Source organism: Trichosurus vulpecula, chromosome 1 (genome assembly GCF_011100635.1).
Source record: "Trichosurus vulpecula isolate mTriVul1 chromosome 1, mTriVul1.pri, whole genome shotgun sequence".
Classification (NCBI taxonomy): Eukaryota; Metazoa; Chordata; class Mammalia; order Diprotodontia; family Phalangeridae; genus Trichosurus; species Trichosurus vulpecula.
In genome coordinates, this window is record NC_050573.1 from 247,421,200 (window position 1) to 247,543,095 (window position 121,896).

At 38.5% G+C, this 121,896-nt stretch overlaps 2 pseudogenes; both read right to left on the reverse strand.

Annotated features, from left to right (window-relative positions):
• Positions 1-17,954: 17,954 nt before the first annotated feature.
• On the reverse strand, positions 17,955-18,780 carry LOC118838708 (annotated as a pseudogene).
• A 4,714-nt stretch (positions 18,781-23,494) lies between these two features.
• Positions 23,495-121,661, reverse strand: LOC118836469 (annotated as a pseudogene).
• Positions 121,662-121,896: the final 235 nt, after the last annotated feature.

The following is a 121,896-nucleotide window of genomic DNA, read 5'->3' on the forward strand; positions in this document are numbered from 1 at the left end:
TCAAGTTTTCCCTCATGGAGGGAATTCAATAAAAAAATTCAAGGAAAAATATTTAGCCCTTATCACATGTAATACACTGTTTTAGGCCCTAGGGATATGATAGCGAAAAAATGACACAGTTTCTATAATACGAAGTTGTAGAAACAATCCTGGACTTGGTTTCAGGAAGAATCTGGGTTCAAATTGTGCCTCTAACATTTTTTAGCTGTGTAATCATGGGCAAATCACTTGTCCTTCCTGAGACTAATTTTATTCATCTGTAAAATGGACCTTATAATACCTGCACTTACCTTATAGGGTTTTTATAAGAAACAAATGAATTAATGTATGTAGAATAGCTTAGAAATTTTAAAGTGCTATTTAACTATCAACTATTGTTATTAATGGGGAGATAAAATAGGTAGAAAAATAAATATAGTATAAAGCAGAAGATGTTCAGGGCCAAAGAGAGATCCTGAAATTTTTTTCCCTTCACTTTTAAATGGATTTGTATTTGATTAATCTCAACAGCATCTATATACATTTGAAAAATAGTGTATATATGTGCAAGATATTATTGGTACATGGTAAACATGTTATTTGTTATGCTACATTATGTTCTATATTTTGTTGGCACTAATTAAAGATCAAGAGGGCAACGGTCAGTGTCAACATGAATTTGAAGACCATTTACAATAGCTTTATTGGGCCCTATGGGTCTCTGGGGGTAGCTAGGTGGTTCGTAGGATAGAATGCTAGACCTGAAGTCAGGAAGACTCATCATTGTGAATTCAAATCTGGCCTCAGACACTTACTAGCTGTGTAACCCTGGGAAAGTCACTTAACCCTGTTTGCTTCAGTTTCTTTATCTGTAAAATGAGCTGAGGAAGGAAATGGCAAACCACTTAACTATTTTTGCCAAGAAAACCCCACAAAGAGTCATGAAGAGTCAGACATGACTGAAATGACTGAACAACCAAAGATTGTTCATAGGTTTGGCCTATAGGTTTAGAACCATTGGGAACAAGTGTGGAATAATCCCCAAGTAGCAAGCTCCCTTTTTTTTTCTTTAGACCCCAAGTTACTGGCACTTTGTTGTCTGTATTCAAAAGTCCTAGGTAGTTTTCTTGTATCATTTCCTTCAGTATGGTGTCCAGGTTTTTTGATTTGTCATTTTCTCCTTGGAGGTCAATAAGTAATCATTGCACATCTTGTCTTCAAGATCTAGAACTGGAGTACGGAACCTGCGGCATACAGGCCATATGTGACTGAAAGTCAAAGGGCCAAACATGAGGACCTAGAAGACCACAAGTGGCCTCTAGGCCGAAGGTTCCCCACCCCTGATCTAGAACTTCTATGTTCTTTTAAAGTATGCACCTTTTTTCCTCTCCCACCAAATTTTCTTCCATCTTGATACTTTTGTAAGTCAAATTTGTTATTCTGTCGCTCAAAGGCTCTACTTCCTTGGAGAGATTATTCATTGTGTCATTTAGGTATTGTAACCTGATCTTTGTGCTTTAAAAATCTGTTGAGAGTTCTGCTTTTCCACTTAGTTTCATAATATATTCTTTCAAAAGTTTTCTTTCTCTTTGGAGCCATTACGGAATTAATTTGTGTTTTCCCATGATTTCTGGGAATTCCAATGAATTTCCTAGGAAATTTTGGCTCCTTTTTCTTCAAAGCATAGTACTTTGTGTTACTGTACATATTTGTTTATAGTATTCTGACTTTTCTTTAAATTTTTACTTATTATTGCTTCTGTCTTGAGGAACATTTCTGTTGATTTATCTGTTTGTTACCTAGTTTTTTCTCAAGCATTCTACTTTGGCTTTTTGTTCCTTCAGGCTTTCTCTTGTATTTCCAGTCACTCATCTCTGTTTTTCTTCCTCTTTTTCATTTCCCCCTTCTATTTCTGTGTGAGGCTGGGTGTCCTTAGCCTTCTTGCTTGTTGAGGGGTTTGGAGAACTGGCTTACATTCCCAAGGTAAATTTACTGGGAAAAAATTACTTCAACTGTATTTCCAGGCCCCTTCCACACAGGCTTCCAGTAAGTTTTTAGTTGTGTCTGACTCTTTGGGAACTTTTGTGGGCTTTTCTTGGCAAAGATACTGAACTGGTTTGCCATTTCCCAGATGAGGGAACTGAGGCAAACAAGGTTAAGTGACTTACCCAAGGTCACACAACGAGTACGTGTCTGAGGCCAGATTTCAACTCAGCAAGATGAGTCTTCCTGACTCCAGTCCTGGCAGTTTATCCACTGTGCCATGCAGCTGCCCTTTACTCCAGCATAGAAACTCTAGTTCCACTATACGTGACTTTTCACTGACTTTCTGCCTGTATCTTCTGGTCTACTCCACTCTCCTGTAGTTCTTTCTTTGCTGCCTCTTGTGGGACAAAGTGGTGGAGTTCAAGGTGAGTTGCTGCTGTGGGGGACTCAGTTGCTATGCTACATCCTGACCGGAAGTATAATTCTGAGAGGTTACATGAGGTCAACACATCCTCCATGGGGAGTGGGAGGTGTTAAATTGGGTCTAAGTATATAAGGTCTTGGACAAGGTAACGCCAAACCACTCTACTATCTCTGCCAAGAAAACTTAAAATGGGGTAATCAAGAATCGACACGACTGAAATGACCAAATGACATATGAGTTCTATGATATTATTTCATTTTTTTAAAAAAAAATCATGTTTCTCTTATATTTGGATTTATCTTTAACGACTCTACATCTGGCATATAATTTCTATTTCTGAGGTTTTGAGGTTGTATAGATCTGAGAAAAACAAATGCTCTCCCATCTAGCTAGTAACATAACCTAAGACACATTATTATAAGAAAATATGAGTAGAGAGAAATAACTTTAAAATGAGGGTGATCAGGGAAGGGAAGAAGTGGTGCTTGAGCTAGGTCTTAAAATAAGAAAGAACAATATCGACTTTTAAAAAATGAAGTAAAAGATAGTATATCATTTATCAATGGGATTCATGTATTTCCAAATGTCCTCTTTTTAATCACATTCAATTTTATCTTCCAACCCATGGGTAGAAGATTAGACTCTTAAGAATCTGTAAAGTAAAGCCCTCTTATGAGTTTAAAAAAAATGGTGAAAGAATGAATTCTTCCATTTTGTAAATCCTGAAGGGTTTTTTTTTTCTGGAGGGTATATTATTATTCCTAGTGGAGTTGAAGGGAAAGATGGATTTGACTGTCAAATAATTTATATTGATGTTATTTCTGCCCAACCATTTCCAATATATATAAGTCACAATCTTTGATACTTAGAATTTTTCTATTCCCCTAATTTGGACTATGACTATTTATATGATCACAATATGTTCATCCCTTTCTTAAGTCCTATAAATTGTTTGTTTTTGGAAGCAATGTCAAGTTTGTATCCTTGTCTTCAGGTCTAAATCACTTGTATCTCTTGAAAGATTTCTTTTCTTTATTCTTTTTCCCCCCTTCTTCTAAATACTTTTTTTGTGCTGCATGAATTCATCATCTGACTTGCCTCTTTATTTCCTGTTTTTCTGCATTTGCCTATTCTGCCTACTCCTTCTTTTCTGTAATTTATTCCATTGATACACCAGAAAGCAATCAGGATGTGAATTTTTTCTTTTTGCTGGCAGGAAGTGTTTTTTATTCTCTAATCAACTCAGGTCTTGTGATTTGTATATAACAGAGAAATGTAATGGGGGAGGTTGAAAGTAATTTCCTTTTTTCCCCTTTTCTTCCTTCCTTCCTTCCTTCCTTCCTTCCTTCCTTCCTTCCTTCCTTGCTTCCTTCCTTTCTTTCTTCCTTCCTTTCTTTTTTGGTGAGGCAATCGGGGTTAAGCGACTTGCCCAGGGTCACACAGCTAGTAAGTGTCAAGTGTCTGAGGGCAAATTTGAACTCAGGTCCTTCTGACTCCAAGGCTGGTGCTCTATCCACTGCACCAACTAGCTGCCCCAAAAGTAATTTCTGTATCACCATTTCACTTGACTCCTTTTCTGTTTGAGGAAGTAGATTTCTGGGAATACTTGCCCAATTGGGGGTAAATATTTCCATGACAAAAAGCAGGGACTAAAATGGCTTTCTGACTGTGGGTCAGAAGAGAGTTGAGGAGAGAGAATTTCACAGAAATTCGTAGCTTTAGTATCTACTAACTCCTGGTATGGCCTGGATAAGGAGAATTGATGCCATTGGCTGAAAGATCTCTGGCTCTCCCCTACAAGGGAAAGGCTTACAAACTACTATTCTCCACAATTTATGGTAGACAGAATAGTAGACGGCCTTTAAGATTATCGTTGAGCCAATGTGGGGCTTAAAGAGTTTACTTAATATATTATAGCCCTTCACTGTATGGGAGAGGCTTACTAATCTCAGCATCCCTAGTAGATAATGGACACGTAGCAGGTTGCTTTAAAGAGTTGGAAACTGAAGACAATAAGGAAGAGTGGGGAGCAACAAAAACATGATACCATCTTTAGGAGAAATAACCAACTCTGACATGTCAGAAACATGAACTATACCTCCTTGAATTTTTCCTGACCACATTTGCTTTCTGTGTGTATGCAATCCTTTACATGGTACTCTGCTCTCACATATTCACTAGAGATGCATGTCCCACTTTTAAATGACTCACATGTGGTTGCTATGCATCTCTACTCTTCTCATTAAAGGTGCGTGTACTTATGGCAAAGTGAGCATCTTATTGGGGCAATATTCTATTTCAATCTGTATGTGAAATACCTTGGATTTGAACAACTGGTCCTTTGGCTAACCAGTAAAAATGCAAATATTGGTGGGGGCATGAGAGCTATGTTTTGAGTAAGATTCTGACTCATAAAGTACTTAGAAAGTGGGCTACCATTTTGAGATTCACAGAGGAAGGAGGCCCTAGGTGCTTTACTTCAGATAATGATTCTGTAGTAAGAAGGAAAATGAAGAGAAAGCTAAGAAAAAGAGAATAAGCAATATTTACCACTTGACTCCCTCTAAGAATTAGATCCACTTGAGATGTCTTAATATAACTCCCCAAATAATAGTGGCAACATGGAAAGAATACAGGGCAAATATACTTCTCTGAGCCTCAGTTTCTTCACTATTAACATGCAGAGATTGGACTAGCTACTCTGAAGTCTCTTCCAGCTCTGAGGTTTAATGATTCTGTGATAATTGCTAATGCTAACATAGCCCTTTGCCCTTAGAAAGCACTTTGCTTTATCAGGCAACACAAACTATCATGGTAAAAGAGCTTTGCGGGTGGTTAAATAATGGCTAGATAATTGAGACTTTACGGTTTACAAAATGATATAACAGAGAAAGAAATATAAGTATTTTTTAATAACTGAGAAATAAGATAGATTATATGCTCATTAGACAGCTGCATTCTAACTGGCTCACTGATCAGCTCGGTTCTTCATGTCAGGAAAGCAAAAAAAAATCTTACTATTCTTATATGAAGGAGCACTTTTCCATTTGGTTGATTTTGGTTTTAACATTGGAACCATGGAGATTGCTGTTATTTGTTTAACAACAGGGGGGCAACAAGGGTCAAAATATATAAATAAAATTTTAGCCAAGCCGAAAACTAGAAGTCTGGGAGAAATACTACCATTTCTAAGAAACACTTTTGTGAACAATCTGGTTTTGATCTTAATTGATTTTGTTACTAAAGTCATTTAGGAGAATCAGACCCTCCCATCAGTTTTTATCAGCTTTATGAAGTTCCTGCTAATACATTTGCCACACAACCAGCTGTGTGACTTGAATATACAATTACACAGAATTCAGAAGTAGAACTAGAAGTACTGGTTAAAATGAAGATAAAAGGAAATTCACTGTAGCCAGGAGAATATCAGGGAAATCTTTCTAAGGGCTTGACCTGCTTAACTTCAGTTCCCCTCATCTATTATCTCCCTTCTGCCCCAGGCATTAGCTGTAACTACATGATATTCAAGTAGCAGAATGGTACAGTAGAAAGAGTCCTGAATTGGGAAGTTAGGAGAACTGGGTTCTTATCTTTGATTTACCATTTAAATAGCCATGTGATCTTGGACGAGTCATTTAATGTCTTTGGGCCTCAGTTTCCTCATCTGTACACTTCAAGGATTATGTGAAATATCTCTATGGTGAATTTCTAAGGACACTGAGGTTTATTGAGATGAAACGACTCACTCCACTTTATATAGGCGGCAATGATCATAGTTGACATTCTACAGCACTTTGCAATTTGCAAAGTGTGTTACATATGTTATCACATCAACCCTTGGTTAGCATTATCACCTCCATTTTTTTGTATTTAAAAATATGATATATTGTTTTTCCCAATTATATATTAAAGCAATTTTTAAACATTTTTAAAAAGTCTGAATTCCAAATTCTATCCCTCCCTCCCTTCTCTACCTTCCTGACACGGTAAGCAATCAGATATATATTACCTCCATTTTACAGATGAAGAAACTGAGGGTCAGACAAGCTAAATGACCAGCTAGTGGTCACGTGACTAGTATGTTGGAGGTAGGATTTGGAGATAATGATTGCATATTCGCATTTCTTCTGCATTCATTATTTGGTATTTGGACTAATTTACAGATGCTTCCCTGGCAGTCTCGGTGGGCACTTTTGCTCTTTTGTCTCTTCAAACTTCCTGAATTTACCCAATTATCAATAAATGGGTGTTGGTGTAAATTTATATTTTTTTAAAAAGACTCTAAAGGGACGCAGTTTATTTTACATACGTTTCATCAAGACACACCAACCAGCCACTGAATGCATATCATACTTCAGTGAGTGTTTTCAATGACTGATTCTAGACCAACAAGAAGCTAACTTTTTGATAATGTGGTTAGTTTCATTCAATCTTCAAAGGTTCTCCCTGTTGGCTGAATGCACACCCTATGCATGAATTACATATGGAAGGAAATTTATGATTTGTTGTATATATTTGTAATGTGCTCTGGCCCTTCTCTCTCTGGTCCAGGTTGCTTGCTACATCACACTTCTGTGTCCAAAGGTACCCTGAGGGTTTGTGGATGTTTCTTCTGTACTGCCATCAGCTCAAGCCCCAACTAGCTGTCTTCTTTCAATTGTTAGGGGGCCATTGACTAGCAGTTCAATTCCATTTAACCACTTAACATTGATTAGCTTCTACAAAAGGATATGCTTTTTACAAAAGGAAATTTAAAGTAAAGATACAGTGAGAACAAATATACAAACATTTTCCCCAACATTTCTGGGCCATTCTTTCCCCTATGCCACCTTGGTCTCTGGGGGAGCAGGCTCAGTTCTTATATAGCATTGGTCCCCAAAGTTCACATCCAAAGATGGCATTGCTGCCAGAAGAGTACCTCATCTGGAGTGGGATCCTCAAGTTTACTACAAAAATATGTCCTTTCTCCTTTATCTATTGATGCTTCGTTGGCTGTAAAATCTATCCCAGAGCCTGACTATGAATTCCAATGGCTCCCTCTCCTGAGGTCACTGCCTTTACCAGATACTGTTAGCAAAGGAGACACTGAGATCCTCCAGATGCAATTGGGGTAAAAAGACAGAAGTTTAAGCAGAGGGGCCTTTTTGAATGCTTCAACAGCCAAAGAATGTCCTTTTTGACGTGATTAGTTGACCAGAACCAGTTACAGAATGTCTATGCATGCTTCACAGTCTATCTCTCTCTCTCTCCATGGTACTTTGCTTATACATCATCATGATTCTTTAGGAAGCAGCTCCTTTTTACGTGGAGAGCTACTTTCCCAGGTGCCATCCCTGGTGCATGTGCCAGAACTCCATTACATACCTGTCTGCTATTATAGCTTTTTTTCAGGGACCCTTTTGGGCTACCTTACAGAAACCTGGATTTCTACAGGTCACTGTCTGAGAAATACTAGTGGAGATATAGACATTGATGATGAGAAGCATTCGGGGGAACAAAGTTTGACTTGGTTGGTACACATTTGTCATAATACAGGAAAAAAACCCCAGAGATATAATTTAAAAATCTTTATAGGTAGCCAATCGATGCAGTCTATACCCTAGAAAACTTGTGTAGCTATAAAAAATCTCCAGGCCCATCCATTTTTACCATGCACAAAATCTTCACCAATCCTATTAATTCCCATCAAAACAAAAGAGGTGATGCTGCTGAGAAATTTTATATGATACATTATATGATAATTTTATATGGTACATTACAGTGTCTATTAATCCATAATCTGCATAGCTGGATTGTAGAGTACATAGAAGGAAGTGATGTATAAAAAGACTGGAAAAGTAGGAAGCGGTCAGGTTACAAAAAGCTTTAAATAACAAACAGAGGAGGTTATGTTTGATCCTAGGGGGTTCTAAGGAGGCACTGGAGTTTACTGAGAGATGTGTGTGTGGGGGTAACCTGATCAGACCTACACCAAATCACTGTGGTAATTGTATAGAGGATGGATTAGAGTGGGGAGAGATTTGAGGCAGGGATACCAAATAGGAGCCTACTTCAACAATTCAGAAAAGAGGGGACAAGGACCTAAACTAGTGTGGATAGTGTATGACTAAAGAGAAGGGATGAAATATGAAAGATGTCATGCTATGGAGAAATTATAAGATTTGGCAATTGCTTGGATATGTGTGGTGAGTGAGAAGGAGGTGTTGAAGATGAGAAAAACTTGTAAACCTGGGTATCTTGGAGGATGATGATGACCTTGACAGAAATAGAGAAGACTGGAAGAAGAGTAGGTTTTATGGGAAAGCCGATGGGTTCTGCTTTACAGATGTTGAATATGAGATGTCTGTGGGACAGTCATTTCAAAATGTACCACAGGTGTTTGGTGATGGAAGACTGGCATTCACAAGACAGGCTACATCTGGAAACATAGACCTGAGGGTCATCAGGAGAGAAATAGTTGTTAAATATATGGGAGCTGGTGAGATTATCAGGAGAGACAGAGTAGAGAGAGAAAAGGGCCCGGGATAGAACTTTTTTCTTAGATGCTATCTTTTATATTTCCACACAATAAACATATATTACTAATACTACTGTAAGTTATCTTGTATACAATTCTTTAGCATTTTGCAAATACTAATTCATTTTATTTTAGTAATAGCTTTAAAATCCGTGGCAATAGTTTATCTTGCCATAAAATATACATTAAACATATGAATATACCATATTCAGATAATAGAGTGTTATTCTATGCATGTATTCAGTTGCTGTCATAAAATGATCCATAATAGTATCCACCAATGGAAGAAGATAATGACATGTGATTTAAAGTGATTAATCTTTTGATTATCTTTGATTTATCTAGCATTTACCTTGTTTCTACATAGTTGTTTGCATGTTGTTTCTGCCATCATACTGTGAGCTCCTTGAGAGCAGGGTCATCTTTTGCTTTTTGTAGTATCCTCAGTGCTTAGCACAGTTCCTGGCACATAGTAAGTGTTTAATAAATGTTTAATGACTGTTTAAATAAATAAATTTAAGTAAATGTTTAAAGACACAGCTATGACCAAAGCCCTATTAAAACCTAACCATTACAGATATAGAGTCTCACCAAGTGCCGTAGGGCTGTATGCTGAATATCAAGCTCCATAATACTCAACATTCCTTCTTTCGTCCTTGTGATAACTTGCTGTTGGGATCATCATATTTATTCATATCAATATTTGGCTCCTACAGACTTGCTTGACTGGAGGCTCAGGGTTATAAACTGGTGTTCCACCTCTGGGGTCACCACACTGTTGACTGCTTCTCTCCGTGTGGTACTCCAGTGGGGGGAAGAAAAGGTAGAGCAGAAGCTATGTCGCAGGAACTTGTGAATCATTGCATGAGGGACAAGCACTCAGATCATTCCTGTTGGAATCTTGCTTTCATATGTAGACAGGTAAATAGGGACCCAGAAATACCTCTTTGTACTACTACCATTTAATAATGACTGCAAATGGCAGCTTGGGTCAAAGTAAAAGGGACCCTTCTGGGCAGCATGGAATATAGTTTCTATGCTAGATAGGATAGCCTTTTTTGACCTCTTCTCTACATCGCAAAACTCCTTAACCTCATAATCCCCAATTCTCTCCTTTCTTGCTCTGGTCTCCTGATCTCCATTTCTTCTCTGTTCATTCCTTTCTAAATCCTCTGTCATCTGGTTTACCACCAAATTGTTCAATGGAAATAGCTCTTTCCAAAGTTAATGATCTCTTAATTGCCAAATCTAAAGGCCTTTTATCAGTCCTCATCCTTCTCAAACTTTCTGAAGCATTTGCTACTATTGGCCACCTTCCCCTCCTGGCTCCTCTCTCTTCTTTGGATTTTCCTGATACTTCTCTGCCTTGGTTCTCCTCTCACCTGTCTTAAAAATGAAACAAAACAAAACTTTCGATTGATATCTTTTATGTTCACATCACTTAAATTTCCCCTCATGCCCTTCCGCCTCCCAGAGAGTAATCCCATATCACAGAAATATTTTTCAAAGGAAAAAAATAAAGCAAGAAAGAGACAGAGGAAGAAGAGAGGGGAAAAAAAGCAATGAGCAAAACCATTTAATACATTGAAAAAATCTGAAAATATATAAAATGTTCTATGTGTCTGGATCTGTCATCTCTGAAAATGAGCGTGTATGTGGACCCTGGAAGGGTAGGGCGGGCAGGAAGCTCATTTACTCATATGTTTTCTTTGGAGGCATGCTTGTTCTTTGTAATTTTGCAACATTCACTTTCAATTATTTGTAATTGTTTTATCTATGTTGTTGTGGTCACATTTACAGTTATCCCTTTCACACTGAGAAGGTTAGGGGCGCAGAGCTCCACGATTTGGAAAATTGTTTGGTCCTTCCCTTCATACCAGAGAAGAAGTCTGATTTTTTTCTTTTTCTTTTCTGAGAAGTTTACAGTACCTTGTAAAATCTGAGTTGATATTATACAAGATTATAGATATATTTTATGCATTTCTGAGTTTCTAAACTTTTTCTGTGTTGTCTGCTGGTCTTCTTTTGTCATCTGTGGCTTCTGCAAAACCCCTAAATTCTCATTTAATTTCTTGACACCATTGACCGCACTCTCCTGGATACCTACTCTCTTCTCTGAACTGCTGCCAATGATTCTAAGTATATCCTTATTGCTTCATTACTGCAGACTTAAAAAAAACTTGGAAAAGGAATTTTTAACCTGTTTAAAAGTATTCCCAAATTAAGAATTTCAGTGGGTTTTCATCCCATTTGTTAAAAATATAAAAGCATGATATATTCCAATTAGTTTACAGGAAGATCTATGACATCAGGGAAGATAGAATTTTACTAATCAAATTTGGTAAAAATCTGAGTAATTGGTAGATGAGATCGAAAAAAGAGTTCATGATTTAATAAACACAGATGGTGGTACACTCCCTCCATTCGAAACTCCTCCTTTTGAAAGATGTCTTTTAGCTATGACAGACATTAAAATCAAGTATAAAATAAACTGACCTTAGAAACACATTTTTGAGTCATTGTACCATGAAGTAACTAAACTAAAACATACACAAATAATAGTGTATTTAATGATATTTCTCTCACCCCAAATATCATAATTAGTAATATTTTAGTGAATAAAAGGGTTTTTATATCATTAATAAAATATTATTTTAAAAATATTCATCTCTATCTCATCTTTTAAATTTCTATTTTTGAATAGTTTTGTATAATATTAGTATAGTAATATATATGTAATTTATAAATAACTAGATATGTTCATGTTGGTGTCATGTACTTAGAAGTTTTTTACCAATAGGGATACATAATCAAAAAGTTTGAAGGCCGCCGGTTGAAGTGACATGCCCATCACTACACAGCTGGTAAATGTCAGAATTGGGACTCACACCCAAATCTTTTTAACCTAAGTTCCCTGAATTTTCTGCTTCATTTACATAATATCTTCCTTATTAGAACGTGAGCTCCTAGAGAGCAGGGACTGTTTATACCTTTCTTTTTATCATCCATATATCAGGATATATAGCCAGAGTTTATTATAAATGCTTGTTGACACTCTTTCTGCCCTAGTAAACATAAGGCATTAGCTCTTTGAAAGTTGGTCTGATTCCCCTTCATCCCTGAGAAAGAGGAGCTAGTAGGGGCATAAGTCAATCCCTGGCTTACCCTAGATTCCTCAGTATGGGGAAATTCCTGAGCTTGGATTGGTCCCAGATCTGAAGGAGTATTTGGATCGAATCTTGGGTGGCCTTTTTGGACTCCTCAAGGACTCCTTTGCTATGAATCTAATTTCCAGGGTAGCACCAGCCCCTTAGACTTCAAGGCCTGAGGGTCACTTGCCAGGACATTCATCCTGCAGTATGCAAGGCTCTTGTCAAGTTTGTTTGTCATCTATGTTTCTCAATGTGCTATATTTTGGGGTACCTATAAGAGGCATGAGGAAGTTTCCGTGAGAACAAAGCACTGAATTTGTTTGATTTATTAAAAATCCACCCTTGCCTGAAGGTCTCTGTGTGTGCATACAAAACACCTCAATTAAATTCAAACCAGCAGCTAAAATTCCCTGTCAAGAAAATGAAATGTCCCCAAAATACCCAATATGGAATGCAACAAAACCAGAAAGACCTTTTGCCACTTCTTCAAGGTCAACAAAGTAGCCGACTATTGCACTATGATTGGGTAGGATCTACAAAGGAAGGTTGGTTTCACGTATAGGCTAAATTAAGTGGTGCAATTCATTCAATTTGAGTTAATATATGATTTTTTCCTACCTTCCTTTGACAGAAGTTTTTAAAACACCTACTATGTGCAAGGCATTGGCGAGAGGAAGAAAGAAAGAAAAAGAAAAGGAAAGAAGAGAGGGAGAGAGAGAGAAAAGAAAGAAAGAGGAAGAAAGGAAGGAAAGAAAGAGGGAAGGAAGGATCCCTGTTGTCAAGGAGTTTACATTCTACTGAGGGATATAATATACACACAAGAAATTAAATGTGAAGTATACATAATGTATTACAGAATCATTTCCAGAGGGAGAAAGTGCTTGTAGTATCTGGCACATCTATGTAGTAGGCCAGTAGAAACCACTTAACATTAACACAAATTCCTCCCCAGTTCAATATGAATTAATTGCAAAGTCTCCTGGGAGGGTTTTAGAGGTGTTTCAGTCATTCACATCACAAAGTTCTTTATAATGTATAATCAAGATTAGCTTTGATGAAGGAATGGACATTTTGATAGAATATGAGGGGTGGGAGAAAGGGAGGGATGGAAGATCCGAGTCTATTCTTGAACAGAGGGCTTGCTAATTTGTGGCCAAAGCAGGATTTGAACCTGGGTCTTTCTGGTTCCAAGTCTGTTCAGGGCTATATCTACTACACTATCTAGTTCCTTGCCATTTTTCATGTGTGTCAGGTATTCTCAGTGCCTGTCACATAGTAGGTATTTAATCATTATTCATGAAATAGAACTCAGTGGATTGGATTAAAATGACTTTTAGTTCTAAAGACCCTGATTTAGCCTTGTCTTTGCTTTGCTGCAGAATTGGCTTTTATTGGTGTGGAGAACTTTCAGAGCTGTTAAAAATCAAGCAATGACACAGAACCCAACACCTAGCAAGGCAATCCATTCTATTCTGAAAGCTGTGTTGAGAAGTTTTTCTTTACACTGAGTTAAACTTTTGTTATTGTTTAGTTGTTTGTGTTGTGTCCAAGTCTTTGTGACCCCATTTGGGGTTTTCTTGGCATAGATACTGCAGTGATTCACAATTTCCTTCTCCAGTTCATTTTACAGATGAGGAAACTGAGGCAAACAGGGTTAAGTGACTTGCCCAGGGTCACACAGCTGGTAAGTATCAGATTGAAATTCAGGTCTCCCTGACTCCAGTCCTGGCACTCTATGACTCCCTAGCATAGTGGCTAGAGTTAAATTAACATCCTATAATTCACACTCACTGGTCCTAGTTCTGCTACTTGGGGCCAAGTGGATTATTTTTAATCTCTTTTCCGGGATAGTCCTTTAAATACCTGAATAATCATAATAACAGTCTACATTTGTGAAGTACTTTAAGGGTTGCAGAGTGCTTTTCTTATGTTATCTTATGTGATCCTCACAACATGCCCTGGGGGGTGGGGGATATTATTATCCCCATTTTACAGGTGAGGAAATGGAGGCTGAGATTGTCTGAGTGACACAGAGAATTAGCATCTGATTAGGGACTCACACCCAGGTATTTCTGACTCCAAGTGGACTATTCTAACCATTACACCACATTACCCATCTCTTTCCCAAATCTTTTCTCCAGGCTGAAGATCCCTGGTTCCTTCAGCTAATTCTTGCAAAGATGAGCTTTCCGTCCTTCTTGTACTTTTCAGCTTCTACATCCCTGAAAAACAATGTATGGCATTCCCATTGCAGATTACAATCAGTTCAGTTATTGTACAAGACAGTCCCCGTGAGCTGGAAGATCTTTTAAAAAATCATAACTATAAAGGTGAAAGAAATCAGGTACTGACTTATACCATGGAGTTTGAGAATTTAACATGGGTGGGATTTGGTTTGATCTAATATTTTAGATGGTTTTAAAGAAGGAAGCTTTGCTCGTCTGAAACTCAGCAATACAAAATCACAAATTAGTTCAGACCGAAAAGAAACCAAGGTCTTGGGAGGCAAGAACATTGATTAAACTAAAATTTGAAATCTTTGAAAAGGGTTCTTCCTGGTTCCTGCTGCTCAGACCATTCCTGTGGTCATGTCAATTGTTGTTCAGTCATGTTCAACTCTTCATGATCCCGTCTTGGAGTTTTCTTGGCAAAGATCCGGGAATGGTTTGCAGCTCATTTTACAGATGAGGAAACTGAGGCAAACAGGGTTAGGTGACTTATCTAGGGTCACCCAGTAAGTGTCTGAGGCTGGGTTTGAACTCAGGAAGATAAGTCTTCCTGATTCCAAGCCCAGTGCTCTATCTGCTGTGCCACCTAGGTGCTCTGTACTCTGTGGCAAATACTGTTGTCATAGGATCACAGATCCAGAGCTGGAAGGGACCTAGAGGTCATCTTGTCCTACCCTTTCATTTTACAGATGAAGGAACGGATGGTCAGGAAGGTTAAATCAGTTTTTCAATTCACCCAGGCATTAAGGGGCAGAGCTGGTATCTGAACTCAGGTCTAATCGCTTCCAAGTTTCCTTACATTTTTGCACCATTTTATGAGTCAGAATGCTTTTTGGCTTTATTCTACAAGGATGGCCCTGAGGAATCATTTTCTTATAGCACTGCTGTCCTTTCAAAAACTCCCTATTCTTTGATGATGTTGCACCAGGGAGACTTCACTGATATGGGAGATTCCTTGAAATGGAAACTCTGACATAGTGACCTTTCTCTCAGATAGTCTAGTATAGACTTCATGCTTTAACAGGTAAACAGTCCTTCATCCAAACCGTATACATTTTGAAAGATTCCTGCCCACCCTCCAGCCCCCCACCCATAGTGGGCTTGGAGTCACTAGTGGCTACAGAAGTATTGAAAGAGGGTTTACAAAATTATTATGTAATATTTCTATGGTACCAGGAGGTGCCCATGCCTTGCATGGTAAAGTTGGGCCAAAGAAAATAACCAAGTTCTTGCCCCAAGGAACTAATGATTTGAATGATGCAATTTCAGGGGAAAGGCAATGTGAGTTGCCAGGAACTTTTCTCTATATTGGTGATTTTTGTTCTCATGTTGTGTTATCAAAAATGATAGAGACTGGTATTAAAACTCCTTGAAATTACTTTCAGGTTTTGTCAGGTAGTTTTGTCTAGACATCCCTGTAAACTTCATATCCAAACCAAATGATCCACTTCATTTACTAGCCTACTTTTCATTGTAAAAGTCACAGAAACCTTGCAGTCTCTTTCATGTAAAAATTATTTCATCATTTTAATTTTGTTAATAATGTCTTAAGAAGCCTCAGGGCCCATCAATATCAGGCATAGTGTAAGAGTATAGAGTAAGAGAATCTGAGTTCAAATATTGGCTTTTTCCACTGTGATCAGGGATTTCAGTCATTTTTCAGTTGTGTCTGACTGACCTCATTTGAGATTTTCTTGGCAAAGATATTGGAGTGGTTTGCCATTTCCTTCTACAACTCATTTTGCATATAAGGAAACTGAGGCAAACAGGGTTAAGTGACTTGCCCAGGGTCACACAGCTAGTAAATGTCTGAGGTTAGATTTGAACTAATGGAAATGAGTCTTCCTGACTGCAGGCTTGGTATTCTAGCCACTGTGCCACCTAGCTGGCCCTGACCTGGGATAAGTCGCTTTAAATCACTGGGCTTCATTTTCCTTATCTTTCACATGAAGACATGAAGAGATTGGACTAGATGATTTCTAAAGTCCCTTCATGTTCTCAATTTATGATCCTAAGAATTTGTATTTTTATTATGAGTAATAATGTAGACAGTAATGACAGCCATAGCTCCAGTATGAATATTGTGGATCCCAGAGAGCTTTAGCTCTTGACATCCACAATGGGCAGGCTAAGAGACCAGAGCTCAGCCAAGTTTTCTTTGGAGGAAATTACAAAATAAATTTTAGTCACCTCTTAATCATAGAAGGGAGGACCTCTAGTATGGAAAAGTGGTCTTCAGACTTTCAGACAAAAGAATAGATGGATGGAGGTGGAAAGAAAAGCAAATCCTGATTCCTGAATATACATAGTCCCCTGGGGATAACTCTTAGAGGCTGTATTTGACCTAGAGAAGGGAAAACTTAAGGGAGGTATATTGCTATTTTCAAATATTTGAAAAACATGTTTTATGGAAGAAGCCCAGTCAATTTTTAATTTCCCACCAGTTGCTGTCTTTGGATTAAATCCACCATCATCATTGCTGCTAGGTGCCTTCTCTCCTCTCACTACCCCTCTTTTGTGTGTTGTCTTCTTCCTTGAGGGCAGGAACATTTTTTTTCTTATTATTAGTATCCTCAGCCCTTAGCACAATGCTTGGCACATAATAGGCACTTACATGTTTATTATATTGTGATATGTTGTAAGAAGAATTAGGTTCTGGAAGGAAAAACTATGACCAGTGAAAAGACATATTTTGGGTTCATATAAGGTAAAACTTTCCATGAGTTTATTAAGGGCTGTCTCTGGAGGTAATGGGTTCTCTGTTACTGGACAACCAGATAGAGGCTGGATGACCACTTGTGGAGGACATTATAGAAGAGATTCTATGCTTTGGCTAAAGATTGTATGGAATAACTTATGAGGTCCTTTCCCACTGTAGGATTCTGGGGTTGTTGCTCAAATCCTAAAAAAACCTACATTTTTAGCAGAAGAGAATTTTAGGGTAGAGAACTTGAAACATATTTGTGTGGATCCTGGTATCTGAAAGCATGACTCTTGCACAGATAGATGGCTGGAATATACAAATTTCCCTTAAATGGATACTCAACTAGAGAGTCATGTTATCTAGAAAACTATCAAGGACTTACTTTGCTCCTAGTTTTATCTGATTTTCTTTGAATTTCCTTCACTTTTTACTTCATTTTAATGATTTTCTTTTGTCTTGGCTTCTGCCTCAGTTTCCCAGAGCTAGAGTACTAGAATCACTTAATATGCAGACATTATCAACACTACCTCCTGCTGTCTTTTATGGTTTGACAATTCTTTTCCACCCAATTCTCTGGATTTTTGACTTTCATAATTATGGGTTTTTTTGGGGGGGAGAGGGAAGGTAAAGGTACTATTCCAGCAATTCTTATACCATGCTATAAAATATATTCATACAAGATGAAGGAAAAAAAAGATAAAAAACCAATATCCATCACCTAGAGGTTCATGGCTTCTAGAACCTTCCCCAACTTCTAGGCAAAGAATGAAATACTGTTCCTCTGGGACAGTCTCCTCCTGGTTTTGGATGAGTAGAATAGTTGTTTTGGGGGGGTGCTACTCCTTTAAGTCCTAATCAAACCACAGACATGAATGAGGATAGTAGACTGACACTTCTTAGCCTGGTCTAGCTAAATATTTTCAATAACCATATCTGCTTCTCCCCACAGGCAGTGAAGAGTTCTCTAAGTTCGGGTGTTATGGTCCTGGTGCTTTACCAATCTCTCCATACTCTTCACATCTGTATACCAGAACTCCAGTCAATCCTTCATCCCTTTGATGTGCTGCAAATCTGTCATTAAAGTTTCATTCAAGTCATGTCTGCTTGCTTATCCATTTCATCAATGCTACCTTTCACCAGACTCACTGAAAGGGTTTTTATCTCAGCAGCACCAATTCATTCACGGTAACTTTAGTGTGTGGTCCATTTCATCATAGGTGGGATGTTTGTGGTTGGTGGGGTGGATGAGAATCTTCTCCATGGAACACAACCACTGACTCTTCTGCTGGCGCAGAGCTTCATTGGCAGTTAGATTTAGCTACTCGTTCTAGGATGTCTTCAAGGTTTGGAGTTTTTCTGAATTTCCACTGTCAAATGCACAGAGGGTATCAATCAGTCACTGCCTTTATAAGTTCAGTAGAGACTCCAGAACAGGGTAAATGAACAATTTTAAACTTTTTCACCAAGAAGTCCTGCAAGGACCAAGATAAAAGCTCCTTCCTGATGCCCAAATAATGACATTTTATGATATCAGTACAGTCTAGGAGAATGATTAGTTGTTTGATAATATTTACTGGAAAGGTCCTAGAAACAACCATGCATGGACATCACATCAGGAAGAGTGGCATTTCTTTACATCCTTATTTGTTTCCTCACAACCTGTAGGTCTCCAGTGTTTAATTTCTAAGTCCCAGGGGCTGTTTTACATAGGTTCACTGCCTCATTACTGCTTTTCACTTTTCTTCCTGAGTCTTTTCCAGAAAAATAAAAGCAATATTGGGATCTACCATCTGACTACATGGGTGATGATGATGATGGTGACACTACTACTACTACTGATGATGATGATGATGGCTAGCATCTTACAGTGTTTTAGATTTGTAATCTGTTTTACAAATATGATCAAATTTTAAACTCTCAACAACCTTGGGGAATAAGTGCTATGGTTATCTCCAATTTATACCTGAGAAAAGTGAGGAAGACAAGAGGTTTGGTAACTTGCCCAAATTCACAACATTAATATTTGAGGTCAGATTTGAATTAAAGTCTTCCCAATGCCAGCCCTACCATTCTAGCCATTGTGCTACCTAGCTGCCAATGTGAGAAAATTCACTCTGTGGTCAAACTCACTGAAGTCATTTTCATAAAGCTTGGTAAGACCATCTCTTTTGATAAAGCAGGTGTCCTGAACAAAAAAAGGGGCTTAAAGAATGGGTTGGTGATACATTTTCTTGGTATAGAACTCTTCTAGTCAGTGTTCAGCATATCCTTCATGATGGTGGGAATCAAGGCTATGGGTCTGTGCTTGGTGGAACTCTGGGGAGGCCTCTGGGGGAAGCTAGTAGTGCTGACCTCAGAATTACATTTGATTCTGTTTATTTTTTTTCTGTGCTGTGGCCTAGAAATTTGCTCCCTCCCCAACCCTTAAATCTTCTTTGCAATATTGGCGAAAATCTTTACTTGGCTAAGTCTCCTTGATTCCATGTAACACTACCAAAGACCACTGGCCCTGCTTCTTATCCAGCCTCCACAGCCATTGTCCACGGGACAATGTAGATATGTGACTTGAAAACTGGCTTCCCAGATGCTGTAAACTTTGCTTTTTCAGTAACCAGAGGTACGAAGTAGGAAAAAGAAGTTTCACAGTGTCAGAAATGGATATGGTTTTCTAAAAGGAAGTGCCATAGAAGAAAATGTACCACCATCTGCTTTGCCATTAAGGACCATGGGACCTTTCCATCCGACTTGCAGCTGAAACCTCCTCCATGTGTTTTCTCTCTCAACTAGAATGTGAGCTCATTTGAGAGCAAGCATGGTCTTACATTTTTATTTGCATCCCCAGTGCTCACTGACACAGTGAGTTCTTAACAAATGCTCATTCATTCATTCAAAGAGCCCACAAAGGCAATTAGACAAATGGGAACTAGGGGAATCCAGAACACTTTTATGTCTTTGACAGTTGCCCAACTAATTCCTGTGATTTAGTTGTTACAAAGTTATTTATTTCTCTCAGAGAGGAAGCTGGAACAAATTCCGAACAGTGGGTACTAAGAATGCATGCATTTATGAATTATCCAGATCTTGCAGCTGTCCAAGTGAACAGAAGATCACTCTCCTTTTCATTACATTTACTTAGACGCTATGGAGTTTTATGGAAGCTGATATGGGTTCCAGGCAAGTTCTGGTATAAACATCTACCTGATCTTTCTACCTTCAATATCAACAATCCTTTCTTAGATAGCGCTTAAAGGTTTATGTTCACTTTCTTCACAAAATCTCTATAAGATACATTAGTGCCGGCATATATTATCCACATTTTATAGACAAGGAAACAGGATTAGAGAAATTATAGACTTTCCCCATGATACATAGAGATTAATTATCAGAGCCCAGATTGAATGTTTCCTGACTTTATGACAAGTATTCTTTATTTTTTACAAAATTTAAATTTCCTTTTTATTATGAACTTCATCATTGAAAAAGTGAACATTTCAGTATATAAAAATGGTCAAAAAAGTAGAATTTATATGAAACCGAACTGTTAATGTATAATTTGTTTTAAAGTATTAAATTTAAGTTAAATTTAATAAGTATTAATGATATTACTTTTTCCATTCCCTTCTGAACCTTCTTTTAGTTATTTTCTGTGTACTCTAAAAATGTTTTATTGACTTTTCCCCCACCTTTATCCTTACCCTTCATCCTCACTGAACCTTTGCTTCTAAGAGATAAGTATAGTCAAGTAAAATAATTCAACTCATTGGCTATGTCTGAAAATCTATGTCTCTAGTTCGTTTTTTCCCCTCAAGAGGTGAGTGGTATGGTTTAATTTCTAGTATTCTCTTTATTACTGTATACTGCCTCCCAAGTCCTTGTGGTACTGCTTACTGAGGCCCTCTTAAATGATATTTTGAGACTAGGCTAGGGTTATTCCTTTGGGTAAAGGTGCTAAAATTTCTCACTTCTAAAATATGAGTGACCTCAAACTATTTGCACAGGAGGGTGACATGTAGGAAGGGTTAGGGCAGGGGTGGGGAATCTGTGGCCTTAAGGCTGTAGGTTTCCCACCCTTGGCTTAGGAACTCGACCTGTTATTTCATAGGTATGGAGATCTCCTGGATGAGGAAGCTAGTGATGTAGTTTGGCACCTTCTCTGAAATTTAAGAGTCTTAAAGAGCTGTCTAGTGGGTTAAATGACTTGTTTAGGGTCTTATGGCCAGGAGGCAGGATTTGAAGCCAGACCCTATGGACAGCTGTCTATCCATCATGCCATGCTAGCTCTGTTAGAGATATGTCTTGTGTAGGGTCCAGTTTGTATGCTTTAGTGTCTGTGGTCCTTTTGTCCTTGTAGTGCCTTTTTTGGAGAGGCCATATTAGCAAAGTTGAAGTGTTAGCTGTTCGTGAGGGAGTTACTGACTGGGTCAAATCCATAGGAACTGATACAATACAGGAATCAGGACTAGGATGAGGCATTTAGAAGACTGGAGAGGTTGGGAGCCAGGTAAACCAAAGTCAAGTCAAGAATAGAGTTGTCACTAAATAATAGTTTGCCATGTTTCACTGTAGGATTTAGTAGGTCGAGCAGAACTACATGCACCAATCAGCTTCCCTCTGGTTTCTAAAAAGGGTAAAATTGTTAATTGTCAGGACTTGAACACATTTAATCAGCAAAATGCAATGAGACAGAAGGAATGTCCTGCTTTGATATACAGGGTGTACCCAAAGACTCAGTGCCATTTTAAAAAGCTTAAAATGGAACTCAGATTTTGGGAGACACCATGTATTTCATGCTTCTAAATTAGGAGTTCCCTCAGTTTGAGACATGATGGTCACAGTGCTTTGAACCAAGACTGATGGTAACCTTGCATGAGCCAGTTTATTTTATCTTGTCCAGAGCCACAAATGACATTTCTAACTGTACCAAATGTTGGTCGCTAGAGAGAGAAAAATGAATCAAAACTCCTAGAAAATGCTCACTGGAATTAAGAGGAGTCAGGGCAGGCTTCCTGTAGAAGGTGGGATTTTAGTTGGGACTTAAAGGAAACCAGAGAGGTCAATAGTTAGAGTGGAGGAGGGAGAGCATAGACGCTTGCCATGTTAAGTCTGACAACGATGGAACAGTAAAACATTTAATTGAGATGTAAATGAGTAATAAAACAAGAGAAAATCCTATCAGCCACATTGTTGAATGTCCTCAGAGTGGCTTAGGAAACAGGAACCTCAAAGACACGTGACAAGGAAAAGCCTGGACTCTCCCTCTTTAACCAAAGCCTGGCTGAAGATTTCAGTGAAGGACCAAGCCCAGTGTGTAGAGTTGCTTGCTTCCCTGCTTATCTTCCAGCACATTTGGGACAAGTCTATAACCTGTCTCTCTCTGGAAGGCTCTTCATCACACCGTCTCCATCTATGTCCTGTCTTGGATTGCCTCAGGTGTTTACTTAGATGTTTGTACTTCCTAGGCTCCCTGCTTAGCTCAGTATAGCTACCAACCCCAGCAGAAAAGCCCATTACTTTTCCATCTTCTTGGTAAGAACAACACAACAAAATTTTCTTCCCTGGCCATTACTCTGAGATTGATCTTCCTCAAATGCTGCATCCCTGATGAACAAGGACCTCTCTGCCTCCTGGCCAGAGGGAGGGGGAGCTGCACCCATGTCCAGAGGGCTATATTAGGGATTTAATATGAGACACAGCAGCTCTCATCTCTTTCATCTGGTTGGACTTTATTTTGTACTTAAAAAATAACACATGCACAAACCTACAATAGTCTGTTTTGTTTAAGACTATGTCATTTTGTTTTGTTTCTATACTTAGATACAGAAAAACGTCAGAAAATTATTTCCTTTCTTCTTCAAACACTGATAGAGTCCAGATTTTAAATGATCAGACAATTAACAAGTTTACTTAAGTAGTGTCATTTGTTTGCTTATGGAATTTTCAAATGTAGACCTATGTCTGCTTTTCTCCATCTCTTCAATTTCCTGTCTCTTCTTAAACCTCATCTAAACTGTGCTTCTTTCCTTCCATGACCACTCTCCTTAATTTTCTCCAGCCCACGATTTTTGGGTAGTTCCTGAAAAATCTAAGAACATCATCTGATTGAAAGACAGCTCTAATGAACTAGCATTGTGTTGTCTACTGTAAGCAACAAGGGCTGAAATGCTCTGTGAAGTCTGGATCTCAATTTATTGCCCACCCCAGGCATGTCTACTTTTTCTACAAACAAATTGGAGCCCCCCACTTTTTTGGTCTGGAAACCTACTTCTTTTTAGAAATCTGACTCTCATTTTGGGGAATAAGAAGCTTTAAAAAACAAAAAAACAAAATGACTTGCCTTTCTTTCTTTGAAGTTAGAGGATGTCGTTATCAATTAAATGGAGGCATTGGGAGTCCTGTGCATTTCCTGTGCAAGCTTCCCATCCCTCTCTCCTTCCTAGGAGACAGGAACCTTTCTAGTGCCAGGTTTAGGCCTCTTCAAAGTTTAGATCCTGTGGGCATGAGCCATTATGGCAGATGCAGCTGATAAGAAGTCAAGGATGTGGCAATGTCAGGAGTAACCAGAGAGGCCTTGTGTTTGGAGTAGAGTAAAGAGTCCTTCCCTTCTTTTCTTTCTCCATCTCCCAAATGGGCCAATTGCTTCCCTGGTGTTCTGGAGCCTGCAGATGGAGCATGTGCAGTCTGGGAGCTCTGGAAACACTCCTGTTCCTCCTCCTTGCTTCCAAGGCTTGTTTGGGTTTCATTATCTTTTTCATCCAGGGTGAACACGAGCTATTAGGGCGTGCTCAGAAAACAATTGTTTGGTGGGTAGACAGGAATGTTCTCACATTCTTTCAGGAGTATTTTTTTTTTTTGCCATACAAAGGACAGAGCTTTGCTGTTCAATCAACTTTCCCCACCTGTCAGTACTGTAAGGGAGCCAGGCTTGTTTTTTTTTTTTTAGTCCACAGATCTGTGGCTGTGAGAGAAGAAGCCCTTGTTGTGAGGTATCACGTTTAAGGGCATCTTTGGTACAGGTATGCAAAATACATTTGTTTTCTGGATTAGAAGAAGGGGCCTGTTGCATAGGCTCCTGAGTATATGCACAGTAGAAAAATATAGAACAAAGGGTGGTCTCTCCTCCCCTCCACTCCAAAAAAAAAAAAAAACAAGACCTCTCTTCCTTTTTAACTCTCAAGATTCTCTGTGCAGGTTGAGGAAATGCCAGAGTCAACAGGTGTTTTGTATTGTGCCCTGAAGGTCAATAAATTAGAGCTTTGTTGGACTAGGAAAGAGAGAGAATTCCAAAGCTTCAGATCCCCCAATGGAAATGCCCCTTAGGCCAGGTCTAAATAAGGGAAATAGCACCGGGGCTAATCCAAGTTATATTTCCAGGTCTATACTAAGATAATAACTCACTTATGGGTCCCTTGAAGTTGTTTATTTTACTTTGTTGTCTACACAGCCAAAGGGAGCGATTCATTAGCAGGTGTGAATAACGTTAGAAAAACACCACAGAATCATATTTCTCTATCTTGCCTAAGTTCAGAGCACTTGTCGGAATAGAGTAAGATGACTGGGAGTAGAAAGCCATTTAGGGGTGTTTGGGGGGCAATTCATAACAATTAAAGCCCAATATTTATAGTTTGCCCAGTTTGCAAAGTGCTTTTCTTCCAACTACCTCCTGGGGTCCGTGCCCTGATTATCACTCTCATTTTACAGACAAGGGAAGTGAGGGTTTGAGAGGTTAAGTGACTTGTCCAGAGCAGGAATGGGAACCAAGGTCTTTTAACACCAATGCTAATTAGCATGAGCAGGATGCACTTGGTGGAAATGGCATTCCCACCCCCAAACATAGTATCATTAGGCTACTCGATTTAGATTTACAAAGGGTCCTAGAGTATGATCTCCAGGACAATGTTACCTCTGCATCACTTGAAGAGTCTAAGTAATTGGCGCATCCAACTAGATGGAGAGCAAACTGGATGGGGATTCCTAGCAGGAGACTCAAGAGACCTAATAATTACTGAGCTAACCAGAAGTCAGTCTTACTGTAAAATAGAACACAGGAGATAACTCAGTCTGAGGCATTCCTTTCTTCCTCATTCCCTTAGGGCCATCTTTAGAAAGGATTCCAATCCAGATGTAATCATTAGACTTCCCTAGTCTTTTTTGAGTTCTGTGATTTCTGTAGGGTCAGGCTAGACTTGCTATATTGAGGTTCTTTGGGCTATCGTTAATCTGAAGGCATAGCCCTTGGGAGAAGGGCTCGGAAAAGGCGTGTGGTAGGTAAGACAATTAGTGGCATTTTTGAAGAATGGATGTGTTCTGGGCTCATGTCACCAGGTTTGCCTCAGTGAATGAAAGAAGATCATTCCACACTTGCACCGGTAGTTCCAGATGGAATATTAGTATCAAGAAGCACAGAATCACTCAGTCTCAGAGTTGGAAATGACCTCAGGGGTCATCTAGTCTGGAGGTATAAAACATGAGGCAGGTTGCATTGCAGTTGTAACAATCTCCAATACAGAGCCAGATTGAAATGTAATTGGGACATATTTAACAAAATAAATAAAAATACAATAGAACATAGATAAAGTTAACATGTACCTTTTTAAGTCAATATGCAGTCTTGAGTATGGTCTGGTGCCTGTTTCTATTTGAGTTTGATCTGATCTAGCACACATACACACAGGATGCATGTAAATGTGTGTATATATACATATGCACACAGATATGTACACATACATATGTGTATATATGATTTTCCTCCATCTCCCCACTTTCAGTTTAAGGTCCCTTTGAAAGTATTTGTAAGCATTTAGGCAAATATGTTTTTTACTGACCCTTGTGTTAACCACTCAATCCTGGCTGTTTTTGTTGTTTTGAAGAGAACCAATGATGTCTTGACTCATGGGTGAATTGGATTTGAGTGAGGCAATTGTAGGAAGTCATCAGCTTCACTCTCTCTTCTAGAGTCATTGAAGCCCAGGGGCAAGACAAAACTCAGGACTACTGGCAGTGGCCTGGGATACAGTGGATGCCCTTAGCATCTTTAATGTTTGACCAGGCTTTAAGCACTCCACAGTGCTTGCTTCAGCAGCTTTCATGGACATTGGAACAAATTATTCTCATCCACCCATTCCACTGGGGGAAGTCTTCACATGGTTGGGGTAGCCATCCCCATAACTCCCTAACTGTGGCCCATTGGTTACCCTCAACCTGGTTTAGCCCATCTGCCCAGACAGCTTTACCAAGGTGTGGTTGCTATACATGCTACAGCTTCTTGGAACCACAGGTTAGACTTGGGTGGCATATGGACATCACAGGAGAATGAACAGTCCTGAAAAGGGCTCAGCAAGCCCTCACCCCAGAGGTGCTAGTCCTTCTTTAACATTCCATACATCCCTGCTATGACTTACTTAATCTTCCTGTTAGAATTGCTTCTAACCCTGTCTCCTTTCAGCTTCCAAATATCCTTTCATCCTGGAGGAGTTGATAAGTTCATATAAAAAAGAACTGGGGTTCTTAGTTGACTAAAAAGCTCAGTTTGAGCCAACAATGTGTCAAAGCAACAACAACAAGAAAAATTTAATGCTGGATCGAGAAGCATAGTGTTCAGAATGAAGAGGTGATAATGTCTCTTTACACTTTTCTGGTGAGACCATACCTAGAGTATTATGTTAAGTTCTGGATACCACGTTTTAGTACTGATAAACAGGAGCATGTCCAGAGAAGAGAAATCAGGATGGTGAAGGTGCTAGCAGCTATATCACATGAAGATTGATTGAAGAAATTAGGAATATTTAGCTTGAAGAAAGAAGACTTGTAGGGTGTGTAATAAAAGCCTTCAATTATGAGGAACAGTAATATAGAAGAGGGATCAGACTTGCTCTGCTTGATCTCAGAGAGCAATACCAGGCGTAAGGAGCTGAAGTTACAGAGACAGATTTAATCTTGATGAAAGGAAAAACCAGCAATGAAAGCTCTGCCCAAAGTGGAATGGGTTATTTCAATAAGTAGTGGGTTCTTTCTCAATGGATCTTTCTCTCTCTTCCATCTCTCTCTGTCTCTGTCTCTGTCTCCCTTCCTTCCTTTCTCTTTCTCTCTTTCATCTCTTCCCTTCTCTCTTCCAATCCCCTCCTCCACTGGGAAAAAAGAGAAATAAAACCTTCCTGATAGTTGAGTAAAACAAGTGTCTACATTTGCCATGTCTAAAAACTCATTCTGTAACTTGAGTCCATCCCTTCTGTCAGGAGGAGGGCAGCATGCTTTATCATCAGCCCTCTAGACTTATGTATTCTCATTGCATTTGTTAGAGTTCTTAAGTCGTTCAAAGTTGTCTTTATGATGCTGTTATTGTATATATTAGCCTATTGGTTCTGCTCACTTTCCTCTGCGTTAGTTTTGTAATAACTCTCAAATTTCCCTGAAATTGTCATTTTTAATAGCAAAGATAATATTCAATTACATCCGTATACCATAGTTTTTTTAGATAGTCCCCAATTGATGGACATGCCCTAAGGTTCCAGTTCTTTGCTATAACAAAAGAGCTGCTATCAAATTTTATGTCCATTTGGGTCCTTTTCTTCTTTATTTGATTTCTTTGGAGTATACCTCTAATAGCGGTATCACTGGGTCAAAGAGTACGTACAGTTTTGTGACTTTTGGGGCATACTTCCACATTGCTTTCCAGAATGTCTGGACAAATTCCCATTTTCACCAATGGTCCATTAGTGTTTGTATTTTCCCACAGACACTCCAACAATTGTGATTTTCCTTTTTTTAATCATCTGCCCATCTGACCCATGTGAGGAGGAATCTTTGTGTCATCTTAATTTGTGTTTTTCTAATGATTTGTGATTTGGAGCATTTTATCATGTGCTTATTGAGGACTTGGATTTCTTCCTTTGAAAACTGCCTGCTTAAAGCCTTTCTCCATATACTTAGTCAATCAAAACTAATTTCCACATTAGCCATATCTAAAAATTCATGCCTTATTCTGCAACTTGGCTCCATCACCTCTCTTCTACTGGGGAATGGCTCTTATATCTTGGAAATGAGACCTCTAACAGAGAACTTTCTGCAAAGAATATTTTCCTAGTTAACCGTTCCTTTGTAATGTGAACTATAATTTTGGGAGTAACTGTCCACAGGGTGCCCTAGAACCCAAGGTAACAGTTGCCTTCTGGGGAACCTATCCTACCAGTCTAAGTGTGAGTTTTGGTAACACCTCAATGCTCTGTCAAAATCAGAGATATCATGTGTTTATGCAAGTGCTCATGTACACACTTTATCCCTATACTAGACTGAAAGCTTCTGGATTGCAAGGATTATGGCTTGTGTTTTCGGTAAAGCCAATAGCATCTTAGTATAGTGTTTTGAATGAATGAGTGAGTGAATGATTAGATCTTCTGGGTGTTTTTAGAATTGACCTAGATTTGGAGTTTCTACTATTCTACATCTCAGATTATGTTTGTATAGTTAAAGTTTCCATGTTTATTTGCAGTCAGTTAATAAAAAGAAATTGAAATGATGACTTTGTGCTGTGGTAAAATGAGTATTAGCTTGGAAGTCAGGAGATAAGGGGTTCCAGTATCATTTATTCCCAATTAGTCTGTCACTAATTAGCTATATCATCTTGGCTAGGCAAGTGACAACTGCTCTGGGCCTCAATTCTGTCTGTAAAATAAGGTGGATGGACCAGAACACCTTTAGATGTCAGATGTTAAAGTTATATGATTCTACAAATGCATTGTTTCAGTCTAGGAAATGGGAGGGAGGTGTTTTTATTTTTTTTTAATAGTAGGGTAAACATTATCCTGCTCACCCAGTGTTGCAAACCCTGGTTCTTGATCCCTGTCTCTCAGCTCCTTACTACAAAAAATCCCCAGATTTCTAGCACTCCTCACTCTAAGTGGTCATCATTTAACAGGCCACTGAAAGGGAGAATACACTTAAAGTGAACTGTATCCTTAGCTCCTGGAGCTGGGGAAAAGTACTCTTATTTGTTTTTGCTGCTGAGTTTTATGTCCAGAAAAAACAGATCATGATTTTGGGGATTGGTCAAAAGAAAAATAATCTGAAGGGGGCAGTCTGTGAAAAAAGCAAGGAATCAAAACATAATCAGCCCTCCATGTTCCTATTCCCATCTCCTTAGCTGGGCTTCACTTTATGGATGGAGATGGAGATGGGCTGAGAAGTGTACCTTGAAAGCAGCCCTCACCCTGTCCTGCAAGGAATCCTCTTTTTAGCATCCTTTTGTCCCCTTGAAAACCCAACAGAGGCCCTTGCCAGTGTCCTGTGACTCCCCTGAACTTTTCCTCCATTCTTCTGTGATTGCATTTTCAGGTTTTTGGACTTCAAAGTTCATAGCTGCCTTGTGTTCTTGCTTTGACAGAAAGACATCCTCTCCCTCGGGCACCTTACTGCTTAACTCACTGCTTTCAACTATGGCCATATGGGTATGTGACCAATCTGTCCTCCTTGAGGAATCAAACCAGGGCATGCAAGGGAATCCATCTGGATTCTCTGCTGCTCTCTGGGAAGCTGGGAAGAGAGAGAGAGAGAGAGAGAGAGAGAGAGAGAGAGAGAGAGAGAGAGAGAGAGAGAAGAGAAAGAGAGAGACAGGGACAGAGAGAGAGAGGGACAGAGCCAGAGAAAGAGATAGAGAGAAGAGAGAGATGATTAAGAATGAGTATACCAATGAGGTGCAGGTGTAATCAAAGCACCCCCCCCACTTATCCTAGGTGAGTCAGGACATATCAACCTGAACTCTGGCACAGAGCCATACTCCTCCTGATGGTAAGTGTCGGTAAATTAAGCAGTACTGAGGGTTCACTACCTTCATGTACTCCCCTCTTGTCCTTTACTATGAACTGTTTATTTAAAAAGTCTGATGTTTTTTTTTGCTATGTATCAGAGACATATCTCAAGATACCCTCCACTTATTTGATCTCTCCTTTGAACTAGAAGCCTTGAACACTATTCAGGGTTGAGCTGGGATGACATAGTTTGATCTTTGTACTCCTGGCTATTCAACCTGCAATGTCAACAAGTGATCACTGAGCAAATACTGTCTGCTCAGCACTGTTAGGTTCTACAATGAATGTAAGAGAAGCATAAGATAGGGGCCCTGCCCTCAAGGCACTTATGGCTTAGTTGAGGAGCCAAAATGAACTGGAAAGAAATTAACTATGCAGAGGTGGCATAGTATAATGGAAGAAATGCTGGTTTGGATGTGAGAAGATGTGTGTCCAAATCTCACTTAACTTTTCTAAGCCTCAATTTCCTCATCTATAAAATGGAAATAATAATTATACCTTGTCTCCCAGGGCTGGGTTGTGGTGAGGAAAGCAAAGACAGCACAATATAATGAATTGGCTTGGGGTCAGGAAAGAGCTGGGTCTGAATCCTATCTCTGACACTTGCTGGCTTTGTGACCCTGGGGCCAATTACTGAGCTGAAGCTCATATGCCAAATGAGGATATGATGATTTTTTTCCTCATTAATCATCAAATGTTATCAATCACTCCTTGATCTAACTCTGGTTCGATTACCAGGTTAACTCACCTTGAACCTTTCTTAGATTAAGGGGCCTTATCCATAGCTCTGGAAGTTTTCATTAGCTTAGCAATAAAAGCCCTTTCAGGCCTTTCCTGAACTGAACTGTCAATGAGTTCTGTTGGCCACAGTCACAAAGGTCTATTCACTATGATTAATTGTGAGCTAATAAGAAAGCCAGCCTTATTTGCCTTCCTGATTTGCTGTAGGTCCATTCTATATTTCCCTTGACTTGTTTGCGTTTTCTTTCTTTTAATGGGAAAGAAGAAAGAAGGAAGGAGTTTGACAGCGGCCTGATCATGCAGCCTCACGACTCTCCCCAAATCTCCTGCCTCCTGTTGGTTAGCTTGAAGCCTCTTGAAGCTAGAGCTCCTGTTATTGGTGATTTTGAAAAACAAAACAAAACAAAACACAAAACAAAAACATTTATATATTAATTTCTTCCTTGTTATGGCTCCAGCACAATTTCTAGCCCACTCACAGACAGACTTCGGTGTCAACCTGCTTTTCCTTATAATCTAAGCTCAGCTCAACACCACTTTTAAAATACATCTAAATAGAATACAACGATATTTATAAAACAGAAATACAAAGTGATGATTGCTCCACAGAAAAACAGAAAATGCCTCTTATTTCCTTCCTTTCCTTGGCTGCTGTTGCCCTTTTCACCCTTCATTCAGCTCTGGCTCCGGGAGGCCCTCAGGGTTAGGGGTGGAGGCTGTAGGCCCGAGTTAGAGTCAGGACACTGACCTCTGGATACCCTTACTATTGCTTCAGGCAAGACTAACTCATACACCCAAGGAGATTTTTTTTTTTTAATTCTTCTGGTAGGCTCTTTTTGCTACCGGCAAAAGCAGAGACAAGGGAGCAGGGGGTTAACTCAATTGGTTAGAGCCTGGAACTAATGAAACTAAGGTCCTAGAGTTTTGCAAATGGAGGCTCTGGCCTGAAAGACAGTGGGTTGATCAGTACACGTAAATGACTATTTTTGCAAAAAAAAAAAAATTACCAAATTAGCTACTCTTGTGATAACTGGCCCCGGGTATCAATTTAAAAACAAAGAGCTGTGGTGCTTTCTTTTAGTGATTGAAAAGTAGGATTTCAAAGACTTTGCTCAGAGTCCTTTTGAAGGAGACTATATCCTATTAGAAAGATTTATCTTTTTCTCCAAAAAATCATTTTCAAGACCATATTCCGAAACATTTTTTTAAATGTTGGTCCGTCTTTCCTACACAATTATAAATGGGTATCATTATATGGAATTATCACTATATCTATCTTTTCCCCTAGAATCATAGAAAGGGATTATCTTTAGTGTAGAATATTAAAAACAGTTCTTCATCTGTGTGTCCTACAGCAATCAGTGACTTTCATGATTAACTAGTGCAAGTGTGATCTGGCTCGTGTTAATTGTCAGTTTGTGAAACAAAATCACAAACTGAGCTTAAATTTTTTTCTTAATGATTCCAAAATTCCGTGGCATTTTCACTGATTACACGAGAAACTTTAATTTATGTGCCTGACAAATATAAGTACCATATACTACACACTTCACTAGGCTGAGGGACATTTTGAAGACATATAGGTAGGATGTTTAAAGACAAAACACAAATCTACAAAGAAAAACACTTTATGATTATTAGGCCCAGTTGAATTCGACAAATGCGCCATGGGAACTTTACCAATGGTCTCTGTTCGTGGCTCTGGACAAGTTATATCACATTGCTCATTTACAAGGTCTAGGTCGACTTGGTGTTTTTTATGTACTACATTATTTTTTGTTTGTCACTGAGGGGTGTATTTTGTCCCATAATCAGACACCTTGCAGGGACCTTAAAAGATCATCCATTTAACCTCTTCCTTTTACGGATGAAGAAAATGGTGCCAAAAAAAGTAAAGTGGGTTGCACAAAGTAACTAGGGGCAGTGTTGGGAAGAGAACCTAGTTCAGCGCTCCTTCCACTTCCTCTCACTATTCAGACTGGAAGCTCTTTGAGGGCTGGCACAATGCCTTTCACTGTTCTTTTTTAGTTGTAGAGGGTTTTGTTCTTTGTTTTTTGTTTTCTTGTGTACTCAGGAGTGTGCTGGAGCTAACTTGGGAGAGCATTGTTAGTTTTTCAGTGTGAATATTTACACCTTGGAGAATTCACACCTTGTAAATCAACAAAGGCTACAAATCAGAATTTACCTCATTGTTTTGTTGATTAGATAGACTCTGGTTGTGGTTCGTCCTTTGTTCCTAGAAGCAAATGTTGAAGAGAGTGTTAATGATGCAGATTAAACTTAAGTGTGTCCTGCTTTCACTGCCGCCCCTCCCCCCCCTCAGCTGGCTGTTAAACATTTACCAGAACATCCCCGTTCTTACCTAACGGTGGTGTTGTTGACGGTGGCAATAATGAGGATTAATGAGATGCAAGGATAATGAGGCCAAGGTAATGTGTAAGCCAATTTAGCTTTGTATTGTAAAGAGATTCTAGCATGGTTACTGACTATACTGCTTAGTATTAACAAGACTAACAGCTAGCGTTTATATATGCCTTTAAAGTATGCAAAGTGCTTTACATATATTATCTCACTTAGTCTTCACAACAGTCTTGTGAGGTAAATGCTATTTATATTCCCATTATTATTCTCGTATTAAAGATTAGAAAACTGCCTCAGAGAGGCTAAGTGGATTTGCCAAGATCACACAGCCAGCAGCATAGTAAGTACCCGAGGCAGGTTTTGAACTGAGGTGGGTCAACCTCCAAATCCGGAGTTCACTCCACTTCGCCACCTAGTGGCCAATCCTGGCCATGTATCTCCGAAAAGGGCTCACTTGGTTCAGAGCGCCGAAGGTGGGGGAAACTAACAACCAACCAATCTGAGAGCATGTGATCTATTCGTAATGGATCAGGAATCTTTCATGAACTTTATCTGCAATTCATTGCATTTCTTATAACAATTTCTTTGTTGTTCAGCCGTGTTTGACTCTTCGTGACCCCATTTGGGGGTTTCTTGGCACAGATGCTGTACTGCTTTGTCATTTCCTTATCCAGCTCATTTGACAGATGAGGAAACTGAGGCAAACAGCACTTACCCAGGATCACACAGCTAGGAAGTGTCTGAGGTCAAATTCGAACTCACGCATTCCTGCCCGTAGGTCTAGCGCTCTATCCGCTGCGCAACCTAGGCGCCCATACCTTTTAACAGTAGGATCATGTATTTTAAGCCGGGGTCGTCTAGCTCAACTTCTTTGTTATATGGATACAAAAACTGAAGCCCAAGAGCTCATGTGATTTGCCCAAAGTCACGAAGGTAAAGTTGCCGAATCAAGTTTTGAACCCATGTTCTTTGACTCCAGATACATCATTCCCCGCCCCCCCTTCTAATTGGCCACATTCATGTAGTGTTTTAAGGTTTACAAAGTGTCTTCCTAAAAGGAACACTGCAATCATAGTAGAAAGGCACCCTATAAATGCAATGTTTTCTTTTTAAAATAGAATTGTATCAGTATTTACATGTCTTGGGAACTTTTCAGTGCCTTCCACTCTATGGCTAAATTCTGGCTGCTACCCTGTCGTGACCGTTTTGTGCCCTGTGGTTCCGCAGACTTCTTCCTTACATGGATTCTTTCCTGCATTTGTATATTGCCTTCTGCTAATTTGGATGGCGCAATTTTGTTTGCCAGATTTTTAAAAACCATTTTTTCTTCAAGGGAGCATTTGAAAAAAGCCCTTTCCTACTCCAAAAAGAAGCTCGGAACTAGTCCACTTGGGTTGGAATCTCTCAAAAGAAGCAGCTTTTGAAAGATGAGACAAACTTCAAACAGGCCACACTTGCTACTCATTTTCAGACACATCCTGGAAATGTAACTTCCTCTGTCCCGGTGCCAAGATACTCTGCACCCTCGGAGCTGGTATCGAAATCCCCCAGTGTTTACAAGGAAAATGCTCTGGCAGCGTGTAAATTAGTGGTGACTCAGAATGCATACAGTAAAACCGTTGCCTTTGCAAAGAATGCCGAGATATCCGAATTGATTTTTATCTCAGGCCCAGGGTTTCTTTGAGGGATTAACTCCTTGGCACGGGTGCCTGCAGATGATGGATGCTTTGGGAGAAAGAGGTGTGTAGAGTGAGGTTTCCCTCCTCCTGCTGGTCAGATGGGAGAACTGTTCACTATTAGAAACAAAACAGCCAGGCTACTAAAGCCTCCCCCTCAGTGGCTGGGCTGCCTCTCCCTTTGTCTGCAGCGCTTGCTCCTGCTGAGCTCCAGGAGCTTTAGTGTCCGTGGGCATGGCATGAAAATTTGAGACCTGGAAAGAAAACAGGAGGCTTTAGTGGGTTTCAGGCAAGTGTAGCAGGAGTGAGATGAAATATAATGCTTTCTGTTTCTGTAATGCTCCTCAGTCCTGATGCTCCAGAGTGTTTGGTAGCTATTGCTTCAAGTCTCTCTGGGTCACCACGAGATAGGCAAAGGTCAATCTGAGGCATGTAGGGATATCCCCACAGGCCTTCCCTGCTGCACAGATGGCAAGGCTGCCTGGACATATGGGTCTCATGAGCTTCCCTCCTCCTGTTCCTAGCACATACACACTGGGGCTTTGAGGGGAGCTGGTGGTGGGGATGGAGGTGTCTCTAGTGAGAGGCCTGCGGAGCTCTGAGGAGTCTTTAGGCAGCTTGCCTTGGGTCAGCATCTGATGATGGCATGTGGGACCTAGACTCTGAGATCCCCTGTGCCCACCCAGTGGTATGTATGTGTCCTTCAGATGGACTCTTACCAATGTTTGGTATTATTATGAATGCTGTGTTTTTTTTTAAAAGATGGTGCAACTGAGTTATGGAAAGGTAAAGCAATTTAATTAGAATTCCCAGTTGTTTCTTGGACTTGATTTAGGGCCCTTTCAATCTAATGCATTTCCCCCTTGACTCCCTATATCCAGTGTCCCATTTCTGCTTGATAGTTTCTCTAATAAATAATCATAATCAGAAATGTATGGGATCATCATACACTAGGGATACCTCTATATGCATATATATGTACACACACACACACACACACACACACACACACACACACATTTTTTTTCTCTCTCAAGACTCCAAGCAGTGAAATCGCCTATTTCAGTTTTGTGTGTTTGTGTATGCAAAGCCCAAACCAAACCAAGATGCCAGCGGTACTGGTGACCTTCAAGATTCCTAGAGAAAATGAATGGAGTTAAAAAAAAATCACATGCATTTCCCCAGGGGTAGCTTTGCATGGAACATGAGCAGGAAAACTAATAGCTGACTTTGGTGTTCAGAGTGACCATGAACCATTGACACTGATAATGCAGAGTCCTGGAAACTGCACAGACAGAAGGTGACTCTTATTCTGGAAATAGTTAATCATCCTAAGGCTGGCCTGTTCTTGAAACAAATGCTATCTAGGACTAACCATCAAGCTTTAAGGATCCTGATTTGAAAGCAGTGATTTCCTTAGTTCTTACAGATTTCGGTTAATACTCACACACCTGGTGTTTTTGGCATTCATGGATAAGGTCAACATAGTCCCTTTCGCTGGCTGCCTCAAGATTCTATTTTTGGGAATATGTTTATTTGGGGGGATTCCAAAGTATCTGATCTTAGCTTTGGATCACTGCTTTCCCTCAAACACTTGAGCACAGAGAGAAAAGAGAGAAAAAAGAGACAAGATTGCAATCCATGGTGGGGCCACCTGAGGTACTCCCTAATCTCTGGCTCTTTGTACCTCCCCATAGTGGCCACCCTTTCCTCTCACAGGACAGATGAGTCCCCAGAGGGTAGCCTAGGACAGTGTATAAGGCTATGGCCAAGGAATGAGGGTGGGGACAGGAAAGGCAGTGGCAATAGTCAGAACCAGCCTTTTAGGCAAGAGACAGTAGGCAGTTGTTTTACTGATGTGATGGAAGGGAGCGTATGTATGCGTGCTTACATATGTGCACGTATGTATATAAGCACATGCATAATGATAATAATTTTCTGATTTTCTGATGGAGTTTCTACTTTTAATGAGGAAAGTAATAGTCATAATAACAGTGATTGTTATTTCTAATAATTTTTATACAATACTATGTACATGTAAGACCATTGAAAATAGCTTGCATGTTTTTGCATTACTATAAAAACATTTTCAAAAACTGGATTGAAATAATTATTAGGCTTTTCTAATCCCCAGATATTTGTGTGCTTTCAAAGAAAACTTGTCTGAAGTTCCATTAGTATCTCCAACACAATGAAACAGATAAGTCTGGCCTGGGAAGGGGGGTAGTGAATAGGGAACAGGAATGAGGAAGAGGGAACAGAGAGAAAAGAAGGGAACTTTTCTTCAGCCTCAACTTTAGTGTGGATTTTGACTCCTTTTTTTTAAACTCTTGCATCCTCCTTCTTTATTTTAAGCTCCTTGAGGGCTCCAAATGTTTTGCTTTTGTCATAGGATCTTAGGTTATGAACTGTAAGATCAAGTCTAACCTCCTCATTTTACATAGGAAGAGCCCAAGACCCAGTGAGACCAAGAGACTTGCCTAAGGTCATACAGGCAGTAAATGGCAAAGCTGTGATTTGAACTTACCTCTTTTGACTCCAAATTCAACATATTCTCCATTATTTGCTGCTGTTCCATATTTATATTACCAGCACCTGGCACAGATTAGACATTTTGATAAATGCTTATAGGTTTGTTGTGATTGATCGTAATTGTGGTACACAAATACAGATAGTATGTTCCATTTCTGACATCCTTTTGTAATAATAATTCATACTTTGGTGACCTTCCCTGGATCTCAAAGCATCATGATCTGCATAGTTTTTAAAAATAGCAGCCAACTGAGTCCTGAAACCCTTTCACTGGAGGGGGCTTCTCTCCAAAAAGGACCACAAGACTGAGCCACAGGAACACTGACAGAACAGAAGATATTGGAAAGTAGGACACCCTTGGGGGTATTTGGCAAATAACAAGGATCTAGTTATATCCCAAATGAAGAAAAATCAAAGCCTCCCTGTCTCATGCTAGAGATGGGAACCTGCCTCTAGCTGACAAAACCCAGACTGTGGCCTGGCTCGTCGACTAAAAAGAAAATGAAAACATTCCCCGGCTCTCACATACTGCCACCTTCTTTCCCTCGAGCCCTAAGGATGCTCTACGGAGTTTAATGCTAGGTGAAAAGGATGCATATGTAGCCTTGAGATGCTGTGGTCCATGGTCCATTTTGGCCCTGCCTGAAGTGAGTATTTTAAATGCACCCTTAAAGGAAACCTGAAAGAAAATCCTTCCCCTGCCAACACGTATATATGTGTGTAGAAAATAAATGGGACTTTTAGAAAATAGAAAGCCTTTAAGGAGAAGAAAAGCTTCAGGCTATGAGACTTGAGAAAGAGAGAACTGCGTTGTGCGAGTGAACTCATTGCCAACTGGTCCTATGGGGGAAACAGAGAATGCTTCTGGTAAAACATCATGGCCGAAGGAGTAGGGTTTTTCAGCCAACTCTGGAAGGACAGTGGGCAGAATAATTGGTTGATGTAGTAGCCTATGTATTTCAGAGGAAGGAGAGTTAAAGGAAGAAATATGATCCCGCGTGAGATTACATTTGAATTTTACCGTTGCAATTTATACTATTTGATGACGCCTATGTTTCTCTAGGTTTTCATTTGTTTCATCAGGAAAATTTTATAAAGAATAAAGCACTCTTCCCAAAAGAATTCCTAAAACTAGCCCCCTGTCCCCACCTATAATAATGACTATCTTAATGATTTCTGAGGGCTGGTTCTTAATGTGGAAAGGGCTTTCACATTTTAGTTATAGCACTGTGGAAAGTGTCTCCCTAAGTAATTTGAGAAATTGTAATCTGTGCTCTCCCCATACCTACTTCATATCTCACTCCTGCTGTGCCCAGAGAAGGCAGGAGGTGAGGATACCCAGCATCCTTTGAGCTTTGGCTGATTTGTAACCTTCTTTTAATGTAATTTTTCAAGTGAATTTCTTGTGTATTTTACTGTCACACTTTTTAAGATAAAGTAACACTCTCTTGACCTATTGATTTTGATGGAGTAGGTCTCAAGTGTTCAAATACAAACACCGTGGATGTGACTGCAATGATAATATTTTTAGTTTACTAAATGTCCCTTAGCCCCTGGTCAAAATGACCACAGAGAAACTTGGGCATTTGAGGCACCCACCTGCTTTCCATTTCCTGACAGAAAAGTCACATATAAAGGAGCACATTAGAGTCTTCCCTTGTTAAAAACAAAACCAAACCTTCTAAATAACACAGTTCAAAACAATAAACAGCACTGTAATAAATTTATTGCCCAGCTGAGAGGGAAATTTCATTGAAGTCATTATTTAACATTTATAGAAGGCTTCATAATTACCTCACCTCCCCCCACCCTTTTTTCCCCCCAGTCACAGAAGCTATAGTCTCTAAGTACCTTAATCAAAGTCATCCAGTCAGGATTATATTACACAAGTTCATAGTTTTTAGGCTATTACTGAGCCCAGGGATCCCAAACAGCATTGATTATCTGAGGAAACCCCTGAGGAGAAGCAGTTTTTAGCCTAAGGCCTGAAAGTGTCTTTCCATATTATTTCTAGCATTGTTGGAAAGCTCCCAAGAGTCTAAGATGTTTCGTGGCATAGTAGCATTTTTGCTTTTTTCATTTCTTATGTTCTGTCTACTAATATTGTCCTCCAAGACCTCAGGGTGAAGTGTAGGTAGTTCTGTAGTCTGGGAGGCGATGCCAATGGGACAAAAACTCTGGCATGTGCTACTTCTAAGCTGGAAAGGTTTGGAATATGAGCCAGTAACAGACTCTAAGTCAATCATGGAGCAACAAACTAGCTAAGCTCAGAGAGGCTTATTACTAGGTTGATTACAAGTTGCTGATTTTTTGGCCCTATCATCTCTGAAGAGATTGGTCTCCTCGTGTGGAATATCCACATGGCTCCTTAAAGAATTGAGAGAGAGGGCCTCTAAATCATTATAAATATTTTAAAATATTTCCTTTCATAGAATTGCCAACTAGACAGCTATGCATGAAAAAGATTGTCTGAAACCCATGAGAATCACATTACTTCAAAGAAAATCAATGTTCCTTTTGCCTAAGGCATCCTAAAAGCAGGCCACAACTCATCCTAGATATCTTTGGCTTGGTAGCCTAACTTTTCAGTTCCTTTAGGCTATAGGTATAAGCTAGAGGAAGAAACCAAGAGAGCAAGCAGCAGCATCTCTGAATCAATCAATAGTCAGGCATTGATTGAGCACCCACTGTATACCAGGAACTATTGTTCTAGGTGCTAGAAATAGAAAGAAAAAGCAAAAACAGACCCTGTCTTCAAGGAGCTTACATTGATAATTTGCAGCAAATTAACAAGGGAAACAACACGCATAATTTGGTGATATGTTTCATACTTGTTGATGGCAGGGTCTATTTTGTTTTTATCTCTATATTCCCAGCTCCCAACTTACTTTATTTTATTAGTTAAGAACTTAACAAATATTTTTCATTCACTTATCCAACCAACAAGCATTTATTAAACACCTACTATGTACTAGGCACTGTGCTAAGTTCTGTTGCTATAAATACAAAAATGGGGAGAGATCCTGACTTCAAAGAACTTATATTTTAAGTGGGGGAGACAATACATATGGGGGACTAATGGCCAGCGGGGAGTATTTTGGTTTGGAAAGCTACAGCAATGGTGAAAGGAGCCAGGGCGAAGTTGATTAAAACACCTTTTCCTGTAGCAGTGGCAGAATTAGAAAGAGGGTGGGGGCAAAGGATAGGTGTTGGCAAGGAGGCTGGTAAAATGATGGATCAATTTGATTTCTTCCACTTCTCCTCTTAACTGACTTGAATACAGTGAAAATTGGAGCCTATGTATTCTGTGAGGTTCTGGTCATACTTGGGTTGGGTTGGTGAGATACCATTTTATCTAGGTTTGACTTGGTATCATCAGATTTGTAAGCATGTGTACTCCCCACCTGTATTAAGTTCACTGATGCTAACCCACAGCTCCAGGTCAAACCCAGGGTGTTGAGAAACTTATAAGAACTTCCCCCAGAGATATGGGGCAGGAGAGGGGGCTGAGGCTGCTCTCCCTGCTGTGTTAAGAGCTGCCTCCCACTTCCCCAGCAGGAGAGGGAGTGGAGTAGGGGTGAAGAGGCAGTTTTTCAGCTACTGCTGCATGTCAAATAGGACTTCCTGCTGTTTTGTTTACCCTATTAGCTAAATCTTCAAATTTAAGTCCAGGAGGTTTTTGCCAGGTGGCAAATATGCCAGGTGACTGGGAAGGGTAAGGCTTGGTAAGGAGAGTGGTCTAGGGCTATTTGGACCAGCATGGTGCTGACTTTTATTCTTCATTATTTTCCCTTGACTTCCATAGCCTTACTTCCAAAGATGCATAAGCATATATGTGAAAACCAGCTGTACTGAACAGGTTGATGTGAAAGAAGTAGTTTCCTTAGCAACTAGAGACATATGAAAAGCCCAGCAAACTATTCCTCAACTCATTTTTCGTGTTGTTTTTAGTGGTTCCCTGAAAAGAGGTCAGATGCTTTATACTAAGTTCATTTTACAGTTTTCTTTGCAGCAGATTTGGTTTCAGAAGAGCGAAATATTTGTGCTTGTCATCATGACTGCCCACTGCATTTTGCCCCTCTCTTGCTTCTTTCTGTTAGAAACTAGGACATAAAGACACTCATGATCCAGTGTCATTCGTGACTGATTTCAGCACGGGAATAGAAATGCCAAGTGCAGTGTGAATTTGTAGAAAATACTTGTACATCAGCATTCTATATTAAGCAAGAGCTGTTCAGGTTTTAAATAAAATTAGGTACTTATAGTCTGTAAATGGCAATCAGAGCTCTGGTTTGTTGCCCTGTTGAAGTTAATAGTGTCTCACCATCTTTTTATTCCTTCACAATCACATACAGGGCCAGTAATTGAGGTTTATGGGTAATTTTGAATTGTGGGAAATCCTCAAATTTTATATGTGTAATTACAAAACATTACTTTTACTCTCAGATGAATTAGAGCTAACACTTTTTCCACCATCCGAGCAATTCTATAATATTCTATTATATTTGGTCACTTTATAGTTAAAAATCTACTGAATGCATGGAATGAAATGCTCCTGGCTTGTCTATGTTCTCTGATAAAAAAAATAAGCCCACAAAACGTCCACATATTTCTTTTGAAAAATTTATTTCCCTTTCATCATCAGCTTAGGTGATCGATCATCAATAAGAACTTATTTGTAAACACTGTTAGCCCGAATTGTAAAAACCCACCAGAGACCCCAGTCATCAGCCTGCTCCTGGGATGAGCCTAGGGTAGATCGCTGTGTTCTCTGCACTCGGAAATGTGAACATCTTGCTTTCATTCTAGAGCAGTGAAGATTGATAGACACTGCCACCTTGGAGGAAGGCACATGGCCTCCAGCTGGGCATAGGGGCAATGTTGTCATGAGCACCTGTATGAGACAGACTTACCAGGACCTTTAGGAATCAGGTTGTTTGTTCTTAGAGAGCTTGATGTTTGTATTATTGAATAGTCAACAAAGTTTGACTGTTGGTCAAAGCTAACACCAGCTGTTTACCAAATTTGGGATACACATACATTCCCAAACACACATACACCCCTACACACCCCATTAACAATTGTTTACCAAATCTGGATAATACATCATTGGTAGTTTAACAGATTTGAGGGACACCTATATCATTGTCAAATTATACACGAGTGCTTATTTTATTACAGAAGAACAACTTATATAACAACTACTAAGTCACAAAATGGAGGCTTACAAAATGTAGTTGTTCATCCTAAATTAACATACTTATTTCCACTATACCTTCTGACTGGGAGAAAAAAAAGAAAAATTCTTATAACAAATGTGTGTTGTTGAGCAAACCAATTCCCACATTGGCTTTATCCAACAGTATGTCATATTTTGCATATTTAATTAATCACTCTTTTGTCAGGAGGCAGATAGCATTCTTTATCATCGGTACTTAGAATCATGGTTGGTCATTGTGTTGTTCAGAGTTCTTTCAAACTCTCATCTTTCAAATTTGTTTGTTTTTATACCGTTGTAGTATAAATTGTTCTAATTCTGATCACTTTATTTTGCATCAATTCATGCAAATCATCTCAGGTTTATCTAAAACAACTACTTTCATAATAATTTTTTTAATAGAACAATAGTATTCAATTGTATGTATATACCATAATTTGTGTAGCCATTTCCCAATTGATGTGCACTCCTATAGTTTCCAGTTCTTTGCAAATACAAAAGAATTGCCACAAATATTTTTATACATGTAGGATCTATTTTTCTTTTAAAAAAATCTCTTTGGTGTATCTGTCTATAGTGGTATTGATGGATCAGAAGATGGAGGACAAGACATTTTCTATGATCTTCATTATCTCTCAAACCTCTCCAGAGTGGAAGTTATACATGAGCAACAACACAATTCAGTTCTCTCCATGGTCTAGGACACTAAGAACCCTAAGAGGTAAAAATTCAATGAATCAACAGCAAAGAGGGTTAATCCCAACCCCCCCTAGTGTACTCACTAAGCACCCTTTCCTCTACTGCCCACAAATCGGCTTGCAGCATTAATGGTTAGGCTCAGGTTTACCTTGCGATACATTTTGAATTATTTTGTTCTTCAAAACACATTATTCCATTCCCTCTTGCAGTTTTGGTGGGAATAGAATGGTCTCATGTTATTCAGTTTTCCTTTCCTTTATATTTGAAGGTATTTCTCACGATCAGTTGCAGAATTTATTTGTCATTGAAATAATTAAAATTAACCACTACATATCTTGGGATTTGCAGCATTGTAGTTTTTTTCTCCTGTAAATGATCTGTGAATTCTTTCACTTGGTATTTTTTTCAGTGTTCAGAAGTTCTGAGCAGTTTTCTTGTACGATTTTTCATCATTTATAGGTTTTTTTGACTTGTTTTTCCCTAGGAAACCTATAATCTTTAAGCTATCCCTATACAATCTGTCTTCAAAATCAATATGTTTTGCTTGTATGGAGATCATGTTTTCTTTTAACATTATTGCCTTTTGCTTTTCTTTTTCCAGGTTGTCCTTCATTCAGTGTATTTTCATTTCCAATTATTCTTTTTTTTGTTTCTTTGATGAAAATTGCCATGGTGGGCTCATATTTTTCTGTCCTGCCATTTTTTTCTGTGTGGGCCATAAATTCTGCTTTCATAATTCTCAGTTCTCTTTTAAACCATTAAGGAACATCTTGCTATGGTTCCATGCAGAAATATACAGGGTCTTTTTGCTTCAGCGTGCATTAATTCATTTTCCTTGTCTTGCAATATTTATTCAAAGATGTCTGGTCTCTTTTAGTTGCTCTGGAGGCCATATTCCCTTCTATTATTAATATCTTCCCTCAGGAAGAAGAGAGCCTTTAGGAGAATGAATGAGGTAAAACACAGGGAAAGAAAGGAGGAAATCTTATTTCCGTGGTGGGAGGTGGTACCACCCATGAATGTCTCTAAGAGAGGAGAGATATTCTATAAAGGGAGATGGGGACTTTATAATGAATATAAGCTGCAGGAATTTAGTGTTTAGAAACCACTCATTTTTTCCTCAGGAGAAATAGAATTGGAACTCCTGGGGGAACTGAAACTTAAAAGGGTGGGAGGGCATGGACTCAGAAAGGAGATTTCATGGCAAATGGAGGAAGAAATGACCATGGGGAGGGCAAAGGTTAATAATGAATTGTATATTCAGGGACATAGGAAAATTCCCACCATGGGGCAATATCTTCTTTGTCAACTATGGGAATTGGTATTTATTCAAGAGTGAGAGACAATAGAAAGAGCGGACAATGGAGCAAGATCTATAAGGCATTAACTTAGAAACTGTGTTGAAGAAGAAATACAAAATAAAAAATTTAGAAGCTTTAAATCCATGAGGAATATATAGACTAAAGAAGGACTAAATTTATATAAGGGCCATGAACCAAAGAATAAATCTAGACTTAGACAGAAAGGGAATAAATAATAAAAAGAATGAGGGAAACAAATCCCTTTAGGAAAAAAAATAGGAAAATGAAATTTAAAAACACTAAAGAACAAAAGGTGAAGGAGAAAAGAGGATGGGAATTTTACTTGACTACTGAGAAGACAAAAATGAGGGGAATTATTAAATAACTACATAAAAGCAGGAAGGAAAAAAGGAACTAATAGGCAAAATTCCAAAATTTGGGAAAAAAGTCACAATTGGGGGTGGGAGGTGAGGGAGAAAGGGGGCTGAAAGTGAGAGGCAAAAAATCTTTGGGTTGCCTTAAAATAGATTATGATCATATAAGAATGAATGAAATGAAGAGACAATATCGTGTTTACAAAAGAGAAGGGGGGAAATCTTAATTTTAGAAAATATCCAGTGTTCAAGACAAATAGTGGAAAATATGAACGCAACTCTCAGAACTTTAAATGTGAATGGCTTAACCAATCTGATTAAAAAAAGAGAAGAGTGATACACTGGAAGGAAAATAAAATCTTACAATTTGTTACTTAAAACAAAAAATTTTTAAAAAAATTGGATCAGATGGTGTTGAAGGTCCCTCCAAGCTTGACCACTGTTACTTTATGATGTACCTATGATGGCCTCCATACATAATAAAAACGGAGCACTGGAGAATTTTTTTTTACTATATATCATGAATCCAAAAAACAGTAGTTGCAATCATATTACCAGACAAATCAAAACAAACATACAACAAAAAGAGATTAATAAGGAAACTGTGTTATGCTGAAAGGAATCATAGACAATAAACCAATATCAGTATTAAACAGATGCTCCATATGTCTTAGCATCTAAATTCATAAAGGAAAAATTAACTAAACTACAATAACACATAGATAGTAATAAAATAGTGTCAGGAGATTTCAACGTCCTTTTAGTTTTGAATATGTCCAACAGAAATAAACAAAAGGGAAAATAAGGAATTGAACAAAGTTTATTACATCTTCTAAATGGGACTGTTAAAGAATATATATATATATATATATATATATATATATATATAAAAACACATGCACATATATTCATATTACTTACCATCATGTTGAACTTTTACAAAAATTGATCATGTGTTAAGGAGCAGAGATACTGAAACTAAATGTCAAAAGACAGAAATAGTAAATACACTTTACAGATGATAACCCAATAAAAATAGTAATCAGTTCAAGAAGCACAAACAAAAGACATAGACCCAAGTGGAGACTTAACTATGAAATCCTAAATAACAAGTGGGTCCAAGAAAATCATAGAAACAATATTTACATGAAAGAAAATGATAGTAATAAAACAATATACCAAAATTTTGAGATACAGCTAAAATAGTCCTTAGGGGAAAAATAATGTCTCTTCAGACATACGTTAGTGGAGTAGAAAAAGAGGATTAATGAGCTGAATTTATATTAAAAAATTAAAAAGATTAATTAGAAACAAAAAATTATAGAAATTATAATTTGTTGTTCAGTCATATCCAACTCTTTCTGGTCCCATTTGGGGTTTTCTTGGCAAACATACTGGAGTGGTTCACCATTTCCTTCTACAGCTCATTTTATAGATGAGAAACTGAGTCAAACAGGGCTAAGTGACTTGTCCAGGGTCACACAGCTAGTGAGTATCTGAGGCCAGATTTGACCTTAAGAAGATACGTCTTCCTGACTTCAGGCCTAGCACTGTCACCACGAAGGCATTTAGCTGCCCTGATAACACTTTAGCCAATCTTATATTAAAAAAAAACAGAGGGCAGAAAATCAAATCAACAGCATGGAAAAGAGCAGTGTGATACCACAACAAAACCAGAAGAAATAAAAAAGAATTATCAGAATCTACTAGTTGTATGCTAACAAAACTGTGAATACAAGAGCAATAGAGGGATACCTTAAAAACATAAAATACTCAAAGTAACAGAAAACCAACTAGAAATTTTAAGTAATTCGTTCTCAGAAAAATAAATGTAACTAGTTGTAAAGGAGCTACTAAAAGGAGAAAAAACCCTCCTGCTCCTGATGGGTTCGCAGGGGGATTCTGCCAAACTTTTAAAGAAAAATTAGTACCCATACTATCCAACTTATTTTTAAAAATTGAGAAAGAAAGCACCTTGCCAGATTCCTTTTATAGTGCAAATAGAGTTCTACTACCCAAATCAGGGAAGGACAAAGCACAGAAAGAGAACCACAGTTCCATATATTAATGAAAATAGAATCAAAATTTTGAAATAAAGTCCTGTCAAACAGACTATAGTAATTTATTCAAAAAAATGTTATTTATGACCAAGTTGAATTTATATAAGTGATTCAAGGATGGCTCAAGGAAAACAACCAATATAATCAGTCATATTTAAAATAATTGTACCCCAAACCACATGATTATCTTAATAGATGTGGAAAAAGCCTTTGAGAAAGTACAACACTCATTTATGCTAATCCCCCCCCCCACAAAGTATAGGCATAAACAGACCTTTTTAAATATCATAAAAGTATCTGCCTAAAACCAAAAGGATGCATCACATGCCATAAAGATATATTAGAATATTTCCCAGTAAATATAGGAATAAAGCAAGGATGTTCACTCTTCTCATTATTACTTGATGTAACCCTGGAAATGCTAGCAACAGTAATAAGACAAGAGAAATTAATTAAAGTTAAAAAGATAAAGAGAAGATAAAACTATCCCTACTTACTGCTTACATGATGGCTTACTTAGAACATCCTAGAGAATCAACAAAGGTACTAATTGACATAATTAACATATTCAGCAGATTTGCAGGCTACAAAACAAACTCTCAAAAATTAACAGTATTTCCATAAAATACCAAAATCCAAAAGACAATCATGGAATGACAAGTCACATTACAAATAACTATAAAATCCATAGAGTATTTGGGAAAAATCTACCAAAGCACGCAGAATACTTATGTAGGTTCAATTACAAAGAACTCCTTAAAGAAAGAATAAGTTAAATAATTGGGGGAATATTCATTGCTTATGGTTAGGCCATACCAATATAATAAAAAAGATAATATACCAAAGTTAATTTTTGCTTTAAATGCTATACCAACCAAATTATCGAAGGGTTACTTTATGGAACTTGATAAAAATGATAACAAAATTTATTTGGAAAATCAGAAATTTAGAACATCAAAGGAACTTATGAAAAAAGGCAGGGCTAAAGGAGGAATAGCACTTCCAGACCTCAAACCATATTATAAATCAAGAAGTTATCAAGACCATCTGCTATTAGTATTACTGGGTCAAAGGGCAGACATAATTTAGTAACTTTTGGGGCATAGTTCCCAATTGGGGCATAGTTCCAACTTCCAGAATGGCTGGACCAATTTGCAGCTCCATCAACAGTGAATCAATGTGGCTGTTTCCCAGCAGCGTCTTTAACATTTATCATTTTTTTCCTTTTGTCAACTTTAACAATCTGATAGTTGTGAGCTCAGTATTGCTTTAGTGTGCATTACTGTAGTTATTAGTTATTTGTAGCATTTTTTTATTGCTTTAGATAGCTTGGATTGCTTCCCTGGAGAGGTACCTGTTCATATCCTCTGACTATTTATCAATTATAAATTTTAATCATTTCCTTATATGTCTTGGAAATAAGACCTTCATCAGAGGAACTTAACTACAAAAACTCTGCACCCCCCACCCCCATTTAACTGCATGCTCTATTTTTGAGGAAAATTTTCCTTATGTTGTTTCTCTATAAGTTATTCCAGTTGGTAGAATACATTTTTTTAATGCTTCAGAAAATCTGTAATTTCATCAATATTGGTATTCACAGATCATAACCCTTCTCTGCCTTAGGAGATGGTCTTCATAATTTGCTATGGTCAAAAAATTTATTATCTGGTGGTCAAGGTTCTAGAGATCAAGCTCTCTGAATTTAACTCTGATGAGAGGTAAATAGTTTGGCATATGACCTGTATTCCAAAACCTTTCATCTTGTGCTCTGCTTACATAGTCTTCAAGAATACAGGCTTACTTTCATATCATGATGAAAGACTGGAATAGGAATTTAGTGGAGGAATGTTATATATGTATAAGCATATATCTATATCTGACATATATATTTACATTTATATTGAGTATAGCTTTCAAAGAGTAGTTTCCTTCATGTTTTAATACAATGAGACTTGAGGCCAGACCAATTATATCTATGTATGTGTATATATACACACAGACACATATATACATATAAACATATATGAAATATAATTATATATATGTACATTTACACAAAATACACAAAGTCTAGACCTGTGATTTTATTGGTGTTAGGGGCTCTAGGTGTATAAACTCCCATTCTCAATACAGACCAGAAAATGTCAGTGACAGGGTCACAGAGCAAGTACGTGTCAGAAATGGGGCTTAAACCTAGGTCTTATTGAATCGTGGGGTGACCCTATGTGAATTATGCCAAGCTTTCTCTCATTTTACACATATGCACACATTTTATACACATACACACACATACACACACATATATACTCACATATATGTGTGTGTGTGTATACCTATTTCTATATCTACATGTATATCTAAAAAAGAAAGAGAAAACAAACAAGACAATGAAAATGGAAGAAAAAGGAAACAGGCTATATATTTCTGTTGGTTTTGTCTTCTGGGAGTACAGACAGCATGTTTCAAGCTGTTTAGTGGTTATGTTCAGCAGTGGGAATCCCCGATGGCACCATGCCCCCAGCCTTCCCTTTGGCTGCCCAGAAAGAGAGTTAATGAACAGGGACAGAAGCTACTAACAAAAGAAGAAATACTTTATTTATTATTTACTAATCTCCAGGGTCCCTGTGCTACTCAGAATTAGAGCAGTTTCTCATATAATTGCTTAACATCTTCTGGTTTGACACAGATGTACTTAGCAAAGCAAAGACAATACTGCAAAAAACCTGCATTCTGGGCTCTTTGTCAGGGAACAGGGGAGGGAGCTAAGTTCCAACCTCTCAATGGTTTCCATCATTTTTTTCCCCATTTTTTCTCTATTAAATTTCTTTGCTCTATGACTGGAGTCCCTTACCTTTTTGTTCATAACATTATTATAAAAAGCCCCCACATGAAGGAAAAAAAAACCTCTTGAAGACCACCTACTCAAACTAAAGGTTTTTTTTTTTAATTTTGTGGTATAAAGACTCAGGCCATTGCACACTAAACTTTGGGACCGTCTCCATTAAAGAGTCCGCTGGAAATTAGAAATCACATTTGGGACATGATTTTGGGACACACACCTCTTGTGGTAGGTGTCCTAAGTTAAGTGGTGCAACTAGGACCCAACCCTAGGTTACTCTTGATTCTTTGTCTGACTCGAATTCTATTTCATGGGCTCCTGACCTGGATCTTGCTGCCGACTTTAGCCCAACTTTGTCGTTTATTACTATAATTGAAGTACCAAATAAACCGAACAAACTGGGGAGGGGTAGGAGTTTACTTGGCTAACGCCAAAATCCTTCTTACTTTCTTGAGTAGAATATTTTAAATAGTTCTTTTGTGTCACTTGGAGCACTTGGCACAGTACTGGATATATAATAGGTGTTTGCTAAATGCTTACTCAGGCACATTCTACATTCAAACTGGGCAGGACTCTCCTGAGTGTGTATGTATGTGCTGTGGATGGAGTGGGAGTGGAAGGTTTCATTTAGTGACAATAGGAAGGGGACAGTTTACATGCTTTCTGGGGGCAACAAGTCTATGTACTGCTCTGAGATTGACTGTTAGAGAAAAGAAAGATATTGAGTCCATGATTGGTGGTACAGAAGTGAAAGGGAGAAAAATAAAAGCTGCTTGATATAAATCAGTTGAGTTTTTTAAATGGCTTGCTTTTAGATTAATGTTAAGAAAGCCTCTTATACCCCATGACATCATTGTCCTGAGAGCCATGTTTGGGGGAAGGAAGGTAGCCTTGGGCTAGGAGTGAGATGCTGAGATTCCTCCTCTGTGGTTCTTTTCTGTAAAGTTATTAAAAGGAAATTCTTTGTTTGGGTTTTTTCCCTGATTGATGAGGCAAAACTCAGGAAAAAGAGAATTAAAAGAGTTTATTAAAAATACGTCAGGGGAGCAACACGTTGACAGGCTGATCACTGAAGATCAGCAAGGGATTCAAGATGGAGCCAGTTTTTATTGATAAGTTTTGTAATGAGATGAAGACAATTCAGACAGGTCCATGGCAGCCAAAGAGAAGGGGCCATTGCATCTCCACTTCTCCCCAAGGTAGCAGATATGTGAAGTTTAACAGGTAGGGACACAAACATCACAGGTAGGGGGTACCTGCTGAGTAGCAGGTAATACAAAAGTTGTGGACTGGTTGACGCCTACCCCAAAAACGTCTCCCTTTACAGAGCCTTTCCCAACACTGATTGAGAAGCCAGGCTGGGAACAATGGGTCGCTGAGTCAACATAACTTTTTTTTAAATAGTATCTTATTTCTTCCAATTACATGTAAAGACACTTTTTAACATTCATTTAAAAAATTTTGAGTTCCAAATTTTTTTCTTCTGTTCTCCCTCCCTTCAAAATGGTAAGTAATTTGGTCTAGGTTATATATGGTCAGCACAACTTTCTGTAAAGGCTTTGAACTAAATGATCTCTAAGATTTCTTCCTTTCCTAAAATCCTGTGATTCTGTGAACTCATTTTAATCTGTTCCAACATTCTGTTTCTTTTCTCAACCATATATTTTCTTTTAGGAGCAGCTAAGCGGCATGCTGGATAGAGTGCCCACCATGGAGTCAGGAAGCCCAGAGTATGAATCCGGCCTCAGACACTCAGACACCACTGTCTCACCCTGGGCAAGTCACTTAATTTCTGTTTGTCCCAGTTTCCTCATTTGTAAAACGGGATTAACAATGGCACTTACCTCCCATGTTAATTGTGAAGAGCAAATGACATAATAATTTTTAATTGCCTAATCTATAGTAAGTACTATTTAAATGTTAGCTATTATTGTTGTTATTTCTTAAAGCTTCAACCTACCAAATAAGAGAAGACCCCACATATTCAGGATCTTACTTCTAGAGCAGTAAAAAGTTCTACTCTAGTTGTCCTCTTTTTAGAGGAAGAGTCCCTTATATTTTTTACGTATATTCTAGGTATTTAAATATATGTACATAAATATTTAGATATATTTGTTTAGATATAGATATATACTTTAGATATAAATATATTTTAGATTAGATATATCTACTTAGATTATATATATGTATATATATATGTATTTGGATATTATTATTAAAAGGAAGAAGCAAAAATAAGCACGGAAAGAATTTATGTTACTGATTTGTGTCAGCACTGCTTCAAAGGGAGAGAGGTGGTGAAAGACAGTGATAGAACCAGAAATTTGAAAATACTTTGCATATTACATTGGGTACTCCCATTGTGTAAAGCCCTCAGAGCAGCTCTGATGTCTATTTTCTGTCACTTTTGTAAATAAAGTAATGCTATCTTTGATCATAGTGACCAAGAGATACGCAGATAGAGTTAATTTGTTTTCCATACAGCTTTTTAAGAAAAATTTCCATGATCCCTTGTGTATAAATACAATAAGGCTCGAGGCCAGACTAATTTAACTTGTTCATCCTCTTTTCTGTATACAGTGAGTAGAATTCTATTTTTGACAAAATTTAACTTGTACTTAACTCAGTGCCAATAATAGTAATAATAATAACTAGCATTTACATAATGCTTTAAAATTTATAAAGCACTTTAAATATCTTATTTGATCCTCATAACAACCTTGGGGGCTCATATTATCCTCATTTTACAGATAAGGAAACTGAGGCAAACAGTGGTTAAGTGACTTGCCCAGGGTCACACAACTAGTTAGTATCTGAGATCAGCCACTCAGGCTTTCCTGACTCAGGGTCCAGTACTCTAACCACTGCACCATCTACTTGCCCTTAAATGTATGTTGATTAATGATGGGTAGCTATATAGCCATTAAAATATGCAAAATGATTTTCATGCATTATCTCTTTTGAGCTCTGGGGTTATTATCTGCATTGTACAGATGAGGAAACAGAAATTTAGATAGATTAAGAGGTTTGCCCATGGTCAAATGACTAGTAAGTGTCAGATCTGAGATTTTAAATCCAGGTCTATCAGCCATGCCATGTTGCCTCATACATATCATTGAAATGTCCATGTCATTGTAACAAACATTTCTGCATCTCTGCATATGATGGTACCAAATTAGAATGCTAGTATGGGGACAATGAAGTCTGTTTGAATGAAGAATTCTGTATCACAAATACTTTCAAAAGTCTCTGTCCATTCGATGATTATACAGTTTGACAAAGCTGGAAGGGACCTTAGAATTGTCCTCGAAGGCTGTACTCGTATAGAGCAACCTCTCTCAGGTCCTGATACATTGGAAAGGCTTTGATTTTGGGCTTGGTGACAGACTTGTACAGGTGTATTATCCAAGGACCAACCTAAGTAGCTGGTCACCAGCTGGCCACATGGTGACAAATGATTCTGGCTATAGCAGCCTATAATAGGGTTGGATGGGTCATGATTTCAATGAGGGAAATAGAGGACAACAGTGATTGCATTCATCATTCAAAATAAGTTATCTTTTTGGTAAAGTATTTATGTCAAGTAACTATGTCAAGTAACACTTTGTATAATTGTGTTAGTAATATGATTTGATAGAAAAGGAAAGATAACTTGTTAATTTCAGGAGGAATGAGGATTATGGTTTCCTTCCTCTCTCCCCCCCTCAAAAAAGAGTGCCTCCTTTGGGAATTAGAGTTGCCTTTGAAGATATATATCTTATACCCAGAGCTGTAGTAGCAAAAGTAAGGGCAAAAGCTGGCGGAAGATGGGGACTCTCTATATTTTAAAGAAACAACATCTCATGAGATATGTGTGTGACATTTGGGGGAACTAGAATAGGTCAGGAGGACTGAGGAGGTTAAAGGAGAAATCTGGTAGGATTGAGCAGAAGAATATGTGTGTGTGTGTGTGTGTGTGTGTGTGTGTGTGTGTGTGTGTGTGTGTGTGATTTGAGATTATGTAGGAGAAAGGAGAGTTTTCACTAGGCCAACATGGAGAACTTTGGTGGGCTAGAGTTATCAAACCAGTGTTTAGCAGAGGCAGGACTTGAATGCAGGTCATCTTAGCTTTGAGATCAGCTCTCTATCCACAGCTCATGGTATGTAGATGTTAAAGTATAATACAAGGTAGAGTGTAATAGATGCAAGGAAATATCCAGACAAAGTACTCTAAGAAAGTTTGAAGAAAATAGATTTAAAGCTGGAAGGGACCTTAGAAACCATATCTAATTCAATTCTCTCATTTTATAAATGAGGAAACTGAGGTTAATTGACTTGTCTAATGTCATATGAACTGAGGTTAATTGACTTGTCTAATGTCATATGAGTAGTAAGTGGGAGAATCAGCATTCAAACCCAACTCCTCTGCCTTTGTAGGGTCTAAAAGATATGTTCAATCTTCAAGTAAAAACCACTGAGGCAGAGCTCTGGGCTAATGACAAAAGGGACATAGCCCCCTTCAATGAGTGGGACCTCAGATCTTCCTCATGATCTTTGATGCCCACTTTCTCCAGGTCCTTGGTTTTATGGTGTGTGATACCCAGATGAGGCTGAGTGAAATACAGAAGCTCATTGGTTGACAAACCTGTACCATGACTCTTTGGAAGGTCCAAAGAGGGCTGGTAGATCAGCATGGTGATATACAGGGTCATGAAGACAAAGCTAGGCAAGGAACAACCCCTGGCCATAGAAAGGTTGTTTCCCCATGTTGGGCAACAAAGGGATGGTAAGGGCAGAGGGACAACAGAAATAGCTGAGGGTTTTTCCATATCATTGTCATCTCCACTTTGCTGGGCTTAAGTCTCTCATTTGAAAAGATTGGAGTACCTCTAGTTAGCTTCCTGTGATTAAGCAAGTGAACTTTACAACAATCAAGTGAACATATAACTTGTAGTTTGAAGTTCTGGGGACCAATGTGAGAAAGAATCTATCTAACTTTATCTAATTATTCCTGATTATAAGATAATAGGCATTAATATTAGCTGATTAAACTGAGTGAATGTATATTAATAGATAAATATAACAGCAGTATTCACTATGTCACTCTGAATAATACTGATTGGAACAAAATAGGGTAATCATTGGAATAAAATAGGGGTTAAATTAATCATTTGACACAATTCCAAACCTGATACTCTTTTCATCTTACCATGGGAAAACATTTTTAGTTGGGTGGAAGATTAGGAAAACTTTCTTTTTTTAAGTTAATTTATTTATTTGTAGTTTTCAACATTCACTTCCATAGGTATTAAATTTTCTCCCTCTCCCTCCCCAAGATGGCCTGCAATCTGATATAGGCTCTACATATACATTCCTATTAAACATATTTTCACATTAGTCATGTTGTATAGAAGAATTATAACGAATGGGAGAAACAGTGAAAAAGAAAACAAAACAAAACAAAAAAAGAAAATGGTCTGCTTCACTCTGCATTCAGACTCCATAGTTCTTTCTCTGGATGTGGATGACATTTTCCATCATGAGTCCCTTGGAATTGTTTTAGGTCCTTGCATTGCTGAGAAGGGCTAAGTCTATCAAAATCCATCATTGAACACTGTGGCTGTTACTGTGTACAGTGTTCTCCTGGTTCTGCTCACTTCACTCAGCATCAGTCCACATAACTCTTTCCAGGTTTTTTCTGAAGTCTGCCTGTATGTCATTTCTTATAGCACAATAATATTCCATTACATTCATATATCACAACTTGTTCAGCCATTCCCCAGTTGATGGGCATCCTCTCAATTTCCAGTTCTTTGCCACCACAAAAAGAGCTGCTATAAATAATTTTGTACATATACGTCCTTTTCCCATTTTTATGATCTCTTCGGGATACAAATCTAGATGTAGTATTTCTGGGTCAAAGGGTTTACACATTTTTACAGCCCTTTGGGCATGGTTCCAAATTGTTCTCCAGAATGATTGGATCATCTCACAGCTCCACCAACAATGAATTAGTGTTGCAACTTTCCCACATCTTCTCCAAAATTTATCATTTTCCTGTTTTGTCATGTTAGCCAGTCTGAGAAGTGTGATGTGGTACCTCAGAGTTGTTTTGATTTGCATCTCTCTAATCAATAGTAATTTAGAACATTTTTTTCATATGACTATAGATAGCTTTAATTTCTTTATTTGAAAACTGTCTGTTCATATCCTTTGATCATTTATCAATTGGGGAATGACTTGTATTCTTGTAAATTTGACTGAGTTCTTTATATATTTTAGAAATGAGGCCTTTATCAGAGACACTGGTTGTAAAAATTCTTTCCTAGTTTTCTGCTTTAGGGAAGCTTTCATAAAGGAGGTGGCATCTGAATGAAGAGACAGAGGAGAAAGGGAATTCCCTGAATAGAGCATGACTTGGGTGATTCATGGAGCCAAGCCAGGGAAGGCCAGGGAAAGATTAGAGAATTTAGAGGCCCAAGAAGAAGTAGTATGAACCAAAGCTGGAAAGTTAGGTTGGAGTGAAGGGTCTTAAATGTCAGGAAAAGTGTTTATACAAGGCTAGAGAGGCTTTCAGGATGGTACCACAATGTACTCTAGATCCCTTGTCAGATGGCAACTCTGAATTTCACAGATTAGGGGAGGAAGAGGTAAGTATCTGTTAGCCATTGGATTGGTGGAAACATCAGTTGATTAGGGCTTACACTCTCTGGAGTCCCACATTGATGGTGAAGAGATTGAGTCTCTCCTCAAATAAAAGAGAAGAAGGCATTGAGCTAGCAGAATCATGGGTTCATAAATTTGGATTCCTAGGTCCCTGCTGAACTCACAGCCCTATATAATTATCTCAAAATGGTGAAGAGGAAACTCCAGAAGATAATTCACATGTAAGTATGTGTTTACTTTGCTCCTAATCTCAGGTGATCCTAAGGTCTTCTGGATGAGGGGAGGGAGCCACAATATATTTGTTCTGGTTGACCCCCAGAGTGTAGAACTAGAAACAGTGGGTGAAATTTTCAAGAGGGATCAGATGTAGTTTTGATGTAACTAAAATTTCCCTAAAAATTAGAGCTGTCCAAAAGCAGAAAGGCATACCTTGGGAGAGAGTGAATTATTCCTCACTAGTAGTCTTTCAGCAAAGACTTGTTGACCACTTGTGGGCTATGCTAGAGCAGAGATTCTTGATCAGTTATTGGTTGGACCAGATGACCTTTGAGAACTCTTCAAGCCTTGAGATTCTGTGATTTTGTGATAAACATTCCCTTATGGTCAATGACCTTTTAGACTCTGCAAGCAATATTCCTATATTCCTAATCTTTTTCATTATACCACCTTCCCTCCCTGTTTCCTCCTCAGCCATATGTTAGGAGATGGATAAGGTTATAGAATCATAGATTTAGAACTGGCAGGGACCTTAGGGACTGTCCAGTGTTCGTATTTTACAGGTGAGGAAATTAAGGCCCAGACAGGTTATGTAAATTGCTTAGGGTTACACAACTAGTTAATGGCAGGAGCTGAGTGAGGTGACCTCAGATACCACTTTTCAATCTAAAATTCTAGGATTCTGTGGGAAAACACCTTTCTACAAAACGAAATATATTAGAAATACCCAATACAACCTTTGAAAAACATATTCAATTTATTTAAGAATGTCTTATCCAGGTATTTCCATTAAATGCATTATGGAAGAAGGAATAAATGCTGTGTAAACATAGTGTTACAGTATAATGAACTCTCAGGTGCCCCTGCAGAATCCCGCCCCACCCCCCAATCCTCCATTGCACATCTCTCTCCTGCTATTTTCTTATTTGTAAATGTAGCATATACCAAACATTTGCCTAATACAAACACATAAAAGACCAATGGGAGCATATTCTTTCCCCCTCTCCCAATGCTGTAATATTTGGCTTTAATTTTAATTCAGTCTAGCTAAAACATAGGAATGTTGACATCTGTCCAAACTAATTCATATTGCTTTTTGTTTATATTTTTCGTGTTCTATGAGAGGAATGTGGACTAGTAGCCCACTTCTGTGCAGCTGAATTAATGATTCCACTGTCAAAATATATTCCCTAAAGTTTAGTTTAGTTTTGGTTTGAAACCAAAGCCAAGGAAGGTTTGGCACTTTTTTCTCGGTAGCTTCTCGGTGGGATTTTATCATTGTTGATTTTTCCCAAAGTGGGTTCTTTTACAGTTTCCATGTTTGATACAAAATCTCTCTTTTGCAAGATAAGTGATAAAAGAGGAAAAAAACATGTCTAAACATCTCCCTGAATAGCTTAACCACTGCTTGGTGCTTAAGGCTGAGCAGTGTTTTTCATAATTTAAATGTAATTTTAAAAAATGATATAGCTAAATTTCTTTGGACTCTCTAATGACAATTTTATTTGAGATCTTTTGAGTATCCATCCGGAATGTCACATGGACTTCAGATATGTCCTTTTCTATTTTATGATCTGCCCTGGTATTTATAAACAAGTAAAGTAATGTGACACACAGACTACCTCTACCTGGTTGGATTTGTGGCCTCCAGATATTCCCTAGGCTTGCCAGGGATTCTGAACCTTTTTTTGTTTTTGAGAGGAGCAATGGATCTCTTTAGCATTCAGGTAAAGTCTTTGGATCTCTCTTCAGGATAATATTTTCAAGTTTATAAAATAATATAGGATCCCAAAGAAAATCAATTATATTGACTGCAGTTATCAAAACATATTTAAAAAAACCAAGTTCACAAACCCCTGTATCTAGACAGACTCTACTTTAGAAAGTGGTATTTCAGGGAAATCTCTGACTTTGCAGCAAACAGTCGGTTCAGTTTCCTCTGCAAACAATCTCTCTTCCCTCTTTCCAACAATCTGTCTGAGAGTCACTGGTTTTTCTTAGCTGGCAATGCAATGTTACCAGTAATTGCAGAAACCATTAATAAGGGGGGGGAGGGGGTGAGCAAGACACAAAAGGGAATAAGTATTGTACATAGCCTGCAGGCCTTTCCCTCCCACACATATGATTCACTGTTGTTCCCTGCCTCACATGGGAAAATGCTGTCCTGCTGAAAATACACCTTCAAGGCAACTCTGCCTCAGAGATATCACATATGCATATTAATAACATACACTTTTGTAGTGCCTAGAGTTGTTTTTTAACGGAGCATGCTGAAATGTACCAACAACTTTCTCTTGTCTCCGTCTGTGGGCCCTAAGTGTATTTTCTGGTGTCCCTGGTCTCCTGTAAGAGAGAGAAAAGATGGCAGGCAGAGTTAGTAATTTTCCATTGCAAAAGCAATGAAGGAAGATTCCTACTCATCATTATAGAGAAGGGGACAGCCCTGGATTTAATGAAACCAATTTCCTGGGATACCAAAGCTTTGGGAGCAGCCAATCCATAAGAAATTGAAGACTGAGAATGACTGAACAACAACACCAGAATTAGCAAAAGGGTAAGCAAAGGCAGTAAAGAGAGAGAGAGATAGGAAAAGGTAAGAGGAGAGAGAGTCAGGGGAGAGGCAAGAGGAAGCAGAGGAAATCCTGAGAATGAATGAAAAAGCACTTATTAAGTTCTTACTATGTGCAAAGCACTGTCAAGTTCTGAGAATAGAAAAGCAAGGGAATCCTAGCTCTCAAGGGTTTCACATCCTAATGGGGGGCGAAGGGAGGAGACAACACATAGAAGTGGTTTGAATTGTAAGTCAGAAAGAAAGGTCCTTTGTTACTTAGGGTGTAGTGGCAAAGCAGATGGCAATGTACCTTCTTAACGTCATTTCTTTTGAAAAGGCCGTAGCTGTTCCTGATGCTGAACCATTTGACAGTGCCAAAGACTATGGTGGTAAGAAGAATTCTTCCCACCCCACCCCTCCCCCGCCCAGGGGCTTGCAGTATCTTCATCTTCTGAGGATGCAGAACAGAGCCTCCTGCATATGTAGTTGCCAGGTTGCAGTCCCATGGGGCTTGCCTCCTATGGGGGCATGGAGGTAGAACAGTAAATAGAGAGCTGGGCCTTAAAGGCAGGAAGACCTGAGTTCAAATCTAGCTTTAGACAACCACTAGCTGTGTGATGCTGGACAAGTCTGCCTCAGATTCCTCAACTGTAAAATAAATAATAGTACTTACCTCCCAGGGTTGTTGTGAGGATTAAATGAGATAATATTTGTATAGTGTATAGCACATAGTAGGAGCTTAATAAATTTATTTTCTTCCTTCCTTGGATGATGGCTATGGGGGCTGGGCTGGAAGCAGAACTGATTTAGGGAGTGCTGCCACCCTTGGCACTTCTGGGATTATTTGCCTGTCAATTATTTGGTGGTTGGTTAGCATTTGGTGGTCCCCTTCTCCATAGTGATTTCTCCCCTCAATCACAGCCTAGGCTGGAACAGGAGGTTGGGAGGTTACTGCTTTTCCCAGTGCTATTGGGTTTAAGGTCCTGGGTATTTCCAGTAGGGTCTGAGAGAAAGTGGTGGTAGAGGTAGTGGTGGCTTGACTTGCTTGGCACATGTTGCCTCTTGTCTCTTCCTCAGGGGGACTTGTACCTTCAACTAAAGGAGACCAGGGATTACTGTGCCTATCTAGATAGGTACCCTACTGAGTATGCACCATCACTGATATTATTATCAGCATAGTGCCTGACACGTAGTAGATGTTTAATAAATTCTTAATGTTGACCTAATATAGGGATTTAAATGAATGAATGCAAACAGTATTTACTAAGCTCTTACTTTGTTCCAGTTATTATGCTGAGTACTACAGATATAAATGCAATGAGCAAGTCCTCAAGGGGCATGTATTCTAACAGGGGAAGATAACAGATATAAGGAATTTATAGTCAGGGAGGTATGTTCGTATGTATGTATGTATGATGAATGGAGCCATTGGGCAATAATGATCGTAATATCCTTTCCAGGAAAGGTAGCATTGAATACGATTACTGTGTCCAGAGCTATAGTGAAATGAAATCAAACCAACAATAGTTTATTTAGCACTGGGCATACGAAGAAAGGCAAAAACAGTAGATCACAAACATGGTAGAAAAACAGTGGATTCTACCATGCTTGGAAGGCTTCTTTCTGCAAGGGCCTAATGGCTGACTGAGGACCAACCTAGCGATATGTTCGGAGAGGCTTCTCATTAGGACCATTGGCCACCACGTGGTGAATATCCCTTTCTTCCCCCACTAGAAGGCAAGCTCTTTATGATGATGGATCAAAGGATGATAGATCTAGAGCTGGAAAGGATTGTAGAAGGCATCTAAAAGAATCTCCATGGCTCCTCACTGCCTACTAAACAAAGTTCGTTCCATCTGCTTAGCTTGGGATCCATGGCTCTGCAACACAGACCCAACATCCCCAACATTTCTAGCCGTATCACTTACTGCTCCCCTTTGAGTATCTGACTCTAATCACACTGGACCTGAACACATCCCATCATTCTTAGCTTCTGTTGACACTGATCACAGTATTCCTTCCACCTTGAATTTCCTTCCTTCCCATCTATAGCTATTCAAATCCTACCTTTATATATATACCCACATCTTTTTTTTCTTTTTCTTTTGAACTTAATGAATACCAGAAAAGGGCATTTCTCTATACCTAGCATAACAGAGAAAGAGGATTGCATGTGAGACTGTGGCTTTCTATGTATAGCCTCCTTTGTTTTTAAGTAAATAAGTTTAACATGTAGGTTTCAAAGCCATTGCTTGTCTGTACTTTTTTTCTGTTCTCCTTCCTGCACTTTTAGAAAAGATGCCCTCATGATCTTCTTGTGGTGAAATGGTGCTTAATAAATGCTCTCTCTCTCTCTCTCTCTCTCTCATCTATTTATCTCTCCATCCACCCACCCACCCACCCATCCATCCACCCATCCATCCATCCTTCCATCTTGTCTGTCTCTTTTACAGTAACTAACTCATTTTATGCCTAGGGGCAATATAATGTCACCTCAGGTCCATGTGACTCCCTCTTTTGCTGCTTGAGGTAGCAGACTGTCCAATTAACAACAATTCTTTTTGTAATTTTGAAAACATTTATCTCCCTCTGAACTTTTTTCAAATGATACTTTGCCAAGGGTTAGCTCCTTCTTAAGGAATACATACATACATACATACATACATACATACATATATATATATGTATAAAAAAATTTCAAGGTGTGCAAAGCTTTTCAACAAGCAAGAAACTCACCTATACTGTATCTGCTGATAAATCCCAAGGTGATGGAATCATAGGTAAGCAAAACTAGAAATAATGTCACCATAGCAATAAAAAGGTCTTGGTTTGCGTGCATGCATTCATTGATTAAAGGGATCTTAACACTTCAGTGGTGCATGGTTTTATGTGTGGGGAGTATCCCTTCCTGTGAAGCTTATTGCAACCCCTTTGCACCTCAGGAAATTATTTTTGTGGGTTTCTCTAGACAAAAGAATTAATTCATTCAACAAGCCCTTATCAAGAACCTACTATGTGCCAATCGTTCAAGAGGGGTTCTCACCTTGTTTTTTGTCACAGGGCCCTTTGGGCATTTGGTTAAGTTTATGAACCCCTTCTCAGAATAATCTTTTTAAATGCATAAAATAAAATAGATAAGATTACAAAGGATGTATATTATTCCAAAAGATTAAAAAATAAAACAAGTTCAGAGACAGCAAGTTAAGAACCTTTTTTTAGAGGTCTAAAGACAAAAACAAAAACATTCCCTGCCTTGGTGCAGTAGTGAGAAAGCTGAGGATGGGAGTTCAAATCTCTGCCACTTAACTGTGTGACTGTGGGCAAGTCCCTTGATGTCTTAGTCTCAGTTTATTCATCTGTAAAAAAAAGACATTAGACTAGGTGCCTTCTAAGGTTCCTTCTAGCTCTAAATCTATTATCCTATGATACATCATCATAAAGAACTTGCCATCTACTGGGGGAAGAAGGGAAAGTTCAAAGTTCTCTACATGGTGGCCAACTTTCTGATGAGAAGCCTCTCTGAATGTCACTAAGTTGGTCCTTGGTCAGCCATTAGGCCCCTGCACAAAGAAGCTTTCCAAACACGTGCAAACCATGTTCTCCTGTCCTAGTCTCTAAAAACCCAAGGTCACCTTTATGCTTAAAGCAACATTAAAATAGAACAGAATAGTAGAAGGCATTAAAGGGTTAGTCCTAAGAAATTAAACAAAACCTAGCATAAATAATTTGTTAGTGAAACAGATATTCAAACACAGGTGAATTGCTGTTGTTTTCCAAGGGAGTCATTTTTGGGAAGCTTATACAAGGACTAAATCATAGAAAAGGATTTTAGAGCTGGAAGGCACTTTAGAGAACATCTGGCTCATTTTATAGATGAGGGAACAGACCTAAAGGGGGGAAAGGGACTTGCCTGAGGTTGCACGATTAGCCAGTACCAGAGTCTGTTAGATGGATTCCTGATTGGGACCATTCTAATATACCATATTAACTTGAAAAAGACTAAATGGGAAACATTTATTATGAAGTTTCATAGCAATATCTTTAAACGAGCAATCGTTTCTGGCTGCCTGCAGTAACTCACAGGGTTGTTGTGAGGAGCGCAGGAGAAACTGTATTTGAGAGAGCTTTGCAAAACAATGAGCCATGTAAAAGCTAGCTATTATGATTGTTGCTTTAGTTTTTGGCATTTAAGTCAGATTTAGGGTACTTATGTTTACACTATAGATTACATTCTATTTTGTAAACTGTACTATGGATTACATTATATGACAACTACATTTTAACCTAGCCTAACATATATATGTTTATGAATGGAGAGAAAGGTGGGGAGGAGGGCAGTTAGTGCTCTAAGTTGGGGGTTCCGCTAATACTAGACCTTGTGGTTGCCTGAGGAGGCTTATGCCACCCCTGAACCTTGAAGGGATGGTTATAATAAAAATTACTCACCAATTCATGAAACCTCGGATGTAGTGATAGACTTTAGGGAAAGTCACTTTACCTTTCTTTGACTTGGTTTCCCCATAAGGAAAACAAAGGGTTTGTGGACTAGATGACTTTTCAAACTTCTTTTAGTTCAAAGAAACAGTATTAATACTTCTGGCTCTGTGATATTGCTATCTGAGGTTTCTTTTCCTGCTACTCACATTAAGCTGGAAATCCAAAGGGAAATATGTGGCATATGTCACTATTCCCTTATTCTGTAACCCTGTGGCATTCTCTATGAGGCCCATTTGTAACCTAACTATGACCAATGACTGAAGCTTGTTTTTGCATCTTAAAAAAACTTTTACATTTAAAATTAAATTTTATTATTTCAACGATCAAATTTTTTTTTCTTCTCACCTTGTCACCAGAAGAAAGACAAGCAAAATCCTTGTAACAACTATGCATATACAAGAAAAGCAATTTCTCATATTGACCATGTCCAAAAACATGTCCCATTCTATAGCTTTGGTTTAATACTTTCCTGTCAGGATGTATTATGTCAGGTAGTGTCATGAAGCCTAATTAGGCTGTAAGAATTTCTCTGGGTCCTTATGGAGGTTAATGAATCTTTTAATCTTTGTTTTTTCTATAAAAGGTTGGAAGGTAAAGGGGCAGGTAGTGTTTACAAAGGGATGATAACATGAAGTGTTATATGCAGGGGTGCTACTAGGAATTTCTGTGGTTTGTGGGAATCTCCACAGTTATTCTCCCTTTCCCAGTCATACTTATCCCTGCCCTCCCAATCCAAATCTGTAGAACTTATCTGTTGCAAAATAACTTTTAATTTTCCATTTCAAGGCAATGAAATTAAAATGACCTAAGTTTCACCCAGTCACTAATATTTGTGAAGCAGTGCCTTAATTAGGTGATATGATGTAAACCAAAGAGGTAGCACATATGCTAAATATGCTGCTCAGATTTCTCAGGGAGTAGCAGGACCTCGTATCCCTTTGGGGCCGAGATGAATAAGTCTAATCTGTCTTCCACATGACATCAGACCTTCAGATCTTAAAGAAATCTTTCATGTTTCCCTTGTCTTCCCTTTTCCAGGCTGAGTGCCTTCAGTTCTTCCAAACTGTCCTCTTGTGGGATGATTTCAGGTTCTTTCGCTGTCTTGCTTCCTCTCCTTTGTATGTTACTGTTGTTCAGTCATTTTGAGTTGTATCTGACTCTTTGTGACCCCATTTGGGGTTTTCTTGGCAAAGATAATAGAGAGGTTTGCCATTTCCTTCTCCAGCTCATTTTACAGATGAGGAAACTGAGGCAAACAGGGTTAAGTGTCCAGGGTCACAGAGCTAGTAAGTGTCTGAGGCTGAATTTGAACCGAGGTCTTCCTGATTCCAGGCCTGGCTCTCTATCCACTGTGCAACCTAGCTGACCTGTTCTTAGTATGCTCTCTTCCTGAAATGTGATGTCCAGAACCAAATACAATATTTCATATATGGTCAGACCAGGGCAGAGTATAGAAATACTATCACCTGCCTAATTCTGATCTTTGTGCCTCTCTCCTAACACAGACTAAAATGGTGCTAGCTTTTTGGTTGCTCTATCCCACTGTCAAATTATATTGAGCTTGCAAGCCACTAAAACACTCAGGTTTCTTTCTTTTTTCTTTTTTTCCCCCAGAAAACTGCAATCTAATCATATCTCCCTCATGTTATATTTGCAAAGTTGATATTTTGAACCGAGGTGTAGACTTGATAACAACAAAGATAATCATGTATTTATGTAGTGCTCTAACATTCACTAATATTAGCTCATTTGGACCTTACAATAATGTTGTGAGGTAGGTGCTATTATTATCATCATTTCACAAATGGGGAGACTGAGGCACAGAAAGATGAAATGACTTGCTCTGGGTTACACAGCTACTAAGTATGTGAAGCTAGATTTGAACTCAGGTCTTAACTAACTCCAAGTCCAATGCGATATGCCATCTAACTGCCACTTATCCCTCTTAAAAAGGAATATCAGGTTGTACATAATAAATTTGCAGTTTCATATGCAATTATCTTTCAAAAATTCTACTGTGTTATGGAAATTGTTTTATTTCATTAATTAAAAATAAAATAAATAAAATTAAAATTTTTTTAAATTAAGATTTTTTTATTTTTAGTTTACAACACTCAGTTCTGCATGATTTTGAGTTGCAGACTTTCTTTCCCCCCCTCCCTCTCCCCAAGATGGCATGTAGTCTGATATATCTTCTACATATAACTTCGCATTAAACTTATTTACACAATAGTCAAGCTGTAAAGAAGAATTATGACTAATGGAATGAATCATGAGAACTCACTATGCTTCTTTTAATGCAGTTTAAGATTGCGTTAGCTTTTTGGACTACAATATTGCACTTTTTATTCAAATAAGTGGCAGCAGTCTTGGTATGGACCAAAATTAGGAATTTGTGGCCAATAAAGCTAATATTAACTTTGGTTACATTAATAGAAGTCTAGTGTCTAGAACAGACAAGGCAGTGGCCTCAAGATATTCTGCTCTAGTCAGATCCCGTACGAGTATTCTGTCCAGGTCTGGGCACCACATTTTATAAAGGACATTGAGGACCTGGAATATGTTCAGAAAAGGATTATAAGGAAAGGAGATAATCAGAAACAATACTGCATTAGGATTGATTGAAGGAACTAAGGATGTTTAGCCTGGACAAATGACTAATTGGAATGAAGGAATGTGATCATGCTGTTCAAATATTTAAATGACTTTCAGATGGAAGGGGGCATTAGATTTGTTATGTTTGACCCTTAAAAACCAATGGATAAAAAATATAGGGTGACAGATCCAAACTCAGTCTAGGGAAGAGTTTTGACAGAGCTGCCAAAATTTGAATGAGCTCGCTCAAAAGGTGGTCATTTCCTCATCAGCAGGGATTTTCAAGCAGAAGCTGCCTGGTCACTGTTGGGGTGCTGTAGAGGAGATGCATGCTTAAATGAGGGGTGAGACAGGGTGATCCCAAAGCTCTTTTACAACTTGGTCTCTATCTCATCTCTCTCATATATTTAAGTCGACAAGCATGTATTAATCACCTACTATGTACTAAGCACTGTGCTGTACACTGAGGATTCAAAGAATGGCAAAAACAGTTCCTGCCCACAGTCATCTCATAATCTAATGGAGGAGACAACATACCAACAGGAGGTACATACAGGATAAAATGGAGGAAACTCAGAGGGGAGACACTAGCATTAAGAGGGACTAGAAGTCTTCTTATAGAAGGTGGGACTTTAGCTGAGGCTTGAGGGAATCTAGAAAAGCCAGAAGAGGGGACGAGGTGGGAGAGTATTTGAGAAATGGGGGACATCTAGTGAAAATATGTAGTCAAGAGATGAAATGTCTTGTGTGAAGGAATAGAAAGGAGACCACTGTCATTGGATTGTAGAATAATAGAGCGGAAAATGGACAACTAGGTGGTGCAGTGGAGAGAGCTCCAGGCCTGGAGTCAGGAAGACTGATATTCCTGAATTCAAATCCAGCCTCAGAAACTTACTAATTCTGTGACCTTGGGCAAGTCACTTAGCCCTGTTTGCCTCAGTTTCCTCATCTGTAAAATGAGCTGGAGGAAAGAAATGACAAATGACTTCAGTATCTTTGCCAAGAAAACCCCAAACAGGGTCATGAAGAATTAGACTCAATAATGACAAAGAAATGTTTTTTCTTCTCTCTGGTCACACAATAACTATCCTAGTTCAGGCTCTCATTAGCTCTTACCATGACTACTATATTATCCTTTTTATTGGTTCCTTTGCCTTTTGTTTTTCCTTTCTCTGATTCATCCTTTACACAGCTGACAAAGCATCTTTCCTAAGGCACAGGTATGTTCCTGTCACTCCTGAACAAACCCTACATTGAATCCCTGTTGCTCCCAAGATAAAATATAAGCTCCTTAGCCTGGCATTTAAGGCCTTCCATAGAGCAGATCCAACCTGTCTTTTCAGGTTTACATTATGTCATGCCCCATCAATCATCTTACGTTTCAGTTAGACTGGACTGCTAGTAGCACTCTGACACCAACATTCCATCTTTCTACTCTGTGAATTTGCGCATTCTATTCCTCCTCTCTCAAACTACACTTTCTTTTCATCTTTACCTCTAAAAAGTCCCCCTTTGCTTCAACACTCAGTGAAGGTATCCTTGGTCTGTTAGTTTCTCTGATCTCCTTCCACCCAACCCCAAAGTGATGCTTCTTTTCATAAATCTTCAAATACTTTGGGTCTTTCCTTTGTTTGTAATACACACTAACCAGGCACATGTCATGTTGTAATCCAGACTTCTTAATATAAATGCCTTAGGGTCAAAGATTTTTGTCATTTTCAATTCTGTGTATTCCCCATACTGAGCATAGTGCTCTCTCTCTCTCTCTCTATATATATATATGCATATATATGTAATATATATTTAATACACACACAGGTATTTTTTTTAAGGAGGTGTGTTGGACCTGTGATTCCATTGGTGTGGAGAGCTATCAATGAGGAAATTTCTACTACCAATATACTTGCTTTGTCTTAGTCCACTAATGGAGACACTGAGAGAAGGGTCACACAGCCAGTGTGTATCAGAGGCTGGACTTAGATCTACATCTCTGACTCTAAAGCCTGGTTTCTCTCTCTCTCTCTCTCTCTCTCACTTTCTTCCTTCTTTCCTTTTCCTACACCACACTCCTTTGCACACAATAGGTGCTTAATAAACCTTTTTTTTGAGGCAATGGGGTTAAGTGACTTGCCCAGGGTCACACAGCTGGCAAGTGCTGAGGCTAGATTTGAAGTCAGGTCCTCCTAGCTCCAGGACTGGTGTTCTATCCACTATGCCACCTAGCTGTGCCCCCCTTTACCCCACTTAATAAATCTTAGTTGAATTGGAGGTGAGGTAGCACGGATAAGCTGCAGTTTGTACTTCAGATGGGAATATCCTTGCCAATGAAAATACATGTGATTTAAATATCAATTTTTGAATTTTTATTTTTGTATTTTTATATGTGCATATATATATATATATATATATATGTTTGCCATTCATATTCTGACTTCTTCCTAAAGGACTTGAGGAAGCTTATAGTTTATAACAGTCTAAGAAGGAAAAACAAATAGGAGATAAATATGTTATATAATTTAGCATATTTCATATTGACCCTCATGGCAAGAATACCTTCTTCCTTTGGTGGGAATTATCTGTATTGCTTTTAATGCATGATCCAAGTATTTTAGAATTATAAAATGATAAAGATAGGATTCTGGGATCTACTCTTCTGGAAGCCCTTGGGATAATGAATCACCAGAGAGCATCCTTGGAAAATGGACATAGATAGTACCTTGGATCAGTGAACCTAATTGCATAGTTAGCTCAAGACATGATAGTCATCTGCTATGCAAATGAACTAAAAGCTGGAGTTGTTTCTTAGACAGTAGGAGAAAACTAGAGAGTGGGCCAAAACCGAGGGCTGAGATTTTGAAACAGGAAGGGAAGAAAAATTGCATCTAGTTGGTATAGGAAAGCAATTACCAGTACTTAGCACAGTGACTGGCATATAGTAGGCATTTCGTAAATGTTAGTTTATTTACTGACCACTTGCAGAAAATTTCTAGGGAAAGATGGGGACTCTCATGGAGAACATATAGTTAAAAGAAAGATGAGGCCTAGTTGCTAAAAAGAGCAATGTATATGAACCGTGATTCACTAGGACAGTATTGCTAGCCTGATATGAGTGATTAGTGAGCTGAATCAGTGCCAATCAGATGGGAGTTGAAGCAAGAAAAGGAAGTGGAATTGTTCTCATACGGCATGCTAGCCAAGCCAATACGATGAGTTTGGATAAGAAATTTGTACTCTGCAAAAATCATCCTTTTCTACACTTTTATTGTTTCTTAGTAAAGTTCCTTCTGAAACTGAAATTTTTTTTTTTGTGTAGTTTGTTTTGGAGCTAAATAGGTTTTTCTTTATCTTAGTCAATATAGAGAGTGTGTATGACCCTAGAGGCAGATGTGATGTTGGCAGTGACCATCCTAGCTCCTGAGTCTGGATGAAACTGGTGGAACTGGAGAGAGATAAAGATGGAGAGGGAGAGACAGAGACAGAAACAGAGGTAGAGAAAAAGAGACAGACAAGAGATGGAGATGAGACACAGAGGCAGAATGAGAACATGAGAGACAGAGACAAAGAAACATTGACAAAGAGACAGAGTTCAATAAATAAGTGCTTAATAAATGAGAGAAGAAAGGGAGGGAGGGAGGAAGGGAAAGAGATAGAGAGAGGGGGGGAAAGAGAGAGAGAGGAAGAGGGATGAGACATGGGGGAAGAAGAGGGAGAGGGAAGGAAAGGGACAGGGAGATGGGGTGGGGGAGAGAAGGAAGGGAAGAAAAGGGGTAGGGAGAAGGAGGAGAGGGAGATGGGGGAGGGAAGAAAGGGAGGGATAGGGGGCCCAGGGGAGGGAGGAGACATGGAGAAAGGGAAGGGGGAGAGAGAGAAGAGAGAGAGACAGAGACAGAGAGACATATAAAGAGAGACAGAGAGAGAGAGACAGAGATAGAGAGGAAAGAGACAGAGACAGTGAGACAGAGACAGAGAGAATATGAGAACAAGAATGAATTTCTTGGGAATTTCTTGGGGAAAGAACCAGCTTCAGTTGGAGCTGATGCAATGTCTTCACTCCTGGATTTTCTGTCACAACTCTCTAAAAGGCAGAGTATGTAGCATGGAATCATAAATCAGTGAGGGCATTTCTTTGAAGAGCTGAGATAATATGGTCTAGGCACTTTGTGGGAGTGAACAATAGAGAAATAATTGTTCCTGAATCCAGCCTGCTGCTCTCACAAAAGATTATTTTGGGAAACCCATCCCTGTAATTTGCAAAACTTTATCTTTTATTGAGGAGAAAGCTATTACAGAGTTTTGAAGAGATGTACAACAGAGTAAGAGGTCTATAATTTTGAGATGATTAAAGGATATCCCATTGTAAAGATGAATACTTACTGCCCATCCTGAAAGAACTATACTTGTAACATTAATTAATTTGGCAAAAATAAGGGCCTGTCACTCAGGACAGATTCTAAAAAATTTAGTGGTAAGAGATTTTCTCCTGGGATCTTCTTCAACTTCATCTTTGTTAATAAAATTCTTTAGTATAGATGAGATCACTGATTCCAGCTGGCAAAATCCTTGGTATCTATAAAAGGTGGTGGAGCACTCACACAGTGGATTACATGGCTGAGCAAAGTGGCCTATCCAGTCCCTCCTGGTGATTTGTGCTTCTGTGATGTGTCTGGTACAAGCCATAGGGTGGACAACAGTGCTTTGGGTTTGCATGTTTTGTATCTTACAGTTGAAACCACAGGCTGCTTTTCTATTTTTATACTGCCCAGTTCCTTAGACAAAGTATGTATTTGTAGAGGTACTTAATAAGTTTTCAGGTGCCTTCAATTGATTCCCATTTATGATGCTGTCCAGGTAGCTTTGCCCCAAATTTTAGGCTTTCTGTTCTTGTCAGATCAAGAGATAATATATTCTATCTTTTGGTAGGGGAGTGGAGGTATGGGTGGTGGCAAAGAGTAGACAAAGATGATTTTAGTATAGTTGATAAAGATTTTTTTCCTTTTCTATGATTTCATCAGTGTAGGGATCTACCATCGTGCAATTTCTGTCTAACAATGCAGATCAAAATATTCTGCAACTTTTAGTCTTGGCGATTTGGCTGAATGTCTTGAACCTAATTCTTCCTGACTCCAAGGCCAGATTTCTATCTCTTACGTGAAACTGCTTCTCACTTAAAGGAAATAGTTCTCAAAAAACCCACATTCAACATCTTTTCAGGTCAGTAGATTTTGAAAGTTGACTAAGGCTTTGGAAACATTCTTTTAGAGAAGGGCCAGTTTGAACAACCCAGGCTGAGAGTCACAGGCTAAAATCAATTTGGTGCCAGCAGTTCTGAACTTATTCCACCTTATTTATATTCACCCTTATGTTCACCTTACTTATTAAAGTTGGGAAGAGAATAGAATCTACAGACGACAGACCAGCAAACTTAACTCCAATTCGTAGTGAAATGCTTTTGTTGTTCAGTTGTTTCAGTCATGTCCAACTCATTGTGGCCCCATTTGGGGTTTTCTTGGCAAAGTTACGGGAGTGATTTGCCATTTCCTTCTCCAGCTCGTTTTACAGTTGAGGAAAATGAGGCAAACAGGGTTAAATGACTTGCCCTGTGTCACACAGCTAGTAAGTGTCTGAGGCTGGATTTGAACTCATGAAGATGAGTCTTCCTGACTCCAGGCCCAGCCTGGGGCCACTTCACCACCTGGCTGCCCACAACAACAACAAATATTGATCACCCAGAAGAGGGAGTGTTGATGTCAAAGAGCCAGCCTGCCTTTGAAGGCCTGTCACATACAGGAAGAATTAGACTTGTCCTGTTTGGTTCTGGAGGGAAGAACTAGAAGTGAAGAGCAGAATCAGTCAATCAGTCAGCATTTATTAAGCTCTTACTATGTACCAGGCACTGGGCTAAGCTCTGGGAATACAAAGAAAGCAAAAAATATGGTCCTTTCCTTCAAGAGCTCACATTACAATCCAACGTGGAGGGAGCAGCAGGGAAACAACTCTGTGTATACGAGATCCCTCCGGTGTCTATGGGAGGTAATATCTGAGGGGAGACATTGGTTTTGGAGGGGTGGGGAGGGGCTTGGGAAAGGTTTCTTGCAGAAGGTGAGATCTGAGCTGAGCTGAGTGTTGAAGGAAGCCAGGAAGCAGAGATGAGGAGGGAAAGCCTGGAGGCCAACAGTGAAAAAGTTAAGATGGGGAGATGGAGGGTCGCATTGGAGGATTGGGATTGCTGGGTCCTAGAGTATGTGCAGGAGAGGAAAATGTAAGAAGACTTGGAAAGGAAGAAGGGGCCAGTTTGTGAAAGGATTTAAAAACCAAACAGAGGATTTTATATTTGACTTGATTATGCATTCATTACCTGAAGGTAATAGGGAGTGAGGGAGGTTATTTGTGGAGGTGGGAGGGGTGATATGGTCAGACCCACAGGTTAGGAAGCTCACTTGAGCAGAAGTTGCAGTGGGGTAAATTTAAGCTTGGTTTCAGGGAGAAAAAAACACCCAAACTTCCTAATAATTAGATCTCTCTACAAGTGGAATGGATTGCTTAGGGAAGCGTAGTGGATTCCTGGTTACTGGAGGCCTTAAACAGGGACCAGACAACCATTCGTCAAGGTCATGGAGTAGAGGTGATTATTATTCATATACAGGTGGCCTCTGGGGTCTTTCTAACCAGCAGATTCTTTGATTTTGTGATTCTTTGTGGAAACAAACAACTGCTTAGGAGAAGAGAGTAGCTGTGGGCAAGGCCCAATTTAGCACAGCATGCTCTTCGTCCCTTAATATCTCCCACCCCAAACCCTAAGTGATCTAATTTATTAATAACATTAATCATTATTTCATACACCTTAGGCATTCTTCTTCTTAAATATTATCTGTTCCGACTCATATGTAGATATTCTGATAAAAATGAGCAACTTGATTCTGGATTCCAACTCATCAAAACCTTCTATCTGGATCACTCATTGTTCACTCAACGAACATTTGTTCAGCTCCTCCTTTGTTATGTGGGCTCCACTAGGCAATGATAGATGACATAGTCTTTGCCTTCTTGGATCTCCTCTGTGCCTGAAAGGTTAACTACATAATTCAAAGGAGGAAAAATCAAAGACACTGAAGCTTCTGGCAGAGATTTGAGTAAGATTTTCAGGATTTTTTAGTATCGAACACAGCTTAACAGAAAGACTGAAAGACTATCTTGTGTTAAATTATTTCGGATTGACCTTAGAATGTTAGTGCCAAAAGGGACCAAGAGAGTATTGAATCCCCCCACCCCTCACATTTTAACAGAGATAATGAGAAAAAAAGTGACTTGTCTAAAGTCACACAGATTGTTTTAGTGATAGAACCCTGACTAGCAGCCTGAGTCCTGGGTAAATACTTTGACTCTGCCCCATTTGGGGATATTTGAGTGTTTTTATAAATGCCGTTACAGCAACAATACGGGATACAGTAGAGTGAGAGAAAGAAAGCTACCAATAGCTCCCTTTGTATCATTACCTATCTTTGCAAAACAGTCCCCTCAACCAACCAGTGAACATTTATTAAGTGCTTAATGTGTGCTAGGCACTGTGCTCAGTGCTGGGCATACAAAAAAAGGCAAAAGACAATCCTTGCCCTCATGGAGCTTATGATTTTCTCTTCTACTTCTTTCCAACTCCCTACTACAGGTTATACTGACTATGTATATGTTGTATATATATATATGTGTGTGTGTATAAGTATGTATACAGATACAAAATATGTGTGTATATATGTATGTATGTATATACACACATATACATACATACATACACATATATGGCACATCTGGGCTCCCTCATCTATCCTAGATGGACCAGCACTGTCTAGTCATGTCCCCAAAGTTTAGTTATTACTCCATTTTTTAGGGTTCTAGGCAGGGATGTGCCGGTAAATGATTAACAACCCACTTTCAAAAGAAAAAATTATGTGAGATACCCTTTTAACTTTTATCTGCATCATTAATATTTTCTCCATTACTTTCTCAAGTCTAGACAATTAACAAAAATGTTGTCTTGATTTGTAGCATTTGTCAATTTCTTAGGTATAAGAAATTGAATTGAAAATTTTAATTATCAGATTTCATTGAGCTGACACTGAATTGAATCACAACTGATTTACATTGAGCATTTTAATAATCAGATTTCTTGAGCAGATCTGGACTGACTCTAGGACACTCCTGTTTCTGGGGGTAACCCTGATTGGTTGGGGATATCTAATTCTCTTTTTCATAAGTCCTCATTTGGTCTATTCCCCCTAATATCAATTAAAAAGTTAACATTTTGCTAATATCTCTTAAACATTTTACATCAATTAGCTTTTACAAAAGGGTATTTACTGAGAAGAAAGGTGTAGACAGGGGCCACTAGGTGTTGCAATGTGTAGAGTGCTTAGCCTGTAGTCAGGAAGGCTCATCTTCCTGAGTTCAAATCTGGCCTCAGACACTGACCAGCTGTGTAACCCTGGGCAAGTTACTTAACCCGGTTTGCCTCAGTTTTCTCATCTGTAAAATAAATTGGAGAAGGAAATGGCAAACTACTCCAGTGTCTTTGTCAAGAAAACTCTAAATGGGGTTATGAAGAGTCAGATACAACTGAAATGACTGAACAACAACAAATGAAAAGGTATAAGAAAGACCTACACGCATCAACATCCCTCCAGATTGGGAGGTTTATGCTCCCTTGTGTTACCAATTCAGTTCCTAAAGAGAGTGTATTAACATTTAAAATGTTTGCTACAGAATATTTCTTCTCCCCGACCCCAAACCAAGGATGTATAGACACTTTTCAGCCATGTGAATCCCTTCTTCTCTTTGCAGATTCTCTACCAAGTTCACCTCTGGGTATGGCATACCCAATGACTGAGTTTCTCCCTTGCTCAGCTAGGCTGGCTCCTGGCTACTGTGCTGGCTCCTCACTAGACTCAACTGCTCTGACTTCTACAAACTCTGACATGGAACTTGCTTGTTGGACCTCTGGATGGTTCTTCTATCTGTTGGAAGCTCACAAGGTGAGCCTGGCCAGTTTTGCCTTTAAATATTTTGTCAACAACCTTCTGGAAAGTATAAACACAAGGGACAAAATAAACAGAGACAATGAGCACTCTCATATTGGGTGGGATAAAGGAATTTATGCCTTTCCCTACCTAGAGGTCTATGGACTCTTCTTCACTCGGAAGTTGCCAAGGAAGAAAATGAGACATTATCCTTTTTAACTTCGTATATATGCACTTAGTTCAGGCTCAGTCACTAATTAAGAGATATCACCATGCAGTAAGCCAACAGAAAATACCCAGAGGATACCAGATACATCCCTCTATTAAACATACCCGAAGCCAATTCACCAGTCCTCCATGTGGTTTGGTACTGGGGAGAGCATATTGCATCAGCTCTAAGGACTGGGTCCTCAAGGTCCAGTGTCTTCATTCCATACATACATATGTATATGTATATATGAAAATGTACTTATACAGACATGCATATATATGAATTTATGAATATAAACTTTGTGTCTCTTCCTGTACTTAGTAGATGGTTCTGTTACTAGTAGGGTCTTAATTGTTGTTGTTGTGTTTGTCCTTCATTTTTTAAAGAAGACCATGACATCAGGGGGATGATGACATGACTTGCAATTGACTTTGATTTGAGTGAGGGTCTTAATAAGTGTTTCTTCAACTAATGAATGTGTATTTGATTAACGGTAATCAGGCTGGCCTTGTTGTTCAAATGCCTAATATACACTTGCCAAAAAGATTATTTTATGGAGAATTCACACAGGGCAAGCGTTCACATGATAGTCAGAAGAAGAATTACAAGGACACTCCCAAGGTCTCTTAAGAACTTTGGAACTTATTGTGTGACATGGGAGACACTGGCACAGGACTGCCCAGCATGGCATGCCCTCGTCAGAAAAGGAGCTGTGCTCTATGAGCAAAGCAGAATTGAAGTAGCTCAAAAGAAACATGAAATGTGCAAATTTAGAGAATCCACCCCAAATGTTCACATGGACTATTTGTGCCAGTGGTAGTGCATTCTGAGCTCCTATTAGTTTGATCAGCCACAGTTGGATGCACTGTAACTCGACTCTAACATAGTGGTGTTGTTTTGGTCCTCTTCGAGAACGAAGGACAACCACCACCAAACGAAATCAGGCTATTTTAGGTAGAATTCTTTCCACATTCAACACCTGCCATATGGTGGAGCTGTAGAACCACAAACAGCTCATTGGTTTTGCTTTCTTTAATTCATCAATATCCATCTTTTACAGATTGGCCTCAACTTATAGTAAGCTCTTACCTCTTTCAGATGGTGCTTTTACACTGTAAAATATAGTGACAGTTTCTGTTCATTCACATGAATAGGGGAAAGAATATTGACAGATCTTGTTTTATTTATTTTTTTCAGATCTTGTTTTCTAGTAGACCATTTAGTAGATCTCTACATAAAACAATTACATAATGCAAATTTGCTCCTACCCATCCACTTCACTTAACCTATATAACAAAGGCATACATGAAATAATACCTTTATGCAAGGCATATGTATTAAAATGTACTAAAATATGGACATACAATGTACCATGATAACAAACAGAATTATGAAATTAAAGATAAAGTTAATGATAAAGTATGTGCAGTATCATACAGTAACATTAACATAGGTGTAACATGGGAATGACAATTTTGTCCTCCACATTTTGTAATTATTTTCTTTTTCATGACTATTGGCTTACATTTATGAGATGGTTCACTTTTCCCCTTATGAGAATGTTTGCCACCAGCCATGGTGAAAATATAAGGATCGCTATTGAACACAGGGAGGGGCACAGTACCACTCATTGTCTGTGACATGTAGGACTGACTTCTCAGCTTCCTGCTACCATTTACACTGCCTGTACCATAAAGAGTCTTATTGTGCAACATCTGCTTTGCATATAATATTTTTGTAATTTTTTTTAGAATGGGGATTTCTTTCAGAATTCTTTACATAAAATTGAAGTTGTATAATGTGAACTTAGATAAAGCAAGAATTGTCTGTATTGGTTTTCAGTTCACAGGGTTGATGTTGAAATCCTTACTCTCTTATTTACTACCTAGGTGACCTTGGGCAAGTCATTTCAACTTGCTAGGCCTCAGTTTCTTCATGTGTAAAATGACAGGTTTTGTCTTGATTAGATCTGAGATCCTGTCCAGTTCCAAATCTATGATTCTCAGATAAATCAGTGGGAGATGAATAGAGAGAGATTTGCCTCAAGGGAACATTACACAGATGATCAAAGAACAGTCATGTGTATGAAATACAAATGAAGGGATGAGCAGAGGAAAGGACTATGCAGGAAAATTTTGAAAAAGATTCACTTATTTGAGGTATGTTGTTACAATGTCACTTAAGCGATAAACAAGAACAAGAATAAGCATTTATTAAGCACTTACTTTGTGCCAGGCTCTGTGCTAAGCTCTAGGGGGATAGAAAAAAAGCCAAAAATATAGTCCCTATTCTTGAGGAGCTTATATTAGACAACATACAAACAACTTGCAAACATAGAAGACATGCATAATGTAAGTGAAAGGTAATCTTAGAGCAAAGATGGTAGTATTGCATGGTGGTGGTGGTGGTGGTGGTGATGGTGGCGGTGGTGGTGGCAGTTGTGAGGTGGCAGTGGTGGTAGCAGTAGTGGTGGCAGTGATGGCGATGGTGGTGGTGGTGATGGTAGGGTGTTGATGGGACTGGGAAAGGCTTCCTTCTGAAGCTGGGTCCTGAAGGAAGTCAGCAAAGCCAGGACGTGGCATGTTGTGTGTGAGAAATAGCAGGTAGGCCAGGGATGCTTGATTGTAGAGTATTTGGGAAGGAGTAAAGCATAAATAGACTGGAAAGGTAGGAGGGAGAAAGGTTGTGAAGGGCTTCGAATGCCAAACTAAGGAGGAAATTGGTAACTGTTGGAATTTACAGTGATAATCCCAGTGTCAGGCCACATTTGAAATGTGTTCAGTTCTGGGCTTTAAATTTAGCAATAACACTGACAAGCTGGAGCATGTCCCAAGGAGGGTGAACAGGATGCTGAGGGAGCTGAATATCATGCCATATGAAGACCAGCTGAAACAATGGGGATGTTTCATCTAGAGAAGAAAAGATTTAGAGGAGATGTGGTAGCAGACTTCAAGTCTTTGAAGGTCTGCCATGAGGGAAAGGGATCAGACTTCACAGCTCAGAATGCAGCTTGTAGCAGAGTGAAAGAAAGGAAGCTGTCTTATCTCCCTTTGCATCCTTACCTAAGAGGAAGCTCTGCTTGGTCCCAGAGGATTTAGGCTTATTGAAAAGAAATGGAAAGGTCACTGGACCTGGAGCTAATTAGAAGTTGTCTGTTTGAGTGCTGGCTGTGTCTTACTAACTGTATGACCTTGGGCCAGTCACAGCTTTTCTGAGGTTCACTTATCTCTAAAATCAGGTGGTTTTGGCTCAGGGATCTTTAAGGTCCCATACCAGGCCTGAATTCTATGAACTTTTGAGATAATAATACTTGTGCTACTTCCTTCAAAGAACCATTGTGAAGAAAGTGCTTTAAATTGTAAAGTAATATATAAATATCAGCTATTATTATTATTACCTAAAAACCATTGGGGCAGTAAAGACTAGGTCTTTGCTCAAGGCAATTTGCTTGAAATAGTTGGGGATCTAACAAAGAGTTCTTGAAGTCTGTTGTTTGGTTGTTTCAGTCATGTCTGACTCTTCATGACCCCATTTGGGATTTTCTTGGCATAGATACTGGAGTGGTTTCCCATTTCCTTCTCCAGCTCATTTTACAGATGAGGAAACTGAGGCAAACAGGGTTAAGTGACTTGCCCAGGGTCATAGCCAGGCCTGAACTCATGAAGATCAATTTTCCTGACTCCAGGTCTGGCACTCTATCCACTGCACCACCTAGTTGCCCCCATCATGAAACCTATCTTTTTCTTATCTTAGTAGGTACTGATGTAGCCCCACATTCCAGATTTCCTGGGACAGCATAGATTTAAAAAATGCTGAGAGGCTAGGTGGAGGCAGCTTGGTGGAGAGAACTCTGGACTTGGAATTATGAAGACCTGAGTTCAAGTCTTTCCTCATATACTTATTAGCTGTGTGACCCTGGGCAGATCACTTCACCTCTGTTTACCTCATTTCCTTTATCTGTAAAATGGAGAAAATAATAATATCTACCTCCCAGGGTTGTTGAGAAGATAATACAATATGATATAATATAATAGAGTATAATAAATACAATACAATACAATATATAATATGTAATATAATATAATGTAACATAATGTAATATAATGTAATGTAATATAATAAATATAATACAATAAATATAATACAATACAATATATAATATAATATATTATAATATAATATAATATAATATAATATAATATAATATAATATAATATAATATAATATAATATAATATAATATAATGTAATATATTTATCAAGTTCTTTGTAAACCTCAAAAAGGTATGTAAATGCTATTTACCATATTTCCCCATGTATAAGATGCACCTTTTTCCAAAAAATTTGGAGTCTAAAAACTGGGTGCGTCTTATACAGTGGTTGCAGATTTTTGTTTTTGCGCTCATTGTTGTAGATTTTTTTACTTGCATTTCCCGCTTTTTCGCACTTGTTGTCTTTGCTTCCCATTTGTTACCAGTACATTAGGTTATGTTTTGCCACATTCTGCCCAGAAATGGCTCAGAAAAGATTTTCGTTCAGAGCTGAATTCAAGTTAAAAGTGATCCAGTTTGCAAAAGGGAATGGAAATTGTGCTGCTGCATTTAAGTTTGGTCCTCCTCCAACTGAGAAAACAATCCGAGACCGGCTACGGGAAGAGGAAACCCTACTGAAAATGCCAGGGCAGAAGAAGGCCATGAGAGGCAAGTCGGCAAAATGGCCTGATTTAGAGAGGGAGTTGAAGATATGGATTGAAGAGCAAAGGGCAGTTGGAATTCCTGTGTCCACAAAGATGGTTCAGCATGAGGCAAGAAGAATTGCTGATGAGAAAGAAGTTACTGATTTCGAAGGAGGACACAATTGGTTCATGAAACGGAATGGACTAAGCATGTGTGCACACACCAGACTTGCCCAAAAGATGCCTGAAAGCTTTGAGCAGATGAATAAAACTCGAATTCAATAACTTTATGTAATACTTTTTTTTTCAAATTTTGGGCCCCCAAATTAAGGTGCATCTCGTACATGGGGAAATACAGTACTTCTAATAAGGCTTTGAGAAAAGTGCATTGTTTGTCAGACCATTTGTCTCAATTTTTGGTGTAGAAAATACAGTCACAGTATGTAAAATGGGCACAAATGTACATATATGTTTATCTAGCTAGCTATCGATCTATCTAGAAAGAGAAGGAAGGAGAGGAGAGAGAATTCCATTTGTACATTTTTAGCTATCACTATACTGGTTGCTTAGTCTGTTTTAGCATTAAAAACATAGAGAAGATGTTAATTCATCATCATTATTGTTCCTAATAATCATGCTTTACACATCCATAGTGTCTTGCAGTACTGAAAGTGCTTACATACAAATGATCACATCTGATTCTTACGATACCATTTTAGTTACATAAGGAGAAGTATAACTTTTTTTCCATTTTCTAAGATGATTACATAGACTTAGAGTGGTAGTGACTTGTCTAAGTCACAGCTAGGATTAGAATTTGAACTCTGGGTTGGGGCAAGGAGGAAAGACCAAGATTTAAAAGAACAACAACCACAACCAACAACAGCAACAACCAATTTGTTTGCCTGTTATAATCCTAAATCAAAAGGAATGGGTACTACCATAAGGTGGCACAGTGTGGCTATCATTTGAACTAATCTGAAGCAATCTATGTTACTATGGACAAAAGTATGCCCACCACATGCCTTTATAAATCACAGGTTGCACAAGATTCCATGGGGTGAAATAGACGTGGGGATCTTTTATCCAGCTTTTCAGCATCTTTGTTTTCATGTTTGGTCTTTGGTTGTATTGATTCTTTGTACAAACTCTCCTTGGCTCTCCTATTGCTTCTTAACAATGCTTTTCCTCTGCTGTTTTTAATCTCTCCTGCTGCTGCAGCAGGGTTTTCATTGGCACTCACAAAGTACATGTCAAAACCTGCCTTGCATTTGGACAAGGTCTATATTTTTGTTTTTGCCACAGTTATACTGTGAGCCAGTAGTCATGAAAAGATCACACACTGCATATGTCTTGTGCAGAATAAGGCACTGTGTCTTTGTCTTGAAGAGAGAAATCTTCAAATGTTTCCTTAAAAGTGGAAATAGTTTATAAAAAATACCAACTCAAACCATCATGTTCTCTGTTAAGAATTCTCAGTCTATGCTAGTGTTTGGTTTCTTTTTCAATAGCCTTTTCTGTAGTTTCTAAAAACCAGGGTCAGGCAAACTTTAAGAGGTGAAGTTGGGTTAAGATGTTAACTCAGCTGTGTGAGAAAAATTAAGGAAGCCAAGAGAATACAAAAGAGTTTAGGAAATTTTGCCACCTAGTTTTGGGTCGTGAGCCACATACCATTTAGCTCTGGGTAAAGTACAATGTCTTATCTTATGAAATTTGAATGGAACGAAGACCCATATAGGGATATAGAGATAGCAACAGAGTTGCCTCATGCCACATCTCCTAGGAGACTAGATTTTGCTACCTTTGTGAGCACTGCATGGGCACAGCAGAGACTCGATGCACCCTTTCTTGGTTTCTTATTTTGAAGGGGTGTAATTTTGCTAGAATTATATTTACCTATTGTACATCAGATATTCGAAGTCTAGGGTAAGGATGCTTTTGGGGCTCAAGATATCATCCCTGGTCTTTTCCCTCATCTTTCTGCCTCTCTCTCCCAGAAGTTTCATAGCCAGTCAATAGTCATGGCTCCCTATATGTATACAGCATCATAGTATTGTCCTCCAGAGGAATGCCAAGACTACCTGGGATGGTGGGGACAAAGAAGTATAGAAATAACACCTTTTCTTTTTTGGCTCTGACATATACCCAGAAACAGGTTCTCATACATGCCATGATAGAGACTTGGCCATTACCTCAGAAATCTAGGTGGCATGGAAGACAGAATGCTGAGCCTGGAGTCAGGAAGACCTGAGTTCAAATCTCAGATGTTTACTAATTTTATGACTTTGGGCAAGTCACTTAACTTCCTGCTGGCCTCAGTTTCTTTAGTTGTAAAATGGGGATAATAATAGTATCCACCTCCTAGGGTTGTTGTAAAGATCAAATGAGGTGTGCTTATGTATAGTAAGTGCTATATAAATGCTAGATATACTTTTCTTCCTCCTACTAATGATAAAAATAAATATTATTATTATTACAAACATATGAGACATGTCATGATGGGCTAGTCATTTCATCTCTTTAGGCCTCATTTGTAAAATGAGGAGGTTGGAGTAGATGTAATAATGACAGATGAGGAAATGGCATGACTAGCCCATCATGGGTAGTATGTATCAAACAACTATACAAATATAAGGTGGTATATATTATTAACATATTATTATATATTATATAACATTATGTATGATATAATAATTACATATTATATAATAATGATATATTTTATATATAATTATATTAATATCTGTTTTTATATGATAAGGTAGTATATATTTTAACAGATATTTATATAATGACATATTATATATTTATATGTCATAAGGTGGTATATGTATTTTATAAACAAAAATAATGATGATAATTTGAACCCAGGCTTATGACCAGAGCTCTCTATACTATACAGCTGCCTCTGATTTGGGCAAATGCAGATAATTTTTCATTTTAGTGGGATATCTTGTTATTTGTCCCAAAGTAAACTATTATAGCTTAGACTGCACATGGATCTTGGTGTTCTTTGCTCTCTTGCCATGCTATGTTTTCTGACTTTGACCTTGATTCCTGTTTAAGCACTGCCCTCCTCTCTGTGGTCCTATTAGCTTCATACTACATCTGCCTTGTTCTTGATTCTTTGATCCCTATCTCACAAGAAAAAGTGGCCCTTCTCTTTGCCAAGGCAAACCCTTCTACTTGCACAAATGATCCTGTTCTATCCTGTTTTTCCCCTCCCCCTCTATCATACCCACTCTCACTTATCTTTAATCTTGCCTTGTCTACTGACTTCTTCCCTACTGTGTACACATATGCCCATGTCTCACCATCCTCAGAACACCCTCACTTGATCCACCCGTCCCCACCAGCTGTCGTCTCTATCTGTCTTCCCTACTTCCCAGGGTTGTCATGAGGATCAAATGAGATGATAATTGTAAAGCACTTAGCATAGTGCCTGCCTGGCACATAATAAGCACTATAGAAATGTTTGCTATTAATAATAATAATAATAGTTTCATGTCTAAAATCCTTGAGAAGGCTGTCTGCAATTGATACTTCCATTTCCTTTCTTCTTATTCTTTTCTTAATCTTAAACCTTTGTTTCTAACCTCATCCATCAACTGAAGTTGCTCTCAGATTTGGTTACCATTGATCTCTCGGTTGTCAAATCTGATGGACTTTTTTCAATTAGTCCTCATCCTTCTTGACCTCTCTGCAGCCTTTCACACTGTTGTCCACCTTCTTTTTAGTACTTTCTTCTCTTTAGTATTTTTTGTGACACTACTCTGTCCTGGTTCTTTTCCTATCTTTATCCAGGTTGTGCCTACTACTAGTGGGTGCTCAGGGCTCTGTGCTAGGCCCTCTTTGCTTTTTCTTTTATTCTATTTTACTTCTATTTGAATTGTCTTAGGAACATTTTGGAGATCGCCTGGCAGGATAAGGTACCAGACACTGAGGTCCTTACTTGAACTGAACTGCCAAGCATTCAAACTCTGTTTCAGAGAGCCCAACTCCAATGGGCAAAACGTACGCTTGCCAAAAAGACTATTTTCTGGAGAACTCACACAGGGCAAGTGTTCACATGGTGGTCAGAAGAAGCGATACAAGGACACTCTCAAGGTCTCTCTCAGGAACTTTGGAATTGATTGTATGACATGGGAGATACTGGCACAGGACCGCTCAGCATAGCGTGCCCTCGTTAGAGAAGGTGCCATGCTCTATGAGCAAAGCAGGATTGAGACAGCTCAAAGGAAATGCAGGATGTGCAAATTTAGAGAATCCACTCCAGATGTTCCCATTTACTATTTGTGCCCAACCTGTGGTAGAGCATTCCAAGCTCATATCGGTCTGGTCAGCCACAGTAAGACACATTGAAATTTGACTTTAGCTTAGTGATGCCATTTTGGTCCTCTCAGAGAATGAAGGACAACAACCACCACCATTCTATTTCACTTGATGATCTCATCAGCTCCCATGGATTCAATCATCATCCCTATGCAAATTATTCCCAGGCCTATTTATCCAGTTCTAACCTCTTTCCTGACCTTTGTACTTACATTGTGACTGCCTAATAGTCATCTCAACCTGGACTTTTAAGACTTCTTAAATTCAGTTTGTCCAAAATTGAATTCATCATTTTTCTTTACCCAACTACCTACTTCTTCCTAGCTTCCCTATTACTTTCATGGTTACTATCATCCTCCCAGTCACTCAGGCTTACAATATAGATGTCACCCTCAATTCCTTACTCTCTCTCACCACTCATCTCCAATCTGTTGCCAAGACTGGTTGATTTTAGCTTTGCAACATCTCTGCCCTTTCTTTCCTATGACACTGCCACTGTCTTGGTGCAAGCCCTTATCTCCTCTTGCCTAGACTATTACAAAAACCTTCTACTGGGTCTTCTTGCCTCAAGTCCCTCCTTGCTCCAATCCATACCATATTTAACTATCAATATTGGTCTTCCTAAAACACGTATCTGACCACATCACCACCTATTCAGTAAATTTCAGTGGCTCCCTATCACCTCCAGGGTAAAATATAGAATGCTTTGTTTGGCATAAAAAAGCTCATCATAACCTAACTCTGCTGACTTTTCCAGTCTTCTTATACCCTACTTCTTATTTACTTCTTACCCCCACCTGTTCTGCGATCCGATAACACTGGCTTCCTTGCTGTTCCTTGCACAAGACAATCCATCTCCCAACCAACCTTGCATTTTCTGTCTGTTTCCTATGTAAGAATTCTCTTCCTCTTCATCTCTGCCTCCTGGCTTCCCTGGCTTCCTTCGAGTGTCATCTAAACTCCCACCTGCTACTAGAAGTCTTTCTGGGCATCTCAGTGCGTTCCTTTTGAGATTATCCTCCACTTACCCTTGTATCTCTTGCTTGTACATAGTTGTTTTCATGTTGTCTCCCATATCAGACTGTGAGCTCCTTGAGTGCAGGGACTGTCTTCTGCATCTCCCCCCTTTTTTGGTATTCCCAGTGCTAAGCATAGTAGTAGGCTCAGAGCAGTCACCTAATTGGTTGGTTACCTTTTGCTTTCTCTCTTATTTGTAAAGCCTCATCAGACGGTCATTTTGCTAACACATGGTAGATGCCATATAAATAATGATGATGAAGATAAGTTGTTAGAACCAAACAGCACCTGGGAAGGCGGGGGTAGATGTGGGTGTGTGATTTCAAACAGAAGTCTCCCAACACATGCTGCATGATAAAAATTTTCCATCACAGACCTATTGAAGGCAATGATATTTTGGCAGACATTTTCTGCTCTGAAGGCAAACACTGGAAGGGAAATGATAGCTAACTTCTCTTCAGGTAGGTTTGTACAAACAACAGCCAGAACAGTCGTGGTACCCGCTGATGCCTTAATGATGACAAGTAACCTTCCTGTGACCAATTTGCTGAGATAACTGACCAAGGTGAAAATCATACCCTCAGACAAGTAAACCAGCATGAACTGCTCTCTTTTCAGAATATTTACAATGTAGGTAGAAAAAATGCCATAAAACATACATACTTATTACCATATGAAACGAGAGAGTGGAGGATATTCTGGTTAACTGAATTTATGGTTAACCCCAAACTTCTTTCTGGTTTCAACTGTTGCTGAAAATCTTTGTAAAGCATATTAGTACACTTTCCTTCCTTAGGAAGTACAGAGCAGTAAATGTAATTGCATCTTTCTTTGATGATTGAGGATCTTACAGTGCCTCTGGGTTATAAGTCTAGCTATAAATTCTCATTATATGGTATTGTCGATATAGAAGATGCAGGAAATTGGGCTAAATGTGTACTGACCCTAAGATATAGCCAGGAAGTTACCTTTTGGGGGGAAGAAGAAAAAGACATTTCTCACTGCAGCTTGCTGTATTATTCTTTGTTTCTATTAAAGGCCAATGTAGAAAATCAAGGAAACAAGTCAATAAGCATCTTATCAAGCACCCACTATGTGCCAGGCACTGTTCCAAGCACTGGAAAAAATAATTACAAATTTTGGTCATTTAATCAAGATTTCAGTATTTGTTTTTTTCCATCAAAAGCAAGAAAGGCACACAAAAATGAGTAATATGATTCATTGTTGTAGGAGGAGGAGTTAGGAGTCATGTTGAGAAGGTGTAGTGTTGGGCATGAACAAACAGGGTTGGTCTTTGTTTGTGCAGCATTCCCAAATTTTTCAAAGTTGCTTGTTTTTACAATATGTTGTTATTTTATGGAGTGTTTTCCTGGTCGTGCTCACCTTTGCATCCATTTACACAAGCTTTCTCAGGTTTCCCTGAAACTGTCCCCTTCATCATTTCTTACAGCACAACAGCATTCCATCCCATCTGTGCACCATTACTTGTTTAACCATGCCTCAATCGATGGACATCCCCTCAATTTCCACTTCTTTGCCACCAGAAAAAGAAGCTAAGGCAATCCTCTGTCGCATTGAGACACATAACGTCTGGGACTACAGGTGGAGTAATGTGTTCAGTTCTGGATGCCACATTTTAAGAAGGACATAGATAAGTTGGAGAATATCTAGACACGGGTAGGATTGATAGAAGGAAGTGGGAAGCTTTGCCTGGAAGATAGGAGAGAAACGTTAGCTGTCTTCAGGTATTTGAAGAGTCAACATGTGGAAGAAGGATTTTATGTTTTTGATTTGTTCCCAGGGGGCAGAAAAAGGAGCAATGGCCTCTGATACTACTTATTTGACCTCAGCAAATCAAAGTCCCAGTTTTCTAATTTAGAAATCGTAGTGGTTGAATTACATTGTCTTTGAGGTCTCTTTGATCTCTAGATCTATGGTACTATAAGTTACAGAGAGACAAATTTTGGCTTGATGGCGAGTAGACATCTCTAAAAATAAAGATGGGCTACCTTGGGAGGTATACTTTATTTTTTGGTCTCTCAGATGATCACTGGTTCTTCATTTACTTAGAGTTTCACTTTCTTTTAATGTTCTCTTCGTTTAGGTTGTGGTTAGAGTGTTCTTTTGCTCCTGCTTATATTTATTTCATTCTGCATCAGATTATACAAATCTTCCCAAGTTTCTCTGAATGTCTCGCATTTGTCATTTCTTAATGTAAAATATTTTATTACATTTATATACTACAGGACACATAGGCAAATTGCGTATTTTCAAGAAATGAAATGAATGAAATTTTTATTTAATTAAAATATTAACAAATAACATCTTCAATGTGATTTCCATCATTTGTGATGCAAAGGTTGATGCGCTTTGCAAGGTTCACGTGAACTCGATGCAATAACTCCACATTGCCATCAATTGCCTATGTGTCCAGACTTTAGGAACATCCTGTATAGTCTTTCTTTTCAGTCTTCTCCAATCAGTGGGTACCCTCTTTGTTTCCAGTTCCTTGCCACAACAAAGAATATTGTGATGATTATTTTTATATTGCACTTTTTTTTCTTTCAGTCTCTTACTTCTTTAGGATATATATTCAGAAGGATCATTGGGTATGGATAGTTTAGTCACTTTCTCGGTAAAATTTCAAATTGTTATCTAGAACAGTCAAAACAATTCATAGTTCCACCAACAATATTAGCGAAATATCTCCTCTTAGTTCCCTACTCCACAATCGATTATTCCTACTTTTGTCATCTGCCAATTTGCATAGCGTGAGGTGAAATTTTAAAACTTGTATATTTCTTACTTGTTGATTTTGAATATATTTGCAAAAGATCATTTATAGTTTACAGTTCTTCTGAAAATGTTTGTTATCCTTTGACCACTTGTCTCTTGATGTTAAATATTTTTATTAATTTGCCTATTTCTTCATTCCTCTGTGGGCTTTGCTCCTGAATCTTCAGACTTCTTTTTTCACCACTTGCTCACCCCCAGGATTTGTGGAGGGGCACCTTCCACCCCATCCCTTTCAGCTGCCTTTTTAGATGTTGTCCTCTCCCATCAATTTGTGAGCTCCTTGAGGGCTGGGGCTGTTTCTTTTTGCTTGCATTTTTTATGCCCAGTACTTTGCCTAAAGCTTGGCACATAGTAAGCATTTATTAAATCCTTCTTCATTTGACTTGATGACTTAATCCTCTGTGTATCTTGGCATTCAGGTTTTTATTGTCAGTATTTGAGTTAAATATTTTTTTCCCAATTGACAATTTTGTTCCTTATTTATTTTCATTATTGATTGATTGTACTCATACAAACACTTTTGAATTTCACATACTTGAAGTGGCCTATTTTATCTTTTATGATTTCCCCATTCCTTGTTTGGTTTGGTTTAGAATTCTTTCCACTATAATTGCAAAACTTCTCTTATTTTTTTCCTAACTTTATATTGCCACCACCTTTTATGTTGAGGTTCACATCTATTTTGAGCTGATTGTGTTATATGGTGTAGAGTGTTGTCCAAGCCTAATTTTTACCAAACTGCTTTGCAGCAGTTCTTGTCAAAAAGTTAACATTGTTTAGTCCTGTCTGACTCTTTGTGACCCCTTTAGGGGTTTTCGTGGTAAAGATACCAGAATGTTTTGCATTTCCTTCTCCAGCTCATTTTACAGATGAGAAGACTGAGGCAGACAGGGTTAAGTGATTTGCCCAGGGTTATTCAGCTAGGAAGTGTCTGAGACCATATTTGAACTCAGGAAGATGAGTCTTCCCGACTCCAAGCCCACTGAGACACCTTGCTGCCAATAAAAAGTTAATATTTCCCCTGTAAGCTAGTATCATGGGTTTATCAAATATTTGGCCACTGTTTTTGATTGTTTCTGTTCCTTGTTTGTGTAGGATATTCCCCTGATTTGCTTTTCTGTATTTAAAAAAATCAGTACAATATGACTTTGGTGACTCTGGCTTTATAATATAATTTGAGGTTTCTTAATGATTTTTTCTCATAATTTCCCATGAGATTCTGGGCCTTTTGTTTATCCAACCAAATTTTATATGTCTACTTTCATAGAGTATCCCCTTGGTAATTTGATTGGGATAGGTCTAAATCTATAAATTAATTCATATTATTTTCACCATATTGGCACACCCCAATCATAAGCAGCGAATATTTCTATAATCATTTAAGTCTCATTTTAATCCTGTAGAATTTTTTGTAGCTTTAAGTATATAAATTTTATGGGTGGCTTGATAGCATAAACTCCAGGTATTTTATTAATTTTGTAATTGTTTTGAATGGAATATCTCTTATTATTTCTTTTTGTTTTTATTCAGTTGCTTCATTCATGTCTGACTATTCATGACTCCATTTGAGGTTTTCTTGGCAAAGATATTAGAGTGGTTTGCCATTTCCTTCTCCAGCTCCTTTTACATTTGAGGAAACTAAGGTAAACAGGGTTAAGTGATTTGCCCAGGGCCACAAAGCTAGTAAATGTCTGAGGCCAGATTTGAACTCAGGTCTTCCTGACCTGTACTGTACTGACCAGTACTGTATGCCACTTAGCTCTCCTTTCTTTATGGTTTGCAAATCTTATGTAGCACTACTGATGATTTTTGTAGGCCTATTTTGTATACTGCTACTTCACTGAAGACATTAATTGATTTAGTTCTTTACTGACTTCCAGTGCCAAGATGGCAGAGTGGGGAAGGAACCCTCCAAGTTCCTCCCAAATTCCCCTCCAAACAACTAGAAAACTGTCTCAGAATTGATCTAGAAGCAGGGAGGCAGCTGACCAGCCCAGTAGGAAAGGTCTGTCTCACTGGGGTGGGATCAGAGTAAGGTCCATGAGCAGCAGCAGCAGCCAGTCTCATAGCAGGGACTTTGCAGCAAGGCTCCAAGCCTGGGGAATCCACCAGAGAGGGCCTACCCTCCTGCAAACCAGCAGCCTTCTAGGCAAGTGAGCAGTCTGTGCAGAACAGTGAGGCCCCACCCCAGTGACCCCCAACTCCAGCACAAGCCACCAGTAAGGCCTTGACCCCACTGCTGACCAATAAAGGAGGCCTGCCCTGAGGCTAGCCAAAAGCAAGATCCCACCCTTGGGGTCTACCAGCAGAGAGACCCTGTTTCCATAGCAACCCAGCAGCAGGGCCCCATCCCTGGAGCAGGCCAGCAGCTAAACCCCACACCCAGGGGAGGTCAATAGGGAATCATACCCTCTAGTACAAGCCAGAAGGGAAGCCTATCCCCCCTCCCCCCAGGGAAAGCAAGCAGTTAAACTCTGAAGCCCAGTGAAAGCAAGCAGTAAGACCCAGAGCTCTAGCACAGAAAGCTTGGGTCAGTGCAAGACAAGAGCCCAATTCTTTCATAAAAGCACCAAGTCACTAGATAGGCAGAAAAAATAAGCAAAAAAGAAAAAAAAGAACTTGACTATAGAAAGTTTCTATGGTGACAGGGAGGACCAAGGCACAAACTTAGAAGAGGGAAACAGTGTCAAAATGGCTATAGGTGAAGGTTCAAAGAAAAATGTAGTTTGGTGTTAGGCCCAAAAAGAATTCACTCATGAAATGGAAATGGATAGCAGAATGCATTAAAAACAAGAATCCTATAATATGTTGTTTATAGGAAACACATTTGAAGCAGAGAGATACACACAGGGTAAAGGTAAGAGACTGGAGTGGAATCTATTATGTCTCAGCTGAAGCAAAGAAAGCAGGGATAGCAATCATGATCTCAGACAAAGAAAAAACAAAAATCAATCTAATTAAAAGAGACAAAGAGGAAACTATATCTTACTGACAGGTACCATATACAGTAAAGTCATATCAATAATAAACATATATGCACCAAATGGTACAACATCAAAATTTTTGAAGTAGAAGTTTAATGAGTTACAGGAGGAAATAGATAATAAAACTATACTAGTGGTGGGGCACCTCAACTTTCCCCCCTCAGAACTAGGTAAATCTAAACAAAAAATAAGCAAGAAAAAACTTGAGGAAGTGAATAAAATTCTGGAACAGTTAGATATGATAGATCTCTGGAGAAAACTGAATGGAATAGAAAGGAAAACTCCTTTTTTTTTTCAGCAGTGCATGGCACCTACACCAAAACTGACCTTGAATTAAGACACAAAAACCTCATGACCAAATGCAGAAAAGTAGAAATGTCAATGCATCCTTTTCAGATCATAATGCAGTAAAAATTACATTCAATAATAAACAATGGAAAGAGAGATTAAAAATTAATTGGAAATTAAATAATCTAATCCTAAAAACAAGTGGGTCAAAGAACAAATCATAGAAACAATTGATAATTTCATTAAAGAAAATAACAACAATGAGACAACATACCAAAATACCAAAAACTGCCAAAAAGGTACTTAGGGGAAAATTTATATCACTAATTGCTTACATCAATAAAATGGAGAAAAAGCAGATCAATGAATTGGACATGCAACTAAAAAAATTAGAAAAAAGAACAAATTAAAAATCCCCCACTAAACACTCAGTTGGAAATCCTGAAAATCAAATGAAAGATTAATAAAATTGAAATTAAGAAAACTATTAAACTAATAAATAAAACTGGGAGTTGGTTTTATGAAAAAAAACCGCAATAAAATAGATAAATCATTGGTCAATTTGATTTAGAAAAGGAAAGAAGAAAACTAAATTATCAGTATCAAAAACGAAAGGGGTGAATTCATCACCAGTGAAGAGGAAATTAGGACAATTGTTAGGAATTATTTTGCCTAATTACATGCCAATAAATTTGACAATCCAAATGAAATGGATGAATATCTACAAAAATATAAATTACCCAGGTTAACAGAAGAAGAAATAAAATACTTAAATAATCCAATATTAGAAAAGAAATTGAGCAAGCCATCAATAAACTTCCTAAGAAAAATTCCCCAGGATCAGTTGGATTCACAAGTAAATTTTATCAAGCATTTAAAGAACAATTAATCCCAATACTATATAAATCATTTGGAAAAATAGACAAAGAAAGAATCCTACCAAATTCCTTTTATGACAAAAATATGGTGCCAATAACCAAACCAGGAAGAGCCAAAACAGAGAAAGAAAATTATAGACCAATTTCCCTAATGAATATAGATGCAAAATTTTAAAATAAAATACTAAAATTACAGCAATATATCACAAGGATCATACACCAGGACCCGGTGGGATTTATACCAGGAGTGAAGGGCTGGCTCAATATTAGGAAAACTATCATTATAATTGACCATATCATAACAAAACCAACAGAAATCATATGAGATGCAGAAAAAGCTTTTGACAAAATACAGCACCCATTCCTATTAAAACACTAGAAAACATAGGAATAAACAGAACTTACCTTAAAATGATAAGTAATATTTGTCTAAAACTATCAGCAAGCATTATTTGTGATAGGGATAAGCAAGAAGCCTTCCTAATACAATCAGGGGTGGGTGATGCAAGGATGCCAATTATCCTCACTATTATTTAATATTGTACTAGAAATGTTAGCTATAGCAATAAAAGAAGAAGAAGAATTTAAAGGAATTAGAATAGACAGTAAGTAAACAAAACTATCACTCTTTGCAGATGATATGATAGTATACTAAAAAACTACTTAATTATTAACAATTTTAGCAAAGTTGCAGGAAAAAAAATAAATCCACACAAATCATCAGCATTTCTTTGTATTACCAACAAAGTCCAGTAGCAAGAGATAGAAAGAGACATTCCATTTAAAATAACTGTAGACAATATAAAATAGTTGGGAGTCTACCTGCCAGGACAAACCCAGGAACTATAAACTATAAACACAACTATAAAACACTTCACACAAATAAAGTCAGATCTAAACAACTGGGAAAACATTAATTGCTCATGGGTATGCTGAGCCAATATAATAAAAATGACAATTCTACCTAAATTAATCTATTTATTTAGTGCCATATCAATTAAACTATCAAAGATTATTTTATGTAGCTATTTAAAAAATAACAAAATTCATCTGGAAGTACAAAAGCTCAAGGATATCAAGGGAACTAATGGAAAAAAATGTAAAAGAGAGTGGTCTAGCCATACCAGAACTCAAACTGTACTATAAAGTGGTAATTATCAAAACAATCTGGTACTACTGGCTAAGAAATAAAGTGGTGGATCAGTGGAATAGATTAGGTACAAATTACATTATAGTAAATGACCATAGTAATCCAGTATATAATAAACCCAAAGATCCAAGCTTTTGGAACAAAAACTTGCTATTTGACAAAAACTGCTGGGAAAACTGGAAAACAGTATGGCAGAAACTAAGTATAGACCAACATCTCACATAGTATATCATGATTTACACATAAAGATGATACCATAAGGAAATTAAGAGAACATGTAATGGTTTATCTGTCAGATTTATGGATAGGGGAAGAATTTAGGACCAAAGAAGATATGGAGAGCATTACAAAATGTAAAATGGATAATTTTGATCATATAAAATTAAAATGTTTTTGTACAAACAAAACCAATGCCACCAAAGTTATAAGGAAAGAAGAAAGCTAGGAAAAATTTTGTAGTAAGTATCTCTGATAAAGGCCTCATTTCTCAAATATATAGAGAACTGAGTCAAATTTATAAAAATGCAAGTCATTCCTCAATTGATAAATGGTCAAAGAAAATGAACAGGCAGTTTTCAGACAAAGAAATCAAAGCTATCCATCGTCATATGAAAAAATACTCTAAATCACTATTGATCAGAGAAATGCAAATTAAAATAACTCTGAGGTACCCCCTCACACCGATCAGAGTGACTAATATAAAAAAAGGAAAATGTTGGATGTTGGAGAGGATGTGGGAAAACAGACATTAATGTGCTGTTGGTGGAGCTTTGAACTGATCCAACCATTCTGGAGAGCAATCTAAAACTATGCTCAAAGGGCTATAAAACTGTACAGACCCTTTATTAGGCAATACCACTGCTAGGTCTATATCTCAAAGACATCCAAAAAAGGGAAAAGGTCCTATTCATACAAAAATATTTATAGCAGCTCTTTTTGTGGTAGCTAAGAATTGGAAATCACAGGGATGCCCATCAATTGGGGAATGGCTAAACAAGCTGTGGCATATGATTATAATGGAATATTATTGTGCTATAAAAAATGAAAGCAGGGTGATTTCAGAAAAAAACCTGAAAAGTGGAATGAACAGAACCAGGAGAACATTGTACACAATAATAGCAATAGTGTTCAATGAAGAACTGGGAATGACTTAGCTAGTCTCAGCAATACAATGATCCAAGACAATCCCAAAGGACTAATGATGAAGAAGGTACTATCCCCCTCCAGACAAAAAACTGATATGGATTGAATACAGACTGAAGCATGCCATTTTTTTTTTACTTTTTTTCATTTGAGTCTTTTTGTGCAAAATGACTAATATGGCAGTGTTTTACATAATTGCACATGTGTAACATATCTGATTGCTTATTATCTCAGGAAGGGAGGACGGAAGAGAGGGAAGGAGGAATAGAATTTGGAATTCAAAACTTTAAGTAAAAATGTTACAAAATTGGAAAAAAATAGGAAAAAAGGAGGAACAGAATTTGGAACTCAAAACTTTAAGTAAAAATGTTACAAAATTGGAAAAAAATTTGTTTCTTTACTGATTCTCTGGAATTTTCTAAGTGCATGACATCATTTGCAAATACTGATAATTTTGGCTTCTTTTTGCCAGTGTTTATACTTCCTTTTCTAGTGTGTTATTTCTATAGATAGCATTCTTAGGACTATACCATCACATAACAGGGAAAAGAGGCATCCATGCTTTACATCTTTATGTACTGACAAAGATCTTAGTTTCACTATTGCAAGTACTGCTAGCTCTTAGCTTTAGATACAAACTTTTGATCATATGAAGAAAACTCCTTCTATAATTAATTGTTATGCTTTTGGGGTACTTAACATAAAAGGATACTTTGTTAAAGGAAATTTTTGGCATCTATTGAAACAATGTATTTTTTGTTTAGCTGTTTAATTATGTTAATTGCTTTACCTAATGTTGATCTATGCTTCTATCCCTTGTATGAAATCAATTTTGTGACATGAAATTATTTTCTGAATAATTCAATCAATCAATCAATCAACATTCCTTTATTGAGAGCTTATTGCATATTTGAAACTGTATTATGTGCTTTGGGATAAAAAGACAAAAATGGAGCACTTCTTGTTCCCAAGGAGTTTAAATTCTACTGGAGAGGTCAACATACATATCTGTAAGTATATATATGCATATATATGCACATATATGTATGTAATGGATATCTGCAAGATAAAAATATAATAAATACAAATAAACATAAGGTAGTTAAATATGATAGTTAAGGAAGGAAGGCTCTAGCAGTTGTGGATGGGGTGGGGTGATGGAATGGGAAAAGGTAGAACGTGGTACTTGTATTGCATCCTAACGTGAGAGATACTGTGAGGTGAAGGTGAAAAGAGAGTACATTGTAGACATGGTAGTTGGCCAATCCTACATTCCTACATTGCCATAGTTCTCTTTGTATCCTTTGTCTCTCCCTGGTTTGGGCGTTAGATTTGCAGCTGCTTTATAAAGGTAATTGGATTGGGATCCTTCTGTCTATATTTTTGCAAATACTTTTTGTAGCCTAGCTTTTTATTCCTCTTTAAAGGTTTGATAGGATTCTCTACATTTGGCTCTAAGCTTTTTCCCATTGGCAATTCATGTATGGTTTGCTTCATTTCCTCTTCTAAGATACGGCTATTTATGACAATTTCTGTTTTGTTAGTTTGCATATTTTATAGTTTTGTAGATAAATTAACTTTATTTGAATTCTCCATTTTGGAGGCACATAAATTCACCTGTTCCTTTTTTGTTTTGGTAATTTGAGTTTCCTCTATTTTTTTAATTTATTAGATTAACTGATGCTTTACCATTTTTTGTTAGTATTTTCAGTTCCGTAGTCTTTTTATTTTTAAGTTTGTCTCTTTTCCCTCTATTTTAAAGATTTCTTCTTTTATATTTGTTTTAGAGTTGCTCATTTGTTTATTTTCCTAGTCTTTTTATTGAATGCTAAGTTGATTAGTTGATTCTCTATTTTGTTAATGTTTTCGGAGATATACGTTTTACTGTAAGGACTGCTTTAATTGAATCCCATAAGTTTTTGAGTATTGTCTCATTGTTCTCATTATCTTGACATAATTATCTATTGTTCTATTATTTATTATTTGATACATTCATTATTCAGGATATCAATATTTAGTGTTTATTCAGGTCTATATCTTTCATAATATTTATTTTATTCATTAATTTTTTTATAACTATGAGGGATGTGTTCAGTATTTTTCTTTTCTTTATGATTTCTTTATGATCTTACACATGATCAATTTTTATAAATGTACTACGGGGTATGTGTTTGCTTTAATAATGCAATTCAACCATCTCCATAGGTCAGCCAAATCTAATTTTCCAAGAGTATGTTCAGATCTATATTTTTCTTTAAAAATATACCTATTGAATTTATTCAGCTATATTTTTTTACAATTTACCTTGCTTTTCTCTTAAGGAATTTGATGCTATGTAATGTGAGACATACAATTTACTAACATTTTTGCGATATCTATGGTCCCTTTAAGCATTAGATACTTTTCCTGGGTCTCTCAACATTATCATTGTTATTGTTGCTTTATTTGACATTGTGATTACAACTCTTGATTTCCATAGTTTCCTAAAACATGATAGATTGTGTTCCATCTCCTTATTTATATTGATTTACTAATGAAGGAATGAGAATATTTTCCCCAAATATTAATTCTTCCTTCCATTCTTTTCTTGATTTTTCCAGTTGTATATAAGTTTTTGCTCCTTAGATTTTTTTTATTAAGCCCATAGATGCTGTCTTTGACTTCCCAAAGTATCTCAAGGTACAAATTTTATTTAAAATGGATTTTTATTAATATGTTTCTGTTTATATCATCTAAATTTCCCAAGTCTCATTTCTTCTCAGAGAACCAACCCTTATAATAAAGAATTAAAAAAAAGATTAAAAAATCCCAGCAAAGTTGATAGAAACATAGGGAAAAGCTGATGTTATATATTATATTCTACAATTATTGACATTGAATTTTGAAAAGGATCAGGGTGAAGTGTTTTCTCACGTTTCTTCTTTGGAGAAAGCTTATTCTTTATACTTTCACAACATTAAGTTTTGATTGTTTTGGCAAATTTAATTCCAAAGCACAGCAAATAACAAACAAAAGAACTCACACCCTACATTCCTGGCCTTTTCTGGCCCTAGCAACATGAAAATAAACATTTCATTTCTTCATCTTCCACTGCTATTCTTTCTGTTTAGTCTTTCATATGTTGAATATCCTGTTCAATGTTAGATTCTTTTGAAGGAATTAATAAAATTCTTCCTTTTTGCTCAAGGTGTAATTATTTTATTGTATGTTTTAGACTCAGCTTCTCAGAATGTAATTTTGGGGACCAGTGCTTTAGAGATACAATATTCCAGATTTTTCTTATTTTTGTTGTTTAGTTTTCAGTCATGTCTGGTTCTTTGTGACCCCATCTGGCATTTTCTTGGCAAAGATACTGGAGTGGTTTGCTATTTATTTCTTGAGCTCATTTTATAGATGAGAAACTGAGGCAAACAGGTTAAGTGATTTGCCCAGAGTCACACAGCTACTAAGTGTCTGAATCTAGATTTGAATTCACAAAGGTGAGTCTTCCTGACTCCAGGTCCAGTGCTCTATGCACTGTGCCACTTAGCTTTGAATAATCCAGTGCCATTCTAATGGATTCTCCCTTGAGGGTGAAAGGTTTTCTTTTGTTATTTTTGTTACCTGCAATTTTTTTTTGCTGTTGTAATTCAGAATTTTGATTATGATATGTCTTGGTGAATTAAGCTTGATCCCCGCCCCCCCCCCACTTCTACTAGTGTTCTTTGTACTCTCTCAATCTGAACTCTGCTAGCTACTTCCAATATTTCTGAGCAATTTTTCTATATGATTTTCCAAAATATGGTATTTACATTTTCTTTTTCATGATGTTTTTCTAGGCCTATGATCCTTAGATTATTCCATCACATTTTACCTTCAAGTTCAGGGGGTTTTGTTGTTGTTAGTTTTATAGGGCTCTCAAGTATTCTTCCAATCTTGTTAGCCTTTGATTTTGTTCAATTAATTTTTCTTTTGCTTCTGAAATTTTAAGTTCTTTTCCAAGGGAGGAAGCAGACCCGGGAGTGTTGAAGAGGGTTGACAGGAATCAATTCCATAGGAGTAAAAATAATAAACCTTTAGAACCAGTATAGGAACCACAGTAACTGAGACTGAAACTGACCAGATGAGGAGGCCTCTGACAAAAAAAACAATAGCTTCTCCATGCACTTCATATGCCTTTGTGGAGATTGAGATTATATGGGTTGGCTATGCTACTTTTTTAAATTAAAGAGGAATTGTTTAACATTGTTAAGCTGTTAAAAAAGAACCTGATAAAACTTTTAAAAAAGTGTAATTAAAAGCATTGTCAAGTCCTACCTAGGCATACTCATTAATTAAAAAAAAATATACCATAACCACTGATCAAAGGACTTCATGGTAATCTCTGAGTTGATTTAGCTCTAGAAAGGCATAAAATAACACATTCAATACAACTTGTAAAGTCATGTGTGAATGCAGGGTATTTGTAGGCTCCTGGAGTAAGGGCTTCTTTGTCAATTTGTTCATAGTTCTAGACTGCTCATGACATTGTTCTTTCTTTAAAAAATTTATTTTATTTGTGATTTATGGAGTTAAACAAGCATTTCTATAACATTGTACAATAAAAAGGATGGACTCACATGAAACTGCAAGTTTACTATGCACAACTTGCTATTCTTTTCAAATATATAACAAAATTATCATGTAAATTTCTATTTTTTCTTCCCAACTTTTCTCCCCACCCCTCACCCTTATAACACCAATGTAACTAGCAGCTGCTGTGGAAGTGTAAGACCAACAACACCAGCACACAGGAGGGCTGCTAGCACAGGTTCTTTGATCTGCTTTTCTGAAGGAAAGCAACTTAAAGGGTTTACAATCTCACTTTAATTGAACATACACATATCATTCACTTAGTTCAGGGGAAAAAGTCAGCACCCTGAACTTCAGAGAAAACACAAACAGAAATTACAAGCAGAAATTATATAAACAGAGCAAATACAGACAGGCCTTCTAACTGTCTGTCCATAGCAATACATGCATAGTTACCAGAGAGAGAAGCACCAACATCTGGGTTTTCAAAGCTGGGGGGCTTCTTAACGGCTACCCAGAGTCTCGCCTGGACAAATAACACAAACACTCTTCCAACGAGTGAGCCCCAAAGCCAAATGCTAACCTCATAGTAGATATACTATTTCCAAACGATGACTCTTGATTCAATCAAAGACTCTTGATTCAAACAAAGGCAAGGCTCAATCAAAGGCATTTGATTGCCCTAGTGCTGAGAAGTACTTCAAAAGAAAAAAAACAGCAAAAAGTTCCACTTTGCTTGATATTACAACCCTAGAAATGGCTACCATTAGACACAAATAGCTATGCAAAACTTATTCTATATGTACTTCTATTTATCAGCACTTTTTCTGGATGTAGATAACATCATTCTTCATATGTCCTTTATGGTTAATTTGGGTGTTTATTATAGTCAAAATAACTTACTCAAAGTAATTCTTAAAACAATATTGCTATTTCTGTATACAATGTCATCTTGGTTCTCATTTCACTCTTCATTATTTCATGCAAAGCTTTCCATATTTTTCTAAGATCCTCGAGCTCATTCTTTCTTATGGCCTAGTTGTATTCCATCGCAATCATACACTCCAACCTGTTTAGCCATTCCCCAGTTGATGATATTGCTCTTAGATAATAAAAAGCATTGCCTACCTGGAATTTTGTGGGCAAACAACACCATAAGATGAAACATCAAGGGTGAGAACCTCTGTGTCATGGGCAACTGGTTCTCTTGTTCTGTTTCCTATCTATTGTCCAGCAAAAGTGAGGTCTCATATTTTTGTGTTTCAGAACAGATAACTGAGCCATAAACCAGTGGGTGTACAAGACCATTCAATTTCCATTAGCCCATAGAGACCATCAGATCCCCAAGAGGGCCTGGTTCTTTCAGGAATAGGACCCTAGAGCACACTATAATGAAAGAAGGGGTGAACCTTTATAACAATAGCACCTTTACATGAGATGTCTCCTCTGAACACAGGCTGCACAAATAACCGCCAGCTCCTATTGGGAATAACTTAAGTGGCTGGGGAGAGCAGATTTGTGGGGGGGACACCAGTAATAGGTGGCAACCATCTGCTGGATGTACTAATGCAGTTGAATGAGAAGATGAAATTTTGCCCAAAATTCCTAATTGCAGCTGGTAGAACTGATTTACTGCTACCATATCTCATGGTATTCCATAATAGGTATGGTTATAAATATGCCTGACATCTGTGCTGTGCTGAAACCAAAATATATTGATACAATGGTTCCTGTTGGTAAAAATGTAAATTTAGAAACTAATGAGTGTTTAACATTCTAGAAAGAAGTCTCATCTGTTAACACCTAATGGATGAACTACTCTTATCCTAACCTTTAGAGCTCAATTTCTAATAGTGCAAGCCAAGTCACAGTATTAGAGGCTTTTGTGAAAAAAGGGAGACATCATAAACAAATTACATGTGCAAGGAAGAGATTACCTTTTTGATTACCTTGTTTACAGATAGAAAAACAGTTCATAACTAAATGGAACAGAGAAGCTCACAGAGGAGAAAATGAACAATGTTGATTACATAAAATTAAGCCATTTTTACAAAAATAAAACCAATGTAGTTGAAATAAGAAGGGAAGCAGGTAAGTGGGAAAAAATCTTTGCAACAAGGTGTGCTGACAAGGGTCTCATTTCCAAGGTGTCTAAGGAATTGATTCAAATTTATAAGAATAGGAGCCATTCTCCAATTGATTAATGGATTAGACAGTTCTAAAAAAATCTTTCTTTCTTTATATCCCCAGCACTTGGCAAAGTACCTGTCCCATAGTAAATACTTCAATGCCTGTCAACTGACTGACACCATCGGCTCCTTTGTTTTGGACACTAGGACCCTCATCAATGCAGCCTAAGTTTGTACCAGCTTCTTTTGGCTACTGCCATACTGCTTATTCATACTGAACTTGTAATACACTAAAGCCTAGTTCAATTCCATTCAACAAATATTTATTAAGCACCTGCTATGCGCAACATACTGGTTTATAGGCACTGGGGATACAAAGGCAAGTATGGAAGTCTCTGCTCTCAAGAAGCTGACATTTGGATGCAACCCATTAAGTCAATGTGTATTTATTAAGCAAGGGCATAAATAATGTAGAACAAGGAAAATTGAAGAGGGAGAAAACATTAGCAACTAGGAGGGTCAGAGAAGGCTTCAAGGAGGAGGTAGAACCTGAGTTGAGCCTTTAAGGAAGTCAAAGATTCTGAAAGACAGAGATGGGCAATGAATAAATCCCAATAATAGCAAATATTTACATAATCTTTAAGGTTTACAAAGTCCTTGCAATACATCATAGCATTTAATTCTCACAACAACCTTGTGAGGGAAGTACTAGTATTACATTTGTTTTACAGATGAAGAAAATAAAAGAGTCAGAGAGCTTAAAATGATTTGCCTGGAATCAGTTGTTGTTTTGTTCTGTTGTGTCAGACTCTTCTTGATCCCATTCGGGGTTTTCTTGGCAAAGATCCTGGAGTGGTTTGCCATTTCTTTCTCTAGCCCATTTTGCAGATAAGGAAACTGAAGCAATAGGTTAGTGACTTGCCCAGGATCACATAGCTGGTAGTATCTGAGGCCAGATTTGAACTCATGAAAATAAGTCTTCCTGACTCCAGGCCTGGAGCTTCTATCCGCTGTGCCACCTAGCTGTCCTGCCAGGGATTGCTCATCTAGAAAATATCTGAAACAGGATTTGAATTCAGGTCTTCCTGACTTTGGACTTAGCCCTCTATCCGTTGTACTACCTAGCTGCCACATAAATGAATGACAAAGCATTTATGACATGCATACTGTGTACCAATCACTATTCTAAGGGCTAAGATATGAAAGCAGAAATAATCCCTCTCCTTGATGCTTTTACTTCCTAATGGAGTTGACAACTCAGAAAAAATGGTGGCCATGGAGGGGAGGGGTCATGAATTGGTACCACAGTGGAGTAGATGGATACATCCTAGCAATAGCTTGGTTGATTTTATTATAGTAACATAAGAGAGGACAGCAGAGGTTAAATGTGGAGAAGCAGGTAAACTGATGAGAAGATGATGAGTAGAAAATGACAAAATGGGCCACATGAGGTACTCACCAGTCAGAATGAGTTGGGGGTGGGGGAATGCCCACAACAGGACTTCTGGAATTGAGAAGATGAAGCAAGAGGATTCCAGGCATGAGGAGCGATCGGTGTGGATGTACGGGGGTGAGAAATGTAGTACTGGATGCAGAGAAAGGCTGATAATAGAGTCTGATGGGAGCACGGACTTTGTGAAAGGATATAGTGCACAATAAATAAAACTAGAGAGGTAGATGAAAGCCAGATTGTGAAATGCCTAAAATGTTGGCTCCCTAAAGGAGTTTCTGTGTTATGCTTCAGGTCAGTAGGGTCAGACTCACACAGAAGCAGGAGCTGCTACACTGTATATGAGGATTCCTGAAGGCCATCTATTGACTTAGAAAATCTCACATCGATATTATCTATGTTCTATTGTATTCTTATTTATTTTTGTTAAATGTTTCCCAATTACATTTAAATCTGGTTCCCTAAGCACTAGGGGTTGTGGTAGGCTGCAATGTAGCCCACAGGACAAGTGTTTGATACATCTGGGTATTGGCAACGGAGAACCACTGAAGGATTTTAAACAGAAGAAATTACACCTTCAAGTCTTATGCCTTCAGAAGATCACTATAGCAGCAGTGTGAAGAATGAATTAGAGGCGAGAAGCTTCAACAACAATTAGGAGGCTGTTAGAGCAGTCCTGGATAGAGGTTGGGGAGCCTGAAGTAGGGTGATGCCTGTGTGACTAGAGAAAAGGGGATGAATATGAGAGATGTTGTGGAGGTAGACCTGGCAAGGTGGTCTGACTCATCTTCCCTAGTCCTACCCTTGGGGAGTAGCTTCAGACCTGGTATTGGTCTATTTGGAGCCTCAGCATCAGTAATTGGAAAGATATTGGTTCTAGCATACCGCAGTGAGATTCAAAGTGAAGGAAGCAGCCTGTTTCAGATATGTATTCAATATAAGAATGAGTATAGTGGCCATAGGCAGGAGAACGAGAGAGGGAGTGGATATGTGCCTTGGGACATGGTATTTGAAAAACCATGCATTGGGGGCAATTCCATTCGTTGGTGCCAGTGGTATCCCCAAAGAGAGAAAACTAATAAAAATTTGTAAGATTAGATCCTCTCTCTTTTTGTTGTTGTTCGGTGAAGTCTGACTCTTTGGGACCCTGTGGACCATATATGCCAATACTGTCCATGGAGTTTTCTTGGCAAAGATACTGGGGTGGTTTGCCATTTACTTCTCCATTTCCTCTCTCTTTTAGTACACCTAAATTATAGGTGCCTGTATTCCTTCATGTGTCCATTTTGGGAATAGAATGTATGGTGGGGGGAAGGGATACACTACCTGATAAATATTTCCTGCATACGGGCTGCCATTGTCAGGCAGGAGGGAACTTGATGGTATAATGGATGGAGTACTAGACTTGGACTCAGGAAAACCTGAGTTCAAATCCTGCCTGAAACACTACTTATGTGACACTGGGCAAGTCACTTAATCGCTATTTGCCTCAGTTTCTTCTTCTGTAAAATGAGGATAATAATAGCATCCACCTCCCAGGGTTATTGTGAGAATGAGATAACGTGTAAAAGCACTTTGCAGGCTTAATATAAATGTTAGTTATGGTTATTAATTTCCCATTGCCCTCCACACTTGCTTGGAGCTGAGGTCATCAGTTCTCTGCATATCTTATGACTGTTTCATATGTTTTCTTGTCAGGGGGTCAATTGCTAGGGGCTACTGAGTAATGTTTTATTTAAGGTGGATTTAGCCACTTTTTTTTTCCTGGGATTTTCCTACCTTTCCTCCCACAGGTGGGGCTAGTTTACTCAACTGTATTTGACCTGTAATTAGCAGATCTCTGCAAAATCCCTAATACAAACAGAAGCTACATTTATTAGGTCTATGTGAAAAGCACTTAAGTAGAAATCCACCTTTCAGTTATTTCTCTCCCCCTTCTCTTTCCCCTTCCCCCCTTCCACTTCCAATTTAGAGGCGTGAAGGACTGGGATTGAAGGGGATCCTATCAGATGACCTTGGACTTCTCAGTAAAGGAGCCGATTGTCCTATGCAGAAATGGATAGGGGTGGGGATAGAGACAGGGGCTGGAGGAGAGTTGAAAAGCTTTGGAACAGGCTGAGTGGGGAATGTGATAGGGAGTAAATATGCCCTGATCAAAACACAACCTGACCAAACCTGACCCTGAGCAAACATGAACCTGTTTAGCAACACCTTTTACCAAGAGGCAAATGAGAATAATGTGGTGGGCTTAATCCCCATATGAACAGTAGTGGGGCAGGCCAGACACCATTATTATCGACCCTGACAAGCCATAGCCTATTCTGCCTTAGAGCCCCCAGCCCTGGCTGCACATGTTGCCCTAGAAGAGTATCTAGGTTCTGCGGTTCTTCTCTATCTCTCAGGTCAAGTTGATATTGCAAGGTCATCCATTTTTTTTTGCCTTTACCACAGGGGCAGTGGAGTATACAGTATATAATCCCCTCTAGCCTGGTGGAAACGGTTGGGAGGGGTTCCCCTGAAACTCATCAATTCTGTTTTCGATTTACATACAATCATAAATTGTGATGTAACCCAAAAGTGTATTAGTAAAGCCTAATCCCATGATGGGCAGCTAGGTGGTACACTGCCAGGCCTGGAGTCAGAAAGACATCTTCCTGAGGTCAAATCTAGCCTCAGACTCTTACTTAGCTGTGTGATCTTGGGTAAGTCACTTAATCCTCTTTACCTCAATTTCCTCATCTGTCAAATGAGCTGGAGAAAGAAATGACAAACCATTCCAGTATCTTTGCCAAGAAAACTCCAAATGGGGTCACAAAGAGTCAGACATGACTGAAAAAAACTGAACATCACCAATTTCGTGATAGTGAAGAATGACTTCCAAGTTAATTGATGAAAGAGGTTGATGCTATATTGAACCATTTGTGATGTATGTCTTGCCTTAGGGAAGCAGTGGATGGCAAACCAGCCTGGAGTTAGGAAGTTTTGGGTTCAAGTCCTGCCTTTGACACACATTGGCTGTGTGACCCCAAGCAAATCACATAAGTTCTCATGAACTGCCTGGGTATTTTCATGTCACCATTTTCCTATACTAAAACCTGGCTGTCCAAGTTCCCTTCCTTGGATTCATGGATTTCTGATTGGTCAACATTCTCTCTATAGAACCTAGATCCAAACCCTCTGGACTATACCCCAGCTATCCTCATGCTGCATAGCAAGGTCACATACTCCCTACCCCTTTCCTACTCTAGCTCTAACAATAGTAATCAAAGTAAATTACCAAAACTTTCCTTCTGGACCACCTTTCTCCATGTGTGTTGTCTTCCCCTAATAAAGGAGTTATTAATCTTTTTTATAATTCTTCACCCATTTGACAGTCTGATGAAGCCTATGGACCTCTTCTAAGAATAAGATTTTTAGGTATATAAAATAATATATATGATATTACAATGGAAATCACTTATATTGAAATACAATTATAAAATAAAAAAACCCATGAAACAGTTTCACGAACCTCAGGTTAAGAATTACGGCCCTTCTAATGCAGTGTTGGTGGAATTGTGAACTTATCCAACCATTCTGGAGAACAATTTGCAATGATGCCCAAAGGGCTATAAAACTGTATATACTCTTTGATCCAACAATGCCACTGCTAGGTTTGTAACCCAGAGATAAAAGAAGAAAGGAAAAGAACCTATTTGTACAAAAATATTTACAGCAGCTCTTTTTGTAGTGGCTAAGAATTGGGGAGATGCCCATCCATTGGGGAATGACGGAGCAATCTCTGGTATATGATTGTAATGTAATACTATTGTGCTGTAAGAAATGGCAAGAAGGATGATTTCATAAAAGCCTGGAAAGACTTACATGAACTGGAGCAAAGTAAAGTAAGCAGAACCAGGAGAATGTTGTACACAGTAACAGCAACATTGTATGGTGAAGAATTGTAAATGACTTAGCAATTCTCAGCAATACAATGACCCAAGACAATTTCAAAGGACTCATGATGAAGCATACTACCTACCTCCAGGGAAAGAACTGATAATATCTGAATACAGACTGAAGCATTCTATTTTTCTCTTTCTTTTTTCCCTCCCTCCCTCCTTCTCTCCCTGCCTTCCTTCCTCCCTTCTTTCCTTCCTTGCTTCCTTCCTTCCTTCCTTCCTCTCCCTCTCTCTCTCCCTCCCCTTTCCCTCCCTCCCCCTCCCTTCTCCCTCTTTCTCTTTTTCTCTCTCTTTCTTTCTAAAATGACTAATATGGAAATGTTGTACATGAGTGCCCATGTATAACCTATATCAGAGTGCCTACTGTCTCAGGGAGGGGGAAGGGGTAGAATTTGGAACTCAAAACTTTAAAAAAAAGTTAAAAAATAGTTTTAACATGTAATTGGGGAAAAATAAAATATTTTATACACATACACACATATGTAAAAGAACTACTGCCCTTTTAGAATAATCCCCTTGGGGGCAAAGGCCTTGCTTGTATTTGTATCCCCGATACTTAGCACAGTACGATGTATGTACTAAGCACTTAATGTATACTTGTGTAATTACAGGCCATTCAGACCCTCAGGTGGCAAACCCTAGGTTACCAGGAGGCTTCTCTGAATTCATAGCCCACAAAGTGTGGGGACTCGTTTCTCATTATCTGGGGACCTCTATTGCTACAACCTCCTCTCCTCTATTCCTGTTTCTTTCCTTCACTTCCTACTCCTTTAGCTTCTCTTGTTTCTTTGAGGTATGAGGAAGAAAGAGGCCCATCTAAGGAGTTAGTTGTCCACAGTGTGGGGCCCCTCAAACACCCTTTCCAAGGTGCCATCTCACCTACTCTGATGATGTTTCTGCTTGGCTGAACCCAGTTCCTGTTGGTGTCAAGCAGTCTATCTGTTGTCTTCCCTTGAGCCTTCAGGAAGGCCCTGCTCCTATCTAAGCTGCTAGCCCACTGCAGACAGACCAGGGAAAATGTTTTCCCCTTTTGACTCCTCTGGCTACTTTGTTTTCAGTCTTCAGTCTTCAATATGTGGTCCTGGTACAGGCAAGGCAAAAAACCCCCTAATTTTAATTTTTAAAGGATAAGCCTTTGATTACCAGGCCTTAAACTCCATCATTGGCTGGCCCTTTCATAGCAAAGCAGGGTTTAGGGGAGAGTTCAGTTTGAAAAATGCTTTTTTTATCCAAAGCTGAAAAGAGGGTTCTATATTTTAGAGGAAGGATTCGATTAAAAGAAACTTTTGCAAACTTTGTATTTTTAAAAGTAAAATTCAATTGTCAAATTAAAAAGTAAGTTTATTTAAGTTAGGTTGTTTTGCTTTGATGAATAAAAATAATGTCCCTTGTGGCTGAATATTCAATAAATGTCTTTCCAAAAAACATAGTTCTTTGGGGCATACCCTAATGAAATGTGCTGTGTACATATGACTCCCATAAATTCTATTAAGACTTTAAGGTGCAGAGCAGGTACTGATCTGCAGTGGTGGAGGGAGTTTTCTCACTGGGAATTCCCTATGCCAATGAAATCACAGGTTCTGTCACACAAAAGTGAAATGTTACTGCTGTATATACTGCCTTTCACAGAAGGTCAAAAGAAAGAATAGAATCTTTATAAAGTTGAAAAGGTCAGATTTTAAAAAATCAGATTTAAAGTATTTCTCAGGTTTCTATTTTGTGCCTGTCTATATGCAGCCATACACAAAACAGACCATTATTTTTTCTTGCTGCTGTTTTCCCATCAAAAAAACCTCAGTTCCATTTTTATATGAAGTGCAAATCCTTAATACATTTGTTGAAAGCCCAGCTATTAAAATCTCTATAATAGGAAAAAGTCTTAGGAATGGAATTTAAACTCTGGAATTCTAGCTCCCTTCTGACATTTAAATATTTGGTGTAGTAGTCCTGGTACAGGCACAAACAAACCCCAATGATCTTCCTTCTTGAGAAATTGTAGCCCATTCAAGAGTTGCCCATGGGAGTGCTGGTGAACTCTGAAGTCCTGGGGACTTCTGTCTTGTAATCATGACATCCTGTAGTTCTCCTTAGCATCATCAAAGGACAACCTCCCACAAGGAATCTTGGGGCATCTGGAGTTGTGGTTCCTGTTGATGTCAAGCCCAGATGCTGTGATTGTTACTGAAAGTAAAGAATCAGATACAGTATGTGTGTGTGTGTGTAGTGCTTAATGAGGCAGTTGTATATTAGTATAAGAAACAAGACTTGGGACCTAGCATTGAACATATCAAGCTTATGATTCCACTTACAGATTGCAGGATGACATGCCATTAAATTACTATAAGCAACCCTTTGTAGATTTGCTCATAGTTTAAGAGACAGAGGATAGATAATTTATTCCCCATTAGCTACTTCTCCATTGGGGTCACTCTGTTCTTGCCTCCAACAAGGTGATGAGGAGTCCACTTTGGGCACTCTCCTAAGGGCATTCAGTAGGTTCTGAATTCTCTGTGATAGCTTTTTCCCCTGCTGCTCATAGAGCTTCTTTTGAAGGTGTCATGGCCAGTAGTGAAAGAAGGCTGCTGGTTATATACTATGTGTGATTCTGCCCCAGAGACCAGATTAAGTTCATTATTCTCTTTGTCCATTTCCTCTTTTACCTCTGCCTCCTCCTCCCTCCCTCCCTTTCCCTTTCATTATTACATTTCTTTGTAGAAACCATGCCAAATTACTTTTTTTGCCCTGAAAACACAAGCTCAAGTGTTAATCAGACTGTCTTGTTTGGACCTCATGCACCTCATTCTTCATATCTCTTCCTCCTCCCTCCTCCCTCAGAGTATTGTATTGTATACACGAATTTATATTGAATACTGGCAATGAGATTCTAAATGGATGAATCAAAATAAACAGTTGCCAAACATGCAATTACTCTGACATTTCTTCATCAGTCTTTGGAACAGCTATCAATTGAGCTTTGGTGAGGATGGTGGGGACAGGGCAAAGTACTAGCTTTTTCTAGTGAGTTATAACGTCAAGGAGCTGTATGATTTTTTTAAAAGAGAGATTCTTTTTGTTGGTAGATGAATTTCTATGATGGAAGGAAGTTGAAATTTTTGGTACTACTGTGTTGTAGTCTCATACATCGGTGATAGCAATGTAGTTTCCATGGTGATCATTTACCTTGTTTGATTATTCTTCTCCCCTCCCACCCCTTGCATTGTTTTCTTTTATGCCTCACAGTCCAGCCAGTTTATTTGATCATAGCTATGAATATTCTTTTTGGAGTTTGGAAAATTAATTTGATTAAGACTGAAAAGTGGAAGGCTAATATCTTCTATAATGTAAGCACAGACTTTTATATGAATTAGTGAGGAGTTAGGGCTATAAATAAAGGAACAAGCTTGAGATGGGTGGAAAAACAACATAATTCCTTTATATTTTGGAGTCAATGATCAGACTGAGGTAAAATGTACCATATTGAGCTTCTGTTTTATGTAATTAAGTTTCAGGGCATAGATATTATTGTAATGATGACTTTGGACTTACTATCTCAGAGCAAGGCTCGCTGCATCGCCTCCTTGGGATTCTAGAAGGTACCTCTGATAGGTACGAGAGTCTTCCTGCAATGCTAATGGCTCCAGCTCTCACTTCTGTGTGTTCTCCACTCGGTGAACCACTGGGTGATTAATTCCCAGTTCTATTTAACCAATTAACACTGATTAGCTTTTAAAAAGGGATATTCACTATGAAGATATAGGATGGACAGAAATAATTTCCCTCTAAAAACTGGAGGCAGACTTTCCCCATCCTATCTTGGTTCCTGGGAAGAGTGGGCTCAGACCTAACGCAAGTTTTTACATAGCATTTGTCCTACCAAGTTCACTTCCAAATGTGTCATAGCTTCTGGATGAGTCCTTGTTTCATGTATTGCTGGGCTAGGTCCCTGAAGTCATTCCTCAGGGCCTCTTTGCTGGATTGGATGGCTATAAAACCCATCATGGAACATGTTCCTGGACCTGCTTGGAGTCTCCTGGCTCACTCTATTGACCTTTCAAAGCTCACAAAGTCATAGTTATTTGAAATCTCCTTTACTGAAAACAGGAAAGAATAAACACAAAGAGGAAAAGAATAGGGCTTCATATTCAGAGGCCACATGTTGGCTTCAGATGGAAAGAGACTGAAGCTTCTGCCTTTACATCATTGCCTCTCACCAAAACAGCAGCTAGCCGGTAAGACAGACAAAAGGACAAATGCTGAACGTCTGGTGCCTTTTCAATACATCAGTTCCGTAACCCATTAAAAAGGGATCATCTTTACCAAAAACAAACAAACAAACAAGCAAACAATTATACAATGTCTGCATATGTTCTGAAGTCGATGTGAGGTTTGAATCAGCTGAGCACTCTTCTCATTGCCTAAGGAGTGGATATTTTTTTTCCACTCCCTCGTTACATTATGAAATGTGAGAAACAATGTGACATAATGAGTGGCGAGCTGGTCTCAAACTCAGGAAGATCTAGGTTCAAGTACTGTCTCCGAAATATACTGGCTGTTTGACTCTGGGCAAGTCAACTTCTTTGTGCCCAAGGCAAATCTCTAAAACAATAATTTGCAATACCCATTCAAGTGTTGATCTACATTGGTAGAGGAAGTTTTCCCACTGGGAGCTGCCTACACCAATAAAATCACAGGTCTGAACCACCCTTAGCTCCCAAACGTGTGTGTGTGTGTGTGTGTGTGTGTGTGTGTGTGTGTATATACACACATATACACAGAGAGTGACTTCTTTATATATATGTATATATATAATTTATATAATATATGTAATTTGTATTATACACACATATATACAGATATGTATATATATATATATAAAATACATTATATATACACACATACATATATTTTTAACAATTAGCTACAAAATAAATCTTTATTCTAATAATATATTTCTTTTGGGTATGAGTAGGTAACACAGATGATTTGAATCACATTTATATGAGTAAACAATCATTTCCTTTGTTGATTTACTGAACAGTTCAAGTGTAGTTGGTTTGATCCAGTTGTCCTAATAACAGAATCCTTTATTTGATGCTGTTATATTGGTTATTGAGGCAGCCCGTTAGTATTGACGATCTGGAAATCCATCAGTGGCTTGGTAATTAATGATTAACAGTTGAACAACTTCAAAACAATCAGCACAACAGTATCTGTGTAAAAATAGAGTCTAAGGGATTAAATAGAAAGTGAAACATGCCATCTTACTTCCTTCCCAGAACCTCAGAAGTAATGGGTTAAATTCAAGGAACAAAAATATTGTGCCTGACTACTTGCTGACTTGGCTTCCTTGTACTACAATGGGAAATCTTACACACGGATAGACATGCGGCTGTTACCTTCCCAAGTTGTGGCATCTCATCTGTGAGTAGTTCGAGTAATCATTTTGTTACTTGAAGATTAAAAAAGATGTTTCCATTTTTATTTTTATTATATCTAGGGGGGAGGGGAAACAAAATTAGAGCAACTTCTGGCAGGAAAGGGAATTGTGTGTTGTCTGTGTTTTCATCTGCACTAGAAACAAATACCCTTGTTAATCAAGTGGAAACAAATAGCCATTCCAACTTACAGTATCTGCATCTATTTCAAGCTGGGTTTTCATCTGCACTAGAGACAAATACCCTTGTTAACCAAGTGGAAACAAGCAACCATTCCAACTTAGAGTATCTGCATTTATTTCAAGCTCCAAGAACGCCCCTGCTCTTATAAGATAAAAAAAAATTACCTTGACATAATTCAAGAATACTATTTTCATGCTCAATAACAATTCTTATTAAGCTTAAGGGTCCTCCTAAGCCAATGGGTGATAGTCCTGCATTCTTTGATTGTGGCCATGCATAAAGAATTGGCAACCTCTTAGATCATGCCTCCTGTTTGTCCAAAATGCAATTCAAGAAATTTTAGTGGGCACCTATCTTAGGGCAACAGAGTCCCTATTCAGACAATGGAGCTGTGAAAATAAATGGGTTTCTTGTCCTGAAAGACTTCTGAGGTCTGATGTTGCAGCCATTGATGTGCCTCACCCATTTTTTCCTTTCTTTTCCTTCCCCTCCCCTCCATCCACACACGTCCACATTATAAACAATGGGAAATATCTGTATCCAATAATAAAAACTTCAGTGTAATTTAATGTTGGAAATCAATACTGTATGTCCCTGATTGAATCTAGTGGTGGCAATGAAGGCTTTTATTGCCCCAGGTGGACTGGAAAATGTCTGTCCCCCCAAGCCTGAAGTCAGTCACACAATATACAGTCACTACACATTTTCATTGTTCCTAATATTTCGCTGCCCAAGGCAACTGCCTGTTCTCCCTAAATGATAGAGCCAGCCCTGACTGGGTCCCCTCTGAACTTTCCCCAGAGGCACCCTATATGCTCATTCACCCTGTGACATCAGCCTTCAAAAAATAAGAAATGGAAATCTTAATGAAAGGAAAGGATGGCTGAGATTCTTTTGTGTGCTTATGCGCCTAAGCTCCTATCATTTCATGACTGCATTTGATTTTTAAGACATTCTAAACTCTATCTGGAACTCTGATCCCTTTTATCTTTTTTCTTGCCTTTATAACCTCTGCAAAAAAGCTTATTTCAAGGAAAAACCTCTTAGAATTCAAATCAGTCCCTCCTGCTGCATACAAGCCAGTGTTTTCTTGAGATGCCCAGCTTAAAAGGCTTCCTTTCAATTTTCACTCCTAGCAAAATCAAAGTGAATCATAGTCCAAAAACCTCAATGCTTGATATTTGAATATATGTGTTATGCTACTTCAGTGGTTTCTTTTAGAACCTGGAGGACAGATGGGGAAAATTGGAACCACTAGCCATTTTATCAATGGGACCCTGCATCCCAGATAGTTTGGAGAATTTCAGATCAGTGAGGTAGCTGCTAAGGATTACAGTATCTATGAAGCATTACTCCATCCTGCAACCAGGTCTCTAGTACCGTAATTAATCCAGGAATAAAAGTTACCCTTTATTGCTGCTGTTAGATGTTGTAGCTCTAGGACTGTTAAAAGAAGGCCTTTGGATTCTCTTGTATTATCTAAGATGCTAGGTGGCTCCACAGGGCACAGAGTGCTGGGCCTGGAGTCAAGAACACCTGGGTTCAAATCTGACCTCAGACACTTACTGGCTACATGACCTTGGGCAAGTCACTTAACCTCTCAGCCCAGTTTTCTCTCTAAAATGAGGATGATCATAATTACACTTACCTTGCAGGGTTGTTGTAAGGATCAAATGAGATAATATTGTAAACAGAAAAAGAAAAAGAAAAAGAGCTTAGCACAATGCTTGGAACACAGTAGGTACTATATAAATATTTATTCTTCTTTCCCCATCTGGCTCTGGAGCAGTAGATCCATAGATACTGATTGGAAGCCTCCAAGGAAGCACATGAGACAGAACAGAGACTCTCATTTCTTTAGCAGCAATGATGGTAGGAACTTCTTTCTGTTTCAACTACCAAGTATTTTTTAAGTGCTTGCTATGTCCCAGGTATTGTATTAGGAACTGGGGATACAAATACAAAGAATGAAATGACCTCAACTCTTTTAACAGGAGAGACAACAAGAGCATAGATAATTATATGCAGAATAAATGTAAATAGAAGAAATACAAAGAAGTTTGGAAAGGAGGGCTCTAGGAGGTTGGCGGAATTAGGAAAGGCTTCATGTGGTATTTGGACTGTGTCTTGAGAGAAGGAAAGGAATGAGATGAAAGGCAGAAATAAGAAGGGAGTTCATTTCAGGCATGGGGCATGCCCGGTTCAGAGGCAAAGAGATGGGAGGTGTTATGTGGTGTGTGAGGAAGACATCGAAGTCTGGGTCACAGAGTCCAAGAAGGGGAGTAATGTCCATTGGGGCTGGAAAGATAGTGCGGGGCCAGGTTGTGAGAGTTTTAAAAAAGCTAAATAGAGGAGTCTATATTTGATCATAGAGGGAAAAGGAAGCTGCTGGAGTTTATTGAGTAGGAGAGTCACATGGTTGGGTCTCCACTTAAGGAAAGCAACTTTGGCAGCAAGGTGTAGGATGGACTAGAAAGATGAGAGGCTTAAGGCAGGGAAGCTGATTAGGAGGCTTTTGCAAGAATCCAGGTAAGAGGTGATGAGGGCCTGAACTAAGGTGGTAGAAGTGGAAGGAGAGAGGTCAGATGCAAGAGATATTGGTGGTTGGCAAATAATTTGATATGTAGGGGGAAGAAGAGTGAGAGTTGATGAGAACGCCAAGGTTATGAACCTGGGAGATGAGGATGAATAATGATGCCCTTGTGAGAAACAGGGAAGTATGGAAGAGGGATTGGATTTTGAGGGAAAAGTAATGAGTTCAGTTTTGGACATATTGAATTAGAGATTTCTATGGGACATTCGGTTCGAAAGGTCCTATAGGCAACTGGTGATTTAAGATCGAAGCTTGGGGAGAATGGGTCTGGAAATATAGGTCTGTGAGTCATCTGCATAGAGATGATAATTCAATTCATGGGAGCTGATGAGGTCATTGAGAGATTATAGAGAGAGAAAAGAAGGGTTCAGAACAAAACCTTAGGGAACACTGATAGGGGACAAAAAATGGATGATGAACTAGCAAAGGAGACTGAGATAGAGTGGTCCTATAGGCAGGAGGAGAGATTAGTGTCAACAAAACCCAGAGAGGAGAGATACCCACATGGAGAGAGTAATCTCAGGAAGTAGATCAAGTAGGATAAGGAATGAGTCAAAAATAGTTAACTTCGGCAATTAAGAAATCTTGATAATTTTGTCGAGAACTGTTTCAGTTTATTGATAAGGTCAGAAGCCAGGTTGTAAAGGGTTCAGGAATGAGTGAGAGGAGAGGAAGTGGAAGCTATGAGGGCAGGCTGCTTTTCCTAAGAATTGGGCTAAGAAAGGGACAAAAGACATGGGATGATAGTTTTAGGGGATGGTAAGGTCTAGTGAAGAATTTTTTTTAAGAATAGGAGAAACTTAGGAATATTTGAAGGTGGTAGGAAAAGAACCAGTTGGTAGGGAGAATTTGAAGATTATAAAGAGAGGGGATGATTGATGATGAAATCTGTAAGAGAAGACAGGAGAAGATGGATTCAAGTGCATGCCTAGTTGAGTTGGCTTTGGCAAAGAGAGGAGCAACTTTATTGTTAGAAGCAAGGGGCATGCAGGAGGATAAAGGATAACATCATGGGATTTTGAGATGAAGAGAAAGAGAGAAGAGGGAGCTCGCTTAGAAGATCCTTAATTTTCTCTGTGAATTAGGCAATGTCCTCTGTTGAAAGGGAGGTGGAAGTGTTGGAGGTTTGAGTAGAGAACAGCTTGGAATAATTTCTGGAGAAGTGATATAGGGAATTTATTAGGGTACAACAAAAGGATTGCTTTGCAATCCATCTGACATTTGTTGAAGTTTGATAACACCAATTTATAAAGTACTCAGCACAGTTGTATGTCTTCTCCCAGTTCTGTTCAGCAGCACATGAATAAGAATAGAGGATGATGCGAGTAAACCAGGGCTGAAGTTCATCGAGGAATAAAAAGATGGTTGTCAGAGTAGAGGACATTGTAGAGTTGAATTATCTAACTATATGATATTGAAAAGGGAGAAAAATGAACTCAGAGCAGAGCTAATGGATTGAGAAAGTAATCGAGGGTGGAAGGATTGGCAGCCAGCATGAACGCAAGGAATAGGTTTAGGAGTGGTGAGGCAAAGGAAGAGATGGAATGATAGGAAGTTATGATCAGAAGAGGAATGTTAGAAATTTTGATTAAGGAAGTGGAACACCTGTGGGTAATGGTGAGCTTCAGAGTGTGACCATATCTACGTGGTTGAGGTAGAGTGAAGAAGGACGTCATGGGATATAAGGAAATTGGGAAATTACTTCTTGTGAGTAAAATGACCTTTGGATAGGATAAGCTGGTCTAATGGGAAGAGTGCCATAGATACTGCTACCTCTGCTTCTGATACTTTTTAATAAGTCATTGATATCTTATGAATTAATTGATTAGATTAGTTTCAGACATATAGGAGGACCCTGGGGGGATGGAACACAGGTGGTCAGTAGTGAATTGGGGAAGCAGGGAGTGAGGGGAGGATTGGAGAGGGATGGTTAAGAACCAAGAGGAACATAGATATTAGAATCTATTGCTGGAAGGGACCTCGAGGGATGATCTACTGCCCAATACCTTCATTTTGCAAATGAGGAAACTGAGACTCAGAGAGGAATAGTTTTCAGATCCTCTACCAACAAGATGAAATCATCTCCCATGGATTCAATGATTATTTCTGTACAGATGATTCCAAGATTTGCTTATCCAACCCTAAAACTTCCTTCCTGACCTCTATATTTGCATCTCCAGTTGCTTATTGGATTTCAAACTGAATGTCGTAGATAGCCAGTCTTAAATTCAAAATGTCCCAACCTGAATTCATTATCTATTCTCCTGAACTGTCCCCTCTTCCAGACTTCCCTATTATTGCCAAGGGTACCACTATTTTCCTAGTCCCCTAGACTCACTATCTGGGTGTCGTTTTCAGCTTCTTTCTCTTTCACTGCCACCCCACCCCCTATATCCAATAACTTGCCAAGTTCGTGTTGATTCTGCTTTTGTATCATCTCTTATATATACTTGTATATTCAACTTTCTGTCCTCTAAGTCTGCCACCTTCTTGGTGCAGGCCCTCATTCCTAGACTATTATAATAGCCTTCTGGTTGTTCTTCCCACCTGAAGTGTCTCCCAGTGCCTGTCCATCTTCTACTCATCTATCAAAGTGATCTTCCTAAAGCACAAATCTGAACATGTCATCCCCCTACCCCATTCCACAAACTCCAGTGACTCCCTATCATCTTCAGGACCTCCCACAAAATCCTCTATTTAGCTTTTAACTTACATCTTACATGCTTCCCCAAACTCTGGGATCTAGTGATACTGGCCTTCATGCTGTTCCTTGCACAAGACACTCCATCTCCTAATTCCATGGATATTCATTAGCTGTCTCCCAAGCCTGGAATTAGTGGGCAGCTAGCCAGCACAGTGAACAGAGTGCTCGGCTTGTAGTCAGGAAGACCTCAGTTCAAATCTGGCCTCAAACTCTTACTAGCTGTGTGACCCTGGGCAAGTCATTTAACCCCATTTGCCTCAGTTCCCCATGTGTAAAATAAGCTGGAGAAGGAAGTGGCAAACCACTCCAACATCTCTCCCAAGAAAACCCCAAATTGAATCACAGAGAGTCAGACATGACTGAAATTACTGAACCACAAAAATGCCTGGAATTGTCTCCCTCCTCATCTCTGCCTCCTGGCTTCCTTGGCTTCTTTCAAGTCCCACCTGCTGCAAGAAGCCTTTCCCAATACCCCTCAATCCTCACGTCTCCTCGCTATTGGATTATTTCCAATTCGACATGTATCTATATCTATAGATCTATTTTGTCTGCACATGGTTTGCATGTTGTTTCCTTCGTTAGACAGTGAGCTCCTTGAGAAGGGTAACTTCTCCCTTTCTCTTTTCTTTGTGTCCTAGCTTAGAACACGTATCGCCAATGCGCTACCCACAGCGGTTGCTACGAATATGCCGGCGTATTTGCAGGTTTGAATCGCAAAGTATAACACGCTCTCTTGCTCAAAGATGAAACCAAGACATTTATTCAAACACCAGGAAGCCAAATCCATCATAGTAACAAAGAAGTTAACACACATCACCAATGCGGGGAGCACCGCCATCCCCAAGCCTTTCCTCCGTCAGGGCCTCCCCACAAGCAAGCTCCCTTAGACAAAATGGCCCGCTCTCTCACTCACCAGCTGCTCTGCCTGCTCTCTCTCTCCCAGCTCGGACTGCTCCGTCTCACCCACTTACTTCCTGCTCCACTCATTCAGCAAGCTCCTCCCACCGTGTGACTCTGGCTCATGTGACTCAGGCCTCCATGTGACCCAGGCTCAAAGCAGGTCACACGGGCCTATTAATGAATGGGAAAGATCTTCCCATTCCCGTTAACATAATAGAACAGTACCTGACACATAGTAGGACCTTAATAAGTTCCTGTCAACTTGGCCAAGTACAGCACTCTTTCCAGTAGGGAGAGATGATTAAAACCCAGATGTGGTATTGAGGGGGAGAACCTCAGCAGCCAAGGGACATAAGGGCGTTGGAAAGCGTGGTATAAGTGAAACAGAAAGGAGCTAACAATAGGCCTGGTCTCTTTTGGTTAATTTTGCCTAGGCCTGATAATATGGCAGCAAAATTATTAGTCTTGACTCAAGAAGACCTACTTTCAAATTCTGTATCAAGCGTATACTTTCAGATAACGTGAAAAATGTGACTGATGTTTTGTGATTGTAGAGTGCTATATCCATCCATCAATAAATACTTATTAAGTGCCTACTGTGTGCCAGGCACTGTGCTAAACACATTACAAATATTATCTGATTTCTTCTTCCCAATATCCTTGAGATGTAGGTGCCATGATTATCCCCATTTAACAGTTGAGAAACTGAGGCAAACAGAGGTGAAGTGACTTGCCCTGGATTTGAACTCAGATCTTCCTGACTCCAGGCCCAGAACTCTATTCACTACACCACCTAGTTGTCTTATAATTGATAATAATAACACCCATACAGTGCTTACTATATGCCAGTTGCTGTGCTAAGTGCTTTATAATTTTCTCATTTGAGATGCACAACAAACTTGGGAAGTAGGTGCTATTATTATCCCCGTATTACAGATGATATAATTGAGGCAAATAGAGGCTAAATGACTCACCCACGGTTACACAGTTAGTAAATTTTGGAGTCTGGATTTGAACTCAGGTCTTCCTGGCTGTAGGCCCAGTGCTCTGTGCACTATGGTACAACTTAGCTGCCTTGTTGGTGGTTGTTGTCATTTTATACCTGGACCTGCAATTTCATCAGTGTAGAATCCAGATTGAGCACTATTCTGCAATTTATGCTCTTAGAGAATTGCCTGGAGCCTTGAGAAGTGAAGGGACTAAGGGTCACGCCGCCAGTATGTGTTTGAGGCAGAACTTGAACTAGGGTCTTCTTGGCTCCAAGGCTAACACTTTCTCTGCTGTCTATCCACTACATGATAAAGCTTCTATCACATTCTTCCACTTCCTCCACTGCTTCCTCCTCCTCATTCATTTCATCTTATAACTGATGAAGTACATATAGAAATGGTCTGGAGAGAAGTTTTTTTTTTGTTGTTATGTTGTTGTTGTTGAGTTGTTTTAGTTATGTCTGACTCTTCATGACCCTATTCTTTTTTTTTTTTTTTGGCAAAGATACTAGAGTGGTTTGCCTTCTCCCGCTCATTTTTACAAATGAGCAAACTGAGGTAAACAGGGTTAGGTGACTTGTCCAGGGTCACACAGCTTCTATGTATGAGACCAGATTCGAACTCAGAAAGTTGAGTCTTCCTGACTCCAGACCTGGTGCTCTGTGCACTCTGGTGCCTCATAGCTGCCCTAAGAGTGTTCTTTTATTTTGATTATTTGGGAGACTTGCACAGCTGGATAATATGGTGGCTTTTTGTAGTTGAGTAAAAGCATTGGGATGTATGCTCATTTTTTGGCCCCTCACTGACAGTATCTTGGGCCAACTCCAGAAGCAAACAGGCAACAGGAATATTACTTCATGTTGTTCCTACATGATTTGGATTTCTTCTTCGAGGTCTCTATATTTGAGAGCTTTTCATTCTCTATAGTTGGGAGGTTATGAGTATTTGGTATGGTAACATCTACTGAAGGCGTTGTTCTTAAATTTTTATGGGTCAGTAGTGGTTGTGGGCAGCGTCTGTGTCTGTGTCTGTGAAGTTCTATTTCCAGTTCAGCTGATTTCTTTAATCCTGAATGATATTTTTGGGTTATATTTATAGCATGAAGTTTTGTTGTCCATTAGGTTATGAAGCTTCCATTGTATAAATCCTGCCACTTCATCTTCTCATTCTAGGTATGTGGGAAGTGCTAAAATTTTGCAACGTGCCATGATACGTTATAAAGGGTTTAATAATTTTCTTTGAAAACAGCATCAAGGAATAGATTCAGGTTCTTGGACCTTTGTGTACCTTGTGATGGTAATTATCCATTTTTAAACTGTGTTCATGTATTTTTTTCAATAGAGAGTAGTTTTCTATATGGATATCAAATGCATTAGCATTCTCACTACACTTGAGTATTTTATATATTTGCAGTTGATGGATAAGCCATATGTGCAGAACTTGATTGAAGGCTTTGTGACAATCAACAAAGACAACATACATGTCACAGCACTTTCTGGCAGCTTGTTTAATAATCATTGAACTGATAATAATTTTCTCTATACATCTCCGGAACTTTTTGGTGTACTGTTTTTTGCTCCTCAGCTAATATATTTTTCTTATGTTTACAGATTTTAAAAAAAGTGACACAAGATGTAGACGTTTTGTATAAAGCTTATAAACATATGACTGGCTGAATTTGGAAGGGTCAGTAATGTTGTCATATTTTAGTAATACATAGAAGATATTTTCTGTTAAGAAAGGTGGGTTCAGGTTTATATTCGAGAGGAAGCTGGTAAAATGCTTTATTAGTAATTCATGTACATTATGACATTTTTTATAACAATTTGTCTTTTTATTGAGCACCTTAACAAATTTCCGAAGGGGGTACAGGCGTTCCTTCCTCTGCTGTTTTTTGGTCTTCAGGCTTTCCTTTGCTTATTAAGCCTGCGGTGCATGGCATGGGTCTTCTTGGGCGTAAGGTCCAGGGGCTTGTATTTCTTGCCCTTATAGAATTTCCTGAGGTTCTCTTTCTGTGTCTGGTTGATGACAGTCAGGACTCGGGCAATAAATTTTTGGACGACTCGTATCTTTGATAGCTTGGATGCAGCTCTTCCAGTGACCTTGGCCACTCTCAATTGGGAAAGTTCCGCCTTTAAATCATCCAACTGTTTGAGTGGCTCCTCTTTCTTCTTCCCAGGAAGATGCCTGGCCTTGATTTTTGCCATGATCATGGATCACACACACCACCACCGCCTCCGAGGGGAAAGAGCCCATTATGACATTTGAGCCAATAATCATTGACTTTGTCCAGTTCTGTCTCTTTGCAATTTTGGAGAAAAGGTAGAGTTTTAGCTATCTCCCTTGATGTAAGTATTCTCTCACTTATATTAACAGTGCCAAAAGTTTCTTCTTTGATCTAACTTGTGTTTTTGTTATGGTAATCTTCTTGCAACTATATAG